This window comes from Cavia porcellus, unplaced genomic scaffold, assembly GCF_034190915.1.
Source record: "Cavia porcellus strain 051 isolate PalLab524CR breed Dunkin Hartley unplaced genomic scaffold, mCavPor4.1 scaffold_3, whole genome shotgun sequence".
NCBI classification, from domain to species: Eukaryota; Metazoa; Chordata; class Mammalia; order Rodentia; family Caviidae; genus Cavia; species Cavia porcellus.
In genome coordinates, this window is record NW_026947486.1 from 112,480,860 (window position 1) to 112,625,038 (window position 144,179).

The following is a 144,179-nucleotide window of genomic DNA, read 5'->3' on the forward strand; positions in this document are numbered from 1 at the left end:
AATATTACTCATAATTTCAACAGTTTTCAGTATTACTTTGTATTCCTTCCTTAAGTGTCTTCCCCACACTCTGCCATCCTCAAATAACCATGAACAAACATCTACCTGTTACGATTGACATCTGAAAATATTCACCAAAGTCTCATGTATTTAGAGGTGGAGATTTGGGAACATGATTTGATCATGGAGGCACTATACTCACCAGTGGATTAACTCAGTGGAGGAGGTAAGTCAGTGGGGTGCACTTTTGGAGGGTACCTCTCTTGTTCTGACTCCTCTCTCTTTCTCTCTCACTATAATATGACCATTGTACCTCCACTGAGTGCTTCCACCAACATGATTCTGTGTTTGAGCCAACTTCCCACAGACAGAAATCTCTGAAACCATGAGCCAAAATAAGCCTTGCCTTTAAATTGTATCACATATTTTGTTCCAGAGACAGGAAAATAGGACTCCTCACAAACATGTAAAAGTGTGAGCTCTTTTGAGAGAGTTTGTTTCTTGAGTTCAACCATAAAGTATTCAGTCTGCTGCAGCTAGAATCCAGTGGGATCCAGCTACTGCTTGATCTCGCAGAGTATCTGGTGTCATCCACATGATGCTATTTTTTCATGGATGCAGAATGAAAGAGTTATGAGGTCATGTAGGTTTCCATTGAGAAAGGTCTGGAAGATCACACAAAAATATATGACAGGGTCACGATCCCTGCCACAATCACCTGAAATGATGATGCATCAAGGTGTGAGAGTAAAGTCTAAAATGTAGTAGACACCCCAGGAAGCTGAAGATGCTTCCAGAGACAGAATATCTCCAGAGAAAACTGATAAGAAATGAGCAAAGCCATCTCAGGCATGAGGCTCTGTGAGCTACATCTTGCAGTGCTGTAGGTCTGGGGCTGCCTATTACCTTTTATATCACATCTCACCCACGCATCTCTTCTCCCAGATCAACTAGTCCAGCACCTTTAAATTAAGGCTTCTACAATTTGAGGACCTGGGCAAAATGCAGACAATTTCCTTGCTATAATGTAACATAGAAGGCCTCTAGTTCAACTCCCAATATAGTTCTCCTTCCCATCTTAAATCTCCTGAGCATGGCCTTTACTGTCCATATTCCTATCAACATCTTGATCGTCTGAATTCTGACCAGAATCATCCATCAAGCTATTCTTACAGCATTCTAGGGCTGCTCCCGCCTGAATGTCCAATCATTTCCAGTATCCTCCAATAAACCAGTTCCAAAAAATTCTGAACAGTGTGGTCAGGTATACTCCCAGAAATAACCCTAAATATCTGGTACCAATGTTTTGTATTAGCTTTCCCATTGCAGGAACAAAACACTTCACACCCAGAATTTAAAGGAGGAGAGGCTTATTTTGGCTCATGGTTTCAGTGCATGGGTTTCTGGCTCCAAGACAGAAACTTCATAGTAAGAGAGTGTAGCAATAGAAAGCTGCTTAGTTCATGCTGACCAGTGGCAGGTATAAAGGAAAAAGCCATAGAAAAACCTTCTAAAGCTATACCCCAAGTGATCCACCTCCTCCAACTGGACACACCTCCTAACAGCACCTTCAGCAAGGAACTCATCCACAGACTAATAAACTGATGATTATACTGTCCTCAAGAGCCAATCATCTTCCAACATCTTTACTAATCACATGAGACTTTGGGGAACATTTCAGTTATAAAACATAAAAGCATGTCTATATATTAGTTTATATTTTCTAGAATATTATATAAATGAAATCAAATATATACTTAATTTTATCTGCATTCCTTCAGTCAGAATTATCTTGATAATAATCACTGTTGTGCACTTCCATATTTTTCTTTATGTTATGACTTTTAATATACTTTAATTGATATGCCCAAATTGCTTTAATCACAGATTTTTGAGAATACTATGGATTCACAGACAGTTTAAGTAATAGAAAGATTCCTTATACCATTAACTCAGTTTTCCTCTTGTACAGTTTTACATTATGAATTTATCATTGACACAAGCTATAAAGATTTCATCAATCTTACATGCATAAATAGGTATATAAATGCATGTGTGTTTAGTTCTATGCAATTTTATTACCTGTGGCATTCTTGTAACTGTGACTACAGTCATGATGCAGAAAAGTTCCATCTCAAGGAGTCTTCATGCTATCCATTCATAAGCAATGTCAATTCCATTCTCTACCCACAAAACACAAAAATTCTTTCTTCAGATATATAATTGTCATACAAATATGATACATAATGAAATAGATCAGTTCATAATCTTTCCAAATCAGTGTTTTTCACTTAGTATTAATCTTTTGAGACTCACTCAAATTATATGTAACAATAAGTGTGTGAATAATCACTTTGTCATGTGGGACAAAATACTTGACAGTTATAACATAAAGGAAGAGAGGTTTACTGTGCCTCACACTTTGAGAGGTCTCAGTGAATGGACAATCAGACAGCTCCAAGGAATAACAGGATGGCCAAGAGGTATAGGGGAATAAATGATACACAAACCACAACAGTCAGCAATCAGAGAGAAAAGAGACAAGCCTATACTCTTCCAGGCCACGGTCCCAGTGACCAGACTTCTCTGACAAAGCCCCACTGCTGAACATGAGACTGTTAGTTGCACTTTAAGTATAAAGCATAACAGTTTAGTTTCTTTCTTTGCTGGTTTTTTGAGCAGCATTCCATGGCATGACCATACCATAGTTCATTTATTAATGGAAAATATATTAGGGTCTCTAGAAATGCAGAAAAAATGGAATAGAGATACATAGGTAGGTAGTTGATATGCAGATAGAAATTGAGGGAGGGATGAAGGGAGGGAAGGAGGGAGGAGGGAAAGAAGAAGGGAAAAGAGAACTAGAGAGAGAAAGCACAAGAGAGCAATTGTCTACACAGTTGTAAAGGTTGAGATATTTTACAAGGATGTGTCTGCAAACAGGATCCTTCTGTTAGCATGGCTCAGTCTAAGTCTGAAAATCTAGTCCAAGAGCCTTAAAACCAGACATCTCAGGGGTGTATTTCTCAGTGTATACCTGAAGACCTAAGAAGTCTGACAGTGGCTGACAGATCTTTTTGAGTCCCAAAGTCAGAAATCTTAGATGTTGATGTCAAGCCAGGAGAAGAAGTACGTTGTAGCTCCAGAAAAAATGATGAGATTTGTTTATCTCCTTTTATTTCTATTCAGGGCACCAACTAGTAGGATGGTGCTCATCTACTTTGATGGCATATCTTCAGTTGGTTGGCGGACATAAGAAGCTACTGCGGATAAAGCCCCATATGCACACACAGAAGTGATGTTTTACCAGTTTTCTAAGGATTCATTAATCCAGTCAAGGTTATACTTGACCTGCAAGGACATGTTGGCACTTTCTAATTTCATATGATATGACATTTCTGTGAAGGTTTTTCAGAGAATGTAAACTTTCATTTCTCTGGTATAAATGTCCTGACAATGCAATTGTTAGGTCTTACAATAGCACTATGTTTAGTTTTATAAAAAAGTGTCATATACTTTTTTCAGTTGATTGTAACATATATTCCCACCAGCAAAATACAATTGATATAATTGCTCTTCATTCTCACCAGAAATTGATGTTAGCAATTATATTTACTTGTTCATGTAAGTCATTCTGGTACGTGTATAAATATGTCTCATTGATATTTTCATGTACATTTTCCTGATGCTTAATCTCACTGAGTACCTTTTTATGTGCTAATCTCCATTTATATTCTCTTCTTAAAATAGCTATTCATATCTCTATATCATTATTTTTCTTATTCTGTTTTTCTTCACTTTCCTCCCTTCTGCTCTCTACTCTCTACTCTCTCTCCTACTTTTTCTGCTCTCTACTCCCCGTTTTTACTTCATGTGCAAAGGCCCTGATATACTTTATGACAGAGGACTTAACACATTTGACCACTGCATCCAAATTTGGCCCTATATTACATGTAATCAAACATTGCATAAGTACTGGAATCACCTCCAAAACCTTATATATTATATAAAATCACATCATCTTAACACTATATAATTTTTGTTCTTCTACATAGCTTTATTCTGGTGTTTTTCGACAGAAAAACATCCCACAGGGTTCTGCAACACAGTCCAAAGTTTGTAGCATACTATGCAACACATGAGTTTTAACAGTATGATTACTCCTATTTGTTGTAGGAGGGTGACACTGAAACTTTGAGTATCATGGTCACAGATTAATGTGACAGTGTCGAACCTAAAGAAATTCAAATCTACAGGAAATTCTATGACCATAATATAATGACAATTCTTGGGAATATTCTCTGTGTCCAGCAGCATATCAACTATCTCTGACTTCTTTATTCCTTGCCCAATCAGAAAGATAGGTATCATAGTTAATGACAGACATCTTCCTGGACAATCACTTCAATCTTACTTAACTATAGGAAGTCTTAAAATCTCTCCTTGCTTAGGCTCTGGGCCACCAGCTGTACTTATATGTACTTATATATATGTACTTATATTATATGTACTAACATGCCTCAAGATTTTTTGCCTCTATACTTACAATGGTAAATTTATATTTATGTGTGCGTGTGTGTGTGTGTGTGTGTGTTTGGTTGTGCATGTGCACATTTTCTTGGGAGTGTATCTCATTTAGACTTCTAGGCTCCTGAATTGGTAGGTTTCTGTATTTCTGCACATCTGAGAAAACTGTATATTCTTTAAATACTTTTTCTGGTCTCACCATGTTTCTAATCTCTTTCTGAAATACTGATAATACGAAAGTTAGCTGTTTTATTACTGTCTTAAATGTTGCTAAGTTTCATTTTTCAGGGTTTTTTTCTGCTCCAATTGGGCAAATCCTATCAATCTGTCCTCAAGCTTACTGACTTTTCCCTTGCTATCCATTTTTATTCTGAATAAGCCCATTCAGCAGGTTTTTAAAATTATAGCTTGTTTTCAGCTCTATAATTTCCTTTTTTAAAAAATAAAATTGGTACCTAGAATTGAACTCACAACTTCATGCTTGCCAGGCAGACACTTATGCCACTGAGTTAAACCTTGGGTCATGTAATTTCCATTTTTAAAATGCCATTTTTGTTGAAACCATTTTTAAAGGAAATTACCAACTTCCTGTTGAAGTATTTTTCTAATGCCTGAAAGTTTTGTCAGCAATAATCTACCATTCATATTAAGTTAGCAGATGTTGATTTCATATATGTTCATTTACTAGACACTGAACAGGTCCTACCAATAACACCCAGATGATATTAGAGTGTTGATTTACTGCAAATAAGTCAAATGGAGGCTTAGCAATTTGTTCAGCCTTCCTGAAAAACGGTGTAGCAAAAACACAGCACCAACTTACACCACCATGTTGCCTGCAAGTGAGAGTGTAGTTCTCCCAGTGGGTCCAGCTGTCCCCATGAGGAAGTAAGAGATAGGCGACTTCCACTGCTTTGTTGCTGCTTTGGTGAGTCTGAAAGTTTAGCCTCTCCCCGAGACTAGCTGACACTAAAAGAAAAAAAGGCAGAAAACTGTACAAACTAGTTCTGTATCCTCATTCTGCCTCATTTTGCCTCATGTATCCCTGACAGTCATGGCAGTTCAGCTCCACACTGGGCCCTACCAATATAAGACTGGTATAAAGTGAAATGCTAACTAGTCTTGATTGAACTGTCATATTGTATCTCATTGACATGCAACGGGAGCAGCAGCACAGCTCTCTCCTAGGCCCTCCTGACACCAGTGGGTAAGGGTGAAGTACATTGGTGAATAGTGCTGGCCTCATTTACTTCTCTTGCTGTCATGTGGGTTTAGTAGCTCTTCCTGCCTTTAAACACTACTGACAATTCTCCTTGTCAAGGAAATTGGTCACCACCTGCTTCTGTCAAGTTGATCATGAAAGATCAGTCACCACTCCACCTTACCTATGCAACTCAGTCAGGGGAATTACAACAGCACTGAACTCTGTCTACCAGGAAACCCAGCATTGGTGCTCCATGAGTTTGGGTGACACTGGTGATACAGAAAAATAAAAGTTCTCCTCCTTCTAAGGCCAAAGGGTAAGTACAAGGTGCATTTCTTCTGCTTGACCACACAGAAATTGCGTGCTTTTTGTGGGGGTTGCTTTTCAATTGCTGTGTGGGAGGAAATGTAATGGACATCGCGAAAATGCTTTCTGTAGTGTTCGGCCATCCTTTTTCTGGTATTTCAGTTAGAGCAAAAAAGACTTTTTAGTGTGGTGTAATGTAGTTTAGTTTAGTTTAGTTTAGTTTAGTTTAGTTTAGTTTAGTTTAGTTTAGTTTACTTTCGTTTTTCTGTCCCTATTAGTAGTTCCATAATGAAAGTTTCAACAGTATCCTTTCTAAGATTTATGGAAGTCTGCAGGGAAACCCAAGGAACAAAAATTTTATTTAGTATCTCAAGTCCCAACATTCCTTGCTGCTTTTGTTCTTCATTTCAGAATCATTCTATGCTTGTTCATTGAGTTATGTCCGTGGATTTTTGGGTTTTCTGGGTGTGTGGGTGATGAGTCTATTTGCTATTGGCCAGGACTATAGGTCCTTCATTCCTTTTTAATTGTAAGTAATATTTCATTTTATGGATATATCATAATTTTAAAAACAATCATCAATTAAATGGAGTTCAGATGTCTTCCTCTGTTTTGGAAATTATAAAATGACTATACACATTCTTGTATTTATGTACATCTTTTTGTGTTTTTCTCTTTATCATACAGAAAAGTATTTTATAACTCATGTGATAAATTTAATTTCATAAGATATGTCAAACTTTTCTCCAGAGTGCATCTAGCATTTCATCATCCTGTCAACCGTATTTTTCCACATCTCCATTAGCACGTGGCAGAGGCAGCATTTTTGTTTATTACTGTTTTAACCATTCTAAATGCTACTGATATCCAGATCTAATTTCTTTTCCCCAGAAAACATGATTTATATACTCTCAATATTTGTATAATTTCAGTTTCTGTAAGTTTTGTTCTATGGACCAGAATTTGGCCTATCTTTGTGATTGTTATGTATGCATTCTGCTACTATGTGTGGATTTTTCTATAAAAGTCAAGTTGGATAGAATCATTCATGGAATTGTTAAGTCCTGAGCATCTGTATTTACTTCATTTTTCTTTTATCAATATCTAAGAGAAGAATGTTCAACTACTTGATTATAAAGGTGAATTTGTCTATTTCTCCTCAAATTCTACCCATTTTTCATTTATGTGTTTTTAATTTTGGTGGTAGATTCCTAAATGCTTAAGAAGATTATGTCTTTTCTGGTAAATTGACCCATTTATTTTCATATAATATATATATCTCTGGCAATATTTTTTTCTTTGTAAAATCTACAATTATACTCAGAGTTTCAAGGGAAGTTAGTTAATACAGTACACATAATTTATAGGACTGTTTTATAATAATCACCCAAAAAGTCAAATACAGAGGAGAGCAAGGAATTTGTTTATGCTAGAGACTCAAAGAATACAGCCAGGCAAGGAAGGGATTCCACAGCAATATCCTGCCTGTTGTAGTCAGGGGTTGCAAGGGGAACAATTACATATAGAACACAGAATTTATAATATTATTTTATGATGGTGACCCAGAGTTAAGTACAAGAAAGTGCAGCAAATCTGTCCATAACACTAAATACCTAGAAAATCCAGTCGAGGGCTTGGATCCCATAGCAATGTCCTGCATGAGTCCAGTTGAAGACCTACAGCCCAACACAATGGCTCATGCAATTCTATTTCATGGTGCAAGGAAGGACCAAAGGCCAGCGGTGGAAGCTAGAAATTCTATGCCAGCTGGATGAAGTATCTGTGCCAGTTGCTTGAGGATTTAAACACTAGAGCCAAAAAGAAAGGCTCAAAATATGGACCAAGGTTCCCCTGAAAAGGTACCTCAGCCATCCTCAGCAACAATGAGGCCCTGAGCTCCCCCAATGATGAAAACAGCCTAATACATAGCAGGAAGCCAGTATGACAAGCTTCTTCTGGAGAGTAAGCAGCACACGTCTTCCCCTCTGGAGCCAGTAAGCAATGTTCAAAGTAAGGACCAGAGCTCCCACAAAGTTTACTGCACCCATTCTCAGCAACAAGATTCTGAGCCCCTCTAATAATAACATCTGAGTTCATATCAGGGAAGCCAGCGTGCCAAGCTCCTCCAGAACCAACAGCTCCAAACAACAACAAAACACTTATGAGAACCCGTAATACTTCTCTTCCTCTCGAGGTCTCCTTTTTATTCCAACAACAGTCCTCAGGTAGACCACCACAGGCAGCACCGTGGTGATTCAATTCAACTGGTGTTAAATTGACCAACCATTTTTAATCTACAATATCACCAAACTCCAGCAGAAGGCCTAAAGCCCCTGACAATGTCTTACAAAAATATGTATCAGGAATCTGCTCCAAGAAGGCCTGATGGCCAGTGGCAGAAAGTAGAAAGTTTGCATGTGAGCATGAAGTACCTTTGCAGAAGGCTGAGGGATCTACACTGGAGCCAGGAAGCTATGTCCAAAGCAAAGATCCAAGCTCCCGAGAAAAGAACAGCAGCCATCCCCTGCGACAATGAGGAGCTGAGCTCCTCTAAAGACGCAAACAGTCAAGTTCCTACCCAAGAAAAGCCAAGTTCCTATCCGAGAAAATAGCTGTGGCTAAGTTGGCCAGGAAAATCAACAATATCCAATCGTATCTTTCCATTCTCCTTCTATGTCATTTTGGAAACAATCCTCAGGTGAGCCTTCCATGCCCTGAACCATACTGACCCAATTCAGCTAGGCATTCCAAGTTGCCCAGTAATTAATTTACCACACCTACTTGGTCTTAATATAGCCAATCCAAATCACTTTCAATCTGTAGTTTTATAATAAATGTGTGTCCATCCTTTTAAAACATCTACATCTTTATTTTTAAAAGGGAGATTCTTCTGTACACTCTTTATATAAGGTGATTTATCTGAAAATCTCTTTCTTTAAATTCCAGTGTTTTAATAATTTATATTTAAAACAACTGATATAGTTGCAATCTGGCAATTTACCAATTTGCTTTTACATTTTCCCACCTGTTACATATCTCTTTTTTTTATATTTTTTTTCCTGTTACTGAGCTAAGTGAATGTTGTTTACTTTAACTGAACTCATTATTTTTACCCATGTTTAGTAATTTCTCTATGTTTACAATACACAACATTAACACAGTGTATATTAATGTAACCTTACTCTACTTCATATATAGTAAAGATATGCAAAGATATACATTCAATTTATACCTTATATACTCTGTAACAGTATTTATTTTTATTTTACATATATTATAAAATCCCATAATGTATTATTCCTCACTTAATTTTAGAAAGTTCTTTTTTGTGAAGTTAAAAATAGGAGACAGTGTTTTGTATAATGATATTCACTTTTATCTTTTTTTGAACTCTTCTTTTTTGCAGTTTCAAATTTTTATTAGTATGTTTTTTCCTTAAAAACAATTTGTTTTCTCTCTCTCTCTCTCTCTCTCTCTCTCTCTCTCTATATATATATATATATATATATATATATATATATATGTCGGTGTCACTCCCGGCCGGCAGGAAGGACACACAACAAAGTCTGGCAGTGGACAACCTTTTCTTTTATTTTCCTTCTCCGTACAGCCTGCCCCGGGAATCCTCCCGGCCGAAGCCTCTGTTGGTCCGCTCCCCGCGGCTCCTTGCGTGCTTCTCCCTACAGTCTGTCCCGAAGCCTCTACCGGTCCGCTCTCCGCGGCTCCTTGCATGCTTCTTCTGCTTCTTTTGCTTCTTCTTTCGTGGCGGGAGAGGCACTCACTTTTATAGGGTTACAGTGGCCAATCAGTTCAAAGCGCGCGATGCGGGCTGATTGGCTAACATCAGTTGTTGCTAGGCAGACTATCTTACAGGGCGGGTTGTGAAGCAGGAGATCTTACAAGGCGGGTTGTTTACCAAGCAGGAAGCAGGAGATCTTACAGGGCGGGTTGTTTACCAAGCAGGAAGCAGGAGATCTTACAGGGCGGGTTGTTTACCAAGCAGGAAGCAGGAGATCTTACAGGGCGGGTTGTTTACCAAGCAGGAAGCAGGAGATAAGCGCCATCTTAGCACACTCGATGGGAGGGGTAATCTAGCTCAGGCTTTGCTCTTTCCTACAGGCCTCACGTCCGCCAAGTAAGGCGACCGGGCTTGGCCGCGGCTCCCAACATATATATATATATAAATTTAGACATACATTTTAGTTTTACAAAATGTGAAATTTTCATGCATTCACATAATGTATAAAACTATTTTAGGTATATTTTACTTATAAACATTTCCAGTGTACAACGAGTCTCTTTCTCTCTGTCTCCCTATGTCTTTCTGTCTCTGACTCTCTCTCCTCTCTCTCTCTCTCTCTCTCTCTCTCACTTTCTCTCTCTCTCTCTCTCTCTCTCTCTCTCACACACTTTCTCTCTCTCTCTCTCTCTCTCTCTCTCTCTCTCTCTCACTTTCTCTCTCTCTCTCTCTCTCTGGCATACTGCAATAAAACCAAAGGCATCATGAATGCTAAGCAAGTACTCTACTGAGCTGAATCTCCAGCACTATCATATATTATAATACATTTCCGCTGAAAATGTGTCAGCTTTTTGGAATAGAAAAAAGTCTATGTTTTTCACAATGAAAAATTATTTCAAGAATAACAGAATTGTAGGTTAACAGTATTATCATTTTAATATATTTCAAGTTTTTAATGTTTTTCACATTAGTTTCTTCTATCTTTTGTAGTTTCTGGGGAGAAGTACGCAATAAATCTCATATTTATTACTCTAGCTGTAATTTATCTTTTTTCCCTACCTCCTTCCAATGTACATTCTTTGTGATTTATAGCAGTTTGTAAGAGTGTTATCTCGCTTGAGTTTCTGGATTGAATTTCTTTTCTTATTTTTGAAATTTATTTGCCATTCTGTCTTTTAATATTTCATTTAGATTTTTCTTTTTATTCCTCTTTGCTGATATCACAACAATATTCACAACATTCAATCTTGAACTCATTATTTCCACATCTTTTGGAAATCATATTCTCATCACAATCCTCATGTTTTGATCTCCATACTTCAATTTGCATAATTTTAACTCATCTGTTTCCTCTTCCACGCTACTTCCCAGGCCCTGTCTAATAAACTTATGAGCTTATCAGAGTAATTCCTTTTTTACCTAATATGCAACAAGAAATTTGGCATTTTCTGTATTTTTAACAGATAATATTTATGGTTATTATTACATACAACATAATATTTTGAAATCTTTATATGCACTGTGAGATAGTTAAAATAATTTTATGTGTGTTCCTGAGCCCTTTTGCTCTAGAATTTCTATATAAATATTTCTGATAGTTTCTGTGTGTAATTGAATTCTAGAGTTTTATTCATCTACTTTTGTATTAGATTGCCATATTAAATAATTAATTCAATTTTTTTGTCTGTTAGAATATCTGTTTAACCTATTGGCTATTTTCACCTGGAAATAGGTTGTTTTTATTTATTATGTCTTGTAGTGTTTTTCAATTAATATCAAATATTTTCTTATGTAGAATGGGGACAGAAGAAACAGAATTTATGACTGAAAATTGATGTCTGTTTTCAAATAATTCAGGTGATGATTTCAATTATGCTACACAGTATTTGGGTTAAGGTTTTCTTTTTTATTTTATTAATAAAAGGTAAAACAAAATTTCATAACAAAACAATGGGATAATAACAATAGTTAATACATTAAATGTTGTAATATTTAAGTAGTTGCTCAGTGTAAAAAACTCAGGAATCAAAAAAAAAAAAAACTCCTCAGGAATCAACATGTCTACAATCAATATTAGCTCTTTCCTTTTTAATGAATTAAAAGACACTAATAGTGTAACTGAACTTGAATTTTTTTTCTTTTCCCTATTGTCCTTTCCCCTTTTACCAATCCTAGTTCCTTTTTCCTTTTGAACAATTTCATTTTATTTCATAATATCTACCATACATTTCAAACTTATTTGCACTTTCAGTTTCTCACATATCACGGAGACAGTACAATGTTTACACACGTGATTCTGATTTATTTTACTTGCAAGTAAGGTCTCAAGTGGCATACATTAACCTGTAAGAATATCAAGCTTATTCTTTTTCATGGCTGAGTGGTACTCTATTGTATAAAAATGCCACATCTTTTTTAACCGTTCCTCAATTGATGAGCATTTGGGTTCTTTCCAGGATTTAGCTATTGTGTTACTATAAACATGGGTGCACATATATCACTGCGGTATGATTTTTTTTTAATTTTTCTGGAAAGATACCAGAAGGGGAAAGGCTGGGTGGAATGAGACCTCTAACCTTAGTTTTCTGAGGAATTTTCCTTCACATTGATTTCCAAAGTGTTTGTAGCAGTCCACACTCTCATTAACAGTAAGAAGGGTTCCTCTTTCCCCACAAGTCTGCCAAATTTGCTATTGGCTGATTTCTTGATGATAGCAATTCTTTACCTGGTGAGATAAATCTCAGTGTTATTTTAGTTTGCATCCCTTGAATAATCAATGATGTTGAACATTTTTTCATATATTTATTTTCTATTTGTATTTCTTCCTCTGAGAAATGTGTATTCATCTCAGATGCTCATTTTGGATTGAGTCATTGAATTTAGAGTTACGAATTCTCTCAATTTTTATATATTCTAGATAAAATTCCAAGCTCTTCTTGACTTGAGGGTTTGTATTGAGAAGTCTTCAGTGATTCTTAGGGGCTTTCCTTTATAGGTGATCTGTTTCTTTTCTCTATCTGCTTTTAATATTCTATTCTTGTGCTGAATTTCTGAAATCTTGATTGTTATGTGTCTGTGTGTATATTTATTTTCGTTATGACTAATTGAAGTTCTCTGTGCCTGACTTATCTGTGTGTCAGATTTTTTTCTCACACATGGGAAATTTTCTATTACTTCTGCAATTAGTAGTTTTATGTCATTTGTGTTGACTCCTACCTTTTCATTAACACCTATTATTTTTATTTGCATTGTCTTGCAGTTGTTGAATTGTTACTGCCTGAATTTTTGTTATTTTTAAGAGATCATTCCTTTCATGATTGCTAATCGAAATCCTGTCTTAATCTGAAAGCCTATCTTCAGTTTCCTTCAGTTGGTTTTGCCAACTTGCAATAGAATTTTTAGTTTCCAGTATATCTGTTTGAATTCTATTTCTTTCGTATCTTTATCATTCATGATTTCCATCCTTTTCCTATCATGATCTATTTTTTAATCTATCTTTACTCTAGATTTGCTGAGAAATTCCCTTATAAATGTTGACTTTCTTGTTTTACAGGAGATATTATTTCTGATCTGGTTTACTATTAGCCAAAAGGATTTGTTTCTTTAGTTCAGTTGCTATCATTTCAGAAATGTCAGGTGTGTGCTCTATTTTCCTCTATCTTGTTGTCTCCTGAACTTGTTCTGGGTAGGCTGGCAGTCTGAGGTTTCATTTTGCTTCTGCATCTTTCTCATTTTCTATTTTCAAATTTGTATTTTGCTTAACATTTTTAGCCGTGTATGCTTTTTTTAGTAGATAGCTTTCCCACTAGTATCAAGGCCTCTCTACTAAAGTTTGTTATTCAGGGCTGTCTTCTGTGGGAGGCTCTTGGTTTGTGTCTATCCCAAGATCCTACCTTTTTAATTAACTAAAAGTAAGATGTTGATATCTGATTGGTTCTTTCTCTGGTCCTTCGGTTATGGGATGTGTTGAATTTATTGTCCTAGAACTTCCCAGTATTGTTACAGTCATGAGAACCACTGATTACAGCAGATATAGCATCTTACCTGAAGTGGTATAATTAGCACTAACAATAGCATCAAGCACAATTTAGAAACTGACGAACTGTGCTATTAATTTTGTACCTTTAACCACAAAAGCAAAATCTACAATTACACAACAGAACCAATCATCATTTGGTAGCTTGTGTGAAAAGCGTTTCCCCTTGGTAAAGTGATTTTATTCTATGGTGGGGAAATTTAAGAATGAAGGTTGGTAGAACAGAGACAACTGGAATGAAATAAAGTAGAAGCCATAGTGGTAGATGAAGGATGGTCTCATAAACTTTGGCAAACTAGAGAAGAAAGTAGAAGAGAAAGAATGAAGGAGTAAGTAAGTAATTGTTGAAGTTGACCAGAATAATTAGAGAGACTATTCATGCATATGAAAATATCAGTAAATCTATGTGAGTAAATTGAATAAAAAGGGAAAGAAGATGAGTAAGTTAAAACAAAACATTGGTAAAAGCCCCCCCAAAAAAAGAGAAGAAAAAGAAAAGAGGGAAAAATAAGGGGAAACAAATCAGCAAAAGAAAAGTGAAAAACAAAATAAAATTTAAAAAAATTCTTTCCATGACCACTTAGTCAAAAACTACTGGATAACACTGCCAAAACTACAGTAGAGTTTGTGTTGAATTTGAGGCCGATCTTGGCCTCCGGATATGGGGACCTGGGATCAGAGTGTTCAGATAGTACGTTCTGTATGTGACTTGACAGCCTCCCACTCCTTACCCTGTTTCTCTTGGTGATGTCTCTCTCCCAGGTGCTGTGTTTTCAAAGACAGATGGCTGTTCCCAGTCCTGTGCACCATTGGCTTCGCCTGAGTCCTGCTCCGTCTTCTGGGTTCTTCTTCCACTAGTGAGTCTCTGTCCTGACGGGTCATTTGTTGCAGCATGGAGTGATATTGCTGTGACATGCTTTGGTCCCCTGCTCCTGCTGTTGAAGTCCCAGGTTGCTGAGTCTCAATTCTTACTCCTCTCCCAAGGTGGGCCCTAACTTCGCATTTGTTGCTTTTAAAAATCTGCAGTGACTATCACACTTCTGCTAGTCTGTAACTTCCTGAGATTAGATAGGGGTGCTATGGGGTACCTTTTTTCTTCTGCCCCAAGCAGTTTGGACACAGTCTGGGGCTGCACAGTCCAGAGATGCAAGGCTGTTTAATTCTCTAGGCCTTTCTGACCACAGATCATGGGGGAAGCGTTAGTGGTTTCATCTTCTATGCACCCATGTAGTCTTTAATCTTGTTCCTGGAAGTTCTAGTCAGCATTCTGGTGCACAAAAGGAAAGTGAAGAAAAGAAAAAAGGAAAGAAAAATAAATGAAAAGTGGCTGAATATCAAGAAGGGAGCAGTTTTGTGTCAGCAGACTTTACTGAAGGGTTGTAGCATCTTCTGTTTGGAGGAAGGCAGAAGAGGCAGGGCACTTGCATCCCAAGTCTATCCTGTATGGCTTGATTTAGTCACACTATTTTAATATATCCTTTTTTTTCCTCCTCCTCCTCCTCCTCCTCCTCTTCCTCCTCCTTCTCCTCCTCCTCTTCCTCTTCCTCCTCCTCCTCCTCTTCTTTTTAGATTCTAAGTATGTGGTCTATGATCCCCATCTGGAGGCCCACCAGCAGCCAGGGGACTTGGATGGCCATTTTATTAAGTCTTTTATCTATGTTCTGCTTGATCTGTTGGTCTCTTTTGTCAGATTGGTTTTAGTTCCAGGGCGCATGTCTCTCTCCTTTCTTCCAGCTACCTGTATTTCAGATCAATTTCTCTGAGAAGCTCTGAATGAGGCTCTTCATCTATTCAACCATGTTGTCTCTCTGGGTTAAGGTTTTGTGGGGTTTGTTTCTATGATTATTTTCTCTTCACTGACTTTCTCATAGCATTAACTTGTCTTGAGATTGACTGCTCAGACATTCTGCAATGCTTTACTCAAAGATTATGTGCTACCTTTAGTTTATAAATATCTCTGTGTATCTAAGCCATACCAGGAGACTTTCTCCATGATTTTGTCAGTCCTCTGACGATAGACACACACTGATTATTATTCATGTTGGACAGGGTAGCGGTATGGAAGGAGAGTTCTCTATAATCCTAGTCCAACTACAGCCTTATGTACAATCTGTGAACTTGATCTTCATGGGTGCGTTTTCCAGTGTTTCTATTTATATTCCCTATGACAATCAAAATTTTATGTGGTATTTATTATGGGCCTAATCTGTGAGATTCATTCTATCTCAGTTCCCGGCACACAACACATAAAAGGATTGTCATATGATCCTGGGCCTTTAATTGGCTCTTGCCTTCCTCATAAAAATGAAGTTGTTTCCTGTATCATCTCTCCAGTAACACAAGTGTTTACCTGTGCTATGGGAGTGACATGTGGTGCTCCTTCTGGAAATTAAAGCTTTTAACATGAGGGTCAAGTAGTAACACTAGGCTGCATACCTTGACCACGGTGTCCCTTGAATCCTGTTGAATGCTTGAACCAGAAAGTTAGTTCTCCTTCATCTCCTACCCCATCTTCAGTATTTTCCTGAGAAAATAGAGGGCTTGAGTATTTTCCTGATCAAAAAGAGCCTATAAGCTGATGATAGCTCTCATTTTATCTGTTCTTCCCAGGGATGTTTTTTAACATCATATTAATATACACCCAGATTTGAGCAATTCATTCCAAAGGTTATTCATTTGTATCACCCACTTGTATGGCAACTTCTTAATATTCTGGTGCTATCTTAGTAGAAACAGTTTGTATATCTCCTCTCTCCTTGTGAGAGGAGGAAGGACTCTTCTTGGCTTTGCAACTTAAACTTTCTAGCGAGCTTAAGAAATACTAAAATTTTGTGGTTTGTCTGGAATTTTTCACTAAGGTGTTACTGCATTCTATATCTATACCAGTGTTCTGTATCTTGAGCCCAAATGGGACATGGAGCCATATCTTAGGCCATTAGATTCTATTTTTTACCACAACAAAGATCATTTTGTTTTCCTCCTTCAGGAATCTTTCAAGTGAGAATTTCAGAGAGAAAAAAAATAAGCTTACAAAGACCAAGTATCTAATACATGGCACTAAGAGCATTCAAGCCCAGTTCTACCTGAATCTTTAGTCTATGCCTTTGAAAACATGTTGTCTCTCTGGTGGGAGAAACTGAAAGTGTAGATAAAAACCAAATAGTACAATGGATATTGTGAAATCAGAAGAAATTGTTCAAAGTGAGTGGGATACTAAGCAAGGGTAAAGCAAGGGAAAAAAGAAAAAATGAGAAAAGAAGGATAAAGTGTGTAAAAAGCTTTGTAAATAAGGAGGGAAAGAAGAGGAGTTGAAAGGAGGGGAGGAAAGTGGGAGGAAAAAACACAAATCAAGGTATTTCATGTACAGTTGGAAATTCCCTATGATGAATATGGTCATTGCATATACCTTAAAGATGCCAATAAAAAAACTTAATTAAATAAAAAAAGTCGTGATTCATTCCTTAAATTTCATCCACCTCAAATATACATTTTAATATTTGACAAAATCCTGCCTAGTAATCTCAGGAGTAGGCAAAGGTTACAGGCCTGAATGCGTTGGTAATTGAAGGCTATCAGTGGAAACAGCAGTATGAGCTGCAAAGTCCTAATAGCGTCACGCTTGGTTTGAAACTGCTACTTTGGATACTAGTGCATGCAGTGCTAACTGCAAGCCATTAGCAAGTATCCCTGTTGCTGTCTAACATATCCTGAGAAGATGATACTTATTACTGGTTGCTAATGCCAGTCTCTGCTAGGAGGATGTTTAGTAACTGATCAATCACCAATAACACTATTTGTACATATTTTGGGGAAAATATCCCCAAAGGCAAAAGACTGGTAGATGCTTAGAAAAGTCATACTTACTGGACTTAGTAGGGTAAACCTGTGAAAAAGCAACAGAAACCTGAAGACACTTCTGCCTCATTTGTGCCCTCAGATTATTTTCACTATAGGAATTGTTATTGGGATAACATGAAAAATTACCTTGCCTTGTCTTCCTGTAATACATATTCAGCAAAATAATATTAAGCACTTAACACATGGCCAGCACTCTCCTGATTGCTGGATACTATTACACTATGGAAATGACTATCAAGTTAAAGTTCATAAAAAAGAAATAGTTTCTCAAAATCCTTTGGATTTCATGCAAACCCTTAGAGTTCTTTTTTCTTTTGCAGTACTTGGGCCTCAACTGAAGGCCGCTCTACCACTGAGCTGTATCTCCAGCTCATTTTGTCTTTCATTTGGAGACAGGATCTCTCTAAATTGTCCAGGCGAGATTCCAGCTTAAAATTCCTCTGCCCCAATCTCCCTCTGTACTGGGATTACAGGTATTAAAAGTTGCCATCAATTCTTGTGGAAGCATTGTGATACCTTTCCACTGAGTTTCTGACCCAACCATATTCCTTTGGTTTCTCTTAATTCCACTGCACCATGCTGCAATTTTTAACAGTGATACTCAGAATTAGGGCAGACATGAAGATAGGGTATAAAAATCTTAGAACACAAGGACTTGAAAAGCTTGTAAGGTTCAGGTTTCTACTGCAAATATCGCTAACTTCCTAAGAACTGAAACAGCTTTTCAGGACCTGGACCTTTGCTCTCTGTTCTCCCGTCTCTCTAAATCTTCTTTCCTCCACCCTAAAATTGCCTACTGCCATTATCTTCGTAGTGTGCAAATGCCTACATTCATTTTAATCAGTATTCTCAATCTAATAATTCATACTGTGAAATTATTTCATTTTTTTGTTTTTTGAGTATATTTTAACTGTTTAAACTTTTATTTCCATTTGTTTTCACTCATCCTTCTTTAGTGATGAAACTTTTTTAGACTATAGATTTTCTTATCTGTACAGTTTTGCATTTATTCCACAATAACTCTAATATTTATTAAATTCTTATTATGTGCCATTTTTTCTAAGATTTCACATATATTTATTTAATTTTCCCTAAATCCTTATTGGAAAAAAAGGCACTATTTTCTTATTACTTTACCCAAGGTCACAGCAGCAGTAAGACACAGAGTAACAAATAGGAATCAGTCTACAGTTCCTGTCCTTCTAATCATAATTTAAACAACAATCCAGCACATCTTGTATTTCATTTTACGAATTTTCCCATTATTAATTTTTTCCTTTATTTCCCTTTGGAAATTTTTGTCTGGTACTTGATTACTAATTTTTTCCATATAAATAGCAACATAAAATCAAGTTGAGTTTTCATAAACTCATTGGATTTGTGCATAATTTAACTAAAATTTAAAAATAATATTATTAGTAAATTATCACAACACTATGAGCTTCTTCACTTGTAAATAAGAACATTGTTTTCAGTTTGATTGCTTACCCTGCTTTCCAAGCTGCGATGTACATATCACTATTTATTGGCATCTCTAATTTAGAAACGCATTTTGCCACAGAAAAACTATATTGTTTGGCATGAATTTGGGCTGTGGATGTAGTTCAGTGGGAGAGCCCTTGCCTGGCATGTGCATAGCCCGGAATCGAATGCACAGCGCTACAAACGAGACAAAATGAAACTTGCGCTCATTTGTACTGTTAAGTAGCTATTCTGTGGAAGTCTTACTGGTAATAAAAACAGTGAAAAGTTGATTTAGATACTTTTAAAACCTTTATCATTAATCACCCTCACTTCAGACTGTGACTCACCTAAAACCTTCAATGCATACTTTTAGCTTTAGGTAGCATTGTATAGCTTATCTCAAATTTTCTGTTCATAAATGGTTCCAAAAATAGATTAAATGAATATATAACTGGATTTCCAAGGCAAATTGTCATGATTAGAGAAGTTACTTACAGTTTTAGGTTAATTTTTAACAATTTGGCTCTAGAAGTTAACTTCCTAACAAATCTCCATTCTTAGAGCACTATGAAACTAGTGATATTTATATATTGATAACGTCTTCCTTTTAAAACAACCACTTCCCAAAGAAGCTAAATAAAGATTTATGTGATTGATAGTAATCAAATATGTGAACGTGAGAATGAATCTGCATTTTAATTTGTACAATACATAAACCAGTTTATACGGTACTCAACTGAATACTCATAACACCTTACGAAACATTAGCATTTACTCTTGTTGATTTATGCCAAGATATGTTAATAGTCCATGCATATGCGATTTGTTTCTTTGATGTATTCATTGTTCTTTTACAAAACTTGTACTTTTGCACCATGGGAAAAAGAATGTGACTATTCCGTGACATTTTCTGATACTACATCTGAGGTCAACTTGTTCTATCACTCCTACTATTCAAAAATACTATCATTCTCACATACTACAAAAAAAAAAAACATAAAATATGCATATCATTGTCCTAAACAGCAGTACTTACGAGATTCTGTTCAATGTTTTATGTGAATATCTAACGGCTGACCTGGAGACTTAGATTCCAACCACATAAAATATGTTCTGAGATTTGTTTTCCTACCATTTCCTTTGTGCTGCTTTGGGAAATCCCTCTGATACCATCTGGACATATATCTGCCACCCTTTTTGTCTTTACCATTATCATTTTACTATTTGCTTTATTCCAAGCCAGTGTTGACAGAAATTGAAAATGAGTGTATACAAATTTAGTCCTTCAGCTTATCCTCTTTTTTTTAATATCACAGAGTAGACAAAACTAAAACATCAATCAGTGAACACTTGGAAGAAAATGTGCTGTTTCTTGTTCCTTAATCATCCTCCTTCTACTTGATTGCTGAACCAATTCTGACTTTGGGAACTATAATGTGAGTTTACCTTTGACTTTAGTTTGTGTGAATTTGGAAATTTCATACATTTGAGATATCAGATCCCGCTACTGAAATATGTAGTTTTGGAAGCAGTGGTCTAAGGGAATAGAGATTTGTATTGGCTGTGTACACTGAATCAGCTTCTTATGGCCCCTCATAGAAAGTAGTATATTTGACTATGCACAGCTGTGGACCATCAGTCACCCAGATGTGCATGTTGTGGTCTGTTTCATTCTGCTATGCACATGATCATGCCGTATACTGAAATACTTTGAATAAATAGAACTTTCTTATTCATCTTATAGGTTTGAATTTGAATCTCTATGTTTGAGGAAGAATACCGTTTTGAATTTCTTTTGAACTTATCTATAGTACTTTACTCCATGAATGCTGTCAGTCAAAAACAGTGCCTGCTTTCAGTCATCATATTCATTATGCACACTCAAGTGCTTTCAGGAAAGGCTTTGCTTTCTGAGTTATTTCTGGCACTTAGTATATATTTTCTTTAAACTCTGGCTTCTGCATACATAAGCTTGATATTAAAAAATCCAAGACACCAAAATAGGGGTACTAGGAGAGAGAAAGAGGGAGACAGAGAGAGACAGAGTGAAAAGAGGACAAGGAGAAAAACATTGTGATTTAAAAAAAAAATGCAAAGCTGAATAGAGTAAAGTAAGTTCCTAGTACTCTACTTGAAATTTTCCATTAAGTTTGAGATTATATGAAAATAAAAATTTACCAAAATCTAAATAAACAAATAAATACACATATTAGATGGACATTTATTTTCTCATTGATTTTCTAAATTTACATATAATTTTTTTAAAATTTTCAGTGATTATTTTCTCTTAAAGTTAACTTACATGTCATATTTTAGAATTCTTATTTTTAAAATATCTTTACTTGGGCTGGGGGTTAGCTCAGCAGCATAAGTGCCTGCTTTGCAAACTCGAGGTTGTGAGTTTGATCCCCAGCACAAAAAAAAAAAAAAAAAAAAAAAAAGATAAAATATCTTTACCTGACATGCACTTTATTTATGGATTGGTTTTATGACTCAGAGAGACACACTTAGAGTTAGCATGCATGAAGCATAGCAGGACAAAAGTTGGGGAGTCAAACAACTTGTATTCCAATCCCACTTATGAGTTTTTATTAGCTGCATTTATTGACAAGTTACTTAACTTCCCAATTTGCTCATTTATAACTATGTCATAGTGTTTTTCTGATGATTAATAAGATAATTAATATAGCTAAAAGAACCATAAATTACTGTGCACAACAGGTAGGAGATATTTGCCCTCATTTATATTAACTGGATTTTCTAATCTAAGGAGCAGGTGCATAATATGTTCACATCTAACTTTAAAATATGAGGTAAATTTACTTTTATGAAATGTAATAGTTTGAAACAAGATGGTAACCTCTCAGGGCTCACTCTTAAAGTTAAGGAGGCAACAAAGGACACATACTGACAAGACTCAGACTCTTACTTGACAATTGAAATAAATGTGTGAAAAATCTTTGCAAAGACATATGGAAAGTGCTTGGAGTCCAGCATGCAAGAAAAACAACTAATTCAAACTAGTGATATTCAAACTGTGGAAAGCTCTTAAAGCCCATTTTAAAGAGAAATTTATAGATTTGGATTTACTTACTAGAATGTGAAGAAAAAGACCATTATTCAACTAATTACGCTTGAAACAAATCAACAGAACAAATTCAAAAAAAAACAAAAGAAAACACAGTTTAGAGCAAAGTAAATGATACATAAAATGAAATACAAGGTAATTTACAAAGCAAAAGCTTATTTCAAACAATAAGCTATTTCTAGGTGATGACTCATCAATACAACCAGTATATACAAACAGTAAGAAAAACTTCAGTAAACAGAATGGAGATCTAAAAGGTATCACATGTGATTATATTTGCCCAACCAGAAAATTCAACATGCTCTCCCTATTTTGAGGTCACTGAGCCTTAAGTAAATCTGCAAAGTCTTTCTTGGCTGGTAAATGGCATTTCATGGCAGAAAAAATTGACCAAGAAAGTGACAGTAACCAAAATTCTGTGATGCACGATACAGGGCATCATACCCTAGACTACTGTTAAATTTGCAAACTTCTCACGGAAAAAAAAAAAATATTGTTGATCCTTTCTGGTTCTAGTTAGATGCTTGTACTGTCACATATGGTGAGTTTTTTCCGTATCTTTACATCATAAAAAGTTTGACATTTTATAGGGCCCCATGCATTTAATTCAGATGTGAAAACCAGGCTTTACTTATTGTCGCAGCATCATCAATACCTACCACATGCTATTGTGCACCGTTTGTACTCACTGACAGCTTGCTTAATGAAGGCACGACATTGTCTATTGGCCTTTTCCATAAATAACTCTCATGTTCACAGCATGCCACTTTCACTTATTTAGGGGAAGTACAGGAATACAGGCTGTGTATGTCACTTAAGCACTTAAAGTTGCAGATTCTCACTATTAACAATGATAAAAACATCTCTCCCTATTATATATTAATCATTATTAAATAAGAGAACAGCCATAGTAATTGTGTCCTTTAGTAAACATCTTTTACATATCTCATAATTGTCAAGTTATAATCTTTTTAATAGCTATTTAACAGTAAACATGACAAGTACCCTTTTTTCCTATGGAATTCACATCTGGAAGGGGAAATATACATTGACATAGAAATGTTTTATGGGTTTATTAATGGGAGATGTATGATACAACTGGATTCCCTTTAAAAGCAGGTGGCCCACATATACAAAGGCATGCTCACACACTGTGTTATGCACCAGAATGTTACCCTGTGACCTAAGACGCATTTTCTAGGATTCTTCATGGTAAAGTGACTGGAGTATTATGGGAAAATACAGATAACTAAGGGAAATGTAAACCTTCTATGTCTTTTATTCTATACTACTCAATAGAGTTTTGTTCCTTCTCCATCCATTTCTCTCTAACTAACCAAAATAATCCATACTAAAAGCCAAAGCTGGGCGTAGTGGCACACAGCTGTAATTCCAGCACCTTGGAGGTTAAAGCATGAGGATCATAAGTTGGAGAGGAGCCTTGGCTACATAGTGAGTTCAAGGTCAGCCAGAACTACAGTATGACACTCGGTCTTGAACAAACCACTCCCACAAAAAATAAATAAATAAAAGCCAAAGGCTCAAATTTGAGGAAAAAAGTACTAAGAGGAAACTATAACCTTTGTCTTCCAAGGTACTCTTAAATTCTGATCTAATTCTGTTCATACAGTTAGTGCTCCTGGACTACTTTGCTTTGTTTCCCACACAAATGCCTCTGCTGAAATATGACAGTGTGTGTCACTAAGCTATTTATTATTTTTTGAAGAGTCTGTTTAAGCATCATCTGTTAGAAAATTGTTGCGGAAGACTTGCTGAAAAACTGATGTTAGAGATAAGGATTCCTCATATGTCTGTAGACTTCAATATCAAGAAAACCATTGTTTAAAATGTTTGAGTTTTCAAAGGAAAGTGATACCATGTTACTCATTGAATCCTCTTTTTGTATAACTGGTCAATTGATTTCTCAATTTCTATATCTCAGTTATTTCAAATTATCTGATTTCTCTCTCTTCTTTTAAAAATATATGTATCTATCTATCTATATAGATAGATAGATATGCTTTTGTGTATCTGTTTACTCATTTTTAAAATTAAATTTACTTTTAAGTTATATGCAAAGCATAAAACTTTCCATCTTAATGGAGAAATACTTGGTATTTCCAATTATGTATATATTGTGTATGATTCAGTTACATTCAACACACGCATATCCTCACTCATTTCTTTGTAGTGAAAATGTTCTAAATCCTTCAATTTTTTGAAATGTACAGTACATTATCTATAGTCACCCTGTTGTACACTAGGACAGCAGATTCCTTGCTCCTCACTGTGCCAGTGTACCTTCTGATCAACGTTTCCTGTCCCATTCCCCCTCCTTCATACTCTCCCCATCCTCTGATAACCACCATTCTACATTCAACTGCTGTGGCATCAACTTTAGATTCCACATACGAACGAGATTCTGTACTACTTTACCTTCTATGCCATGTTTCTTTTGCTTCACATAATCATCTTTCAGCCCTCTTCATGTTGCCACAGGTGACAAGGTTTCCTTTTTATGCACTGTATTTCCTCTATCAGTTGATGGACATATAGGTGGATTCCGTTTCTTGGCCTTGTGAATAGTGCTGCATTGAATATGGAAGTACAGATGTTTCCTCAAAATATTAATGTGCTTCTTAATATGTACACTAGAGTGGCACTGTCAAATTACTTGATAGCTCTATTTTTAATTTTTTGAAGAAACTCCATTGATTATTATAGTGGCTACCCTAACTTACATTCCCATTAACAGTACATATGTGTTCTTTTCCTCCACCTAACCCCTGCACTGATTATTGTCATTTGGATAATTCTTAAAGAGATAGGGTGATAACTCACTGTTATTTTTAATTCCCTTATGTATTTATCATATACATGTTGACTATGTATATATCTTTTCAGAAATATCTATTTAAGTCATTGTCCAATATTTAATTTTTTATTTTGCTACTTTCTACATATTTTGAATGTTAACCCCATCAGAAGTAGACTTTACAAATATTTTCCCATTCTACAGGCGATCCTTCACTCTACTGATTTTACCCTTTGCTGTACAGAAGCATTACGTTCAACACAATCCTACTTGCCTGTTAGCTTTTGTTTCCCATGCTTTTGAGGTCTTTTCCAGAAACTTCTTGTTCATTACAATATTTTGAAGTAGTTCCCTTATTTATTCTTGTAGAATTTTGGTAGAAGATTTACATTACATTTAAGACTTTAATATATTTTGAGATGATTTTTGTAACTGGTGTAAAGTGTGTCCATTTTTAGTCTTTTACAAGTGACTACTCAATTTTCCAAGTGTCACATTTTAAAATAGTGTCTTTTTAATGAATAGTTTGGCACCTTTGTCAAAAAAGAGTAACGTATGTTTGCATGGGGTTAGTTTTAGGATCTCTGCTATACAGTCTTGGTCTTTGTGTCTATGATCATGGCAGTGCAAAGCTGCTAGAATATCTAGAGTTTTGTAGCATATTTTGAACTTGGGTAGTATAGTGTTTCTGCTTTATTGATTTTGCTCAGGGTGACTCGGATACTTAGGATATTTTTGTGGTTTTATACAAATTTTGGGATTGTTCTTTCTAGTTTTATGGAGAATGCCGGTATTTTGATAGGATTTCATTCAATATGTAGATCACTTTGGGTAATATAGACAGTTTAGCAATATTGATACTTCCAATCTATGAACATGAGTGTCTTTTGAATTTTTTTGTTTCCTTAATTTTTTATCATAATTTTATAGTTTTCTTTATAGAATGGTTTCACTTAAATTTATTTCTAAGCATTTTTATTGTACATTAAATGGAGTTGTGTTTTGATTATTATTTCAGGTAATTTTCTAATAACTTACTGCACTACTACAAACATTTGTATTCTGAATTGTGTCCTGCAACTTTGCTGAATTTGTTTATTAGTTCTGATAATTACTTGGTGCAGTCTTTGAAGTTGCCTGTGCTTCATATAATAAAAATGACACCCACAAGCCTCCCCCTGGGGCCAGCAGCAGCCATTAACTGTGGAACTCTTCGCTGTCATAGGCAAAATCATCATAAAAATGAGCTTCTAGCTCCTATGCCAGGCATATTACCATGAACACCACAAATTTATGTCTCACTTTTTGTCTATCCCTCCTTAAGATCAGAACAGCACTGGGATAGGGTCCTGGTCATCATTGCTATGCTAAGGTCAGTCCACTTATGGCCCAAGAGTACTTCATTCAGCCACAAATGATACTGGAGGGAGAAGTCTGTTATACTCAGGCCGTGAACATCTGGTTGGAATAAAGGTTATTCCAGAAGCTCCTCCTACAGCCACTGGCCTCATTGATGGGGGCCATGAGTACCTATGCCATGTTAGGTTTCATTAACCATGCACTGAACTCAAAGGCAAAGTCATGGGCCAACTTCCTCCTCTTAGTATTCTTGATTCTTGCTGAGGTTCCCAAAGTTAGAGTTGTGATGATGAAGGCAGTCCCTTGCTCCTGAGTCTCATGCTACTAAAACCTTGACATTTATGGAAATTTTCCCAGGCCCATGCTTAGTTGGTGATGACACAAGCTGAAAACAAGCTCAAAATATTCAGAGTGTGGTTATTTGCTTGGTGCCAGGGCCAGCTGTGAGGCACCATCACTAATCACTGGCCTGTGGCTAGCTGTGATGCCTGAGTTTTGGATATGGATGATGCAGAAAGTCTTCTGGCCATCACGCTTATACTAAACTGGCTTGCACTTGAGTTCCAGAGCTGCAGGGTCCTGTACAGTCTTGGGAGGTAGAATGCCCCAGACTTAATCTAAGGCTGACAGTGATGCAGGCCAAGACTTGAGTCTTTCTTATTGGCATGCAGGCATCTATATAATGCTGGTGGAGATTTAGGAGCTCTACTGTCAAGCTCTGGCATGAGGATAGAAGCCTCGTTTCTCCCTGATGTTGGATCTCTGCACAGCAGGCCTAGCTCTGACCTGCAAGTCAAAGCCTTTGCTGGTTTTCATGCTGGGCTCCCAGGATCCTTACCATTGCTAGTGCAGTTTCAGTGACTCAGTCCATTCATACTGGTCTGTGAGTAGATTTTCGGAGCTTTGACCAGTGCAGGGTTTCACTGCTGCTGGTCTTGTGATGGGTCACAATTCTAATGCCTGGTGATAATTTTCTTTCCCTCTCCTAAGAGCTAGGGAATCTCTCTCCTGGCTGCTTGGAGTTTAAGGAGTTGCAATAGCAGCAACTCTTCTTCCTACCATTTTCAGTGCATCTTTTCTGGTTATTTTATTAGAATTGGGTGTCATCATCTTTCACATGGCTGCCTTAGTGTTGTGAAGGAAATTTGGCAAAGCCTCATGTAACATTTTAATCCATAAAGATTTATCTCAGTAACATTAAAATCATTAAGATATGACTATATTTTATATGCCTATTTCCACACTATAAATTATCTGCAATTCAAATGAGACCAAGAGAAAACACAATAAAATCAGACCACTTTTATACTCCTTGCTAACTAGCATTTCTAAAACATAAATACTCTAACTTAAGATGTACCTGAGAGGTCATAAACATTAGTTAAATATATCTCCAAATACTTTCATTTTGCAGATCAATTTTAAAAAGTTTTATAAGTAATAGGTTGCATAATACTTCAGCAATGTATTCTTGTTAAACTAAATTTAAAATCGAGAATTAAATTAATGGCAACTTTGTTAACTTCTTTGGTGATTGTAAGTTAATTTTGTGTATTTCCAGAGATCCCTCAAGTTCTGTACAATTTAGACAATAATTGAGAAAAAGGCATACATACGTCTCTAGATTATGTAACCATTTTCTTAAGAATTTGTAGTGTTCTAAGCATGGTAGCATCCATCCATAATCCTTATACTCTGGGAGGTTCAGGTAGGATGATAGCAAGTTTGAGCCTACCCTGAGCAATTTAGCAACTTAGTGAGATCTTGTATTAAAATAAAAAAATAAAAATAGCTGGGCATATAGCTCAATATGAAAGCTCTGAGTTCAACCTCCAATAACACACACACACACACACACACACACACACACACACACACCCCTAAATGTGTCATTTCATTCTGAAGGATATGTTAACTTTTGCTATTAAAAGTTTTCTCTGAAGGGACCACCTATGCTCATTCAAATTTCTTGGGACACTTGGGTTCAGAAAGTGATTTCCCAGTTTATCAAATGGAAATATAATGGTTTCCCTTATCTCAGAAGGAATGAAAGCTATCTTATGGAATAAAAACAACTTGTGAACAAGATAGTGTACGCTGTTCCCTTCAAAGAACTTACATTCTAGTAAATGGTGGGTAAAAAGAAGACAAATCAGTTCTAGACATATCACAGACTACAAAACAAACTACAATTCCACAGGGTGAGGGAACAAGGACCAAGCATTACTTCGCTCCTTTCTACCTCAAACACATAGCACCTGTCCTCATTCATCCATGTGGGACTCCATATTGATGGTTTTTGTGTTTTGGGAAAATCTCTTCTGCAACTTTATACTTTCTAACCCATTTACCAGTATAATACCAGTAACAGAATGCCTGAGCTAATTCTTAATGAGAACTGTTCTCAAACTAATGTCTTGTGAAATATTTTAGATACTTTATTTATTCATTCATTTATTTATTTATAGAGGGAGATTTTTTTTCTTTGTGTGAATCTAAATATCTGAAACAGAATAGGTGTTGAACCTGTTGCCTCATATATAACCCACAACTGGTAGAGATGGAATCATTTCCTTCTTTGAGTGGAAAAGAAAATATGATAGAGATCATTGTACCATCATATTTATACTAAGGATTTGCATGGGTCTTTATTGCAATAGTGCATTCTACATAAAATGCTTAAGCATACAGTTTTGGTTGGGATGTTCCTTAATGTAATTTTCTAAGTTTCCCAGGATTACAGAAAAAATATCCAATATAATCCCTCCTAAAAAAGTCATCTGAGCAAAACTTATAGACCGGAAACATACAAAAAATGTCTCCACAGAATTTTTGTATGAAATCCAGAACAAATGCTTTGAGCCATTACAAATGTAACCACTTGCTATGTCCTTCATCTGGATCATCTTTTTCACACAGACACAGTGTTCTAACTTTATTTCTAACTCCTCCAGTGTATGCAAACATGTATACAATTTCTGGTATGACCATGATATATTCTTGGCATTTGTGAGGTAGAGAACATGCATCATCGTTCTTTATTGGATGCCATCTACTCTGATGTGAATGATGAAAAAGTGAATTGGAAAGTTTGAAGAACAATGAGTGACCATCCATCAAAAAAGGCTATGATAAATAACATGACCTCTGAGTAAATTTGGATCACACAAACATGAGAACCCAAGTAGAATATAAAATATACAAAGAAAATATTTAGCAAAAAAAGGTACTGTGATAATTGTATTTTAACTTGTTGGGAAAATGGATATTGTCTCCTGAGTATTTCTGTCATTTGGCACTAATAAAACAGTCACAGCAGTAAGAACTCCCTGGCAGCTCACATTGGAGTATTCCTACTTGTCAATTCTTGCTGTCTTTTGTGTTCATTAAACTTCAGGAAACAAATACAAAGACATAAAATGATTTCAGATAGCCTCCCACTTTGGCATTTGGAATCTATATGTTTCAATCACTTTCCTCTATCTGTCTGCATCAGTTGACATCTAGCACAATGAATGAGACCAGATGCAGCAACAAATCGAGAAAAATAACCCAATAAAACTCTTGGCATTTGCTTTGAGTTGCTGTACTATGGGCAAGAGCAGATGGTCGCTTCTGTGCCTAAAGTTTTTAACTCTTTAAGGGGCTCCAACAGGATGTTTGAGGAACAATGAAATACCAGGTACTCCTCAAGGCTTCCATACATTCAGCTATGCATGTGTGCATATATTAAGTGCATATATGAAGACACTTCTGCTCCTTTTTATTTTAACCTAATATGTTGTAGAATGATTGAAATTACCCACCTTCTGCTTGTGACCATAAAATCAACAACCCAGAGAGGAAAGGTTTTATTTGACAACTGCATTACTAAAAGATCTATGAAAAATGTTAAGGACAAATACTTTGTTACACTCATAAAAATCCAGTGAAGAAAACTGCAAAAATCACTTTATATTTCTAGCCAAGGGCAAGAAAATATAAGCATAAAGAGCAAACCAAGCACAAACAGCAAGGATATCACTACACATTCTTCATGTTTATGCATCATGTAATGAAAAAGTCTTTCTAGAAATACAAACTGTGAATACATCTTAGAGAAAAATGGAAATAAGAAAAAAGTTAAGATTTTTTTAGGAGTATACGAATCTCAGTTTTTAAACTTTTATCTTATCTGTCTTCCTGTCAAAGGAGAAAACCGCCATAGGAATGACAGCAAATCATTTTCAAGGTCTTTGATTAATCCAAAAAGATAGGTTTGTTAATGACATTGTTGAAGCAAAGATAACAAGCTTGGAGGCATGTTGTACATAGGCTTGGAGTAGGTCAAATTTTTACAAAGCAAAAGAAATTCAGTAACAAAGCCGAAAACATCCTATTTGTCCAATGAGGTTGGTATATCAGAGAACAATTTCGAGGGATAACACAGCTTTTTTTAATATCAACTATTACCTACATAGTGGTAATTATTTCACAAGTATTTGTACAAATCTAAACCCCTTCATTGTATGCATTAAATACTTTTAGTTCTGTGCTTAATTATCCCCACATAAATCTGTCTTAAAAATAAATACCATTTTACATAGTAATTTATAAATCATAAAAGTAAGGATTCAGTTTATCTTTATGTGTATCATCAGCCTTTTTAAAAGTGAAAGGTAAAATATGTCTTAGTGAGTTAAGTAGCATATTAAAACAAGACAAGTAATAGAATATATCTTCTTCAAAGATTAATCATAAGTAATATCAACATACTTTGGGGGATGGAAAAACATACCTTCAATGATCTAATAAAACATAATATTTGGGAAAAATAGCCATTGAGGAAGAAAAATGTATTCTGGCAATAGAATCCAAAAACTTAAGTCTTTTTGTCTAACTGAGGCCTTGTACCTACTGCACTGCATGGTGAACAGTTAATGATAATGTATTGAAATAATAGATATGTTGATCAGCTTGACTGAATTTTGGGGCATCATACTTTGTCCCAAAAATATACATAATTATTTTTTGGTTATTAAAACAAATATATCATTTACTGAAAAGATAGGGAGAGAGAAAGAGAAAGAAAGGAATAGAAAAAAGCAAAGCAAAGAACGGGGAATTTTGTAATTAGTTACTCTTGCTTAGAATTTAACCACGGGCCCTCTTCACACTAGTGTTCTGCCTCTGACCAACACATCCAGCCCAATGGATGATGGACTTTTTATTTTGAAATAAATAGATATGCATATCATTTAAAAATAAGTGATGTTATTATCATCTTGCTTTCTGAGTTCTTCAATAGTAATCTCAAAGTATTATTCTGCTTTTATCCTATTTCTTAACCCTTTTAGCAAATTTCAGAATTAAAATGTCATAGAATAAAGAAAATATTGCAGTAAAAATAAGAAAACACTCTACAGGCCTCTAATATTGAACACAAATGACTCCCTTCTCTGATTTTCACGTGTGCTAGACTCTAACAATAACTTTATAGTGTGTTCCCATTAAGCCCTAAAACCACTGTTGCTTTTTTAATAAGGCTATCAAAATTAAAAATTCATTTACTGCAAAAAATACAAATAGCTTTATTTAGCTAATTCTTATTGGCAATGTATACACCCTATGCAGTCACTTATTTCTCATCTGCTCCTCACAGAAACTTCATGATGTAAGTGCCTTTTGTTCTACTATATAAATGGTAAAGTCAAGACAAAGAAAGGCTTACAATTTGTACTATATAGAAATAAAAGCAAAAGGAAGCCTCGGCTACATGCTACAAAGTTGAAAATGTCTTAGTCACAAGACATGTAGCATAAAAGAACAAATCAATGCTTGTATAAACCAAATAATTACAGCCCAATTTAAACAATCACCTCATGGATCTTATGTGTATGCAAACATATATAAGCACACTAACGATTAGAAACACACTATGAGAAATCTCTTGATTTTAATTGTCCTTCTGCCTTTGAGATGGTTAGGATTTCGTACTTAGAGTTATTTTTCTGTTCTTTTCCCACTGCTCCACACCTGAGAAATAACACAGTTTACAATAGAGTTTGGTCCAATTCAATCCTTTTCTCTGCAGCTGCTGGATTTCAGGACCAAATTTCCAGGATTTTCCGACTCCACTTTCAGGGTCCTTTCCAGAATGAAGCAGATCTTTAATTATCTCTAGTCCATATTTTAAAAATATGGGATAGATTTAATATTCAAACTGTCAAAGAATAAATATAAAAATTGTAATTCAAATGTATCTGCCTTTCATCACTTAGACAGAACTGGAGATTAACTCCCTTCACTTTCTTCTCTCAAGAATGGTACACTACAGAAAAGATTGCCTAGGTTTTATGGTACCTATAAATTCATTTACAAAAAAGTTTCCAGAGATCAATCAGATAAACCATCAGCCTAGAGCCCATCTTAAAAACTGTCACTCTTTCACAGGTGGAAAATGTTTCTATTGTCCCTGATTATTTCAAGAGATCTCTCTTAATTGACCTATAAAATTTTCTGACTAGTCTACTTATAGTAACAAACCTAAAAACTAAAAGGGTTGTTGTAACTGAATTAGCCAAATACATCTGAGTACATTTTGGTCTATCAACAATTGTTACATGTGTGTTTGTCTCTGTCTATTCAATTTGTTGTAACATTTACAGTTGTTTTGTTAGAACTCAATTATCTTTTTTATTTTATTATTTATTTTGCTTTTTTGTATTTTTAAAATATTTATGTCTACAATTTAAATTGGCTTATAGATAAATGTCTTCAGAATGAAGGACACATTTCAACCCAGATTACCAGCTGATCAAAATCATGTGAAAACTGGTTTTACAAATGCAGTGCATATTGTTGATTGCTGTCTGTGTACAACAATTTGGGAGTCTTTCACTGGTCACGAATAAAGTGATAATTGTTATGATCTGGTTCTCATAGGTTGTCTGAAGAATTTGTTAAGATAATTAGGTTTGGAGAATCTGCTCTAAGAAACTCCCATTGGTGAATAAAGGAGCATCTATGAGGAAACTAATAGAATCCAAGTCTTTATTCATTAACAGGACCCCAATAATTTCATAGCTTTATGTGAGGCACTCCAACAAATACTGCTAAACATATTATTGTCATATGTTTACATTGATTATCATCAAAAGGTTAAGTGGGTAAACAAAAGGGTTTTATTATTAAACATGTTATTGATACAAAACTAAATTAAGAGACAAAGGTTTCCATACAGCTGTGACACTTATTATTGCTAATTTCATGGGGTACTTAATGTATTCATTCTTTCTGGGTGTATGGATCTTTTAAGATATAAAAGTAGAATTCTTTATACAACCTTTCTTTTAGACTCAAATATCTGCCTTCTTTTGTGCTCCAGCTACTTGTGATAAGAGGTACATGACAAGCCAGCATGAAACCACCAATCAAATGGTAGGTTATTTTTAAAACTCATGTGATATTATATATGTGTGTCACTACATTTAGAGATGCTTAGGCACTTCTGTCAAGAGATTATTGTATGCTTCCTCGATGACATCCTATTAAAGATAACAAATTAGGGGAAAACTTCTTTGTGTACTGGATGGAGAGAGGATTGACTGAGAAGGCTATTCTAAATTTCAAAATTTTTAAAAGCCTATCTTATACTAAAATAGAAATTTAAATGTGTTTCAAGATAATATGATGATTTCCATACTGAAATACTATGCATGGCTTTTGATCTCAAGTTTTCTCTGTAAAATTTTTTTATGTTGACATTCTTCAAGGGATAACCTTCTTAAATAACCATGATTGGTAAGAAATAATAGTCCTCTGGTTATACTTTATATTTCAAAGTGCTTGCTATTCAGGTGAGATTATAATAGCTAAGCTCGCTACTCCCACTGCAGTACTAATGTAATTGATCTCTTCTGGGTATTCAACAACTTAAGTTTGAAGTCAAAATTTTGGCTCTAGCTCTCAGAGGTTAATGAGGACTTAAACATGAGGGTACTTTTTCTACAAGATCCTACAACTTTAGTGAGAGCAGGTAGATTGCTAGACCTCAGAAGACAAGAATTAACAAATATACAATGTGCCAAAAAAGAAGTTCACACATGTTTCATAAAGGCAACATAGTCAAGCAAGACCATGACCCATCCTATGGCTGACACTCATAGATGAGCTGAGAGGTTCTGCATATATTTCCAAAAGTAACATGTTGCACTCTGAATAACTATTAGGAAGACAACAATACATTGATTATTATAATTCTCCTACTAACCTGGCTTGAAATGCTGTTTTGTTATTCTTTTATTTTTTCACTTTAATTAAAAAGTAATGCCTGAGGAGACTTAACTGACCTCAATAGACAGTAAAAGGCTAATTTTGATAGGTCTAAAACATCTAGCAGAAAAGCACAACCAAAAGATGTATGAAAACAATACTATAGTAATAAAAGCTAGATATAAACAGATTCTCCAAACACTGACACCTTCTGGAAGTTTCCAGCTACATGAGTACCTGACTACTTTTGAGTTTTGGTGAGGCTAAAAACCTATGATAAGGGTTATAAAAATTCTATAGGAGTCTAAATTTTTAGCTCAAATTTTCCTTCAAAACCACCAAAGTCTCCATCTTCTTATAGCTAAAGCTAGCAGGATTTATGACAACAAATATAAGACTTATAGATAACTTCCGTAAGTAGAGGAATCTAAGAGCCAAGTGGTTACAACTGCTCTTCTAGTCTCTTAAAAGCAGTTTTTGGATGTGCCTTTTTCTCCAACCTTCCTTTCCATTCTAGTATTCATGCTTTGATTCCACATGCTTTAATCTCTTGGAAAATTTGTATAATCATGCCTAGAAGTTGCCAAATTCCAAGTGATATGTGATCATGCTAATGGAACCAACAACCAATGTGCCCAACTCCTTTACTGAGATTCACTAGATTAAGCTGCAATTGAGTTTATAACTACCAAACTGCAATTGAGATTCACTAGATCAGACTTGTCAAGGAACTTCATATGGCCGATGTACCTTAGATTAGCTCTCTGGAGAAGACCCCTGACTTCAGTTTCCCCTATACTGACCTTTCTTAGCTCCAAGAATCTAGCTGGAAAATTTGCCCCTTCTTCCCTAACTGCAGTTATGGATACCTCTTCAGAGGGGGGAAATCTACAGAGCTAAATTAGATAGTAAATAATAGGCAGTCAGATAGCACTAAGCCCTCAAGGGAATCAGTGCAGAAGATGAGAGCACATCAAAACTGACCAGAGAAGATTAAAATCACAATGGCCAGATTTAAATATTTCCTTAAGGGAGCTTGAGATTTTGGCACCTCTACCCTTTTAATATTTACTGTATAAATAAACCATTATCTCTTTAGGAGTACTCATTCTCTCCCAAACACCATTCTAAGTTTAACCTAAGACTAAGACAAACTTCTAAGGCTAAGACTAAGACTTACACTAAGACTAGGACTATGACTAAGACTTAAACTTCTAAGACTGAAACTAAGACTTAGACTACTAAGACTAAGACTAGTAAGAAAAAACTGCAATATAGATTATCAACCAAGGTTAATGATGTCATCTATATGTCCTTGTTACTATTTAATTAATATTAGCCAAGCTACTATGCTCGTAATCTTATTGCTTAATTATAATTTGATCCACGTTGTACCCACTCCCTGAAATTTTGCTCTATAAAGCTTTATTAGAGAAGTAGGCTCTGTGACAAACCATCCAGGACTCTACCTTTCTTTCAGGAGTAGGCCTATTTCCCATTCCTATTACCGATTCCTATTCCCCAATAAATCTTTCCAAACTTAAATATAGGTATTTCACAAAGTATAAGTTTTTATTTATTTTACTGTTATCTTCATTTTATTTATTTATTTAAGAAGAAAAAAAGAAAAACAAAAAGCAAAAGAGACTAACAAGTAGCAACAACAACAAATCCAAAACAAAAACTGCATAGGTTTTCAAAACAAGATGATAGGAAAATATCACATTTTCTTTCTCAGATAATTTTTATGTTGTATCTAAAATCTGATCACTAAATCCAAAGACAATCTATATTTATGCTATTTTAATTTAGAAAGTTATAGCTTTTGCATTTAGTTATATATACTTTTTTCTCCCAAAAATACACATAGCATAAATCTAATATTAGTGCCACTTGTGGGAGACAACTCCAGTGACTCCCTTTGAATTCAAAACAATTGCTGTGACTTTGATTACTTGGAGACTCACTTCCTTATACTGATATGTAAAAGGCTGGCTAGGGTATTTCCTTCTCTCTTCAGTTGTCTCTGAGCATTGCAAATAAGGCTAGCTGAGGTGTTAATGTGCAAAGTCTAAGCATCAGACAGTCCTGTTTCTTCACATGGTGTGCTCCACAATACAGGATTGAGATATTAGAGCAAATAGCTCTGGGAATGTCAACTGAGTACAGCCTCAAGATAAGAGGCTATGACTCCCCGGGGCACAAGAATTTGCATATCAGCAACCTAAGTGATGCCCCCAAAACAATTTCACTGCTGCCTTTATTGGGTTATGTAAATTGATCCTTCTGCATATCTTTATCTCTGCAAATTACAGAGGTGTCATTCTTGTACCTGCCAGCCAGCTCAATTTACTCAGTAATCCCCAACATCCTCACTATCACTCATCACTGAGCCTTACCCCTTTCTTCACAAGAGAATAAATGCAGGGAGAGGCCTAGGATCCAGGCCTTTGTCCACATGTCCTCATGGGGATTGGACTTAGGACTCCTTGAGTGCCCTTAACTTGGAACATGTCTTGGTGTCTTTACTCTTGCAGTGGGTTGGACTGGTGATGGTAGATTGGAATTAACTTGCTAGGATTCCAATGACGTCTCAATGGGATTAAAAATATAACCTTTTGGATTGTGAGGAAAACTAGAAAGAGGATTACAATAATTGGGCGACTGAACTTGATATTTGAGTATATAATAACATTTAGTAAATAAAAAATACTGTGCTACAGCTACTGTGTACTTTTAGAATGTTACCACCTTCCCAAAAGGAACTCGGTACTCCTTAAACTGTCACATCCTATTTGTCTTATTTCTAGACTGAAAAACATAGAAATAACAATTTCTTTAATGATTTGACTAATATGGATATGGCATTTTAATAAGGTTTGCGTTGAATCTATAATTTACTATGAGGTGATAGGATTATATTCAAAAGATGAGAAGTATAAAACAAAAGAGGCCTTTATTCTGAGAACATAGAGAGAGAGAACCAACACCCCCAACTGCTGGAGTCTGGCTTTCTCTCTGGCGGACACGTGGCGTAGGGGGTATATAAGTAGCCTATGCTTAGGGTAGTGCCCTAAGGCCATTAGAGATGCACAGGTATCTCACTGGCACATGTTTGGTGCCAGGGGCAGATTCCTAAGGATGGGGGGAAATAGAGTCACAGGTAAATCCCTAGGGGCAGGGAAGATAGGAGCTCCCTGGTTCTGGCTGAGGCTTTTCTGGCTACAGAGTCCTGTCTGGGCCAAAACCCTTTCATATCCCGTCTTACGATCATTAGTATGAAAAGGGGCAAAGATTTCTCTCTTTAACTACTTCCTGTTGGCAGGGGGCGCTGTACTGGAGTCTAGGGGAGTCGACAGGATGATGGTTGATGCCCAGTTAGATGCTGGTGCCAGGTGTTTTAGCCAGGACAACTTCACTGGTGAATGCACATATGTTAGACTGGAAAAACAAAGAGACATGATGCTATGAGGAGACATGGCACTGTCATATTTAAGGACCCAGGTGAGGTAGAAGGAAAGGTGCCTTTGATTTAGACATGTCCTTATATCAGGACAATGTAAAGGTAGGATCATTGTCACGGTGAGGTAGAATTCTGAAAAATAAGTGTGAGGTTAGGAGGAGTGATGTTATGAGGGGTGATTACTCCCCCATCTGAAAGCATAAAAGTTAAGAGGGTAGGTGTGTAAAACTTGTCTCTGGTCCAGGAGTTGAACTGGAAAAAATAGGGGGAGCAAGGAAGGCGGTGGCTGTACCAGTATAGGGAAGGTAAGGGCCTAGGCTTTCAGGGATGTCACATTTAAGCAGACAGACAGCTGAGAGCAGAAAGAACTACGACAGTCATCACATAGAACATTATGAAGATTATCTTAATCATGATGTGGGAGTCTTTAGGAAAGACTGTCAAGAGTCCTGCTATAAAAATGATCATTAATAGAATGTAAGAAATTAGGAACCAAAGTGGATAACAAAACATGACTTAGCTTGTTAACTGTGGCTGTGAGGCCTTTGTGAAACTAAGACGGGTGGGCGACAGAAGATGAGGTGACCACTCAGAATGATCAGATTTAGGGCTGGGAGGGCACTTCTTAGCCTGAGTGATGTGAAACCAGGATGGGAGTCCAGCAACTTTAACCGCTGTAAGGGTAGCCAAGTAAACCAGATAGGGACCACTCCACCTTGGTTGTAGTCCTGTGGATTTAGAACATTTGAGATAAATTAGATATCCTGAGGATATGGGAGGATCTGGTTTTGCCTTTCCAGAGGGTTGTGGAAGGCAGAGAGATTAGCATGTTGTCGCAACAGGTGTCGGAGGAAGGAGAGGACTGGGACATAATCAGCAAGGGGAGGGAGATTTTGGGGAGTAGGAAGATTGTGGAGTAAGAATGGCCTGCTGTACATAAGGTAAAAATGACTTAAGAAAGTAGGAGCCCAGGGAAGTGCCCTGAGCTTGGCTAAGGCTAAGGGCAAAAGTTGAGGCCAAGGTTGATGTAGCACTAAAGTGAGTTTTGTAAGGTTTGTCTTTATGAGGCCACTTGCCTTTTATACTTTTCCTGAGGATTGTGGATGGTATGGGATGTGTAGGTGCCAGGTGATGTGTAAGCTTGAGGATACCTGTTGAGTGATCTGAGAAATAAAGGCGGGATCATTATCTGACTGAATACTCTGAGGTAACCAAAACCTTTGAATGATTTCTTGTAATATGACTTTGGTAACTACATCAGCAGTTTCCCTGGTTGTGGGAAAGGCTTCTACCCATGCTGAAAAGGTACAAACAAAGGTGAGAAGATATTTGAGGGTTTTGTGGCGGGGCATATGTGTAAAATCTATCTGCCAGTCCTGAACAGGGGTGTGTCCTTGCAACTGATGGGTAGGAAAGGAAGGGGGTGCCATATGTCCCTGAGGAGAGGTCCTGGCACAGAGATCACAGGTGTGAGTAATCTTAAGAATGATAGCTTTTAGAGAAGGGTGTGTGACTATTGGGGCTAAGAGTTTGTATAGGGCCTGTGATCCTATATGAAAACAGTTGTGTAAGTCAGTGATGATGTCTAAGGCCTGCTGATGTGGGAGAACAAGTTTAGATCCCTGAAAAATCCATCCCTGAGTGTTTTGTGTATAACCTGGTTTATGAAGTAGCTGTAACTGCTCTGGTGAGTAATTAGGCTGAGGTAGACTGTTTGGGACTAGGGCAAGAAGATGAGAAGGGCAGGGCCCTTGTGCAGCTAACTTGGCCTGTGAATCTGCAAAGGCATTTCCTTGAGCAATAGGATCTGTAGAGTTTTGGAGTCCTCTACAATGAATAACTGCTGCCTGCTTTGGAAGTTGGGCTGCCTCTAGAAGTTTAAGGATAAGGGGAGCATTAATGATGGGGTTTCCCTGAGTGGTAATAAAACCCCGTTCTTGCCAGATAGAGGCATGAGACTGTAAAATGCTAAATGTATACTTTGAGTTGGTGTATATATTTATAATCTTGTCTTTTGCTAGTATAAGAGCCCTTGTAAGGGCAATACGTTCTGCCCTCTGGGAAGAGTTCCCAGGTGGCAGTGGATTTGCCTCTGTAACTTTTGACTGGTTAACTATTGCATATCCTGCCTTCTTTTGGTTGTCTGTGTTTGTTGAACTGCCATCTATGAACCATGTGTCAAAGGCTAAAGAGAGAGGTGTGCTACTGATGTGAGGGAAAGGGGTGGGAGTCATCTGTAAAAACTCAATACAGTCATGATAAGGATGGCCCTCTGAGGTGGGAAGTAAGGTTGCCACATTAAGAGGACCACTAGTTGAAATAGAGATGCAAGGGTCTTGAGAGAGAGCTAAGTGTACCTGCTGAAATTGAGAAGGGGTCATTAGGGCAGGGAGCACCTTATGTGAGATAAGCTCACATAAGTGATGAGGTGAGTGTACTGTAATAGATTGCCCTAATGTAAACTTTTTAGCTTCCTGTGTCAGGAGGGCTCCAGCTTCAAGAGCTCGGAGACAAGGAGCCTTTCCTTTTACTGTGTGATCTAACTGTTTTGACAAGTAAGCAACTGCTTGAAAAGAAGGTCCCTTTTTGTGTCCTAGTACACCTATAGTGCTGTGGCCCTGACAAGTAGTGTATAGGATGAAAGGTTTGGTGGGATCAGGAAGGGTAAGAGCTGGAGCTTTTATGAGAGCCTATTTTAATTTTTGAAAGGAGGCATGTATGGGCCTAGTAGGGTCCAGGGGTTCTGATAAGGGACCCTTGGTGGCCTTGTAGTGGGGTTAATCTAGGGCTGCAAAGTTAGGAATCCAGAGATGAAAGAAATTAGCTAAACCTAGGAAAGATGTAATCTGCTGTTTAGTTGTAGGCACCTGGAGATCACGAAGAATTGCCTTAAGATCTGAGATGATGGAGCGAGTGGTAGGGGTGAGAGAGACCTAGGTATTTGACTTTTGGGGAGGCAATCTGGGCTTTAGCTGGATAGACCCTGTATTCATGACTAGCAAGGAAATTAAGAAGACTGGCTGAATGGTGTATGGCTAACATGGGATGGAGAACATAATAGGAAGTCGTCTATATATTGAAGAAGAACACTAGGTTTGAGATCAAGTTCTGTGAGGTCAGTAGCGAGAGCTTGACTAAAGAAGTGGGGACTATCTCTGAACCCTTGGAGGAGCACTGTCCAAGTAAGCTGTTGAGACCTGAGAGTGTCTGGATCAGTCCATGTAAACACAAAGAGGTTTTGGCAATCAGGGTGTAGGTGGATAGTAAAGAAGGCATCTTTAAGATCTATAACTGTAAAGTGAGTGGTGGAGGAAGGGATATGAGAGAGCATGGTATAGGGATTTGGCAACAGTGGGTGAGTCAGGATAACAGCACTTTTAATTACCCTAAGGTCCTGTACCAGGTGATAGGACCCATCAGGCTTGTGTACTGGGAGAATGAGAGTATTGTGGGGTGAATGTGTAGGTTTCAGAAAACCATTGTCTAAAAGGCACTTAATTATGGGTTTAAGTCCCCTTAAATGTTGGGGAGCTATGGGGTATTGGGGAACGCAGGGAAAAATTGAGGGTTCCCTGAGACAGATTAAAACAGGCATGGCATGTGTAGCCAGAGTGGGATTGGATGTGTCCCAGACTATGGGGTCAACCAGAGAAGGAGCAAGGGGAGGGAATGGCTTTGTGATGCATTGTGAGGCTGTTTGGAGGATTAGGGCTGTGGGGAGAGAAAAAGTGAAGGAAAAATTAAGCTTTTAAAGAACGTCTCTACCTAAAAGGGGTGTGGGACATGTTGGGAATACTAGGAAGCTATGGTTAAAGGAAAGAGTCTGGAATCTACACAGGACAGGCCCAGTTTGCAAAGGTTGAGTAAGCTGGCCGTCAACACCCATAACAGAAATCAAGGACTTACTACAAGGTCCTGAAAATTCAGGAAGTACACTATACATCACCACCATATCCACAAGCAGAGATATTATCTTATATGAGACCTCCAGTGAGCCTTGAGGCTCTGACAAGTTTACCAGAGTGGGGACTGTGGGCCCCAAGCCCCATCAATCTTCCACAGCAAGTCCATGCAGGTCAGTCAGTGATGAACCCAGCATTAATAGAGTCTCCTGTGAGGGCGAGGGATTAGAGGATGGCTTACCTGCTCGCTGGGAGCTAGTACATTCGCTCTTCCAATGGCCCTTAAGGTTGCAGTTTGGACATGGTCCTAGAGGAATGCCAGGGTTAGGGCAATCTTTTGCCCAATGTCCTTGTTTGCTGCATTTAAGGCATGGTTCGGGTGGGACTCGGGCAGCCACACCTTGTTTTGGATTTGTTGTCCTGGGAGCTCTGAGTGCCACTGCTAAAATGTCAGACTGATATTTAGTAAACTTTAATTTTTGAGCTTGCTTCTCCTCTTTTTGAATTTTATCTGTTGTTGAAGACATGGAAAGCTAATTTAAGTAGATCCCTTTGTGGACTTTAAGGGCCATGTTCAACCTTTTGTAGTTTTGCACAAATATCAGGATCAGACTGGGAAATAAAATAAGAATTAACAACAACCATCCCTTCATGAGAGTCTGGGTTCACATTAGTAAACTTAATTAAGGTTTCCCGAAGCCAATTTAGGAGCACAGCTGGGTTTTCATTAGCCTCCTGGACCTGTTCTAAAAGTTTGTTATATTTAGTATGTTTGTGAGCAATCTTATTAAGGCCCACAATCAGACACTCAATCATCTTATGTAATTTTGTTGAACCTTGTCCATTTTGATAGTTCCAGTTAGGATCTTGTTCTGGCACAGCTACAGGCCCAGGATCATTATCAGTGGTGTTTGCTTTATGTCTGCGATCAGCTTCTTCTCAAGCTGCTTGCCATAGTTGATATCGTTCTTGTGAGCTGAGAGTGGTATTTAGAATCACATAAGCATCCTTAAAATGTAAATCATAACAATTAGTAATAAATTCAAATTGCCTGATATAATTTTGTGGGAGAAGCTACCTAATTTATGGGTAATCTGAGATAAATCAGAAAGGGAGAAAGGCACATGTATATTAACAAATCCCTCAGGACCAGCTTGCTCCTGAAGTGGTAGCAGAGATTGACGAGAAGATTGAGGAGTAGATGGCCATTGGGCAGCCATCTGTCTGGTAGATGTGTATGAGCAATCATCTGTAGAGTGGCTACAGAGCGGCTGCCCTTACCCTGGGACAAGGAAACACTGGCAGATGGCATCTCACTGTGTGCCTTGCAGCGATGAAATTGCTGTTGGCAGCACAATCAACTGTCATGTGGACCACAACAGGGTGGCTGTTGCTGTTGACAAGAGGAGCCTCAAGGGGATGCCCATTGACCGTGAGATCCATCCCAAGATGGCGGCACCCTGTCACGTGGCAGAGAGTTGCAACATGGCGACTGTTCCTGGCACAAGCTGGAATAATCACGTGGTTTGCCAGAAGGGCACAGCGATCGAGACCTAGTATGGTGAGCGGGCAGCGAGAAGGCTGTAGAGGACAGAGAATTATCAGGAGAATAAGAAGTCAGAGACTTCGAGGCAGTGCTAACAGAGGGATTAGAGCTGCTAGGAGAGTTATGGATACCAGGAAATGGAGAGGAAAATGATCGCACAGTGAGAAGTAACTGCAACACAGAGGGATTAGAGCTGCTGGGAGAATTAGGGGTCAAGGGAGGGAAAGGTGATAGCATGGTGGGAGGTAACGGTGAGGGACGATTTTGGGGGTAGGCAGGCAGTGGCCGAGAAAAAACCGGGGGTACGTCATCGAGCAAATCCTGAGGGCAGGAGGGAAAGGTTTACACCGTGGCAGAGTTAGCTAAAAGTATCTGGGTGGGAGTACAAGACTTAATGAGAGACAGGCGTGTTCTCAGAATAAGGAAAACCTGTATGTAAGGGAGTTCCATTAACCTGTTGCCGGCCTGACAGAAATTATACAGGTTTTTGAGAATGCAGGGGTCAAATGTCCCCTCTCTGGGCCAAGGGTCACCGATAAATGGATAGGTCGGCCAAACATCCTGGCAGTAAAAAGTTAATTGTTTAGTTTTTATGGTACTTTTAATCTTAAGAGTATGTAAATTGGAAATTAGGCATTGTAGAGGCATCTTTTGGGAGTTAGAAAACACGTTTCCCATGACTAATTCAGGCAAGAAATGAGCCATGGTCCAAAGAGCGAGCCATCACTCATTCCGTGGCACCACACAGCAGCTAAGGTTCCAAAAACTCGTATATTCCAGTCGTCACTGAGAGATTTATGAGTGAAGTCCACATGGGGTCAGTAACAGTTCTGCCCATGAGAGTGTGAAGCTCTAAGGTACGTGAGAGCCTTTCAGTGTGGGCGGTCCAGAAAAACTCTGCCTTGGGCTATCCGAACCCAAAGGACAGAGAGATTTTCAAGTGTGGATGCAGGTTGCCCAGAAAGACCCTGCCCTGGGATGTCTTAGGGACGTGAGAGCATCACGAACCCATGCAAACAGGGAGAAAACTCACCTGGGGCTGAGCCCAGTGCCAAGAATTCTCCGGAGTTTGCTCACCTGAGATTAATTGGGCCGGTGTTGTGTGCGGGTGGTTGGTGACAAGTCAAGCAGATCCCGGGAGAGGAAAAAGCTCAGAATTAATCCAGAATGTAATCTGGTTTGTGAATTGGCTGGGGACTCAACTGGGAACTGGGTGTATCCCAGGAGTCAATTGCCTGCCAAGTGAGTCACGGCGCCAAGTGATAGGATTATATCCAGAAGATGACAAGTACAAATCAAAAGAGGCCTTTATTCGGAGAACATGGAGAGAGAGAACCGAGACCCCTGACCGCTGGAGTCCGGTTTTCTCTCTGACAGACACATGGCATGGGGGGTATATAACTAGTCTAAGCTTAGGGTAGTGCCCTAGGGCCATTAGAGATGTGCAGGTATCTCATTGGAACACGTTTGGCACCAGGGTCAGATTCCTAAGGGTGGGGGGAAATAGAGTCACAGGTAAATCCCTAGGGGTGGGGGAGATAGGAGCTCCCTGGTTCTGGTTGAGGCTTTTCTGGCTACAGAGTCCTGTCTGGCCCAAAACCCTTTCATGAGGAAATATTGATCCCTTAGGTATAGTAAAATATCTAAAACAATACAGGATGGTATTATATTTACTCATATCTTTTAAAATTTCTTTTAACAGTATTCTGTACTTTTTAATTTACAAATTTTTCACCTTTTCAGAAAGACATATTCATACATTGTTTTCTTGTTTTGCTTTTTGTTTGTTTTAGATATTACTGTACATTGAATTGGCTTAATTTATATTTTGGACTGTTTATTGCAAGTAGAAAAAATACAATATATTTTGAACACTGAATTTGTTCTCTGAAACTTTGTTGATTTTGTTTATGAAAAATTAATTATTTAAGTAAAAGTCTAAGAATTTTGTTGAATTCTTAGGATGCAACTGTTGATTTTGTTTTTAACAATCTAGTTCTTAAATTAAAAAATCTAAGAATTTTATTAAATACTTAGGGTGATGTCTTATCCTCATGCTATCTGTAAACAGAGGTGATTTCTTTCCAATGTGTATTTATTTTTTAATGTTGAATTTTTTTGACTAAAACTTTAGTGTAATATTGAAATGCAGTAGCAAAAGCAGGCATCTTTTCTTGACTGTGGTTTTTGTGTAGAAGCTTTCAGGACTTAACATTTCAGTATGATGTCAGTGATTTATATTTCATAAATTCCCTTTATCATGTTCACTAAATTTTCTTCTAATACCAATTTGCTGAGTGTTTTTTTATTAAGAAAAGGAGATAGATACTGTAATTTTTTGTAACAGGTTGAAATATACTGTTTTCTTCATTCTATAAATGTATACTATATTAATTTATTTTTATTTGGTGAATTATCTTTGCATTCTTAGTATAAATCATACTTGGTCGTGGTATATGACCCTTTAAATATACTATTAGATTTAGTTTACAAGAATTCTGTTAAGAATTTTTGCATCTCCACTGCAAAAGGATACTGTAATGCAGTTTTCTTGGAGTATCTTTTTCTACAGTGACTTTTATACCAGTCTGTATGATCTTTACCTCATAATACAGTTCAGGAAGTGGTCTTTTCTCTTTGGTTTTTTTTTTGTTTGTTTGTTTGTTTTGTTTTGTTATTTTTTGTTTTTTGGTGGAAGGGAGAAGCATTTAACAAAGATTGATAGTTGGTCATGTTTCTCTTTTTTTCTTTCTTAGGGGTTTAACTTCTTGATTCTTGCATATTGATATGTTTGGAAATTTTACGTGTTATTGTTGATAATTTCTATATTGCTATATTTTTTTTCCATTTCAACTAGGTTGTGTCATTTATTGGAATATAATTGTTCACAAGATGATCTTGCATTTGTTTTTATATCTGTTAAGTCAGTTGGAATGTCTGTACTTCTGTTTCTGATTTTAGTCACTTGCATCTTCCCTCCTTTTAGTTTACCTAAAGATTTTTAATGATTGATTCAATCAACTCTCCCACTATGGAAGAAAACTTGAATTAAGTAGCAAAAATAGAAAATGTACATATATGTGGTAGTTAAGAAAAATATTCTTAAACACCAGTGTCAGATTATCACAAGAGAAACTATAAAATGCTTAGAAACAAAGGAAAATGAAAACACATCATAGCAAAACCTATGAGATGCAGCTAAAACAATGCTCAGAGGATTGGGTAGCTTAAAAATCCTACATAAGTAACCTATCTACATGTGAAGCAAACTAGAAAAAGAAAGCAAGCTAAACACAGTGTGAGCAGAAGTAAAGACATAATAAAATGAAAATAGAAATCAAGAAAAGAGAAACTGGAAAATGTGTAAGAAGATTCAATGGAACCAAAGGTTGAGACAATAAACAAGAACCTTCCAACTGTTTTCCCACATATTAACTATCTGAACTCATTGGTTCAGGATGCAGCTCTACTCATATTTGCATCACAGATGGAAATTTGATCTTTGATAATTATAATATGATCATTTTAAGAATTTAGAGCATTTCCTAATAAAGTAGATCCTAAGGAAAATTTAAGATGCGGACGCAAAGTTATACCTAGATTAGAAACTTTCAGAATAGATGTGACAAATATATTTTACTTTACATGCAATTTTTAATAGTTTGGTAATTGTGTTTTGAAGAGATGAGTTAAGGCCATATCCAATTTGAAGTTTAACTATGCCATAATTGATTGGCCCTTGATAGTCTTGATAGTCTTCTTTGGCTAAAAGGGATATGGACTAGCTCTATTTTCTCAGTATTCAATTAAGCTCATAACAAAAACCTAGAACACTGAAGTTCAATATCGGATCAAACATAAGTACCAGTAAATTCAAGTCACTCATAGTTGCTTTGATTTATCCATTAATTTTCTTACTTCCATACTTTCCGTCTTTCCTCTTGCTCTCACTGTGTTCTCCCAGTCAGAAATAAAATTCGTATGCTATTGTCTTGTCAGTTTTTTATCCAACTAACTTATGTATCTATTTTTATTATTTAAATATTTATTGAATGTTCTTTGAGTAATATCTGTTGGACTAGACAATGGAGATACAAATGGTAGCTGAGATATATCCCTAATATATATATATATATATATATATATATATATATACATATATATGTATACATATATGTATATATATGTATATATACATATATATATGTATACATATATGTATATATATGTATATATACATATATATATGTATATATGTATATATATAAAGCAAAACTATTTAAAGATGGCTTGTTTGAAAATATGCCAGCATTAGCTGAACAGAAATTTTAAATGACAGAAAAACGTGAAATATTTTAAAGAGTTTTAGAACTATTATTATACTTACTGTAATGCATCAGTTTGCCAAAATATTCTCAAAACTGAGCAATTTAAGAAACATTTTTGGAAAGAAATTGCGAAGTTTTTTCCATTACAACAGTTTTTTGGGATTGAACTCATGATCTCACGTTTGCCAGGCAGATGCTTTTGCCACTGAGCTAAATCCCCAGCCCATTACAACAGTTTAATTTTCATGAAAATCTCAAGTAAATATGAAGCCATAAATAGAACATTATTTATCATATGTTATATCTTACAGTATAATAAAACCGTGGATGAGACTTTGGCACACACACACAAAAAAAAAATAACTCCATTATTGGAGATTTATTCATTTCTTTGTCTAAAGTAAGATGTCAAATCATATTCACTCTGTGAATAATAATAACTGATAGCTACAAAGATGTCCATCTGCTGAAGTAACAGTTGAGACATTTTACCTTGCACTTTTAAATCGATTAAATGGTTGGTTAGATTTCTAACTCTCTTCTTTTCAAAATGTAACAAATTCAATAGCTATTGATGTCCCATACAGTGTCAGGAACTACTCAAAGGAACTTACCTACTCCATACCTTTTGCCTTGGCTTCTTCAATTTTAACTGATCAGTACTTCACAGTTATGCTTGCTTGAAAGCTTAAGATTCTGTACCATTGGAGTAATGATTCTTCTGTGCATAATAAAAAAATAAAAATTAGATTTATGTCTCCTCTCATGAATAATGGAGAATACTTACATAAACACAATATTTTGCATATAATTTCAAGGAGGTAAAAATTCATCTGTAGCTGATCTGTGAATTCCCGAGGGTTCACTTAAGAATTCTTATTTTAGAATGCTCATCTAACTGTTTTCCTATTTATGTTGACACTTAAGAATGGAAAACCGAAGGGAGAAAGGAAGGCAATTATGAAAGATACAATGAATTATTTCCTCCAACTGAAAGATATTAGTTTCTAGGTTGAAAAGTGCTGTGAAATGCGTACCAGAAAGAAAAATTACCGAAGCTATGAAACATTTAAAAATTAAGATAGTAGAGATGAACAAAAAAATCTAAGAATCATCCTTCAGCGGTCAGGATGTTTCAAGATGAAAAAAGGAAATTTGAAATTCTGTATTACTTATACCCTTTTTATATTTCTTTTTCTCCTTAAATAATATTTTTAAAAAAACATCAAATCCATTTTGGTCAGACACAGAAACTTGCATTATAAACAAACTAAAAATCAAACTACAGAAAAGATAATAAGAATCAGCGAGATAGATATTTAGCAAATTTGAAGGGGACCAAGTGATGGAGAAAGGTAAATCATAAAAATCAAAGATTCTGGATTAAATGCTTACATTATTGAAATCAAATATTTTTGATAACTTTTGAAAATGAAATAATATGTGTGAAACACAATCAGGTTGAAAAATTAATATGTCTGCACATTGCACTTGGTCATTTTCACTTGCCTTCACTTCTCCCAGATTTCCCAGGTCCCTTTCCACTGCTACTTCCAGAACAGAGCCCCAACTGCACAAGATATTGTATCAAGAGGCAACAAGTGGAATTACATCAAGTTAAAAAATTCTGTACATCAAAGGAAACATCCAACAGGATGAAGAGACAACCCAGAGTGTGTACAAAAAATTTTGCCAGTTACTCCTCATACGGAGAGAAGACTAATATCTACAATATACAAAAAAACTTCAGGCCCTTACAGCAGCTGTCACACCCCAGGTGAAAGAAGCAGAATGTGAGCCCTCTTGTTGCCTTTTCTGCTGCTGCTGCCAGCCAGGTGAACTGCTTGGGTAGGCTCAGAGACCAGAGAGAATACCAGCAATACAATAGTGTCTGCACTAGGTGCAAAGGATGGACAGGTGAGACTAGAAGCATGGAAAAATCTGAAGCAACAATAACAATATTAGCTAACAGATGGAAGGGTGAACCGACATTGTGATTAGGGACAACGATTCATGGAATATCAGCAAGCAGGTGGGGCTGCCCCTGTTCTCTCATTTTTTCTTCCTTTTTTTTTTCTTGTCTCTTTTTTTCTCTTTTCTAAATGGCTGAGGAGAACTTCAGCCACAGAAAACTAATCCCATCCAACAAACTCAGAGACCAAGTTCAGGTAATTCCTTGCTTACTGCTTCATTCTTTCTCATCTATATTGTTCTCTAGATTCCCAAAATTTGCGTGATCATCCTTTGTCCTCCAGCCTTGCTTTTACTTGCTTTTCAGTTATCTGTGTTGTATCTACTAGCCTTCTTAAATCTCACCACAGGTCAAAACTACTCTAGCAAGGATTAACAGTTTGTATACAAACTCCCAGATTACAATCAGTTTTGTTATATAACTGTAGATTTTGCTCCTATGGCTTCAGGTATAAAATTAATAGCTAACACAGGTTGTCAGTTTGTAAACTTTGGTTGATGCTATTGTTATCACTAATGATACTACTTTAGCTAGGAACTTACATCTGTTGTAATCAATTGTTTTCAATTCTGTAATTATACTGGGAATTTCTGGAGTAATAACTTCACCACAGCCCAGCATCAAAGGGGAATGAGCCAAACAGATAACAAGATCTCACTTTAAGTTAATTGGACATGTAGAATCTTGGGACAGACACAAACCAAGAATGATTTACACACAGAAGACAATCTTGATGAATAGACTTTCCCTAGAAAGAACTTTGTACTAGTGATATAGCTACTCCCTACTACAAAAATTTACAAGGATCAACACAGAAAACAAAATAAAAGTTTTGAAATAGAAAATGACAAAACACAGAAGCAAAATTCAACCTCAGACCTCCAGTCCACCCAGAACCAGTACAAGAGACAACAAAATACAGGGAAATGGAAGACGCTCACATGATATTTCTGATATGACTACAACCAAAGTAAAGAAACAAATCAATAAATCTATATAGGAAATCAGGTACAACATACTGGAATCTATGGGACACAATGAAAGCAATCCTAAGAAGGAAATTTATAGCATTGAATTATCATATCAGGATAACAGAACAAGCACAAACAGAAAATCTAGTGTTGCACCTCAAACATCTAGAAAAAGAAGAGCAAGTCAAGCCCAAAGCCAATATCAGGCAGGAAATTATAAAGATCAGAGTAGAAATTAACACAATTGAGACTGAGAAGACAATGCAGAGAAACAATGAATTGAAGAGTTTATCCTTTGAAAGAATAAATAAAATGATAAAACCTTAGCCAACCTTATGAAAAAAAGCAAAGACTCAAATTCGTGCATTGAGGAATGAAAAGGGTAAATTCCTCATAGATTCTGTGTAAATTCAGAAAATCATTGATACCTACTTTGAAAAATCTTTACTTTCATAGTATGGAAAAACTGGATGAGATGTTTAGATTCCTAGGTAAGTGTGAATTCTCAAAGCTGAATTAGAAAGATATAAAAATTCTGAATAAGCCTATATCAGTTAATGAATTTGAAAAAGTAATTTAAAACTTATCAACAAAGAAATGTCTAGGTCCTGATGGATTCACTACTGAATCGTACTAGAAATTTAGAGAACATGTAGCGCCAATACTCCTTAAACTCTTTAATGAAACTTAAAAGGAATCAACACTCCCCAAATCATTCCTGGAGGTAAGTATTACCCTGATTCCAAAACCAGAGAAAGACCCAGCCAAAAAGAGAGAAAGAGAGAGAGAGAGAGAGAGAGAGAGAGAGAGAGAGAGAGAGAGAACTACAGGGTAATCTCCCTAATGAACATAGATGCAAAAATCCTTAATAAGATACTGGCAAACAGAACGTAGCAAATCATACTCCATGACCAAGTGGAATTCATCCCAAGAATGCAGGGATGGTTCAACATACACAAATCAATACACATAATACACTATATCAACAGAGCCAAAGACAAAAATCATAGGATCTTCTCAAAAGATGAAGAAAATGCTTTGACAAATCCAACACTCAATCATGAAAAAAGAAACCCCACAGAAAATTGGAATAGATTGTCATTATCTCAATAAGGTAAAATCTTCTATACAAATCAACAAAGTCATACTAAATGGACAAAAGCAGAAAGCTTTCATTCCAAAATGAGGAGAAAGACTAAGACGTCCACTTTCACCACTCCCATTTAATATAGTTCTAGAAGCATTAGCTAGAGCAATTACTAAAGAAAGAGAGAGAAATAAAAAGAATAAAGATAGGAAAGGAAGAAGCTAAATTATCATTATTCACAGATGACAGGATACTCTGCATAGTAGACCCCAAAAACTTCACCAAAAGATTTCTAGATTTAACAACAAAAATCAGTAGCCTATACTCTTTTGAAGATAACAATTTACAATACTACAATCATTGTTAAATTGCTATCATCTTGTTTTTAAAGCCTACATTTTTATTGTGTGGGGTTTTTTGTTATTGCTGAAGTTTTTTGCATGTCTAAGGTTTTTTTTTCTATTTCTTTTCTCTTTAAAATAAAATAAAATTTCAGTAGCATAGCTGGACACAAAGTCAGCACTCACAGATCTGTAGCACTCCTGTACATAAACAACAAATTCAGTGAGAGAGAAATAGGGAAACAATACTCTTTACAGTAATTTAAAAGATATAATACTTAGGAATCAATCTGACAAAATAAAAAACCTATAGATTGAAAATTACAGTTCTCAGAAAAAGGCAATTGAGAAAGATATCATAAAATGGAAAGATATCCCTTGTTCATGAATAGGAAGAACCAAATTGTGGAAGTGGTCATACCCTCAAAATTGTTAAACATAGGTAAAGCAATCCTAATCAAAATAGGATTAGCCTATCTAATAGATTTAGAGAAAACATTCCTAAAATTTATCTGCACCAAGAAGAGAAATTTAATAGCAAAGGCAATCCAGGGCAACAAAGGAATGGCAGGAGGCATCACAATCCTTAACTTGAAATCATACTACAAAGCTACTGCGACAAAGTCAGCATGGTACTGACCAAAAGAAGACCTGAGGATTAATGGAACAGAATAGAAGATGCAAACACAACTACAAATGCACTCAGCCACCTTCTCTTTGACAAAGGCACCAAACATGTTTACTGGTAGAAAATCAGCCTCTTTAATAAATGGTGGTCTAGAAACTGACTCCTTACATGCCAAAAATTAAAACTAGACCCTTGTCTATCACCATTTGGTACACTAAAGTCAAACTGGATCAAAGATATCAATATTAAAAGAGAAACACAACCTACTAGAACAGAATGTATTTAGAAATCTTGAAGACATAGGTGTAGGTAGAGAGTTCATGAACAAAACCCAAACTGCACAGGAAACATTTCAAAGAATCAACAACTGAGATCTCATCTTATTAAAAAGCTTTTTCACAGTAAGAAATCATGAACAAAGTAAAACGATAACCCACAGATTGGGAAAAAAAATTAGTCTATTGTCCTTCACACAAAGGACATTTATCTAGAATATACATAGAATTGAGAAAAAAACAAACTCGTCAAATTCAAAGAACCAAACCAAACATGGTTGTCTGAGATTAATGCTCACTTCTTAGAGGAAGAAATACAAATACAAATAAATATATGAAAAAAAATGTTCCATTTCATTGGTCATTTAGGAGATGCAAATTAAAACAATGCTGAGATTCCTTTTTACTCCAGCAGAATGGCTATCATCAAGAAATCAGCCAATAACAAATTCTAGATGGGCTTTGTGGAAAGAGGAATGCTTCTCCACAGTTGGGACTGTAGACTAGTATAAAGGCAGTGGAAATCTGTGTGGAGATTCTTTAACAATGTAGGATTGGAAGTCCCATTTGATAAAGCTATTCCCCTTCTGGGTATCTCCCCAGAAAAATTAAAAATGCCATATCATAGAGACAAATGTGCAATCAAATGTGTATATAGCACTAAAATTTGTGATAGATAAATCCTTGAAAGAATCCAAATATCCATCAATTAAGGAATGGTTTTTAAAAAGTGACATTTTTATACAATAGAGCACTACTAAGTCATAAAGACAGATACACCTAAGACTTTTATAGGTAAATGGATGAAACTTTAGACCATAATCATTGGTGAAATAAATCAGGCTCACATGTGTCAACAAGTATTGTCTCCCTGTTATGAGAAATTGAAAGAGCAACTAAGGTATAAAGTGTACAATAGATATTGTGAAATGGGGAGCAGTTGTTCAAAAGGAAAAGGAACTAAGATGGGAGAAGGGGGAAAGGATGAAAGAGAAAAGAAAAAAATGCAAGTTAGTTACACCGTTAATGTTTCTTAGTTCATGGAAAAGGAAAGTTTGCACTAATATCGATTGGAGAACATTTTATGCCCATATCTTATACTCTGAGTAACTAAATTATAGATGATAATAATACGCAATGTACTAAATATTGTCATTCTCCTACCATTTTATTATGAAAGTTTGTGTTAACTTTTTTCCATAAAATAAAAAAAAAACCCTTTAAAACCTTGAAAAATTGACCCCCCAATAAAAGACCAAAAAATGGACCTCTAAAATGAATTCTTCACAGGTTTTTAACTACCCTGAAATTATGAAATTCACATATCAGTAAGAGATAAAAATTAATGAGTTTGTCGTATTGTAACCTCATTTTTAGAAACGTGATTACCTTGAAGAGAATGTATAAGAAAGTGTTAAAAGTTATTTTTGATAAATTATTTTCATTGCAATGGTACCTTGAAATACATTAGACTATGTCATATTCTTTTATTTTTGAATCAGTTTTATTGAGTATAATTTGCATATAACCTGTATTTATTTTAATACAAGAGTGATAGCATTTAACAAATGTACACAGTCCTTACTATTAACAAAATCAATCAAAAATTCTTATTTCCATCATCTCAAGTAATAGCTTATATCTCTTTGAATTTAATTCTTTTCTCAAGTTTCAGCAACAGACCATCACTGGTCATCACTTGTCACCAAGTTTTTGCTTCTTTTGAATTTTGAATATGTAGAATATAGTTCTTTTTCTCAAATTTTTATATAGCACACTGTTTTAATGCTTATCCATATTATTGTGTGTATCAATAGTTCTTTCCTTTTTGTTTATCTATTTATTTTTGATGAACATTTGGTTTGTTTTTGATTTGAGGCTGTTATGGATAAACCTGAAATGGACAAGTCTTTGGACTTATAGTTTAATTTTTTAAATAAATTGTTTGTAACATAATTGTGTTTAATCAGAAACTGCCAAATAATTCTGTATTTTTACTGCAAACATAATAAAGCTCACTTATGCTCTTCTTAAGTAGTATTTGATATGGATAGGCTTTTTTATTTTAGTAATTCTTTTGTGTGTGTATTGTTTGCACTGTAGTTTTAACTTACATTTTCCCTAATGAGTACTGGTGCTGAGCATTTATATGTACAAATAGCTATTTTCTGTCCTTCCTTGTGAAATATCTACTAAAATATTTACCCTAAAAAATGAATTTCATTGTCTTTGTCTTATTATATTTTAAGAGTAATTTATCCATTTTGAATACAACTTTTTATAAGATATAGTTAGGAACATTTTATCCCATTCATTTTTATTTTTACCGATTTTGGAACAAAAATTTCAATTTAACAAAGTACAATGTATTTTTTCTATTTCACACCATATGCACTTTTAATTTTTAAATTCAAATTTAATGTGTATGATTCATTTCAAAATAAGTATGAAGTAAAACTGAAAATCAGTTGGCATGGCTTTCCAAATGTATATTTAGAAATAGTCTGTTAATATCTAAATTAAACCTTATTAGACTTTCAAATTGCATTATGTCTACACATCAATTTTATACCAAATGATAATGGGTCTTCTGAACCATGAACAAGTACTAGATATGAATTTTTCTTAACATTCATCAGTGAAAATATATATAGCGATCTGGTGCTGGTCAAGTTTAAAAACTAGAAAGTATGTATTTATAATAGGCATGAGAGTATTTGTTTTATTTCTTCTTCATTGAGCTTTGGTAGTTAACACAATTTGTGCAATTCTTCTATAGTGACCAGTTTACTGGTAAAACTTGTTCATAAATATTGTTTATCCTACTTTTGATATCTTTGGGGTACATAGTTGATCTCCTCATTCATCCCTTATTTCTTTAAAAGTTTTTTGTGCCTCTCCTCGCATTCATGGCTCCAAATAATATTGTTCTATTGATCTCTCATATTGTAATCATCTGTATTTTCACTTGGCATCTGGAGTATCTAAAATATTGCTATTTGCTGTATATTTTTGATATCTCTGGCATTTCATCACCAGCCCATTTAGATCTCTTATTGTATCCTTTATTTTTATGCTCATTATGTCTATGCTTTCTTTTATATCACTGAACACGTTAATGAAGTTTATAATAGTGTTATCCACTAATCTCTTTTTTCTGTCACTTTGTTGACTTTTCTTTTGGTTTTGAGCTGTGGTTTCCTGCTGCTTTACATGGCTGGTTAATGTTTTTCGTTAAGTATCAGACATTGCAAATTTCATGTTGTTCATTATTCAATTTTGTTGTTTTTCTTTAAATACTATTGGGGTTTTGTTCTAGAATTTGAAGATTACTTTCAATTCAAGTTTTAAGACTGAGTTTTAATTTTTGTTACAAAAGGTCCTGTACTGCCTTTACTTTGAGTCTATCCTTAGGGATAGGACATGATCTTTGTGAAGACCCTTATTATGCCTCATGCCTTTCCAGTTTGACTAATGGGAAAGAAAACTATGTTCAGCCATCAGTGAGCCTGGAGAATTACTAAGTGTGTTCTTTTCTAGTGTTATTTTCTCTTGCCTTTCCCATTTTCTCCAACAAGTGTGTAGATTAGCACTTAATCACCATAGACTCAAGAGTCTCTCCTGCAAACCTCTGAGGGTCTCCCTCTTTGCAGCTCTTGCCTCTCCAATATTATACCCACCAACTGCAGATACACTGTATCATGCAAATTCTTCTTGCAGTCTCCTTAACTCTATAAGCCACAGGATCACAGATGGATTTCTCCTATCTAGGCATGTTGGTACTGACCACGCCTTTAGGAAATAGGCGGTACCAACCATGTGGTTTATCCTGCTCTTTTTCCCTTCACAAGGATCATAGTTCCTATTGCCTGATGAAAAATTTCTTCAAGCATTTTTTTCACATATTTTTGCTTGGTTTTCTAGTTGTCCATTGTGAGAAGGCAATTTCTGCCACAATCAGAACTTCATGGCTGGAAATAGAAGTCCTGGAAACCTGTATTTTTTAAAAAAAACTTTTCTGTCTTGTTTTTTTTTTTACATATTTTAATTTCCCATTTGGGGATGTATTTTTCTGTATTTCATATGGAAATAGTGAATATAATTTTAAATAATTCATGGGCATCAAGAAAACAAGAAGAAAAGTTGAATTTCTGTATAATTACTTCTAGACATATGTAGGAATAGCATTACATAAGGTACAATTCTTCCCTTATTTTAATAACTCAACGTGACAAGAATTTGAACAAAACATATATATTTTTATAAATTTTATTTTAAATGATAAAATAGCTAATCATACCTGAGGGCCATGATTCTCTGAAATATATGAATATTGAAGATAATATGAATTTTTTATTCTTAAAAGAGTAGCATAAGGGGCTGGAGGTTTAGCTCAGCGGCATAAGCACCTGCCTGGCAAGCAGGCAGTCGTGAGTTCGGTCCCTGGTATCGATAAAAAGGAAAAAGATAAAATAAATAAATAAATAAATAAAAGAGTAGCATAAAATAGTGGTGAAATGAAGTATCAAAAATCATACACAGATGACTTTCAATTCTAACTACACTTACTAGTAATATAAGTTTGGGAATTTCTTTGAATTTATTTCCTATTCTCAAAATTAAAGATAATATCCTTGTTCCAAGGTTTGTGTGTAAGTCAAATGAGATAACAGATGTGAAGTACTTACCATATAACTTAATATTGGGAATATTTATATTCCCAGTGGGCAGTAGGCCCTTCGGAGCTGTGTATTTGTTGGTTATTTTTTATTTGGATAATGAACATCATAGTTCCTGAGGAAAGGAACCATGAAAGGACAGGAGTTCAGATGAGTCAGATAGGACCAATATTTAAGGACTTGGTTCAGTACATTAAAGAATTATAGACTTAATTTTCAGGTTGATTTATTTTTTTGTGTTCATATACATCACTTTGATATGGTTTAGAAGTACATTTAATCTTTATAGTAATTTGGAAACTGCTCCAATGCCCATCAGTTCTTAAATTGACATCATTTCAAGCTAACACATTTTCATCTGGTAATATAGAGTGCTTTATTTTTATACATTCATACAGCTCTGCAAAATGCTAGCATTTTATTTACTGAAGTCTTTTTTCCTAATTTTATTACTTGGTGATTTATATATTCTGTTGATAGTTGAATGACCTACAGATTTTGTAATTGCCTACTGCTGTTTTACACAGTAGCTACTGATATTGGTATTTTTGTTTTATAAACTATTAACTAATGAAGTCATTGTAGTTATGATAGAGATTATAAACAAACATGTCATTTATAAATACTAATAATGTATTTTCTATACTACTGACAATTCTGTTTCTAATTCTGCTGCATTTTTATGAAATAGTATCAATAACAAATAACAAGGCTTATCATTTTCTTGTTTATAAGAGTAGCACTATTATTTTGCCAGCAAATGAGATACTGCTTGTTGATTTAAGATGTATTTCATAATTTATTTGTATTGATATATTTTATGAATTGAATAAGACAAATATTATAAATCTATTTAACTGGGAAACTGAAAATCTCTTAAAATACTAATCCCAAAGATATCTAGCTTAATGTATATTCATGATAGTTGATTTTTACTTTATTTTATTGGTTTTTAAATTTTTTTGGAGACAAGATGCCACTATGGAGTTCTGCCTGGCTTGAACTTACTGTGTAGGCCAAGCCTGCCTTGAACTCACAATGATTCTCCTGCCTCAGTCTCCCAAGTAGTGGCATTATGGGCATGTACTACCATATCTGGCTGAAAATTGATTTTTAAATTAATACTCTTTTGGACATTTTAACCAATGAGTTTATTTAGAACTAAGTATTTCTGAGACCATATTATTATATTTTATGGATGTAACACGTTGCTCAGTTGTTAGTCTTTTGTTTCAATATTATCAACAAACAATGCTGTCATGAACATTCTTGTATATTTACTTTTTGCATTACCTGCATAGACTGAATTTGTGGGGACAATGAAGTGATTGACATGAATACATTTTAAAATTGTAGCAATACAACTTTTACGTATTATTTGAAATATGACTTCTCACATTTTGCATTTTCAGAAAGCATGTTTCTTCATCTACTGATTCAAACTCACTGCTTCTGGACGATACTGAATACTAAAAAAAAAAAAAAAAAAAAAAGAAGTCCTTGCCAAGCTTTGGGTTAAAATTCTGATATTCTGGATCGTAAATGGAGAAAATACTTTTTTTAGTCACAATATTTTTGACCAAGTAGATGATTAGCAAATTTCAAATATGTTCCTCTGTATTTGAAGAACAAACCTTGGTTATGAATATAAAGATCTACTACCCATAACCTACAGAGCAGAGAGGACAGAGACTACAACTTGATGAGTTCTTGTTGAAGAGAATGAAGAAAACCTTCTTAGGGCTGGTAGGAGTATGAACGGTGCCAATGAAAAGGAAGCTATTTTAAATAAAGTGCTTGTGTCATTAAAATAGAGCTTATAGTCCTCATCCTAGAAATTTTGGTCCTAGGCTTAACTGGAGGTGTTGAGATGAATAGAGCATTAATAACTTTAAGAAAGTAAAAGGGTAGTTTTATGGGAAAATGGTGGAGTGATGAGCAGCAGTGCAAGACCCTCTCCAAGTTTTGGTGTCCAAACCCTGGAATACAACATGAGGAAGAAAAGAAGGAGAGAGGTGGGTCCTATGGACACAAGAAAGATCTAAATTGAGATTTGAAACCTATGGAGAGAAATAATTCAGGAATTCAGAAAAAATAAGAAAATCAGGGGTGACAGCTTAATGAATGGGAAGAACAGTGAGGCAGGAAGCAATGCTGTCCCCAACCTCCGTGTGCCAGCGAGGTCCTATCAGCAGCCAGCAAGAAACAGCAAGGAAGCCCAGCCGCCTCCCAGGGTGCTGGCGGAGGCCCTGTCCACCGGGCAGAGCCAGCAAGGAAGCCGCCTCCATCCTGCCCTGTCACACCCCTAAGCAACCAGATGCAACAAAGGCTGAGCAGACAAAATAACTGAAGCACGGAAGCAACTTGCAATCGGTTTGTTTCATTGACTTTGCAAGCCTGGGGCTGGGCAGGAAGTTATTTGGAAGCTGAGCCTGGGCAGCTATTTGGAAGATAACAATATGAAGTATTGTTGATTTGGATTTCCTACTGTTCCATCATTGTTTTGTTTATTTTTACTGTTCTGTTTTATTCCCCTTAAAAAAATAAAATATGCTTACTCATAATGTAAAAAAAAATAATCTTATTTGGGATTTGATGTTTCCCGAGTCTGCAGGCTAGTGTCTTTCATCATTTCTGGAAATTTTATTCTCATTTTTGTCTCTAAAGTTCTCTTCAATACTTTTCATATAGTGATATCATTCTGTGATATTACATCCTGCATAGTTCATTCAGTACCACCTTCTAGTTTATTAATTCTTCCTTTAGTTTTGTCTAATCTGCCATCAACTACTTGTCAAGCTTTTCATTGTCATTTCTATATTTTATTTGCCTTTTCCAATTTTTCTTTTTCATTTTGAATAGTTTTACTCCTTAGATATATTTTCAATCTCTTTCCATTTTTCAAACATAATAAATGCATTTTTTTAAAAAGAAAGAAAACAAAGGGAGCCTCTAAAAGTATAGGATTTTTTCGATCTTTTCCCCTTAGAAATCTGAAAAATGTTTCACAGCTTCCCAAACACACCTGAAGTCCGTGTCTTAGATTGAAAATGGTGATGTCGTATATTTGATAAAATAGAAAGATACGGGAACTCTGTTAGCATTTTCCCGAGTTTTCACTGGATATTTGGAACTTTGAGTTCCAAAGGTATCCATGAAACCCTGTTGAAAGACACAATATGTCAGGTTCCTTGAGTTCAAGACGCCAAAGGCAGTAACATACTTATCTCACAGATACTGGTAAATCTCAGAGGATAAACAATGCAACAAGAACCGGGATGGGACGTCTAGTCAGCAGAACAAAAAAAAAAAAAAAAACAAGAACTGGATAATTGTTGTAAAAATCTCTGTTCATTTCTCTACAAAGAGAATAAATTGTAGGTTATATTAATTGTAAGCATTTCGGGAACAGATAAAGAACAGAGTGCCATGTCCCCCAAACCAAGAAAGATGAGATATATCTAAATAAGGAGTTAGTAGATGCTCATAGAGCAGGATAATTTGATCTAGATACCTCTCCTCTGCTTCCATAATCCCATGAAAATTTTTGTGTCCAGATCTCACCCATGGAAAAGGGATAAAGAGGAGATAGAACAAATCTGGAAAATTTGACCATGTAGCCAAGAATCTTAGCTTACCTGAAATAGGTTTTAAACTCTGAGGAATGTTCAGTTACTTTTCAACCAGACAAATGTAACGTGCATCCCCTGCTGTAGCTACTACTCAGAAGTCTTTGGGGCTTTGAGCATGTTTCACAAGACAGTGATCTTGCATATGATACTGTTTACCTCATAGCAAAAGCTATTTCCATACTGCTCTCCAAAATGTATTGTAAATTTGCATTTTTGTAGGAAGGTGTGAGAGTGCTCATTTCCCCATGCACACAAAACAGGAAATAAACATATGGCAGGAGTGAAACAATGCTAATCCTTCAATAGATATAAAAAGTTAAATGTGAAGCTTATCATCTTATGGCATGGTAAGGATTCATCCTTTTTCAGAGTACTTCTACATTTTTAAAAGTAATGCATTTTAAGTTCATAGCTCACTTAAAATTTATGAGCCCAGTAAAATGTCTGAAATTAGTAGCAAACGGGTTTGTTTCTTCCACCATATAATACAAAACTTTACTAAGTAATGTCAGAAATAGTCTTGACAGTTTCATTCTGGGTAAAAAGTATATCTATGTTACTTACCTTTTTAAGCAATATTTTAATTAACAATGTTGTCTTCCTACACTCACTTCACTTAAATAGGAATGTGGGTAAATATATATGGACATATAAAATGTACATACATACACACGAAAAATAGCTAAGATATTTATAGTACTGATTTTTTAGTTCACTAAAGAACAGTCTGTGCTTATATTGTTTGATCTAATGCATGCCTATGTATTGTAATCTGAGCAACTACTTGGAAGATAACAAGACACAATATATCAATCACTGTTAATTTTATATTGGTTTTGAAATTCTGTATCATTGTTTTTGTTGGTTTAGATAAAATAAAAACCCATTCAATTTGTTTTAAGTATTTACTCTTTAAATGTCAAAGAGATACGTTAAAAATTTCTACTCATTGTGATTTTATCTATCTCAGAAAATCTTTTTCGGTCACATGCTGCATATTTTTATATTATAAATGATGACAATTCAACCTTCATTGTGCAATACAGGTGCATCTTTAAGATTCAAGTAGTAGAAGTAAATGGCATCAAGAATTCTTAAATGCTGAAAATTGCAAGTTTGGGTTCCTTTGCTTTAGAAATTTATACACTTAAAATAAGTCTAAAATAAATAGTTTTAATTAAAATTTAATAGTAGGGAAAGAGGTTTTGATAAGAAATTAGGATGGAAAATATTTGAACATTCAGTATATTTCTTTATTCTTTTCAGCATTGATTATTTCAAGAAAGTAATTGCCTCTCCTTCCATGTTTTTCAGTTGTGATAGTCTATTTTAGGAATATTTATGATGTCAATATTTTAGATAAAATTTTGATTGCAATTCTCATTTAAATTTGTCTGTTTGGTTGACATTGATTCATGAATTAATCAACAAGCAAATAACCACAGAGGCAGGTGTATTTAATTTTTGCTAGACCATTTTTTTCAAACTTCTTTTACTTTTGTGAAAATGTCTGTAACTTGTAACTCAATAAACCCTCCATTAAGCAAAACTCAGAGCTATTATCTTTGACAAAGGAAATTTGTTTGGTGCTTTAAAATTTCTGCTAACTGATACATTTATACATATTTATGAGTTACAATGAGACAGTTCAATATATGTCATGTATATACTATAATAGTAAAATTAGGGTAATTAGTCTTTCTAGCTCCTTAAATATTTATCATTTCTTTGTGTTAGAAACATTCAAACTTCTCTCTCCCACATTTTGATATATAACAAATTATTTTAAAATATACTCACTCTACTGTGATGTAAAACTCTAACTTTTTGCTCCTATCTAAAAGTCTTTTGGTAACTGTTAATCCAACTTCTTTCTAAACCCTTTACACTAAATAGTATAATGCTAGTCACTAGAGATTAGGAAATGCTTTGTTTAAATAAATTTTTCAATTGTGAATTCTCAATCTCCCAGAGCTTCTGTTGCAAATCTTTGCATGACAACTAAATTTTTTCTCATGTAATGTTACCATAAATATTTGAAGAAGCATATTTTTAAATCCTTTGGTATAGAAATATATGCTATTATCATGAAAGTCAAGAAAAATGTCAACATAAATGTGAATTTATTTGAAAAACTAGAAAGACTCAAAGCTCAAATCATGGAGTAAGTCAGTGGTGTCTCATTATATAAGAATTCATATTCCTGGTAAGAATATGAGCAAAGTCCATTTGTTGGTAAGTGGCTGTTTGGATAGCACAAAGAAGTACATATATTATCCAAAGGAGCTGATACAGTATTTGTGGCCTTGGTATTAGAAGACTTAAAGTAAGTGTCAATTATATAAGTACTTAATTTTTTTGAGCCTCATTTTGGTCATGTACAATGCAGAAAGATATGTCTCTCCTGAGTTCTATGGTATATAGTACAAGGCCTCATATATAGATGTTGTTATATCTGAGTATGATCCAAAAAGGAATAACAGCAACATCAAAAATTGTTCTTATGGAAATTGCTCAGTTAAAATTCAATTTAAAAATAGTTGGCACTTTTCACTCATTTCTCTTAATTTTTTTTAATTAGAAATGCAAAAGTAGCTGCAATAAATTCTGGGTAGCATTATTTTGGATTTAGTGGTACCAGGGTATCAGGTGGATTACTCTGCTGGTAAGTTTATAGCTAAGTGCGATATTGGGAGGTGAAGCCTGCTTGGAGGGGTGGATCACTGGGCCTGCAAGAGTCTATTTTCTTCTTCCTCCTGTCACCATTTTTCCCACTGCCATGTATGGACTACTCTTCCTCTGCCATGCCCTCAGTAAACTATGGACTTAAATCTCTACAAACTGTGAGCTGAAATAAACCTTTCTTCCTTTAACTAGTGTGTGTCAGGCATTATGTGCCAGTAAAAAACAGTAATGAAGGTATTTTCCCAAAGAATCTGTCCTCATTAAATAAACATGGAAATGACTATTATTGTGGAAGTTCTTTGTGAGAATTTAAGACAGCTGCATTACCTTGTGTCTTTGGGTGACTCAAATTTTTTTTAATAACTTTTCTCCATTCAAACTACTTGGAAATTTTCATTTGGATTGTGTGACATAATAATTTGGCTTTCACCTAGTTCAAAAGTTATTTGCATATTTCATCTTACATTTTCATTAGCCCACAATTAGCATGTCATACAGTTAATAACATTACATGACAGAGCTTAGTTCAGAGTATTTCATCCAGATTACCTAGAATATGATGACACTATTTTAACAGATCATAAGTGAAATGAAAAATCAAAATAAATATTTCTTGTAGAAAACTCATAGGCTTACAGGATTATGTCTCTGGATTTCATGTGTCCTTAGACTCCAATTTGAAAGACCCTGATATATAACACTTTGTGTACCCTTCAAACACAGATTACATGTTTCTGAAGCTGCTTTAAAACATTAGAGCTTTATTTAGCTTTCTATGACTTTGTAATTGTTCTATTACAGTGTCATAAGGAACATCCATAGAGAAGACCTTTTATCTACACCTTGAGTCACAATATCCCAAAGCAGTTTTCCTTGTACTGTGACTGTCACAGAGATTTGAATAAGACAGGTTTTCTACTTTTAATTGCAGCCTCCTCTTTCACTAGGAAGTTGACCATAAAAACCGTGTTAAGCTGGGTCCTGGGAATGAGAAATAGAAACTAAACTGCTCTGAACCATTCTTCTCTTTGATGACTAAGGGATAAGGAATTAATACCTTGCAGGCTTAACACCCTGTTCAACTCAAAATGAGTTTTCTTTTCCAACAAGTGACTCAGTCTATCCTGAAAACAGAGCCTGTGGTCTTGTCTCACCAATCTTCCAGATGTCCCATGGCTTATTCGAATCCCAAGACAAACACAACACCAATCCAGCTGAGCTCCCCCATTTTACACATAATAAACAGATACTTATTTTAAACACTGATGCAATAAGGAAATTCTATTGCTTTACACGCTCACACAGGTGACTCTCTGGGCTGAATCACCAAACTTGAATACAAGGAAACATGCAATAGAGACATCTCTACATATTCATTGCATTCCTGAAGCATTCCTAAACTAGATTTCTGAGCATAGAATGTGATTTTAGGCTAGGCATGCAACATGGTAGACATTTATATGTAATTAGTGTTCTCTTTAATTCAGTTTCACGTGCTGCTGGATAACTTCTCCATTAGAACACACCCATTCCTTTTTATGTCTTGAACACTATCATGCAATTTACTCTATATGGCATTATGATTCCACGTTTTTGGTCACTGTGCTCTATTTGCAACAACCTTCATACCACATCTCTTTTGGTGACTTCCTTTAGATCTTCTGACATGCCTAGTTGTTATGTTATAGATCACATATTCTTCATATCATGCTGATTATATAATAATTGTGACCCTAACATATTCCTCTCATCAGTTCTACTACACTGTTTCTCTACCTCTATATAATTGTCAGGTACTTGAGGAAAGAAAATGCAAATACTTATCTATCAACTTCATATTGTTCCATTAATAAGGTAGTTATTCAAATCAAGTAGCAAGTTTTTGTCATAATCCACCAAATACCTATTTGTTTTAGAAAGCCACAATATCTTATTTTAAAAATGAGCTTTTCTGTGAAAATTTAAGTTGGAATAAATACAAATAGACACTGGAATGTGTTATGGCATACCACAAAGGGATATATTCTCCTCAAACCAAATTTGGCAAGGTTGGGGAGTCCCTTGGGTATCTGCAATATAAAGCCGATTCTTTCCAGAGGCCATAACTCGGGGCTTTTTTTCTTCCTTTTGTTGAACTTCCAAAGGAAACAGTTTTCTTGCCTAATGACACTGCAATTTTATAGATCTGTGGACAATCAAAGTCTACACAGTAGGATACAAAATTGTCAGCATCAAGCTGGTAGATGGTAAAGCTCAAAAACCAGAAAAATCAAATGCTATCTACAACAGCAATCTGATAGATGTCATATGATACAATCATAAAGTAGTGTTTCTTTTCAAAAACAAATGCTAAGTACATGTGTTTAGTGTCAAAATATTAATGGGGTTTATTTTTCTTCTTCATTATTTTAAACCTGAGTATGAGGATGAAGGGGAGAAATTTTGTTGAGAGATCAGTTTTTGCTCAATATTACATTTTAACTCCAGGGCTTTTGTACAAAACTAGGTATTTCTATGGCTAGTCTCATTAGTAGAGCATCATCCAAATAAATAAATTATGGACTTCCACTATTTTTAGCCTTGCTATATCACTTTTAGAACTAGAATTCATACATAGAATATGTAATCAAATTTTCATTTTTTGAGACAGTCTTGTTACGCAGTTCAGGCTGGACTTGAACTCACTATGTAGCCTAGGTTGGCCCTGAACTCATGGCAATCCTCCTGCCTCAAATTCCTGAGTGCCGGATTACAGGAGTGAGCCACCAAACCTGGCTGTAATCAGTGTTTTTTGAGAACGCTGAGTCTCAGAATTTCTTTAAAGAGTCAACATTATCTTTGTCAAATTATCAACATTATCAACATTATCTTTGTCAAAGGAAGTGATTTAACTAGGTGAAACATGAGTAAGTGGCCTTCAATAAAGAATGTATTTCACAATCTCTGTGGATGTCCAATGATTATGTTTGACTGTGATATACATTAAAAGTATAGCATTTGTAATTCAAGGCAACAATGAGCACTTATACTAAAAGTATTACTTCTGTATGTGCTAGTATTAATTGAACTGATAACCTTTGTCTAAGACACAAGACTGTATAAAAACTTAGAAATTTACAATGGTACTAACTTCCAGTCATGTGGGTGCAAGAAGTTCTGATGTGCATCTACATAGTAGAATGACTGCAGACAACACTTATGTACTGAGTATTTCAAAAATAAATATGAATTTATTTTTTGACATTTTTAACCGTAAAGAAATTATAAATATCAGAGGAGATAGGTTTAATCTAATTTAAATTATACAGTCACACATGTATAAAACAGCACATGGTATTCCATTAATATGTAAAACTTTTATGCTTCTGTATAACTCTTAAAATAATTTTTTAGAAAGTGACTTAATTTGAGTTCCTGACAATAATTTGAGCACATCTATACCATTATAACTTTTTTTTTTTTTATACCACGGATCGAACTCATAACCTCACGTTTTCTAGGCAGGCATTTATGTCGCTGAGCTAAATCCCCAGCCCTATAATGTATTTTTAAAAGTCTTGGGGCTGGGGGTTTAGCTCAGCGGCATAAGCGCCTGCCTTGAAAGCAGGCAGTTGTGAGTTCGATCCCTGGTACCAATAAAAAGGAAAAAGACAAAAAAAAAAAAAAAAAAAGTCATATTAACTTTGATTTGAGCTAAACAGGATCACTAAATATAAAGATACTAGGTGAATTATGGGACACCGAATGGAAGAACACTGCTAGAAATGTTAATTGAAACACCCACTATCCTTTCCAAATTGTCATTCTACCCATCTCTCTATTCCCAGTTATCTCTCCCTCTCCTCTCACCCCTTCCCTGCCTCTGTCTAGCTAGGAGTAGGATATTTCTGCTTTCAAAGACACTGGAAACAAAACATGTTAACAAGCTACATCCAAATATTAAGGTGACTTATTAATCTACCTAACAGCAGGCTAAATTTTAGAATATATTTCAAATTCACAAGATTGTTTCAGGAAGATACCTACAATGGGAAACAACTGGGTCAAATACAATTTCTAGTTTTAAATTTAAAGATTTCCATTGTGGTTGGACTGATTTTACATTTCCAAAAGCAATAAGGAGGTAATCCTTTTCCCTTGAAGCCTTGCCAACATTTATTATTTTATTTCATAGTGATGGCCATTCTGTCCGTGGTAACACAGACTCTCAAGCATTGTTTCAATTTGTGTTTCTCCAGTGGCCAGTGATGTTGAGAATTTCTTCACGCAATTATTGAGCATTTGTGTTTCATCTTCAGTGAGATATGTATTCATCTAACTTGCTCATGTTTTGATTGGGTCTTTTATTTTGGAGGGCTGAATTTTTCTTTAGAGTTCTTTATATAAAGATACTAGTCCTCTCAGTAATTGCTGGAAAAAATTTCCCATTCTTTATCTTTTCACTCTGTTGATTCTCTCTTCTGTTGTGCAGAGGCTTTTAAGTTTCATATGAGCCCAACTGCTCACTTTCAGAACTATTCCCTGTACTACTGGATTCTATTCAGAAAGTCACTGTCTACACCTGTGACTTTAGGAGTTTTACCTGTTTATCATCCAACAATTTAAGTGTTTCTGTTTTAACACTTGTGTCTTTGATCCATTTGATTTTAGCTTTGTGAATATTCAGTGGTATAGGTCGAGATTCAATCTTCTATACATGGATAGCCAGTTTTCTGAACACCATTTATTGAAGATACTATCTTTCCTCCAGTGTATATTTTGGCTCCTTATCAAATAGCTGAATGTTCTCAAAATTGTTTGTGAATCATCTATTCTTTTCCATTTATCCTCATGTCTGTTTTTTTTCCCCAATAAAATGCTGTTATTATCTCTGGATCTTTGTAATATAACTTCAACTCTGAGATTAAGGTGCTTCCATTTTTGTTCTTATTACCCAGGATTCTTTTTGAAATTCTGGATTTTTGCTTCTGTATGAATTTAGGATGGTTTTCTCCAGGTCTACGAAGAATGATTTGGTTGGTATTAAATAAGAATATCAATTTTGGTAGTACAGCATGGCAATTTTGACCATACTGGCACTGTCTATCTTGGTTTCTTTTTCTGAGTGATGAAGTTGCTATTTTTTCCCTAATTTCTCACAGGGTTATTAGTGTGAAGGAGTGCTATTGATTTTGAGTATGGATGTGTGTGTGTGTGTGTGTGTGTGTGTGTGTGTGTGTGTGTGTGTTGATTTTGTATCCTGCTACAATATTGGGGTTTGATTACTAATTCTAAGATTGCTTTGTGATTTTTTTTGGAATTTTTGTACCAGGAAATGAACTCACAACCTCGCACTTGCCAAGCAGGCATTTAGCTGTTGAGTTAAACCCTGATCCCCTGTTTTGTTTTTTTTTTGTTTGTTTGTTTGTTTGTTTGTTTGCTTTTGTTTGTTTGTTTGTTACTGAGGATCAAATTAATGACCTTGTACTTGTCAGGCAGGCACTTAACGCCACTGAGCTAAATCCCTGGTCCTGGAACTTTCATTTCCATATTCCTTTTTTGTTTTCTGCCCCCCCTCCCCCACTAGCTTAATTGCTGTTTCTAATGCTTTGAATATTGTGTTGAATATGGACATCCTCATCTAGTTCCCTGATTTTAGAAAACAGGCTTTTCTCATTTAATCTGATTTTAGAAGTAGGTTTTTCATAATTAGCTTTTATCAGGTCAAGCCAAAGTCTTTCTATAGCTATTTACTTCAGTGTTTTTTTTTTTTTATCATGAAAGGATGTTGGGTTTTGTCAAAGGACTTTTCTTCATTAATTGATATGATCATGCAATTTTTGTCTTTGTTTCTGTTAAATGATGCATTACTTTTTTATTGCATATGTTAAATCATCCTTGCATCCCTGGGATGATTCAATGCATTCTGCTTGCCAGTATTTTGTTGAGAATTTCTGTGTCTTTATTCATTAAAAATATGTATCTCTAGTTCTCTTTTTGATTGGATTTGTGTCTGGTTTTGGAATCAGTTTCCAAGAATAACTTTGGGAATAGTTTTTTTCTCAATTTCATTAAACATGAGGAGTATTTGTGTTAGATAGTCCCCAAAGTATTTGTAAAATTGAGCAGTGAATCCATCTGTACATAAGCTTTCCTTAATTGATAGGTTTTTCATTACTGCTTGAATTTCCTTGCCTTTTATTGAATTATTCAAGTCTTCCCAGTTCATTTTAGTAATCATATATATCTAGGAATCTAAACCTATCAATTCTTAATTCTCCAATTACTGGCACATAGGTTTGTGAAGTAGTTATTGATAATATTTTATTTCAGCAGTGTCCATTGTGATTACAGATTTTTAATTTCTAATTGCATTGACTTGGCTCTTTTCTCTATTTTTGGTTCTATAGGCTAAGGGTTTGTCTGTTGTGTTGATTCTTTCAAATAATCAAGTCTTCTATTCACTGATTCTTTTTATTGATCTTTTTGGTCTCAGTTTTATTTAGTTCTGCTTTCACCTTTATAATTCTCTTCCTGATAGTAGCTTTTGAATTTGGATCATTCTTGCTTTTCTAAAGACTTGAAGTGCATTTTATTTTATTTGGGCTCAGTCTGTTTTTGTGATTTGGGCATTCAGAGCTATAAACTTCACTCTTAGGACTGCTTCCACTGTGTCCCATCAGTTCTGATGTATTGCACTAGCATTAGTTCTAGAAAATGTCTATTTCTTCCTGGATTTCTTCTGTGACCCATGGCTTACATCAAGAGTGTATTGTTTAGTTTCTCTACACTTGCATAAATTTTCTGTTTTCTTTTGTCATTGATTTTCAGTTTCATCATGTTCTGATTTGATAAAATACACACTATAATTTAAATTCTTTAACATTTACTTAAGCTCTATTAACTAGCATGAAGTCTATTTGGGGAAAACTTTTATGTGGTGCTGAAAATAATGTGTATTCCGTTTTTGGATGGAACACTCTGTAGATATTTAATAAATCTGCTTGCTTGAAGGTTTTATTCAACTCTGATATCTCTTCCTTGATTTTTGGCCTAGCTGATCTATTTGTGATAGGGTGTATTAAGATCCCTTCTATAATGATGTTTATATTTTATGGGTCTTTTATGTCCAGTAGTACTTGATTTATGAAGTTAGATACATTTTTTGCTGTATATATGTTAATAACTGTTATCTCATCCAATATGTAGTGACCCCATTTGCCTCTTTTGATCAGTGTGGCATTAATTCTACTTTGTCTGAATATAGGATGGCTGTATCTACTTTTTTTGAGATGGGCATGTGTCCCTTACATAAAGTATTGTTTTCTATTCTTTGATTTTTAGTTTATCAGCTGCTCTTTGTGTTGTGTTTGTTATATAAAAAATTCCTTTGGATTTTGATTTCTGATCCCTTCTTCCAGTCTGTGTCTTGATTGAGGAATTGAGACCATTCACCTTGAGGGACATTACTGATAGGTATTGACTTATTTGTCTCATTATTTTAATTATCTGTTACTGATTCCTTATCTTTCCATCTACTTAACTGCTTACTCTACACAATGTATTCAAATTATTAGACCTTTTGTCTTTGCTAGCTTTTTGTCTCATTCTAAGTGATTCTTCAAAAATTTTTGGATTACTGTTTTGGTGATCATGAATTTTTAGGTGCTCTGTATCGTAAGAATATCTAATTTCTCCATCAACTTTGAAAGACAGTTTTGTAGGATATATCAACTGTGGCTAAAAGCTATTTATTTTTAAGGCTTGAAAGACTTCACATCAAGCTTTCTCTGCCTTTAAGTTTGTGTTGCAAAGTCTGATGTAATTCTAATGAATTTTCCCTTATAAATGATTCATTTTTTTCTAATTGCTTTTATAATTTTTTTCTTGTGTTTGCTTTCTAGAATTTTGACTATGATGTGTTGTGGAGACGTTCTTTTGTGATCGTGGCTATTTGGCTTTATATCTCACTTATATGTAATGTAAAAAGTCCCCCATCCTTGTAAAGTTTTCTGATACTTCATTAAACAGGATTTTATGACATTTGTATGGTTCTGATTTTTTCATTAATTCCAGTTAATGACTAAGTTAAGATTAAGACTCTCTTAGTCTTCATTGTGTCTTCTGGGAACCGCTGGATCCTTTTTTATGTTTTCTATCTTTTTAAAAGTATCTTTCATTAATTGGTCACTGGAAACAGCCCTGTCTTCAAGTTCCGACACTCTGCCTCACACTGGTCATGTCTGCTGCCCATATTTTCAATAGAATTTTTGATCTGCTGAATTTCTATTTCAATATAGAAATTCAATTAGTGTACTTTAATTCTTTCCTATGCTAGCAATTTGTATTTTGCATCATTTAGTTTAGCTTTGCTAGTTTTAATTAATGCCTTATTTAGATTTTCTGATTGCTTTATTTGTTCCAATATCTGTTTACTTATGTCTTCTGTGAGCTTACCAAATGTCATTGATTTTTTTGTTATCTCTCCTGATATAATTTTGAATAATTTATGTTTGTGGTTTTAGATTTTCTCCCATTTGATTCTCCATGTATCAGTTTTTGGTAGGTAGGAATTTTTGGAGGCATTTTATGGCTTGTCTCATCATGTTTCTATTTTTTCTTTGTTGTTGTGTTCAGGTGTGTGGATTGACTTCAATGGAAAGGGTTTTTTTCTGTAATGTACAGAACTCTTTCTTAATGTCTAATTATCATTGGTGTCCTCCAAGCATGGGTTAACTACTGGCCTTTGTCTCAGTCCCAGGATCAATATGCTTGTGTTTACTTGGAATGAGAGGTTACAGCATACTTGGTGAAGCACTCGGTTTAGTAGCACCCTAAAGAATCCAATACTAGCTCCTATGTCACTCTGCCCATATCAATAAAATCAGCATGAATTATAGCTTTGAATGCAAAATGAGTATTACAAATCCTAAAATGTTTTAATGTACCACCTTCAATCATAGAAAACAGACCTACAATTATAGCATAAACACTATGATAAACCAAATATTGACTTACAGTAATATCTACTAAATTAAACAATTGTGGCTCTCTTAGCAAAAGAACAGTATTTAATAGCAGGAGCATAAAATTAGCTAACTATCTAGAAATTGATAAGGCTTAGTAATTATACTAATGAAAGTAGAGGCAGTGGCAATCAGGAGAATAAAAAATGTAAAATGTGAAAAATTAATCAACAAGATATGAGAAGGACACAGCAGTGAGAAAGTGAGTTCTATTGAAGATTAAAAGGAAATTAATAGTGTTAGAGAGCAATCACAGGAAAGAATGAGTGAGAAAAGAAGAAAATAAACAGCAAAATATAGAAAATAAAAGGAAAATAGGAGAAGATTTTGAAAGGGTAAAAGAGACAAAAACTAAAATAAAAAATCAGGCAGAAAAAAACATAGGTTTCCCCCCGCCAAAAAAAAAAAAAAAAAAAAAAAAAAAAAAGAATGAAAAATAAAAATAATTTTGAAAACTATTAAAATAAAAAAGGACTGAGTCAAAGACAAATACTACTACCTTTTTGAATGAGTGGTTTCTTTCCAACATCTGTACTCTTGAGATTCAGCCAGTCACAACTTTCTTTGTCTAACTTTGGGCCTATGATTTTTGAGGTGCCTTCCTTGCCTCGGAGGAACCCCTGTGTGTTCATTTTTGGCTTTGGCTACCATCTGAGCAATGGTGTATCCTATCCCTGCTACTTGTTGGTAGATCACCCCTCTGGTGTTGGCTGGTCGTAGGCCACAGAGCAGTGGTTTAAGTGAACTGTTGGACTTAATGTTGACCCTCATAGGCTTTGGTTGCTCCCTTCCTTCCCTATGTGGTCAGTGTTCTTGGATGGTCCCTGCCTCTGCTGCCATGTGCCAAAGGGAAGCAAAATGAAAATCCAGCTTGGAGCTGGTGGACAGTCTTACCCTTGCAAGGGGTGCGGGGTTTAATTTCTGGGTGCAGGTCTACTTGCTCATGTTGGGGCAGAGTCACTACACTATAAGTTCCTATTATTTTGAAGATCCAAGCCACTTATTTGGTAAATATTTATCTGATATCACTTCAAACTATTTAGAAGTAAGTGCCACGCATAACTCAGTATTTGTTATAATATGTGAAAGTCCATTAATCCCATTTACTATAAGCTCTTAGAGTACATGACAATAGTATTCCATTTTTCTCCTTCCATTTTCAGAGTCTAAATATTTCTTATTATCTGGCTAAACACTATTAAAAACCTCTATCTCTGTCTCCAAATCATTATTTATGGATTCTATTATTTCAATTTGGAAAACCTATATGGTCCATAACTGTTTTGCACAATTTTATCATTCAGATCCACACACAAGTACTTGTATTTCATCTTTCTGTGAAAAATATTCACCCAGAAATATGGTGGTATCATTATAGTCACAAGACCAAAAGAATTTTCCATCGTAATACTGTTTACTGCTACTGACTTCACATAATGTGCTTCCTTCATTCTTTCGCCATATTAACTTTTTGTTCAAGGTACTTTTTTCTTTTTCTTCTAACTTTCTTTGATTTTTCCAAGGGAGAACAAGCATACTAAATAATTGATACAGGGAATATTGGACTTGAGGTTTAGATATCAGTTTAGATAAGTGCTAATGATGTGTCTGTAGAAAATGATAATATGAGTGACTTAACAAACCTTATGGTATTCAAGTAACTGACATTACCTTCATGAAGTGTTTTTGATTGTGGGATCTCAGGTTTTGTTGAATCAAATAGTACTTCTTTCAGTACTAGAAGGGTACAAGAAAACAGAAAATTTATGTACATATACATAATATTAATTTTACAGTCAGATAAACAAGTATTATTTATATTTAAAATGGTCATTGGTAATAACCTATATCACCATACAAATACCTTTATCCGTTTTTATGGATGTCAAGGAATCCTGAGGGCAAACTGGTGGCTCCACAAACACACTCCATGGTTTCATGTCAACCTGATGCTACACATTGCTTTGGGCTTCTGTTCAGTAACTATATTTTCATATTATTTTATCTAATAAGAATTAACTTTTCATGAAGTAGACAAATGTCATAAACGTTTTAATGGATACAGGCCACATATAATGGTAATTTTGAAACATAAATAAAAACATTGTCAAAATGTCACAAGCAATGCATCTCCTTCCTATCAGAACCTTGGAGTAATCTGAATTTCCAGACTAAAGTTATACATTACCATTTCAATGTGAATAAAACGCAAAGGCCTTTGGACAGAAACCTATGTCATTGAGAGAATTTTTCAAAGATGGATGGTTGAAATGCTTTTATCATCATTTAATTTCTACTTTTATTGTTAAAACAATAAAATATGTTTGTAAAACTTCTCTTAACTGTATATATTACAAACAATTTTTTACTGTTTTAAATTCTAAGAAAATCACCCCCAGTGGTTTAGAAATACATTTGTTAAATACAAAAACATGACTTCTAATTACCATTATTTTTATCTGAGAAAACAGGAAGTTATTTGCTGTGAGGGACATAATTTGCGTAATTGATATCACATAATATAAATATATACTGGGATATGCTTTTTTTAGGTCCATATATTTCCAAGTTATTTTTTTCAAAAAAGTCAGTATGCATAATAAACATTTAGAAATGTTCACTAGTGTTTTGAATTGCTGCATTGGAGATCATTCTAGAATGATTCAAAAGGTAGTAATAATGAAGTCTAATTGCTTTCTCAGTGAGTTATTCTTATTATAAAAAACTAAAGTTGACATATTAATGATCTTTGAATTGTTTATTTTCTCTTTCCTTGACAAAGTCTATTTCTGTAGGTGTTAGTAGGACAATTCTAGTTCATGAAGGTACAGTAGCCCTTTTTATCAGTGGCTTCCATGGATTTAATGAACTGTGCCTCAAAAATATTTTTTAAAAGTCAGCAATGAACAGGTGCATACATTTTTCTTATTATTATCCCTTAAACAATACAACATAGCAGCTATTAACATTCTCATTTTATTAGGTTTTTAAATAATAGATTGATGATTTACTGTATCCAAGAAGATATGCATAGGTTATGTATAAATACTATACAATCTTATGTAACAGACTTGAGTACTCTCTACTTCTTTATATGCTGGGACCATGAAAGTTATCTCCTGGTATATTGAGGGACAATTTTATTTTACTGCTAAGTATTCATATCTTGATATTGACTAAATATGCTCATTTGTTTTAACTGTGCATGTGAGCACAATAAAATAATATACATAGAGACTACTGATATTGTTCCAATTTTAGTATGTGTGCTGCCAAAGTGAGAGACTACTGATATCAAAGACAGAGTTCTAATTATTATTAAGGTACTTAACCTTCCACTCTTGAACTGCTTTATTATTTTCACTTTGTCAAAATTAATCTAAACACTTTATATCCTTCGCATTTGTCCCATGATCCTGTGCCCACACAATATTTTCCCTTCATATTTTTTGAATAAGTTTATCTGTTCTTGCTGTTCACTCACTCATGAATGTTTATTATCTCTATTATATCAAAATCTTCCTCAGGCCCGCAAAGATAGCTCATTACATCTCACTATGTTTTCCTTCTTTAGACTTCCATAGAATTCATTTTATACCTTTGTTATAGCTTTGATCACAGTTATCCTTGTAAGACTGTCTATTATAGCTCTCTGTTCTTAAGAATTCCTCAAGGGCAAAGATTACATTTTATTCATTGATTTTTCTGATGCCTAGCGTAGTGACTCACATGGCATAAACGTCAATAAAAGGGTTGGAGTACATTTCCTCCCAGGAAAAAGGAAATTAAATAAATGGCTACACTGTGATTAGAATAACAGACTAGTTTGCAGTGCCACAAATGCTGCTTCCAGCCACCACTGTAATAATGTTTGGCTTACATTCTACTTCTCATTTTAATCTTTAGATCCTGCACTTATAAGTAAACTATTACAAGAATTCTGGGAATTGTGACTGCATTTGGAACTATTCCAAGGATTTTATTGAAACAAGAGGCACCACAAGAAACTGACCAGATGTTAAACACCATGAATATGTGTCCTGAGTATCTCATTTTAGTCTTGGTGAAATATGGACAAGGGAGTAATTTTTCAAAATTGCCGGCGGGATTCACATACACAAAGCCCATTATTCTCCCAGTTGTACCTGAAATAACAGGGATAGGGACAGCTCTGCTTCTCTATTCCCTACACATGTGTAAACAAGAATGAGACCCCCGGGATACATGAGAAGTACTCGTTAGCTTTATAGCTGTTTGTAATTTTTTCTTCAACCAGTAATATCACTCCCAGCATAGAAAAGCCTGCAACATATCCGGTGAGGACACGATGAGCAATGAAGTCTAAATATGAATGTGAAAGATGTCTGCTGCTGTTTCACATATGTAATCCGCCATGGAACTGAAGAAAATATGATTCTGCAAATACAATACTACTTCAAAAAGAGAAAATTAAAATAAACTGACAGAATGACATTTTATTCTGCTGTGAAAGACCACTGGATTTGGAGAGTCAGACATGATTTAGAAGACCTTTATCAGGCAATCGATAGCTACAGTATTTTGGAAAATTACCTAATCAAATTATTCATAAAATGTCATTTTTTCTCAAAGAACAATAATAATAACTTCCTCAAAAGTTTATTGAGTTAACTGATATAATGGATGCTTCATTAAGCTTACAGAAGATGGTTACAGAAAATGATTATAATTATAGATGTGGTATTGATCATATTTTAGCTTAAAGACTATTAAATTGGTTTATTTATTTAAAGTATTTTTAATAATTCAAAATGAGGAAGACTATACATCTATTTCAATGGGACAAACAGGGTAAGACTCCAGCATTTTGTCCCTCACTGTGCCCGTTTGCTTAGTAGTTTATTAAAATTTGCAGAGCCCCTTCACACTGAGCAGAACTTCCTCATCCATTAGTGCTGACTTTGACAATGGGACTGTAATAAGCCACGAGACTTCAACTTATGCCAACTTTACCCTGGGGGCTCTCTTGCGAGTCTGAAAGCACCAGAAGAAAAACGTGTGTAAGCCAACCTCCTGGCCACATAAACATAGTGACACATGCGTCAAGCAGATGTACTCATAGCTGAGTCTAGTTAGATGACTCTCAGTCTGCTGAAAATACAGACTGAGAGGAAACAAAAGATGGTTATATAGATGTAAAGTGTGGTGGTTTAAGTGGCTAAACTGAGACAATCACAAGAGCTGAAAAGCTGGCATGAGAATGTGACTCAGGGGTAGAGCATTTGTTTGGCATACTTGAGGTTCTGGATTCCATCCTTAGGACTTTAAAGAAGATTTATAAAGAGAAACCTATGTAGTAATCAGAGGAAAATGTACTAAGATATTGTAAATAAATAGTCCTAAATCGCTCCCAACTAAACATACAGAAGCCCTTATAACCCTCACAACTCTAGCCAATATTTAGTGGTTATATATTCTTTCTAGAAGCTTCCTGAAAGATTGTAGTACTGTTACATGGTTAAGTTGAATATGTTACAGTATCTTTGTCATTTCAAATAAGTTACTATTCAGCAAGGTTCAAAGTCAGGTACAGGGAACCGCTAAGACTACCATAGCATCCTGTGGATAGAGTTTCAAGGCGATCAGAAAACTAAGAGGAACTGTCCCAGCAAAATTTACATGAGTTCCTGTTGTGCTTTATTTCAGAATTGTGAAAAAGAAAAGCACATTCTTATTGAAGCACCTATTTTTCCTTACTGTTTGGAATAACTCATATTCTCAGTAGAACAATTAGGGAAAAAATAAAAAGGAACACAAGAAATATATGCATTCCTGTCAAACAGGCACATACCATTTAAAAATCCTAATTGAAATTGAAATGTAGACCATTCAATACATTTACTTTTGCTTACATATAATTTGTAAGCTGAAGACAAAATGTACATGCAATTGTCTTATATAATAGTACATGCAATTTATCGTGAGAATTTTATAAAAGTATATGGTGGCCCAGTGAATATTTTTGAAACATGACATTATGTGCCATTTGGATTGTGTAATACAATGACCATTTTTTCTGATGACTTGTGAGCTGCCATTTCATATAATATTGTTGACTCATGATTTGAGTATTTTAGGCATGTTTAAACATTTTATACTTCCTTTCACATTCATTAAAATGGAGTATTTTTAGTCCTTTCCTTCTCTGGTAGACATTCTTTCATGACAGTTAGCTGGTTAAAAACACACCTATTACCTTATGTAATCGACTTGAAAGCTGAGGAAAGCAGTTCTTAGTTTTACCATAAGTTTGAAGAAAATCAAGACAGAGAAGTTGGGAAAGTTGCTTAACTCTATGATCAAGTAAACAACTTCACCTCAGAAAGACACAGAAGGCTGAAGGACACCAAATCACAGACTTAACCCACAGCTGAGAAATTCTGAACCCCAGTTCCTTAAAGCAACAAAGAGTTATGACTTTCTATGATTCTGTGAGTTGACTGTGAGTTTCTTCCCCTAGTCTCTTCTGGGCTCATTCATGCTAGCACACTCAGCTGACCTGGGTCTGGGGGAGAGATGAGGGGGGCAGGAAGAGGGGCTAGAAGGACCTCTTTTGAGAGCCAGTTACTACCTGGAATGGCCGGAGCAGCCAGGTTGGCTAGCTTTCTACCATCCCTTAACCTTTCCCTCCTGAAACCCTCCCAGCACAATGAAATCAAGCCTCCAAAAGAGCAAAGGCAGACACTAGAAGGCATCTTACACAGCTCATCTTAGAAACTAAGCAAAGCCACATCTGAAATAATAATTTGGTTCAAATGAGCTACAAAGCCAGCCAAGGACCTCTGCATAGGGAAAGAAATTCCAATCCTGAAGAAAGAAAAACTCTGCAAAAGGCTCTGCTCATAGGAACACTGTGAGTCATTCTTATCACTAGCCATCCAACTACGAGGGGGTACTTTGATCTTAGCTGACCTGAAATTTCTCCACCCTAATTGCTACAGTGAAAGCTCACAGTTTGTAGTATACTTGATGGGAGCTTTTGGACACAGATTATAAAGAATCTGTATGCCTGGAATGAAGCACTTTAATGTCTTAACACATATTTTAAATTGAGCGCTTCATTTCTCTAACTGCACACTGTGATTAGAATTGGGATGATCATCTGTAGTTTGATATTGACTGATTCCATATATTCTTCTCAGATGATGGCTTTGAGACATGGAGAGAGATCCTGTGCCTCCACCTCTTCCATCCCTGACTTAGTGTCACCTGCTGGCTCAGAAAATCTGGAAACTCAGAGTCAGGAATTCTAGTCACTTATCAGAGAAAGCCAAAGGGATTCTTAAGGAAAGGCTGTGCGATTGCGTTGGGAACCAAAAAGGAATGAAAGGAGCTTCAGAGAGAACTGACTGCAATCAAAGCCATCACTAAATAACCTCTTCCTCCAGACAAGGAACCTCTGTTCCTTCCAGCTGATCGCCTACTTTGTTTATGTATAGGGCCCTGTCTATCTTTACTTCGATTCCTCCTCTGTGCCCTTCCAATCTCTACACAAAGCCAGACTCCTCAGAGCTGCATAGGGAGGTCCATTTCTCAATGAAAACCCATGGTCCCTGAAAAACTCCGTTATTTCTGGAAAGGAGAGGCACTGCAAAGGCATGCCATTCCTTGTGTCCACTGGATTCTGCAAGAAAGACCAAGAAGACATGCCTGGGTTTCCCTGTGTGGGCAGTGGTAGCTGAAGACAGGGAGATAGTGAATTTCCCTTTACTCCTGTTGCGATAGTACAGTCTAAAGCCCAGAAATACCCCCACTCTCAGGTCCACATGCACTGTCCATGTGGAAAGGAGAGGACTCTCACTTTGGCCTCTGCTATATGTTCTCTTTGATTTCACCTATTTGTATTGTAGCCAGTCTCCACCAACCATGGCGAGTTTCCTGGGTGCAGGCTTCTGGGTTTATTTTATAATATCTGAAGCAAAAACACGATTCTTGTGAGTTATAGGCCCAGAACCTACTCCACTGTGTGAGCATTAGTACCTCTAAGGGACACAGTTGTCCCTCTCTTGTCAGTCATAGCTGGATACCAAAGCAACTAGTAATCATGAAAGAAGCTATTGGTCCTTTGGGAATGGGGAAACGGCCTATGAGCTCTACCTGGCCCTGACTTTCCACAGTCACAGCGCAAATGTACACAAACCCCAGTGGGATAACCAGGCTCTCAAATACCTGTGCGGGCTCTGAGCAAATCTACTCCAAAAAGCTAAAAAGTGAATGATATCAGAAACATCTTAAGAGTAAAATAGCTCTAAAAAACACTGAGAATTACTAAACATCATCAGGGGTGGACAAATGGGGCAATAAGTACAGCAGAAAAGAGCATGTGTCCACCATACTCATGATGCCCATGGAGTAACTGGACCTGTGGACCTGGTCACTGCATCGGCCTTTGCATGCTCTGCCCCCTTCCTTGTACACCAAAGATCAGCTTCCCTCTATCTGCTTTCACAGCGAGCTGCCTGGGTTTCAGAGGACACTGCTGTCTGGAAACTATGTGTGTAGGAGAGTGAGGAGGTGACGCTCTTGACCCAGGTCCAGGAGAGTGCAGTGCAGACCTCCACATCCTGATGAAGATGGCACAGGCACTGGGCAATCACGCTGAGGTTTTGAAGCCTTTTCAGCTCTGACAGCAGCAGGTGCCTGCAGGGTCCTCTGGAGACCCCAAGGCACATCCAGAAGGGCCGAGCCTCTTCCAGCTCTTGCAGGAAACAGAGCCCCTCCCCCAGCAGGGCACACTCCCAGGTGGAGCAGCCAGAGGCAGCAAAGGGCCCAAAGAAAACTGAGGTGCTAGGGGCAGTGGGCTTGTGTCACAGTTGCTGCGCTGCCACTCACCAGGTGAAGTCCCCAGCAGGTTGTGCAGCCCTGGAGTACGCTCAGCACCCAGGAGGGAAGGCAGCAGATGCCTTGAGCCATCTACACTCATGGCCATGGTGGGATGTGTGAGGAGCCAGAACTCATCTATTTCCTTTTCTCTGGTTCCAGCCACATCTCCATGAGCTGCGGTGCTGAGGGGCAGAGCTGCTCTGACCTTGATGGCCAAACTGCCTGGATAGGCTCTTCCCAGTCTGTGTCAGGGTGGGAAGACTCCCCCCTGGGTCAGGAAGAAGGGTGGCATCCATTCCAAAGCAGGTATGGGACATATCAAGCTCTCAAGGCCCAAAAGAAATGGGTGCCTTTAGGTGATGCAGACACCAGTGAGGGAGTCTGGAAATCAGGGGACCCCTGACTACACAGGTTGTACACACCCTATCAGAGGTGTTCTCGTGATGACCTTTCCATGCATTTCATTCTGGTGTTCCTGCCTCCGTCTCTGTATTATGGAAAAATATGAGCTAATCTGTATGAGAAGGGGAATGAAGCAGGAGGAGATGATGGCCCACTCAGGAAGGAGGTTTGCTGCAGTAGCCCCCTCAGTGCTGTCTACATTTCCCCTTGGGAGCTCTTCTGGGAGGAGCAGCACCATCTAAGCAGCAGTTGTGCATACATCAAACCAGTATGAGGGCGGAGGCCCCCTTCATGCCTGGTTCCTTGTTTGCCTCCTCATTGTGCTGCACTCCCCTAGGCTGCTTGTCCCCATTTCCTAGTACTTGCTTCATAAAACCTGAGGGGGCATGGAGCTCTGGCCCTTTGGGGTGAAAAGCTAAGAAGGTCACAAGGCAGAACTTGCATTCTCAGCTCACACAACAAATTCTGAGCAATGGCTGTGCTAGGGGCTGAGCGCACAGATTCATTCTCATGGGTATTGTTGGGAAAATGTAACTGGTTCCTATGAAATAGGTTACAGGCTTGGAGTAGGTGGAGTCTGAAAGGTGTTTGTCTTGGTTACTTTACTCTTGTTCCTGGGACAGAATAACCCACACCCAAAATTAAGGAAAGAAAGTTTTATTTTACTCACAGTTTGTGGAGGTTTCAGTGTATAATCTCTTGCTCCAACACAGAGTAGCATGGCACCTGGGCAACACTTCCAGAAAGCCGTAGACAGCAAAGCTCCGAAGAACAAAATGGGGAGGAATAAGCCTCTTTTCCTCTCTTACATTGTATGCAGGCTAAACCTCCACCAGCCACCCCCATACCCCCAATGGTATAGCACTCACAAAATATTTGTGCCCTCCTCTTAGACAGGATGAGAATATTTACAAAATAAGGGTCCTGGCTCCCTGCTGAGTCTCTTAGTTAAACTTCTAATTCCTCAATTTGACACAATGTATCAACCATAGCAGTGTTGTTTAGTGTTTTTTTTTCTGTTGGATTAAATACATTTGTTTCAATTTGCGTAAATCCTGACTATGCATGAATGTGCATCTATCATGAATATCAAGACACTGAGTGTTTGCAACAACTCAGAAGGCTCCTCCATGCCTCTCTCAGCTAATACTTTCCCAAATTAATCACTGTTCTAAACTCCATCAAGATAGCCTAGTTTGTTTGCTTTTCCTTTCATACATGTGTAGTGAGATGCTGTATTCTCTTTCAAATGTTGCAACTTTCTGCCTATATTAAGGCTTGAAGGTCCATGTTGTTTCATGTAACAGTAGCTTGCTTTTGTTGGTTGTTCAGCAGCATCTTATCACATGAATGTATTTGAAATTATTTGCTCATTCAAAGCTTGGTATAGTTTTGATTCTTTCTGGCTTGTGACCATTATAAATAAAAGTGAAATGAACCATCTGGTACAAGTGTTCTGTTGGCTATAAACATTCATTTCTGTGGAGATGAATGCTGTCTTTGTCAGCCCAGGCTACTTTGAGAAAATACCAGAATGGCTTGTGCAGATGACAGAAATTTATGTTTTGTAATTGTTGCGGATAAAAGTCCAGATCAATGTGTCAATATGGTCATTTTCTGTTTAAAGCTTCCTTCCTGGCTTGTAAGTAGCTGTGTTCTTGCTTGGTCCTCAATGGCAGGCAGAGGGTTCAGGGAGCTCTTTAGTTCCTCCTTCTGTGAAGCACCAGTCCCAGGATGATGGATCCTCCATCCTAAGTGACTTGCTGTGTAACTACCTCCCAAAGCTTCAGGCTCTGACTAACATGGCATTAGTAATTTGAACTTCAATATGCGAATTTTGGAGTTATGCAATTCAGGTCATGAAATTCCAGTCTTGCTCCTCCCTTCTTCTAACTTGCAAAATGAATTTATTCCACATAACACTCTCAAATCTTAATGAATTTCAGGATGTATTCCATTATCTAAATGTCAACATCTTATCTAAATTTCTTCTTGGATGAGTTTCTATAGGAATACTGCCTCCTAATGCAAACTCTTTTCCAGCTGGGAATCTGTGGAACCTTTTCCTCAACTCTGTGTTGAGACAGATGTGAGACAGATATTCTTGTTAAAAAAATGGAGAAATAAGAATTACTTAAGAGGTGATGTGTCTGAAGCAATTCAAAGGTTATCAAGACAAACTCCATTATAGTTCAAGTCATTAGGATATTGCTGTTTTGTTGGGTGCTCTTCCTATGAAGCCTACTGAAGTGGTGCCATCAGTAGTAGACAGATTCACCTGTTTGGCTCTGCAAGGTACCACGCATATTTCTCTCTGGAAGAATCATCCTCATACAATTTTATAAGATCCTGGTTATCTGAAATCTTCAAGCCAAAGCAAGAAGTAGCCCTGCTGGCTAAACTTGTGTGGGTGTAGCTATTCTGATCATCCTTGAAAGAGCTGCAGGGTCATTTTTTTCTGAGGGATAACCTGTACTTAAAACATCTTATATTTGTACCAGATCTTCCATTTCCTTTAGTACTAGCTGGCACTGTTTTTATTAGTAAAATCACGTCTCTATTCTTAGCTTCTGCTGAGATGGTTGATTACATCCATGATTCATACCCATATTAATCTTATGAAATTATTTTTCAGCCACAACTTTACTGTTATCATCAGTCCATGTTTTTTCTTATTTTGCAGTATGTTAAGGATGAACACATTCTGACACTGAAGTTACTGTTCTTTTTTAAAACAATTTGTTTTAATTTATAATTGTTTTTAAAACTAATACGTAAAATATAACTGCATACATGGGACAAATAAAAGCATAGCGTGATCTTAAATAAATAACCTAATGGTGTATCTCAGGGTCCTAGGAAAACAAAAATAACCCTAATTCAAAACAAATAAAGAGAAATAAATTACAAAAATCAGAACGAAATAAATTAAATTGAGATTAAAAATCACAATTCATTTAATTAAATAGTTGGTGCTTTGAAAAGGTAAACAAGACTTAATAAATCTTCAGTCAAGCTTACCAGAAGACTGGAGAGACTGATACCAGTGCAATTAGAAACAAAAAAGGAAGACCATACCAGACACTGCCAAAATTCAGAGTGCAATAAAAATCATTTTGAAAATTTATCTTCTCATAAATTGAAGAACCTCTAAGATATAGATAAATTACTAGACACATATGAATTGCCAAAACTGAACCGAGATACCAAAATCCTGAATGTAAGAGTAAAAGATGGTCAGTAAAATGAACTGTACCCACTAAGAAAAGAGACGGATGGATGTAACGGATTCAGTGCAGAGTTTTATCAGAACTTCAAGGAGGATTAAATTCAATAGGTATCAAATTCTTCTGTGAAGTTTATAAACAAGAATACTTCCAAAAGTATTACTAGAAGATAGCATTACATTGATACCAGACTTCACAAAGACTCAAATAAAGTAAAATTAATTTACAGACCAATTTTCTTAATGAATACCAATGCAAAACTCCCCAGTAAGATACTTGCAAGCACAATGTAACAAATCATGAAATAGGCCAATACATTATGTCCAAGCTGGCTTCATGGTAAGGATGAAAGGATGGCTCATTTCATATAAATCAGGAAACATAATATATCATAAACAAAAACAAGAATAAAAGTCACACGATTATCTAGGAAGATGCAGAAAAAAATCTTTTGACAAAAACGCAGTGTATTTGTAATAAAAAATACCTGATGAAAATAGGTATACAAGAACCTTACCTCACACTGATCAAAGCGGTTTATAAGAAACCTATTGCCAGCATTCATACTAAATGGGGCGAAAGTAAATCATTCCCTCTGATATCAGGATCAAGACAAGGGCACCCACACTCATCACTTTTGTTTTGAGTAGTACTTAAACTATTAAGGCAGATTCATCAGACAAGAGAAAGAAAAAAAGAGATAGAAATTAAGGAAAGGGAGAAATCAACTACCCTTATTTGCAGATGACATGATCCCTTACATACAAAAAGTAGTAAGATGGGTCCTTTCATGTATCAATTTCCCACAATGAATGTAACCATTGTGTACTAAAAACATGCACCAATGAAGAATATCAAGGTATTTAGTAAATTCTTTTTGGCGTTTTTCCTCCTTTCCCATTTATAACTGGTTTACACTTGTTATTCTTTCTTGCTAATGGTATGTTGTGGTGTATTTATTTGTTGAGTTACTCTTTCACAAAATGTATAATTGAACTTTAAATTATGTGATAACATGAGCAGTTTCTCTTTCAAGTGATGCATTTAACTCATTCATACTTATTAATACGACAGATATATTTAATCTCAAAATTACCAAGTATTTATGAATATTATGCTATTGTTGTTTATGTGGTGTGCAATATTTTCCTTCTGGGTGGCCAATTATTTATTTACTTAGTTACAATGCTTAATAATTTTATTGTAGCAGGTATTTTTGTCATATCATTTTAATTTTATTAGAAAAATATTTATTGATTTTGTCTTCATTACCTGGATTATGAGTTATTGTTAAATACTGATATCTTTTTAAACCTGTACAATAATGAATTATTTTTGTTACTTTGGAATTCATATGTCAAGAGGCACTGTACAAGAGTAGATTCAGGATTCATAAGTCAATAGTACTGATCGGAGTTTGGAAGCAACAGCTAGTTTAATGGAGCTCAGCCATACAGTTATGATCCCTACAATGTCTACATTTTTAAACAGGTTTATTTTCTTGTCTAAAATCTCGTGAATCTTCTAAAGTCCTTCCATCAGTAAATATGAAGAATAAACTCCAAACCTAAAACACATATTCAAATTCTGAATATAGGTCAAAACCACAGATCTAGGAAAAAGGGAATTCATCTGAATGGAAAACCTTTTTAATATTCATGCTTCTTTTAAATAATACTTCAGATGATAACACTTCACCCAGCCGTGCCAGTGGAGACAGTGGAATGGGTATGGCTTCCTGCAGTCCGCAGTTCAAAGTGCTTTCCTCTCCCAAGGCTGTGGGCAATGAAGATCTCTCAGGGAATGTGATTTCCTATTCCAACCCTGCAGAGCAAGTAACTAAGAAAAGGCATTTGCTTCTCCTACAGACACCATATGACCAGGGACCAAATTTTAGCAGATGGCCTTGCAAGAGATTTTTCCTTCCCCTTCATTTGTCTGTGGTGAATGAGAATTTAAATGTTACTTCCAGTCAGTGCAAGGAATCAAATGAAAAAGTCCCTTTTCTCCATCTCGAGTGATTATGGCCAAAATGAGTACAGCATCACTTCCCCTACAGAAGGAAGTGGCAGGCAACACCTGTCAAAAGCACAACTACAACTTGAAGATCTCAGAAAGAGGAGAGATAGATGACGATTTTTTTTTAACTGGAAGGGAAAATATGAGCAGACTTCTGATTAACTTACATATGAGATTCACTAGAATAAACATGCTAAAAGATTTGATAACTGAAGTGAATTTTGGAATAGTACCAAGTTTTATACTATGTGACCTCCATATAGCATAAAAACACAGCAAACCAGAATAGTATCACAAGGACACTAGAAACTGCTATTTGAACAAATTAGCCAGGCCCTCCTGTGCCAAACCTGAAATGGCTAACGTGGATGATTAAATAGGATCTAAAGTCCCTAACATCATACTCCAGGAGACAAACAAAAATTTCTCATCACGCTATCAATTAGGAAAATCATAACTTGAGTGAAATAGCACAACAGATGCCAACACTTGAGATGAATAAAACAAAACAACATAAATAAATTATGATAAAATTGCTTAATGAATCAATTAGAAATTCATATAAAGGATGAACATAGAGAAATTTGCCAAAAATACAAGTTTTTTTTTTTCAAAAAAGACCTATAGGACAAATAAAAAATGAAATGTGTGATAGCTAAAATAAAAAATTGGATTCAATGGCACTGAAAGTAACAAAAGAAATAACTGGAAAACCTGAGGATTGAGCAATAGGCTTTACAAATTGCGTATCAGAGAGAAAACAGACTGCCGTCCAAAATAAACAGAGCCTTACATACCTGTGGAGCATACCCAAAATGCTAGTATTTGTGTCATTTATGTTATCAGAGTAAGGGAGAAAGAGTTGTTTACTAGTGAATGTTCTTCATATAAAATGAAAGTGTTCCAGAAGGGATTGTGGAGTATCATAAGGAAAACAGACCATGTAAAGATCCATATATGGGTATACTTTTTTACCTTTAGTATGCTAAATTTTATTAGATGCTAAATAAAAAAACATTCTCTGATGAAGTTATCAAAATATCTAGACAAACATTTTTAAAAGTTATTATATAAGCACAAAGAATAAAGAGACTAAAATGGAACTAGTTTGCACACACTTTTCTCAGACTAATAAAATGCTTACCCCAGCAGCCTGGGGCAGGTTACATATGTGTGAAACAGTACCTTAGGAAACCACTAAAAATCCATCCAAACATAGAAACAGAAAACCCAACAGATAAATCAAATTGAAATTGTATAACCTTTTCACATGACTCAGAAGAAGATATGAAAGATAAACCGAAGAACTTGAAATAGAGACATTAAGCACAAAGTGAACAAACAAAACAAAAAAGTAGATTAAAACCTAATGTATTTAAGGATTAATTAAAATATAAAATGGTCAATATGCCAATTTAAAGAATGAAGTTTTTCGAACAATTAAATAATATTTTATTTAAAGGAAAAATTTACTTATAGTATCATGTTGTTTAAATATATAAAGATAGAAAATGATATATAACCCAATTGAAAATAGTTTGTATCTTCCAAAGTTGAAAAATGATGTGGTTTATTTAAGTGTCATTTTAGCTAATGCATTTGATTATATCGATGTGCTTTCTATACATCATAGTAATTCTTTTTATTGCTATTTAAATTATGCCATCCTTAATATTTACCCAAGTGAAATGAAGATGGCATATAAGACATAACTTGCATACCCATGTTTACTGCAGCTCTGCTCATAGTAGTCAGGATACCCGATCATGCTAGATATCCATCAGTGGATGAATGGGTTAAAAATATGCTGTATATACACATTGGAGTTTTATTCAGCAATGAAAAAGAAAATAAAATGATGAAATTTGCAGGAAAAATGGGTAGAACTGGAACTCATCATATTAAATGAAATTAGTAAGATGCATAATGTATTGCATGTTTTCTCATGTATGAAGAACTAAAAAGAAAGAAAAGATGACTTGCAAATAAGAGAAAGAAAAAGTACAAACAGAGTAGAGGGATGGTACATATGACAAAAACCCAAAATGCTTATATGGAAATGTCACAGAGAGACTCAGTAATTAATTCAATTAACAGTTTTGGATAATTATAATAAAAATAAATTCCACAATATTTGAGCAAGGATAACTTCCAAGTTTGCTCTTAAAGCCTTTTTTATTTTATTTTGTCTTTTTGAGACAGGATTTTGGTATGTAGTTCAGGCTCCCTTGAACTCACTTTGTAGCCCAGGCTGACCTCAAACTCTCAGCAATCTTCCTGCCTCAGCCTCCTGAGTGTTGGGATTACAGGCATGCACCACCATGCCACATATTAATCCTTTTTAAAAATATTCCAATGTTCATTGATAATTTCCTGACTTTGAAGTATAATGAAATGAAATAAAATCTTCATAAATTCTCTAAAACAGTTGTTTAAGAATATACTATAGAAATCTAGAAAGTCAAAATTTTTGGAGATATCAGTTTATGGATTATTAGTAATCATTAAATTTTATCTGTAAAACTAAGATATAAAATACTATATTAGGGCTACTGTATCTAATAGTGTATACATACAACAAGCAATAAAATTTCCAGAAAATAAGACAGTGTGTGGAAAATACAATGAGTTTACCAGTTACCTTGTTGGAGTTTACTAGTGGCAGAGAAATGATTATATTTTCAATTTAATTGAGAGAGAGGGAGTATTGAGAGAATATGAAATAACTAGATAATGTCAATGTGGCCTATATTATCCAATTAAGAAGAGCTGGCAGACAATAATAAAAGCATATGTTTAATGTAAGTATTAGAATTAAAATTGAAACTGTCTTACATGTCAAAAATATATCAAAACATATCTCATAGAGACCATATAAGGAAATACCTATAGTACATAATTTAAGCCAAACACATTGAACATACATACCAGTGTTGAGAGATCATAAGAATATACATTGTTAAACCTAAAAAATAAAGTAGACAAAAATATGTATTTACCACAACAATAAATATGAAATGTCTCGATGTCTGTGTGTGGGGGACAGTAGACAGAGAGGGAAAGGATAGATATGTATAACTTATCAAAATCCATCTGTGTAATAATTTATCTTTCTATTTCTATATATTTTCAAATAATTCAACTGAAGATTCTATTTCCACTATTCAAATATCTCCCAATACATTAATGTCAAATTATAAATATAAGAACTTTCCAAAAATAATAGGTCAATGATAGAGGTGGGACTAGATAGCTTTTAATGGGAAAAGCGAATGAAACTACCAGGTTAACACAAATTTATGAAAAGAAGGATGTTGAAACTCCTGCTCAGATATTTAAAGTTTTAAAATTAAAGAATCACATAAATTTGGTGGGAGACGGTGTTTAGAAAACTTATCTGGTTCCTGCAGAATTTAGAGGTAAGTATTTTCATTATCACGGCAGGTAAGATGTTTGTCTACATCATACAAAGGAGCAGAAATGTTTGTTCTGGATCTCATTCAACAACTATCACACATGTTCAGTGTGCCAGCAACTTCTCTATATACTGAGGGTAAAACAAGAAAAGAGAAGTCTCTGTTTTCATGCTGTGCCATGGCAACTGGTGAACAGCAGCCCCTGCATAAATTTGGCCTGCTAAGCGTTTTAGTATGATCCTCAAATGAAGAATAATCATTTAAGTTTCAAACAGCAGGAGAAAAATACAGAAAACAAGATTCTGTAGCTTGTAAGATTATTCAAAATTCAAATTTCAAAGTCCGCAGACACAAGTTGTTGTTGTTTAGTTCCAGGAATCGAACTGAGGACATAGAATTTGCCTGGCAGGCATTGTACCACTGAGCTACATTCAAAGCCATAAATAAAATGTCGTAAGAACACAATGCCCATTTATTTTCATAATGTCTATGGCTGTTTTTGTAACACTCATAATTGCCTTATTTTTTCTTTCAAGTTTTTATTGATTCATGTTTGCTGCACAAAATGATCACACTCCTCCCAGGGAGTTGCTTACATGTGCATACTGCATCTCAAGATTTTTTATTCTTCTTTCCTCCAGTCCCTCTCCCTCCAGTTCTTGGTCCCCGCCCGCTTACAACGACACCTTATTTTCTATTTACTCTTCTTTTACTTTTACTTACATTTTAGTTTCTCAGATAAGAGACACCATGCCATGTTGAAACTTGTGTCTGATTTATCTCCCTCAACATTGTGCTCTCTAGATGCATCCGTTTTGCTATAAATGACTCAAGTTTGTATTTCCCACCTGACAAAAACAAATGAGGGAAATTTACCAAAATTTTGCTCTTCCAAAGGTATGTAAATTCTAACATTTACCCCGTTAGGGAAAAAAAAGGCAACACAAAATAATCTTAGCACATAGTTTGTGGAGGTACAAAATGCTACAGTTACAAGACAATTAAAGTTAAGATACAAAAACAGTTTTAACCTGTTTAAGTTATACTTTTAAAAGCAAAATTTGGCTAATATTCATAAACAAAATGTAAGACTTTTATAAAACCTATGTATGCTAAATAGTACTTACTATTTTATCTTATTGTATTAAAAATTCATAACACATATTGTAGTAGACATACATAACATGAGATCTGCCCTCTAAATTTTTAGTACACAATATATTATTATTATTATTATTATTATTATTATTATAGGTACAAATTTATACAGCAGATTTCTAGTAGATATTCATCTTATTCACTGAAGCTTTATGCTAGTGAATTAGTGACTCCCCATTTCTCCTCCCCCAACTCTAGAAACTACTGTTCTACTTTTCAATATGTGAGTTTGAGTATGTTAGAGACCATGAATAAATGTAACTATGCATCATTTGACCATGACTGACTGATGTCACTGAGTATAATGTCCTCATATTTCATCCAGGTATTCACATATTACATTTGCTTTAAGTCTGAATATTATTCCTCTTTACATACCACGTTTTCATTATCACTTCATTTCTCAGCAGACATCTACATTATTTACCTTTTTAGTTATGAGAACCGCTACAATATCATAGAAGTGCTGATACTATCTCAAGATCCTGATTCAAATTCTTTCTGATATCAAGAAGTAGCAAAACCTTCATACGATTTTCTGTAGATGCTACATCATTTTAAATTCGCACTGTCAAAGTACAAGAGTTTCTATTGTTTTAAAAATATTTCAATGACTATGCTAATTGCTTTCACTTAGGCTACTAGTTTAACTCTTTAAAAGAGATATTTCTGTTATTATCTGTTTCTTTTTTATAAGATTCTTTTGGGTTTGTATCATATGCTGAGTAACTCCTTTAAAGTTAATGGTACATAGTATAATAACTTGTGTTCTCTTATTATTTAATTATAGGCTTTTGTTTTATTTTTTAATAAAAAGAGTTTCAAATTCACCATACCCTCACCAACACTTGCATGTTTTTTTTAAATGAAAAAAATAATTTAAAAAGATGATGCAGACTTTCAAAACAACATAACAAATTAATAATACTTAATATATTGCATATCAGTATCTTCAAAGTAGTTGCAGATTACAAGATTTAAGCATGAAAAAATGATCAAACAATGAAAACACAAACAATTTTCCTGATGAACTAATGGAGATTAGTGAAAGAGTTTTGGCCCAGGCCGACACTGTAGCTGGAAAAGCCTCAGGTGGAACTAAGGAGCTCCTATCTCCCCCACCCTTAGGAATCTACCTCTGGTGCCAAACAAAGACCAATGGGCTACCTGTGCATCCCTAATACCCCCTCAGGCTCCACCCCAAACCTAAGCTACATATATGCCTCCACTCCACGTGTTCCACAGAAAGATCTCTGACCCCAGGGGGAGATACCACGCCCCAGGGGATCGGGGGTATCTCTCTCCGCATTCTCAAAATAAAGGTCATTTATATTTCATACTTCTTATCCTTTCAGCCACCGCCTGTCTCCCACAGTTCTATCAATTAGTAGTATAATTATCTATCATATATATGTTATATATAAGTTTTCCCTTCTTTCTTTTCTCCTTTGCCTCATCCCAGTTGCTCTTTCCTTTTAGCAGATTCTACCTGATTCATTCATTTTACATCCTCGATCCCATTCACTCTAAGTTTTTTACACTAGGGAGACAACAAAATGTTTACATATGTGAATCTGATTTATTTCACTTACAAGTATGGTCTCTCAAGTTGCATCCATTTATCTATAAAAGCCTCAAGACTATCATTTTTTATAGTTGCGCAGTACTCGGTGGTATAAAAATACCACTTTTTTCCATTACATTGTTGAAGGACATTTGGTTTTTTCCCAAGATTTAGCTATTATAAATTGTGCTGCTATAAACATGGGTGCACATATATCACTGTAGTGTGATGTTTTCAATTCTGGGAAAATATCCAGAATGGAAATGGCTAGATTGAATGGAATTTCCAATCCCAGTTTTTTGAGGAATCTCCATACTGATTTCCACAGTGGCTGCAACAGTCTACACTACCACCAACAGTGAAGAAGGGTTCATTTTATCCCACAGCACTGCCAGCATTTGTTAGTGGTTGACTTCTTAATGATAGTCATTATTTCTAGAGTAAGACAGACTCTCAGGGTTGTTTTAATTTGCATTTCTTCAATGACCAGTAATGTTGAACATTTTTCTATGTATTTACTTGCCATTTGTATTTCTTCATCTGAGAAGTATGTGTTCATCTTAGATGCCAATTTTTGGATTGGGTCTTTGAATTTGGGGAGCCTGATTTTCAGCTCTTTATACATTCTAGACAGAAGTCCTTTGTCTGAGGGACAGCTGGCTAAAATTCTTTCCCATTCTGTGGGTTTTCTTTTCACTCCATTGGTGAATTCTTTTGATGTATAAAAACGTTTTAATGAGATCCCAGTTGGTTTATTATAATAGATCTCCAGAGGTATGAAGCAATTTAGAAAAAATTAAGAACTGACATTAAATGTTCTCTATACATTTGGTAGGATCAGTGCAGCCATTTGTTCCAGGGCTTTCCTTCTTGGAACGTTTTCGTTAATCTCCACATTAGCTGTAAGTCTGGTGACACTTTCTATTTCTCCATGACTTAGTATTGGCAAGCTATGTTTCTACAAATCATGCATTTTCTTGGGTTTAATCCAGTTTCTTGGTATATATTTGTACATAAAAACCAATCTATGATTCTTTTTTATTTCTTTTTTTTTATTTTAAAGAGGGTGAAACTAAACAAAACAAGAACAGAGTAGATCAGAAAAAAACATGTGACAGATTTCAAAGCAATGTAACAATATATCTACCATGGCTATCATAATGTCGTTTGTTTTCTTCCAAATAGTTGTCCATATCTTCACACACAATGATTTCATACAAAACAAAATAGTATTAAAACTGATCAGAACAGAGCGATGAAGGTATTATAGGCCTTCAAAACCAGACAATAGGAAAATCAACAATAGCTGCCATAATGTCTCTTGTTCTTATTCAAATTAGCTGTCCATACCTTTATGTATCTTGAAATTAAATAATACAAAACAGACTAAAATCACTCTGAACAAAGAATAATAGCATTACTAGATTTCACAGCATGCCAATACAGTATCAGCAGTGGATACCATAATGTCTATTTTTCTTCAAAGCAGCTGTTCATTTCCTCACGCGTGATATAATTGGTTCTCATAAACTATTTAGGGGAAGTTCTATGCATGTATAAGTCTCTACATGTATACCTATCCTTTCTGTATTAGAAGGGAAAACAAACCAAAACAAAATAAAACAAATTAGTAGAAAAAAACAAACAAAAAACCCCAAAGGGTAACAATAGCAAAGAGCCCAAACCAATGACAATATAGGCCTTCAACACAATAAGGCAGGAGCGTAACTAGGGTTGTTATTTTATATAATGAACTTCAAGAGTTCCTCAGATCACCAGACACTAACATGCAAAATTATTCCAATCATATGAATGTTACCTGAACTTATGGATTTTATAGCACAATCGTATTAGCTATCCTAAGTGTGTTTGTACAATTTTAGATATTGTTTCTTTTACCTGCCTTTTTCTTTTTCCTCCTTTTCCCTGAGATACTATTTTTCCCTTTTGAGCAGATTCTTATCCTTCCAGTGTATTTATAAGATTTTTGTATCGTATGTACTCTTACCATTTATTACATTAGGGAGACAATACAGTATTTACACATCTGAGTGTCATTTATTTCACTTATAGATATGGTCTCAAGTTGCAACCATTTATTTATAAATTTCTCAATCTTTATAACTGAGTACTATTCCATTGTATAAAAATGCCACAACTTTTTTATCCATTCCTCAGTTGATGGGCATTTAGATTGTTTCCAATATCTGGCTATTATTAATTGTGTTGCTATAAACATGTGTGCACATATATCACTGTGATATGATGTTTCAATTTCTCTGGGAACATGCCCAGAAGTGAAATAGCTAGGTCAGATGGCACTTCCAATCCTAACTTTTTGACTCGAAACTGACCTCCACAGTGATTGCACCAGTCTGCACTCTCACCAAGAGTGCAGAAGAGTTCTTTTCTCCCTGCAGCCTTTACAGCATTTGTTGTTGGTAGTTTTCTTGATCCTGGCCATTCTCTCTGGAGTGAGATGGAATCTCATGTGGTTTTAATTTGCATTTCTCTAATTATCAATGATGCTGAACATTTTTTCATGTATTCATTTTCCATTTGTATTTCTTCATCTGAGAACTGTGTATTCATCTTAGATGCCCATTTTTGGATTGGGTCTTTGAATTTCAGGGATCTGATTTTTTTAATTCTTTGTGTGTTATAGACAGAATTCTTTTGTCTGAGGGACAGTTGACTAAGATTTTTTTCCCAATTTGTGGGTTTTCTTTTTGCTATGCCAGAGATTTCTTTCAACATACAAAAACACTTTAATACGATGTGATCCCAGTTATTGATTCTGGGAAGTACTTCCCGCAAAGTTTGATATTTTTCATGAATTTTCTACCTACTCCTATATCTTCAAGATTTCTACCTACTTTGTCTTCCAACAGATTTAGTGTTACTGTTTTAATATTTACTAGTGTTAATATTTACTAGTTACTAATAGTTACTAGTATTAATATTTAATAGTGTTACTGTTTAATATTTCAATATTTAATATTTGGATCAAAGATCTTTAGATCTTTGATCCATTTAAACTTTAGGTCACTACATACATGGTGATAGCATGGGTCTAGTTTCAGTTTTCAGCATATGGAGTGCCAGTTTTTTCAGCATCATTTATTAAAGAGACTGTCTTTCATCCAGTGAAGGTGTTTGGCCCCTTTATCAAAGATAAGGTGGCTGAGTGTGTTTGTAGTTGGGGTTGTTATTTTCTAATCTATTCCATTGATCTTCAGCTCTCTTTTGATTACAGTACCATGTTTACTTTACCATGGTTGCTTTGTACTATAACTTCAAGTCAGGAATTGTGATGCCTCCTGCCTTGCATTTGTTGCTCAGTATTACCTTTGCTATTCTAGGTCTCTCCTGGTTCCATATGAATTTTAGGGAGGATTTCTATAGATCTGTGATGTATGCTAGTGATATTTTGCTTGAAATTCCATTAAATGTGTATACTTATTTTGAGAGAATGGACATTTTCACAATATTTGCTCTTCCTATCCATGAAAAAGGGATGTCTTTCCATTTTCTGAGGTGCTCTTCAATTTGTTTTTCAAGGTATTATAATTTTCCCTGAATACATCTGTTGCTTCTTTTGTTAGCTTGATTCCTAAGTATTTTGTTTTTTTTTTCTTTTTTTTTTTTTTTTTTGGATGCCATTGTGAAGGGTATACCTTTTCTTATTTCTCTCAGTGATTTTGTTATTTATGTATAAGAATGCTACTGATTCATGAGTGCTAACATTCTATCCAGCTACCTTACTAAATTTATTTATTATACTTAGGAGTCTTCCCATTGACTTTTGGGTGTCTTCTATGTAGAGTATCATGTCATCGGCAAATAATGATAATTTCACTTCCTCTTTTCCTATTGTTACTCCTTTTATTTTTCTCCCTAATTGCTCTGGCTAGTATTCCAGCACTATATTGAAAAGGAGTGACAATAATGGATATCCTTGTCTTGTTTCTGATTTTAGGATAAAGGTTTTCAATTTTGTCTGCTGTTGATTCTTTAATATGATGCTGGCTGTTGGTTTGTCATAGATGGCTTTCATCACATTGAGATAAAGACCATCTATTCCAATTTTCTATAAGGTTCTTATCATAAATGAATGTTGTACCTTATTAAAAGTTTTTTCTGCATCCATACAAATGATCATATGATTCTTATTTTTGGCTCTATTGATATGGTGGATTACATTTATTGATTTGTGTATGTTGAATCATCCCTGCATGTCTGGGATGAATCCTACTTGGTTGTGGTGTATAATCTTCTTGATGATTTGCTGCATTCTCTTTGCCAATACTTTATTGAAAATTTTGCATCTATGTTTGTTAGGGAGATTGGCCTGTAGTTCTCTTTTTTGGTTGGTTCTTTCTCAGGTTTAGGTATTAGAGTACTATTTGCTTGCAGGAATTAGTTAGGGAGACTTGCTTCCCTCTCAATTTCATTGAATAGTTTGATGAGTGTCAGCATTACATCTTGTTTGCATTTCTTGTAGAATTCTACAATGAATCCATCTGGATCTGGGCTTTTCTTTGTTGCTAAGGATTTAGTTACATTTTCAATTTCCTTAATTAAAATTGTGTTATTCAGCTGTTTTACAACTTCTTGACCCATCTTTGGAAATTCACATTTTTCTAGGAATCTGTATATTTTTATGTGTTATCAAGCCTATGATATTAGATGTTTTTGAAGTACTGATAATCTTCTGTATATCCATAGGGTCTGTAGTGATTTCACCCTTTTCATTTGCTATTGCATGAGTTTGAGTTCTTTCTTATTTTTTTAATAAGGTTGGCTAGGATCTTTTCAATTTTATTTACTCTTTCAAAGAACCAACTGTTTGATTCATTGATTCTTTTTATTATTCTCCTAGTCTCTATTGCAATGATTTCTGCTCTGATATTTATAACTTCTTCCCTTCTTTTGGCCTTGATCTTGATCTATTCTTTTTCTAGTTTTGAGGTGTAGCAACAGGTTGTTTATTTGTTTTCATTCTGTTTTTCTGATGTGGGAATTCAGTGCAATAAATTTTCCTCTGAGGACCGCTTTCATTGCATCCCACAGCTTCTGGTAAGTTGTATTTCAACTTCCATTTGCTTATTGTTTAATTGCTTCTTTAATTTACTCTGTGACCCACTGATTGCTAAGGAGTGTATTAGTCAATTGCTGTGTGTTTGCAGGGTTTTTGCAGATTTTTTGTCATTAATTTCTAGTTTCATGGCACTATGATTTGATAACATGCATGGGATAATTTCAATTCTTTTGCATTTACTTAATTATGTTCTGTGGGACAGTATATGGTCTATTTTAGAGAATGTCCCATGTGCTGCTGAGAAGAAGGTATGTTCTGATGTTTTTGGGTGGAACACTTTGTATACCTCCACCATGTCCATTTGTTTACAGGTGTGATTCAGTCCTTTCATTTCTTTGCTAATTTTCTGCCTACTTGATCTGCCTCTTAGTGTCAAAGATGTGTTAAAGTCTCCTGTTATAACTGTGTTTGTTTTTTTGATTTTTCAGTTCTGTTAATATTTATTTTGTTCCCATATTTGGTGCATAGATATTTTTAATGCATGTTTGCTCCCATATTTGGTGCATAGATATTTAAGATTGTTATCCTTCCTCTTGGAGAGTTCCCCTAACTAGTATGTAGTACCTTTCATCTCTTTTGATCATTTTTGGTTTGAAGTTCACATTGTCTGCAAACAAAATAGCTACCCCTGCTTTTTTGGGTTCCTGTTGCATGAATTACTTGGGTTACTGTTTTCGATCCTTTGACTTTGAGTCTATGAGCTTCCTTTTGGGTTAGATGGGTTTCTTGTAGACAACATATGGTTGGATGTTGTTTCTTGATCCATTCTGCCAGTTTGTTTCTTTTAATCGGTGAATTGAGGCTATTTACATAAAGGGTTATAACTGATATATATATATATATATATATATATATATATATATTGGTTTATTTTTGACATGTTATCTTTCTGCTGTGGATTCTTTACCTTTGCAGTCTGTTTAATTGTTTGCCTTGCTTACTAGTTTTTTTCCTATGTTTATCATTTAGAATGTCTTTCAATATTCTTTGTGGAGTTGGTTTGGTGGTTATGAAGTTCTTCTTCAGCTGTTCTCTGTCAGGGAAGCATCTTATTTCTCCATTTTGAAGGACAATTTTGCAGTGTACATCAGAGTGGGTTGAAAGTAATTGTCCTTTAGGATCTGAAATACTTCACTCCATGCTCTTCTTGACATCATTATTTGTGTTGAGAAGTCTGCTCTGATTCTGATGGGCTTTCCTTTATAAGTGATCTGTCTCTTCTCTCAAGTAGCTTTTCATAGTCTGTTTTTATGTTGCATTTCTGCGATGTTGATTATTATATATCTGGGTGTAGTTTTATTTTTGTTATGGCTATTTGGAGTTCTATATGCTTCACTGATCTGTATGTCAATTTCCATTCTCATGTTTCGGAAATTTTCAACTATTACTTGTGTAAATAGCCTCTGGATACATTTGTGTTGTCACCTTCTTTTTCATTTATACCTATCAGTCTTATGTTCTTCTTCTTTGCATCATCTTGTAGCTGTTGAATTGTTATTTCTTGATTCCTTATTATTTTTAAAAGATCTTTCCTTTCCTGCTCACTAGCTGCAGTCTTGTCTTCAAGGTCTTAAAAAGTCATCTTCACTTTCACTGAGATGATTTTGCCAAATTTAGATGGAATTTTTGATTTCCTGTATATCTCTTTGAATCTGTCTCATGCATTCTGTTTTTTTTTCTTATATCATTCATTTAAGGTTTCCATCTTTTTGCCTTTTCCTCTAATTTTTACACTATGCCTTCTTTAGATGTGTTCATTATTTCTTTCATTACATTTATCATTTCTTCTTTTAGCTGGGAGATTATTTCTGATCTGTGGTCTTTTATAGCTTCCCAGAAGTAGTTTCTTCACTTCAGTTGCTATCATTTCATGTATTTCAGGTATATGGCATACATTTTCTACTATGTTCTTGTCTCCTAGACTTGATTGGGATGGGCTGGAGGTCTGAGATTGCATTTTGCTCTTTAGCTTCGTCATTTTCCTTTTTGGGATCCATTTTGGGATCCAAGCGATGTTCCAAAGCTTCCCTATGCATTGGAAATCACTGCATGCACGTTCAGCTCACTGGGTAGGATGCAGGTAGCTATCTGCTGCCCAGGGGCACTTTGCATGGCCCAGTTAGGCCCTCAGGGACCTCTGTTGTGGCCTCCAATGTGGAGGATGGGTGGGTCTTACCTGCTTGGAGCAATGTGTCAAAACTTCCTTGTGCACTGGAAATCACTTGGTGCGTGAGTCTGAATGCAGGCAGATCCCTTTTTATTTCTGTGGCATCCATTTTAACATTTCTTAATTTCTGACTTCATTTATTTGTTTTTTGTTTCTTTTTTTCTTAGCCTAGTTGATGGTTTATTGATTTCATTTTTTTAAAAAAGCCCCTCTTTATTCTCTTTTTTAAATTTTATTTTGTTTACTTCTATTCTTTGTTTTTGCCTTCCTTAATTTGCCTTCCTTAATTTAACTTTTGACTTAGTTCACTCTTTTTTGCTGCTCCTTGAACAATAAAATTAGGTTGCTCATTGTAAATGTTTCTTTTTCTATAGCATAGGCATTTATTGCTATAAAATTATACTAATATTGTTTTTAATTAGTAGTGGTACGTTGTTTTCTTATTCATTTGTCTTACAGTATTTGATAATTTTTCTTTGGTCTATCATTTGAGTAAATCTTTGTTTAAGGATGAGTTATTTAACTTCTCTATATGGTAATTTTCCAGATTTTCTTCTGTAATAAATTCCAATTTTATTACATTATGGGCATTCTTAGCATTATTTCAATATTCTTAAATTTGTTATGAATTATCTTGTGATTTGATATGTATACTATCCTGGAGGAAGTCCTATGTGTACCAGAAGATGTGTATTCTGATCTTTTTGGGGAATAATCTGTATATGTTTATTTGGTTTATTTGGAGATTTGTATCATTTAAATTGTGTTTCTTCATTGATATTAATCTGAATGTTCTGTTCACTATTAAAACTTCGATATTAAAATTAATACAGATTGAAATTAATTTAATACAATTATGAATGTTTTAGAACTAAATTTTTAAAGTAATTTTGTATTTTAAGTAAGTTTTCTTTCTGGAGTTTCACAGCAATGTGGTGATTTCTGGTTTATAAGTTGGTACTTGTTCTACATTCTAACACTTTGTGTATCACATTAAATTATATGTATCATAGAATCTTATAATGTCACTTAATTCTTCTATTTTAGAAAAATAGTCTGAAATATTATTCTCAAAATTAAATAATAGTGTTCTATACAATAACTATAAGAGCTATTGAAAACTATGAATTAAATATTGTGTTTCAATGCACTGTCTAATTTATTATTTATAACCATTTTATGAATTTGGTACAATTACTCATTTTAAAGGTCAATATGTGAAAACAGAATCACAGAGACAAATTTAGCAAAGTCATAAATCTAATATACAGCAGAAAAACATTACCTAGTTAAGAAATGTTAAAGTAGGTCTATTTCTTTCTGAAATTCATGTCCTAAACAAACTTTTACTTTTTCTTTTAGCAACTAAATATATTTGTCTCATCTCTTAATTTTTTCCCCTTTTACCATTTTTCTTTTCAATTCTTTCAGTGTTGTTTTATGAAAATTTTAACATGAAATTAGAATTTCTACTACTTTCACTACAAAAAGTCAAGTCACGAGGAAAGACATAGAAATGCAAATTAAATTGATTGCATTCAGCCTTCACTTGTTTCTATGCTACACTGTGGATAAATTCATTGAACCTCCTTTGAATTATCACAGTGAAACTTGATACACACTCTTAGTGGTTTGCATTCCCTTTATTTTGTCAAGGACTAGTCACAAGTCAACCTAAGAATGAAGTGAACTGAAGCACAAGTGACTTTTGTGCTTTTCTGATGATTGTGTTATTCTGGCTTCAATTGAAAAATAGTCATTTAGTCATAAGTGACAATACTTCCTCAGTTGTAAACCATGCTAACTGGTTCATCTTTCTCCTGGTACTGCTAACAGTCAAGGGGAATTTCTGTAAAATCATGCCCATGTCCTTTATAATTATCCATAGGACATGCTTTGCATTTTTGTACATGTCCTACAACTGCTCATACAATAGTCATCTTTTTAAAAAAGATTAATAGGAAAATCTCATGAAAAACGCAATTATGAATATACATTACATGTATGATCTATATGCTAATTTCCAGCATCTCTTACAAAAAAATCTTGATTAATAGAATAGGGCATAATTATAATAAGAGATCTATTAGCCAGGATTTAAACTATAAAATCAGTGTCTGACACATGACACACTCAAAAATTCTTTGTTGATTTTGTCCTCCTGGTGAGTAAAAGCAAAAGGACATCTCAACATTCACTGAGATTACATCAAGGACACCATACAAGAGTTTTGGGCATCTTTATATAGCTTAGAATTGTCTTATTGAATCATATTCTAAGTTATTTTTATACAGATTAGTTTTCTCTAGATAATCATGTATATAAACAAACCAAAACCTCATCTATTTTTTCTTGTTTAGTTTCTTGTTCTGCCACCCACATGGAGTCTTAGTGTTTAGAGGTTAATCACTTGACTGTGCTGTGTAATACTGTAAGAGAAAGATGACCATGTTATGATTTACATTACAAAATAATCCAATGGGTAAAAAATTAAGTCTTCAAGAAATTGTGGTAGGATATTTAAATAAAGTACCTTTAAAAGTTATAAATATCTTGCTTCATACAGATAAAAGTTCTGAAAAAACAACCATCAAGCATAAACTGTGCTTAAAACACATAATTTTTGTATACTAAGAATTGAAAAAAGTGTCTTATTTGGTATAGTTTGGATGTGGTTTGTTCCCCAAAGTTTCATATGTTGGAAACATGGTCCTCAGAGCGTAGTGACAGTGGGAAGTCTATGAATGCTGCCCTCAGAAGGGATTATAAGGTAGTTCTCCCAGGGCAAGGAGTTGGTTCTCATAAGAAGGTTGTTACAGAGAGCACTGTCGGCCCATAACAGAGCTCTATCTCCTTGTTTTAGCATCAGTTATTTCCCTCTTGCATGCACTCCAGCCATAACAGCAACTGCCCTGGTGTACCACGAGTAACAAGCCCTCCTCCACAACTGGCATCATGCTGTTTGGGTTTTCAACTTCCTAAACTTTTAGCAAAATAAACCTGTTCATTGCAAAGTGCCTAGTCCTTGGTATTTCACTATAGGAAAAAAAATTGTTAATAGAGAATTTTAGACTTATGTTGTAAGTTAAGTGGTTCATTTTTAATCAGGGGAGTTAAATCATAACTCTGGATAAGCTGAATGCAGGAATCATGTGTATAAAATGAATACGCATAAAACAGAAATAGAACAGATACTTCAAAAGAATAATTTGATAGTGATATACTGCTTTATGGTACTGTTTCTAATTTTTTAGTTGAGACCATGAAAATTGCATTTTCAATTAGCACAGTACTATTTATATGTTAAATGAATACAATTTTTCAAGCCCCTCTCTATAAGAGTCTTTACTTTTGCTGCCAAACATTGAGTCTTTCATGGAATTATTCCTTACATTCTTCCTGAATTTAATACAACTTTCTATATAACATCAGTGGTATCAATGTTAGGTTGCATTTTCTTTTCTAAAATGTCCAGATGCCAATTGGTGCCTAGGTTCTGGTACATTATAGTAGACAGGATGACTCAAGTATTTTAGTGAAATAGAAAAATCATCGACTTTAAACAAGATGGAGTATTATATCCCATGGCTAAAGTTAGTTGAAGCCAATTTTCATAAAGTAGTTTCAAACATGGTTAGGTATATATCAGGGTGTTGGTATGTTTAGCTCTCATGCTTTAAAGGATACTTGGGCTCTTTGTGCTGCATGAGATTAAATAGGTTTAATGGTAGGACTTACAACACTCATAAAATCTTTGAGCATCTGTATTTCTACCATATGTATTAAAGTGTGTGTGTGAGAAATTAAAAATGGTAAATATATAATCTCATCCATTGCTTAGCTATTATTATGAGATACAGAACAAAGTCCAGTTGTTTTCTCCAGTGAAAATTAAGCTATCACTTAACACAAGCAAATCTTAAAAGTGGAGAATTATAGAAAAAAGGGAAGTAAGACATTACGTTTTATTAAATTACATACAGTAACTAATAAGCTATTAGATGCCCTTTTTCCTTGCACGACTATGAGTAACAACCAAACAAACTAGTACACTGGTGGATTGAGAAACTGTAATTTATCTTCTTCATAATTTTTACCAAACTTACAAAAGACTTTCAACAACTTAAATAGTTATCTAAGTATTCACAAAAATCTAAGAAGAATCTGCTCTATTTATGTGCTCTTCCCCATACTTTGTAGTATCCTTGAAAGTCAGCTGTCTTATCACCATCATGGAGGGAAGGTCAGGTTTGGATCTCCTCAGAAACTATAGTTCACCATTCCCATTTGACCTATCTTGTGTATCTAAGAAAAGCATCACTGTTATTCACCTAAAAGCTAGACATCACTGCAGCCTCTGAACTTGCAGTAATAGTCACTGCAATTAGAAGCCAGGCCATTTAAGAGAAATGTCTACATTGCCTTTGAAAATCTCTCACATATGTAATGGATCTAAAAGTTAATGTGCACATCTCGAGTTGCACAACTTTAAAGACTCACTAAGAACACATGAGGGCTTAATTCCTCCACACTCTTATGAATACATGTTTTCCCTTAAAAATATATCCATCCTAGTGTAAATGAAGGGTTATTGTATTTTGGGTTTGAATTTCATCCTTCTAATAACTGTTTAGTGTAATGCAGTGAATGTTTTTATTCCATTAAGACTTGTATGCTCAAATCTGAATTCCATTTTGGTGATATTTGGAGGTGGAGGGAGGTCTTTGGGAGATAATCCAACCATGAGATTGGAGCCCTCTCAAAAGGAATGTGCACTTACGTGAAGAGGTCAGAGAGTTAGGTAGCTTCCTTTGGTCACGTGAGGATACAAGGAAAAGTCACATGTCTTCACACTGAAAGATGGCCCTCACTATAACCCCCTTATGCTGCATCTTCATTTTGAACAGCTACCCTTTACAAACATGAGAAATAAATTTCTGTCATTTATAAGCCAATCAGTTTATGACACTTCGTTGTTTCAACCTGAGACAGTTACTCAGAGTCTTCTCTTATGATACTTTTGTCCCTGTAAGATTGAAGATAATGATGTATTCTTAGAATGAGAACCCATTTTGCAGTTACTAGAAGGACTATGAAAAAAAGCCAAAAAAATTAAATACTGCCATAGATGTAGAAAAACTGCAACCTTTAAACTTTTCTGGTGGAAATGTAGTATGGTACATTCACTTTGGAAATAATATGGTGGTTACTCAAAAGGTTCAATATATGTTTACAGTATTATCTGATAATTTCACTCCTAGTTTCCCACTGAAGAGAACAGAGAATATATCCACACAAAAAGTAAACATTTTTTTGTTGCAACAGATTCCATAAGGACTAAAATGCAGATATAGCTCAAATCTATCAATGGATAAATAAAATGAGGGTCTATTTATAAAACTGAAATCTTGGCAAACATCCTGTATAAGCACTATTTTCTCAGTGAATTCTTTCGTTATATTTCTAGTGTAAGTTTTTATTCTTCATTAGCAACTTGAGAGCAAAAGTAATACTGCTCATCTTCCTTAATACTACCTATATAGTACGCATTTTATAAATTATTGCTATGTTCATTGTTATTTATAGTTGACATACCTAATTGCATTATTTGCAAGCTACTCAAGAAAAGGCAGGTTATTTGGCCAAGTGGTAGTGAAACTCATCATTCTTATTCTTAATGAACTATCCTTTTTGCCATTTTATCATCGTTTTGCTTCTAAGTATATAAATGTAGAAGTTAAAGAGGATATCTATTATATTTCTAATCCATGAAATAAACCAGCTTTAACTAAAGATAAGTAAAATTTAGTTAGTCCAATACACTGACGTATATAACTATACCTAGTTTTTATGCACATACATTTTACTAAGCTTTCATAAAATATCTCCATATGACTATGGTACAAGAATGAAATCTAAGTCAAATATTGTCAAATGCACTCTTCTAAGGGAGTTACAAAATAAAGCCCTGTGTTGATTCAGAAAAATAAAGTGTATGTGTTCTCATTCTCTTCAGGATTCTACACGCAGCATTATACAAACTGTATGAGAATTAGTATGGAAGTAATTCTTAAATATCTGTGACATTTTATGATTTAATACTGAACCCTTTTAAATCATTTTAGTTTTTATACCACCATTTTTACTGTAGGAGTAGTGTTTAAACATGCTAAATTCATACTAATTTAACTCTAAGACCAACAGCTTGCCATTAAAGTTTGCAGCACAGGATGAAGTTTCATACAAGGTAAGTTGCACTGGCCCAGAGGCAGCTTTTAGGAAACTGAAACTGAAGTTTCATACATTTCCGGCAGTCTGGAAGACTTTGTGCAGGCCCAAGGCTGTGCTCTCTTAGGAAGAATCAGAGAAAGAGAATTCAAGCTACAATTCCCTGGTTTAATGGTAGGTAAAAGCATAAACTCTCTCATAGCGACATAGCCTCCAAGACAAACATGCACCTGATAGCTGAGAATAAACGTCTAACTGACTGAGGGTGTTCAACACAAACTTTGACGTTTAAGCGACCTACAATAACCAGCAGCAACCTTCAGGTTAGGAAAGCAGTGTGAAATTTTATAAAAACGCGAGAGAAAAATCTAACTATAGACAGAAGAGTCAGGAAAATCAGGTTCACAGTGTTAATTTAATCACATCGTTTAGAAAATAAATAAATTGTCAAGTATACAATAGCAGTGTTGTCAGTTCCTTGGATAGAAAGAGGCAAGTATCCAGAGCATTTCCAATGCTATCTAAATAAATCTGTTCTATCAAAAAGGCATGAGACATCCTGGAGGGAGAAATATGTAAAGAAAGAAAAGCAACAATATGATGTGTTTCTGAAGGGATTTAAATGCCAGATTAGCAATAATTTTCAAAGCAGCTGCTGCATATTTGAAGAACTAAGAGAAAGCATATGAAAATGAAAAGGATTTTACAAATGCCTTATCAAGTACAAAATACTAATAGACATAAATTATATAAAAATAATAATCTTGGAATTCAAAACTACAATAATCTGTAAGAAATATTCCTTAGGAAACTCAGCATTAAACTTGAGTTAGGACAAGAAAGAATTAGTGAACTTGAAAACAGTACAAGAAAGATTATAATTGTGAAGAAAATGAACAGTAGAATGTAAAACGCAATTAAACACATATATGTATTCATAATGGAAACACCAAAAGGAGAAGAGATGGAGAAAGGTGTAGAAAATGGAAAAAATGGCAAAAAACTTCAAATTGAGAAGAAACAATTATATACATTCAAGAAGCTCAAGGACTTCAAAAATTGCATACTCAAGAAGATCCCCAAATAGATGTATCAAAGTCAATCTCTGAAAAGATAAATAATTCTGAGAGTACCAAGAAGAAAACAAATGATTACATACAGCACAACCTCAAGGTTATTAGTTGACATTTCATCAGTAATCTTGAAAACTAGAAAGCAGCAAAGACTGTCAGCCAAGAACTCTGTATTTAGCAAAACTACCCTGCAAAATGGAGTGAAACAGATATTCCCAAACATAAAAACAGAACAAATGCATTGCTAATGGATCTTCACTTATAAGAAATACTAAAGGAAGCAGTTAAAAACTAGCCAGCCCACATTTTGGTTTCTAGTATGATTCTTCAACAAAAAGAACCCAGGTCCTCTGGGAAAATAATTGACTTTAGGAATAGATCAAGAAATACACAAGATGATATTGGAACATCTTGAAATACCACAAATCAAGCAAATGTAAAGTCAGAACACAACAAAATAAAACCTTATAATGAGAGATGTATTGTTAGGGGATACAAATGTTGACTGAAAGAGCTCACAATAGCCAGAAGCAATGATTTAAATAATAAAATACCATTGGATTAGAATCAAAATATAGTACAATTATCAATGCATCCATTCTGCTATAAAAATGCTGAATAATAGGGAGAAGAGACAAATCTTCTTGTATAAGAATTCAAAGTATTTTATATGGATATGCCTTTATCAAGTTGGTGCAAGTACTAATTCCTTAAATTTGGGATACATATAATGACTCCTTTCAAAAGAGTACACAACTAATGGGAGGAAAAAGAATTGTAACTTTCTATTGGAAAAACCTGAAAGGCTTACCCTCAGCCAGTTGATTAAAATGAATACCACTGAAAAAATCACATTTTGTTGGAGACCACTGTAAAGCAGCTCTGAGCAGGATTTAAAATTAACTGTTTGGCTTTCTATGTTTATCTGTTAGTAGGCCTGGGCCCCTTGCCTGGCGACGGGAGCTGATTCATAGTAAGTGAACCTCTATGAATCACTGGTCCTGGTTGAAGCCTGCAGTGGCCTGTGAGGTCAGAGATACCTCAAAGGGCATGATATGGCCACAGATGAAGACACCTTGTCTCCAATACTAATTAAGTAAAGAGAGACTGCAGCTGAAGGAATTTCACTCCTGCAGTCTCAATCCTACCATAAATGTCATCTTGGAGATAAGATAGTTCTCCTAAATTGGCATAATTTACTACTTGGAGAAGTCTTTGAAATGACTCCCAATGTCCCGCTCATTTCCTGTGCTTTCCTTAGTTTCCCCAGCCTTTGTTGTTTGACCTAATAAAAATGGGCGGTGCTAGAGAAGTCTTTGTCTTAGTCTTCAGAGTCTCCAGCTCAACTAAAGGATTTTGACTGTCCTGGAACCCTAAAATCATACCACTTGTCTCATTTTATTTAAGCCTTCACTGTACACTCATTTGGGAGATTAGAATGTAGGTCAGGACCTGATAATATTTACCGTAAGTACCCTTGTTCTGTGTGATGAAAACAGCACTTTACTTCTGGGGTCTTCTTCCCAAAATAACATAACACCATTCAAAACCTAAGAAAAACACCCTACAAACCCTAATTGAGGGAAATCAAATAAAGTGTCTATTATATACTCATCAAAATTACCAAGATTTTCAAAATTAAGAGTTCACAGCAACTCTCAGTGCCACCATAAACCTAATGACTTATGAAAAGTAAATTTAATATGGTATATTCTGGGTGAGAATCTGGAGTAGCAAAAGGACAGTAGATGTAAAACTAAATCTGAATGAGGAGTGGAATTAGTTACTAATAATGTATCAAGCTTGCTCACTAATAGAAACAAATATAGCACACTTGTTAATATTAGCTTGTTAATAATAGGGAGAAAGGCTGGAGATTTAGCTCAGTGGTATAAGTGCCTGCCTGACAAGCACGAGGTTGTAAATTCAATCCGCAGTACCAAAATAATAATAATAATAATAATAATAATAATAATAATAGGGAGAAACACTACATGAGGAAGCTATACTATGTAATTTTCTGGTAACCTAAAGTTATCTAAAAATTTAAAATGTGAGAGCAAAAAATGGAGCAGGTGAGAGATGGGAATGTGGTGAAAACAATTAAGATGTGTTATACACCTGCACCAACTCCCCATAGTGAATACAATAACCATACACTGCAAACATGTACGAATGAAAATAAAATGATACCTTACACATATATAATTTTAAATGTGTATTATTTAAAGCACATTCCTTTCATTTGCAGTCTTTTCTGCTTATCTTCTTTAGTTTGTCAATTTTTCTAACCTTTGTGTGAATATATATTTAATTTCCAGAAGCTCTAATTTTTTCATAACCACCTGTTGCTGCTGGACAGCACTAAAGCTATATACACGTGCAGGGCTGTCATGTGGCCCTGGTATGACTGAACTGAGAATGAGAAGACACCTCAGGGGGCAAGACAGGCCACAGCTGAGGCCACCTCGAGACTTTCTGGATAGTTTTCCTTAGTTAGCATCATCTGTTTCTCTGAGGGGTCATTGAGCCCTTCCCAAGACGCTTCTCAGGTTTCCTCCATCGTCTGCTCAACTCCTTGCTTCTTCTGATTAAATATGGGCTTCCCCGCATCAGTTGGCTGGCCGGCTAGCACAGTTACAAGCTCTGCCAAGGATTTCGCTCCTCCTGCTGCCATAAAGACCATGCATCAATGTCTCATTCCTTTGAGCCTTCGCTGTGCCCATTTGGGGGATTGAGGGTCTAGGTACAGACTCTAACATGTTCCTTTTACAATTTTTGCCTTCTTTTCCATCAAAGGATCACCTATTTTATATGTTAAACTCCTTCGTTAGTGTCTTTATGTATATTATTACTTACATAAAATCATATTGGATATATATATTTAATTTCCATTTGCAGAGATATAAGGGCATCTCATTTTTTAATTTGCTGGTTTTTAGTTTTACTCATATGAATTCAGGGTGATGTGCTATTTTATTTAGGGCAATATTTTCTTTTCTGTTTTGCTTGTCTTGAGCTGACATCCCCCGAGAGATGGCTATTGTTTCCACTTGATCCCTGATGAAAGAACACAAGGAAGACACCGGCATACCTGAATCTCTTAGGTTCAGTTTAGGCCCGAGACCTACGCTTGCTAGTTCTAGAATCTCTTGATCAACCCTAGCCACATTGTGCATTTGTAGCTTTTGCTTCTATGTGGATTCATGAAAAAGCTGGGATATGTAGCAGATTTTAGCCTACAGTTTTGGTTTAAAACATTATCCCCTAATAAAATCAGGCTCACGCATGTAAACACTGTACTGTTTCCATTGTACAAAAACTGAAAGGTACATAAGACCTAAAATGCACAAGAGATATTGTCAAAGTGACAGAAAAAGATGATGTTCAAAAGGAAAAAACAAATGGGACAGGGGAAAGAGGAAAGAAAGAAGGCAAAAGATTATAAATAACTACTACTGATCTCTGTTAGTTAAAAAAGAATGGTAGGTGCTTTCATTGTTTGATTGATCATCTTTTATGCCTGTATCTTATATTCTGAGCAAATACTTTGAAGATAACAATATGCAATGCATTAAACATTGTTAATCTATTATTTTGCTTTGAAATACTGTATCATCTTTATTCTTTATTCATTTTAATGTTAAAAAATAAAATAAAACAACATTTTTACCAGCACACATTCACCACATTGTTAGCCACTGCTGTATCTCTGATGGCTGAAACACCTGGAAACATTGGCCAGTTCCTTTTCTAAAGTCTCACAAGAATCACAACTTACATACAACTCTGCATTTATGTTTGAATTTCATTTTGTATAAAATGTAATTTGCCTTTGGAGTATCCCTGTTTTTGATTTAGCAAAATTTTGAGATTTTTTTTAGTAGTTTTGATGAATTGAAGAAATGCAAACTTAAACATATACTACGATGTGCTCATCTAGGTCAGATTCTTATTAGAATCTTTATCAGAAAACAAAAACATGTTTTTAAGTTGGTTATGAGAGCTACTTCTACACATTTAAATTTAGGAAATAAAGAAGTGTTTAAAATGGGTATATGGCAGGCGTCGTGGCACACACCTGTAATCCCAACACCCGGGAGGCTGGAGCAGGAGGATCATTGTGAATTTGAGGCCAGTCTGGGCTGCAGAGTGAGTTCAAGTTCAGCCAGAAATGCATAGTGAAACACTGTCCCAAAAAGACAAAAAATATGGGCATAGGAGGGTCATCAAAACATTTCATTCTAACAAATTTGAGATAACTAAAATGTCCACAAATATGGGTTTAGTTACAGTGTTAGCATTATGTTAAATTCATAAGAGGAGATCCTATCCACTCATTATTTCATAAATTGTTAAGAACTATTTACTGACATAGGAGATATGTAAAAGATAGTTTTGAGTGATGTAAACATATAATCTCAATTTTGTAAAGAACATTTTCTTTGTATATATTTAGACAAATATAATGAATAATTATATTTCATATTATGCTTTAGCTACTAATGGTCCTAAATTGACAGTCATTTTAATAAATGTCAAATGAACAATTATGGATTGATTTATTTCTTCACTAACACAAAAATACTTCCCTGGAATAAATCTGTCAGTGATGCTATAATGTTATTTTTTTCTGCTTTAGATTTGCTTTTACTTTATCAAAGACATTTTCCAATCTAGTATAGAACAATATTGCCTTGTAATACATATTTCTTGCAGTATTTTTGGTTTTGATTTTTAATTTCTTTTTTTATTTTAAAGCAGGTGAAACAAAACATACCAAAACAGAACAAAACAGATCAGAAGAAAACAATGTAAGTGATAAAGATTTCAAAGCAAGACAACAGGGGATCAACAGTGGCTACCATAATGTCTCTTGTTTTCTTCTAAATAGTTGTCTGTATCTTCACACACAATGAATTCATACAAAACAAAATAGTATAAAACTGATCAAAACAGAATAGCATTACAGGCTTTCCAAACCAGACAATAAGAAAATCAACAATAGCTACAATAATGTCTCTTGCTCTCCCTCCAAATAGCTGTCTACACCTTCATGTATGTTGAAATTAAATAACATAAAACAGACTAAAACCACTCTGAACAAAGAATAAAATCATTACTGGATTTCACATCATGACGATAGGGAATCAGCAATGTAAACCATGTCTCTTTTTCTTCAAAGTAGCTCATTTTATCACACATAATTTTTTTGGTTTTGATTTTAGGGTAATAATTGTCTCCTAACATGATATTGCTTCCATTTTTTAAAGTTTGGCAGAAAACTGATACCTTTTTTTCTTTAAACATCAAAGCAATTTAAAATGCTTATATGACTAGTCTGAACTTCTATTTCTTATTGTGTTTGAAAATCTGGATGTTCCACTCAACAAGTAAAATTAAATTTACATTTCTATTATTTGAAAATTATGGCATATCCCTTTTAGTTCAGTGTTACTGGACTTTGTCAATTTTCTTACTTTTTCACAGGACAAACTTTTGACTTTTGATGTCTGTGGCACACAGGTTCTCACATATGGCTCTCATTGTGCCCTGCTACCTGATATTCACACCCCTGTGTATTCCTCAACCACTATTGTGGGCCATGGAGCTAGTGAGAGAATATGACACTAACAATGGAATGTTCCTGTGTGATTAAGTTAAAAATGATTGTGTTTGCCTCTTTATTAATTTTGTCTTTATTTTTAATTAATTATGTTGGTACATTTTAGATATACACAATGATCACATTCATCATAGACAATTTGTACCTGTATATGATATATTTTGGTTCTTTTATCTCTCTCCCTGACTTATCTTCTGCAGGCATATTCTCCCTGAGTCTTCTTTAATGCTTTCTGTGATGCAGAGGACTACATAATCAATACCTGGGAAGATTTTCCATCATCAGCCAAAAAAGACCTGAGGCCGTTAGTCTAATTTTTCCAAAGCACTCAACCTTGTCAAGTATCACATGTGAGCATGGAACCAAACACCTTTCCAGTGAATCTTTCAGATGGAACTTTAGATCTAGGTCTGACAGCTTGATTACAGATTTCTGTGAAGCAAAAAAAAAAAGAAAAGAAAAAACAAAAAATTGAGGCAGGAAGGCACAGATTGTTTACCCACATAAATTGTGACATAAGGGCTGGGGATATATATATATATATATAGATAGATAGATAGATAGATAGATATAGATATAGATATAGATAGATAGATAGATAGATAGATAGATAGATAGATAGATAGCTCAGCAGCACAAGCGCCGGCCTGGCAAGTACAATATCCTGAGTTTGAGCTCCCTCTCCCCCCAAAAAAAGAAGAAAAAAAGAAAGAAATTGTGATATAATAAAGATAGATTTCTAAACCACAGCATTTGGGGGATGATTTGTTACATAAAATAGATAAATAATATTGTTTGTGCAATTATTGTTCATTTCCTTTATTAGCTAGTGTTTTTTAAATTTTATTTAAAAGGAAAAAGAGAAAAAACAAAACAAAACAAAGCAGTGCAAGGGTACAAGTAATACAGAACTACAAAAAAAAGTAAGAAATCACTAGTTAATAGATTACACATTATCATCTTAGAGATAGTGGCTCAAGTCACAGTATCAAAGCATACAAAGTGAACATTCAAATAGAGAGACTGCAAACAGTTGTGTTCAATGATCCAACCAAAAACATTAATATGGTCAGCTATTTAACACCCCTAAACACACTTGCAGTTGTATTCTTTAGGGCACTTTTTTTTCCTCTCTTTTTTACAACAAAATTTACACATTTTGGGTTTTATTACTCCTTAGTTCCTATTACATTTTTGGAAGAGAATAAAGTCAAATATGGCAAAACAAAGCTGTCAGTCAAAACCAAGGATAGACATAGCACATGATGTAAGAACAGAGTACAAGGTTATCAACAATGGTTACCATAATGTCTCTTGTTTCCTTAAAAAAGAATTGTCTATCTCATTAGGTATTATAAAGTTGAACAAAACAGTAGAGAACAAGACCAATAAAACTTAAACATTGTAAACATTACAGGACTTCCAAAGGAGATAATGGTCAAACCAGAATGGGCATCTTAGTGAATCTTATTGCCTTCAAAGTAGTTGCCTATACCCCCAAACTTGATACTATCATACAGAATGGAACAGAGTCTAATCAGTCAAAACAAGATAGTGGGAGTATTACAGGATTTCAAATCAAGTTAATAGGAAATCAAAAAAGTTACTATAATACATCCTGCTAATTTTTTTAATTTTTCCCCTTAATTAAAAAAAACTGTAAAAAATAACTAAATAATTTTTTTAGAGAATAAGGGAGAGATTGAGATAAAAGAGGACATAACATAACAATACTGGTCAAAGCATGACTGTTTCAACAACTTAGTGCTTAGCTAGTTTTGATTACTAAAAATACTTGTTTTCTTCTATATGCTTTTGTTTTATTTTTCAAATATTTTTGACTTTTTATTTAAAAAAGTGTATTGATATAAGATGAGCACACAATAACCTGTGTATTCTTTAAATGCACAATTTTGTAATTTTTGACACTGATCAAACCATAAGCAAGGTGAGAAAGGTGACTAATACCCTCAAAAGTTTCTCTGTATCCCTAGTTCTTTCCATGCATACTTTCCTGACACATCTCACTCCCACAATACCCAATCTTGTTTTAGATAGCCCGTTTTAAAATTTTATGTGAATGAAATCAACCATTATACGTTCTCCCTCTCTTTGTTTCTCTGGCTGCTTTCCTTAACACCCAGAAAAATCACTTTCAGATTTCTCTACAATGGTGTGTACAATAGTTCAATTCTTTTCATTGATAAACACTACTGCAGTATGTGGCCAGATCATTTTTTTAGACAATAATCCACTTATGGCCACATGTCAAGTCTAGATTTTGGATATTAAAAATACAGTTGGCATTCTTTTTTTTTTTTTTTTTTTTTTGTATGAGGGATTAAACTCAGGACTTTGCGCTTGCCATGCCTAATTTTTTGATCTGGAAACAGACTTTTATTTTGGATAGCTATTGAGTGATAAAAGAGCTGGATCACAACTTTTTAATAAGTTGCTGAATTTTTTTGTGCTCTGGCTATACCATATTACATTATCACTAGCACTATGTTAAAATTTCAGTTGTGTTCAATGTTTACCTATGCTTGATATAGCCAGTCATTTTAACTTTACCTGTTCTGTGTGTGGTAACTCACAGTGATTTTAATTTGCTTCGTCTTTGTTAATAACGAAGTTGAAAAAAATTTTTTTTTCTATCCATACAAATTATTTGGTAAGTGCATGTTTAAATCACTTGCTCATTTAAAAACTGGGTTGCTTGACCTGTTATTTACTAGAGTTCTCTATGTATGCACTAATTTTAATTGTTCTATTAGATACATTATTTATGCATACTCCCTCATTTGAAGCATGTTATTTCACTTTCTGAGAAATGTCTTTTGAAAAGTGTTTTAATATTAACATTTCAGAAATTAATAGACTGTGTTTAGTGTTATGTATAATAAATAATATCAAATGACACAAAGAATTATTCTTGTTTCCTTCCAGAATTTTTATAGTTTTAAGCTTCGTATATATGTACATAATGCATTTTAATTAGTTCGTAAATATTGCTTAAGTTACTGATCGCTATTTCTTTTTCTTCCAGAGTATGAAATTTTTTCCATTGTAACTTTTGGAAAAGAAAATTATTTCTCAACTGAATAGCTTTCATACTTTGTAGAGTTTTGTTGCTGTTTTCTGTATACATCTATTTACAGTATCTCTGTACGTTTTTATATAGTCATTTGTCTATATTTTGCCAATGCCATACTGTATTGATTACAAGTTTTAATATAAATCATAAAATCAGGTAGTATTAAGCTATCTGCTATAACTTTTCCACTTTCTTACTTGTCTTTTTTTGTCTAGATCATTTCCTGTCTGTATATACAATTGATCTTTGTGTGTTGATCTTCTGTTGTATAACCTTGCTAAACTCTCCTATAATTCTACTCAGTCTGTTAATTCACTTTGTTGACATTCCACTCAATTCTCTGCCCAGAGGATCATACATAAAGCCAGTTTTACTTTTTATTTCCAACTTAATTCTATTTATTCATTTTTCTTATTATACTTCAGCAAAATGAAACCTTCAGCAAATGCTGAATGACTAACAGTGGACATCCTTGCCTTTCTCTGATCCTAGAAGGCAATTGTTCATTCTCATCAGGAAGTACATTGTAAACTGTACTTTTTTTGTAGATGGCTTATCATATTGAGAAATTCTCAATTGCATTTTATCAAATGTTTTCTGTGTTCATCTGTTTTATTTCCCTGATTGTTTTTTCTGCTGTCAAGTGTTTTGATAAACTATTAAAATAATTGTCCACCCCCTTCCTTCAACATATTTGGAATACTTATTTTAAACTTCTGGTCTGATTTTCTAATATTTGGCTCATTCTTTGATCTTTTGTTGTGTTTTCTGTTTTGTATCTCAATTTTTTACTGCTTCACATGTCTGGTAAGTACAGACTTGTCTAAAAAATAAGAGTTTTAGCATAACTATCTTCAAAAGGATACTAGATATAAACATTACTGGATATAAACATGCAAAATTGATCTAATCCTATGAATGTTAACTGTTTTGTTCCAAAAACTAATAGAATTAGTAGCACAATGATCTTTGCTATCTTAAGTTTTGTATATACAAATTTGTATCTAACAACCTTAGTTATGGTCCTACCACCATGTGTTTAAAGCCTATATTGTCATTGTTTTGGGCTCTTTGTTATTGTTATTTGTCTCTTTTGTTTCTTGTTTTTCTTGTAATTCATTCTGTTGTTTTTCCCTCTAATACAGAAAGGATAAATGTACACGTGTAGGCTTATGCATGCCTAGAACTTCTCCTAAAGAATTTACAAGAATTCATCCCATTACATGGGATGGTATAAACAGCTACTTTGAAGAAAATGAGACATTATGGTAGCCATTAATGATTTCCTGTCATCTTGTTGTGAAGTCCCGTAATGCTTTCATTCTTTGTTTGATTGGGTTTAGTCTATTTTATATTATCTAATTTCAATGTATGTGAAGATATGGACAGCTATTTTGAAGAGAACAAGAGGCATTATGGTAGTCATTGTTGATTTTCCTGTTGTCTGTTTTTGAAGCCTTGTAATGCTTTCATCCTTTTTTTTTTATTGGTTTTATATTATTTTGTTATTTGAATTCATTGTATGTGAAGATATGGACAACTATATCATAGAAAATAAGAAACATTATGGTAGCCACTGTTGATTTCTTGTTGTCTTGTTCTGAAATCTTGTGTTACTTGCATTGTTTTGTTCTGACCTGCTTTGTTCTGGGTTTTTGTTTGTTTGTTTTCTTTTATTTTCTTTAAAATAAAAATAGTAAGAGTTCCAAGCTGGGCGTGGTGGTGGGAGGCTGAGGCAGAAGGACTACTGTAAGTTGGAAGCCAGCCTGAGCTGCAAAGTGGGTTCAAGGCCAGCCTGAAGCTCTGCATTAAAAAAGACCAAAAACATTTTTAAAAAAAAAAAAAAAGAGTATCAAGTAAATAGTAAGTATGTAAAATGTAGGGCATGCCTCCTCTTCCATCTGAAAACATGCTATACAGGTATTTTAGCTAATGCAGTATGGAGATTTTGATTTAGTTTCATTACCCTCTCCGTGCATTAGTCAGGCTCCATGGGCTTGTACCTAAGACAGGATCTCTATTAGCTCTCCCACAGCTTCATCAATACACAAACACAGACTCGCTGTGCTTAGAATCTCAAACATTCTAAGTTGTCATGGGGTCCACATGTGGCCTATAAAATATATTAAAGTTAATCTTCCTCCTAATGTTAAACCAACAGTTAAAGCATTTGTAGATCTTTATATTCTTTAGAGGACCTCATCACTTTTTGCATGTAAATTATTAGGTGTTTTCAAAGTCTCTGCTTCCAAATAGGTTTTTTTATTAAAATTTCTTTTATTTTAAAAACAAAACAAAAAAGATAGAAATGATACAGAATTCTCAAAAAATAGTACAACATTAACACTAGTTAATATATTGCATGTTGCTATCTTAGAGGTAGTTGTTCAGATTACAAGATTTAAGCATGAAAGAAATGAGCAATACTTATACTTTATCTCGTTTCCTCTCAGTGTTACAACTGTCGCAATTTTGGAAAAGGTTTATATGTTGCAGAAATATAAATGCTAATTCCATCTGCTTTTGTTCCTGTTAACTAGTATCCTTTGTGTACATTTTCTGTATGTTTTTGCTTAACAATTTCTCAGCTTTCTAGGTAGCCTTGATCACTGTGTAGATCTAGTTGTTCCAGAAAGAGACTTGTATTTCTCTTTTAAGTATAGACTGTTTTAAAACAAATAATACATATTTTAAAACATCATAAATAGATCAACAGTACTTCCATAGAGATCTTCATTAACTGAATATAATCCCTGACTCAGATGAATTTCTATGTGTGTTCTCACTCTTCCTCTCCGTCTCCTCTCTCTCTCTCTCTGCCTCTCCTTCTCTCCTCCACTTCTCACCTCCCCTGTGTGTGAGAGTCAAACAGTAACCCAATTTACTAAAATTTCCCATTTTTTTCCTTTCTTGTAACACAAAAAATTGAAATATTTAATACTGATATGATTTGAGTAGCTCTTGAGATTACTATATTAAGTACTAACTGGCAAAGTCAAGTTTTTTTTTTATTGGATTAGCTTGCTGAAAATAAATCAATGAGCCAAACATGCAACAATCACTTGAGTTTCATGTATGTTTTTTTCCTGATTATATATCAGACAGAAGAGGTTTATATTTAGTTCACACAGACAGAGTAAAACTAAGGTCTATAGTCATTTTTATCTAGGTCATATTTTTAAAAAGACCTCAAAAGTAAGACATTTCCAAACTATCTGAAAAGTTATATTCTCCATAAAAGAAAATAGTATTTAAAAAATTAATACAAATAGACAATTGTTTTAGGTCTGTAGTTTTTCCATTTTTGTACATTTTGTGTTTGCACATATAATAAACTGCCAGGACAGGTAAATACCCAGAAAAGTAATGGAATATAATCTTCTTTCATTATCATTATTTTCTAAACATTTGTAATACAAACTCATTAAGTATAATTTTGAAAAATTTTCATGGAACTGTTTAATTTAGATACAGGATGGTACCCAATATATTTTTCTCTACTAAATACAAGATGATTCTTCACACTTTTAAAACATGTAGCTAACACTCGACTTGGGAGCTTTTTAAATAGAATTTACTTGAAACGAAGACAGCCAAATATGCAAAGAAAAAAACCTTGTCAGCGTTTTCTTGTGCTGCTTCTAATTCTTAGTAACAGTAGAATGAGGCAAATTTAGAGTGTCAACCCAGTACTTTTGATGTTGTATTTTGAGTTACAGAGTTTCAGTGCATGTTAAATCAGTGTAGGCAATAACTATTACTTAGAATCAAATCCATGCATTTAAGGCTTGGTTATATTTTGATGCACTAGTATTTTAAGGGCAATAAAACTTGGGGATCTTTAAAAAGTACTGAAATATTTGTATGCAGTTACAGAGTTTCATAAAGTTATTGAGAAAAACAATCCAGAAAAATGTTTTATATTGTATTATTCACTTGAATAGAATTTATTTTCTTAAAAGAATATACATCTAACACATTGGGAGAAAAGCAGAAGTAAATTCATTTAACAATATATATTTTAATGTAACATGCAGAAAATGTTTTATGATTATTTTGTATCAAAAATTAGGATAAGTGGGATACAGTATTCAAAGGTAAAAAATATGACCAGTATTTTACCTCTAAAATGATATATTTATGTATTAACAGATTTTTTTATGAGTTGCACCAAAATGTCAGCCTCAGATGGATTAAGTTGACTTGCAAAGGACAAGACTCTTATATTTATTCTGTTCAAACAATTCACTGTAAATCCTTTTCTTGCAATCTAAAAGGAGGATTACCACGAATGAGAAACCTTTGTAGAAAAACACAGTGGAAATCTAAAAAGACATTCTGTGTCTCCCAAACATTGCATTGTGCCAAAATTTACAATAAATATATTTTTGTAGAGGACAGAGAAATAAAGTGAAGCATTTGAATGCTGCAAAAGGACTACTACCTGAAAGGAGCAGTACTGTCAACTAAGTTTTTTGCAAAATGAACGAAATATCAAAAGCAGAGGAGCCTTGTTAAGAATCTCCTAACATATAAAAATCAGAAAATAATTATAATCACTTGATATACAATATAAAGATTTAAGCAGATACATAAAAACAATGCATTACATAGTATACTCAGATCTGGAAAATATACCACATTTGCTAATGTTCTTTATTAGTTCCTTCATGTGAAGATGGAGAAGTAGTTGTCATTCACTAAGTGTCATCCACGTGTCATAAACTGCTCTGAATAATTAAATGCATAATTTTGTTTATCTCATGAAGTTTTACTTTCAAATTAACTCAGCCAATAAGGTAGAAACTCAATATTTTATTCCTACTGTTATTGAGAAAAGAATGTCAAAAATAAATTGCAAATATTTTAGTAGAGATTTATTCACAGAGTGTATGTTTGGCCTCATATTTATGTTTTCTTATCAAAGATTGTTTCCAAATATTTTCAAAACAATGTTCTGTTTTAAAGAGGAAACACTTGCAAACTGCCTACATAATTTGCTATATTTGTGCATCAGAAACAAATGTACAAAGGCAATCAGTCTTTCTTGAACACCTACTATTATTTAATGCACAGAGGACTGGGCATGCTGGTGCATGGCTGTAATCCCAGCACATGGGAGACCGAGGCAGCAGAATCATTCAAAGTTCAAGGCCATCATTGGTTACAAAGTGAGCTCAAGGTCAGCCTGAACTGTATAGTGAAATCTTGTCTCAACACAAAAAGAAACAAAGAAACGAGAGAGAGAGAGAGAGAGAGAGAGAGAGAGAGAGAGAGAGCACCAATAAGCAAGCACAGCAGTTCTCTGCAGATATAAAGGAGGAATGAGGTATAAGAAGCTTTGTTATTCTAAGGAGTGTAGGGCTAAATAAAATTGAACAAAATTGTATAATACTTAATTAAATACTAAATTGGATATAGTGAAGTTATCAAAGTCTTTTTAAATTTACGATTTGATAAGAAGGGAAGTTTCCAATGGAAGTGCATGGAAACTGAAATGATTACCTTTGCAGCTATGGAAAGAATATTTTCAGTTCTGAACACAGCCAGCACCAAGGGCTAATAGCAAAAGTAAATACATAGGCATTAGCGGATGGTGTTCCAGGACCAATGGGCACAGGCAGGAGAGCAGCAGAAACTACTACTGGGTAAAGCAAGAACAATTAGTTTAGCAAAGTAGAATCAATTTTGTACACCTAGATGAGAAACTTTTATTTTTAGCTATTGCAGGTGTCTCCAAGTAAAGCTGTAAAACAATAAACTGTGTTTGAGGAAAATAATCCTTAAATCTATGTATTTGTTAGGATGGGGAAGAGATAAATAGATAAGATTTTTCCAGGACTATTAGTTAAGGAACAGTGTGTTTGTTCAGAAAAGATGCAGTGAAGAAACCAGGGGAGAGTGGTAGTAATGAGTAACATTATTATATTCATAATTAATCAATATTTTAGACCCATGGGGAGAAACAGAAGTTTGAAGTCAAGGATGAATAGAGTTATTATGTATTGAAAAAAGTACCAGATGAAGATTATCTGATTCTCTCATTAACTAGATGTATAATAAACAAATTACACTAAACTTGAAGGTTTTATTTTCCTGCAAAAATGAGGTGAGTGCATTGTTTTCTTTAAACATTCCCTAAATGATGAATTTGGAAAGAAATCTCAGCAGAAAAAATCAGGAGTTTTGCCTCTGGTAAGCTGTCTGAGGTTAAGATGGGTATTCAAGCTTGATATATGAGAAAAAGATTTCATGATTGGGAATAGGGTTAAAATTTGGGTCATAATGATAATAGCTCTTTAAAATACAGATGACCACAGGAGGACAAAAATGCACGCATTATAGTCATTCATACAAATAAAGAAATAAATACAATCATTATCACCCAGATATAGCCTCTCCTTGGACCAAGACAACATTAAAGAATTTTATACATTTTAAAGTTTCGAGTAGATAAGGCAATGGGACTTGAAATTTTTCCTTAAGGTTTAGGTTAATAATTATAGATGTAGACTTTATTCTTATTAGACATAAACACAAGTGCTCCTATTTTGAGCCTGTTCAGAATCCCTTAATGGCAAAGTGTTCAACAAACTGTTTTAAGAGTATTACAAATATAGTTTCAGAAAATCAACAAAGACTTCAATGAAAGCTTTGGAGCTATGTTTTTTCTCACCTAGATCTCAAAAGAATACTGTTATATTTCTACTATTTGTTGCCAGGGCTGGGAGAGCACTAACCATACCCCAGATACTGTTTCTGGCTTCCACTATGTACCTAAGGATGCTAGGCATTGCAAAGTATAAACAAAGCACTGCTTTGCTGAGCCCAGGTTTCCTCTTCAACAACTGAAGAAATAGTCAAATGGCTCTGTTACTCAAACGTCCATCAAAATCTGGTTATTTGGAAGTTCCTTGCAACTTGAGCAGATATCAGCTGATTTCAACTGTCTGTGAGATGACTTAGAAAGAATCAGATCTCTTCATTACCTTATTGCACATATCCCCTATGTTTAATTTTTCATTGCTTATTTAGAAATTAGGGTATTTCCAATAGAAATAATCTTCTAGACAATACATTGGTTAGACAATTACCTTTGAAAATGTATTTAACACACATGTCCATTGAAATGCCATGGTTTTTTCTTACAGTTTTTATCACTGTTATTACATTAATTTTAACCAAAATTTTAGAATAAACAATAATCCAGTGATTAGCTTCTGATAGGAAGAAAATCACTTTAAGAAGACAGTGAAGCCACATAAACACACTTAAGGAGACTGGCTTTCTGGGAAAGTTGGAAAGTTTAGAGGTTCCAGTGAGCCATATAAGTTTTCTTTATATTGATTGTTTAAAAGTATACAGTATTTTTGTGTTGCAAAAGGAATCAAGATAAAGAACGTTGAGTGGACTAAAATGTACTAGTGTCATTCAAGGGAGAAGGAGATGCTGGGAAAACTTTAGAAACGTTTCTACTGAAGTAAGACATAGCATAAAGAAATTCATTATTTATTCTCTGTCATAGTGTAACAGATTGCAATAGAATAGCATGTAACAGAATATAATGCAATAGACTCAATAATGCATTTAATCAATAAAATACATGATGCAATTATAAAAACATAGGCTTTATTTGTAGATAGTGGGATAGAATAGCAAAATCATGAGAAAAGGATAACATTAGAAAGGTAAATTGTAAAGGTACTAAATTTTTTAAAATAGAAAAATCAGTATATTTTTATACAACCCCAAAGCTCCTACAAAGTAAAACAGAAAAATAATTTCATTTTCAAATGGTACAGTAACTTTTAAAAGTAAAATGAAATTTCCATTGACAATATAACAACATATTATTACTCTGCAGCATGAAAGATCTGTAAAAATGAAAAATTCTGTCTCATCAACAAAAAGATTAAAGACCATAAAATTCCAATTTGACACCTGTTAAAACAATCTTCAGTAAAACTCCATTGCAATTCCCATTAGATATTTTTATAGAACTTGGCAAGCTAGTAGTAAAACAACAAATAATCAAATAATCGTTGAAATACTATGAAACAAAGCCAAGGTACCAAGCAGACTTTTCCTACTTATTACTGAGATTTTTGGGTCATAGATTAAAAGATCAACTGCATACAATGGATGCAAATCAGGTAGACATAATTAGTCATCCAGATGGGAAAATAATGAATCCTTTCACAGTGTCATACAGAAACTATACCACAAAAATTCAAATATCTAATGATGAAAAGGATTTTAAAATTGCAACACTGAAAAAATGTCTTCCAACTGCAGAATAAGAAAGCATTAGTTAACCAGGAGGGAAAAAAAGCAAAATGCATAAAGGAAAAATGGCTATAATTGATTTAATTTTACAAGGTACTCATATTCAATAAAAGATACCTAAACCTATGTTAAATAATTAACTTCAGCCTGGGAGAAATTCATAGCACAATAAAAAGGTATTCTGTTAAAATTAACATTATTAAAGAAGTTTAAGCCTAGAAGCAAACTCATGCATGTACAACAACTGAATTTCAACAAAGTGCTAGGAATATTCATGGGGAAAAGGACAGTCTTTTAAATAAATGACACCTGAAAAATTGGATACCACATTCAGGAGAATGAAATTAGATTCCTGTCTCTTACCAGTTACAAAAGAGCCAACTCAAAATTAACTAAACCTTAAGTGTAGCATCCAAAGAAAATGAAACAGATTAAAGAAAACATAAATGAAACACTTCAAGATATCCGATTACAAAAAAAAAAAAAAAAATTGGGGACAAGACCCAAAATGTACAGAAAAGCAAAAGCAAAATAAACAAGATAACATCAAACTTTTGACAAAAAGGATACAACAGAGTGCAGAGACAATGCATAGAATGAAAGAAGTCATTTGTAAACTATGCATCTATCTTGGAGTTGATATCCAGCATGCATAAGGAACTCCAAATACACACTAATCTAAAGAAAAAAACCCAAGTAACTCAATTAAAAATGAAAAATCAATCCAAAAAGCCATTTCTCAAAAGAAGACATATAAATGACCAAAATTACAAAAAAAAAAAAAAAATGTTCAATGTCAAAAATCCAAATGACAGTCAAATATCACTTCACCCAAATAAGAAAGGCTGTGATTAAAGTGACTAAAGATGACAAGTGCTATTCAGAATTCAGAGAAAAGTAAACCCTTCCACATGGTTGGTGGGGATGAAAATTATTACAGCCACTATGGAAAGTTATTTGGCTATCATGCGGTATATATATATATATATATATATATATATATACTGAAATAAGTATGCTGAAGGCACATCTGTAGCACTATTCACAGTAGTCAAGAAATGGAACCAATCTAAGTGTACATCAACTGATGAATAAATAATTATATGTGTGTGTGTGTGTATATATACATATATATATATATATATATATATATATTATCAAAAGAATGAAATCTTGTCATTTGTAGCAATACAGATGGAACAGAAAATCATTACCTTAAGTGAAATAAACTGGACATAGAAAAACAGATATTGCATGATTCTCCTTACATGGTCTCCTAACATGTGGAAGTTAAAAGAGTTGATCTCCAAGACAAAGAGTAGAACTGTGGTTAGCAGAGGCTGGGGAGTGTCAGAAAAGGGAAAGGATGGAAAGAAGTTGGTCGCTGAGCACTAATTTAAAATGAGGCAGGAGCAATAAATTCTGGTGTGTTATTGCATAGTAGATGACTATAGATAAAATTTGACTACATGTAACATAAATCTAGAATAAGTGATTTTATTAGTACATTTTCACAGTACACGGTAAATGCATTCATCTTGGAAACTTGGTACACACCCGCTCTTTTCCCAAAAGTCTAAAATTTCTATTTATTCCTCTTCCTTCCCTTCTTTTTACTTCCTGACATCCTTAGATCCCCTTCCCGTTTGCAAAAGATTTCGCATTCTGCTCCATATTATCTTTTATTTTGCTGTTTAAATTACCTACACTTTGGTTCTTTAAATCAGAGGAAGTATGTGATAATTACACATACTTTCTCTTATGAAGTATGTGTGGTATTTACACATATCAAAACATACTTTCTCGTATGAGGTATATGTGGTATTTACACATATCAAAACATTTCTGGATATCTCACTTATACATACAGGTCTTATATTTTATATACAAGTAAGAAAGAAATTCAAAACATTTTTAAAAATAACATCATCAAGAAACAGTTGTTTAGCAACAAAAGAAAGAGAAAACCAAGATTTCCTTTAAAGCAATCATATTTTTATTTCATTTAGAGAAATCATATTAAAATGCTAATTTACAATCATTTTCAACTTAAAGATTGATCACGCATGAAGTAATATAGGCAATCACTATTGATGAGACATAAATTGAAGAAACACAAGGGAAAATTTAGCAGTATTAAAGTTAAGAATATTCGTCGGACTTCCGGGAGAACATGGCAGACAGATAACAGCAACTACCGGAGGCTCTCTGAAAGACTCGGCTCAGAAGCCAGGAATGGTGCGGACTAAGGAGACATAAGCAGGTGGAGATATGCTCTGCTGACTCAGGAACGAACTGGGCTGAGAGAAACCAACTTGGAATGCAGTCCTGGTGCTAAAACAGGAACAGAAAAGACTCGGTGTGGAGGCTGGACCCCGCGCCATTGTAAGCCGCGATTTGGGTTTCCCACCACGCGGCGGCTGGCTGCCTCTACAGTGGCTCGGCAAGGAGAGAGGTGCAGAAGCTCTGAGAAAGGCAATCTGCGCACAGCAGGGAGGCGTGCACTGACTTGTGGTGAGGTGAGTGAGAGAAACTGACACTCTACCACAGTTCTACTCCAGCAGAGGACTTTCTGGGCCTGAGCAGTCCTGCGGGAGCAGGGCGCGGTGGCGACTCCAGCCACACATCCCCCTCTGGGGCGAGATTGGTGAAAAGTGCCTGGCCTGCGTGACGCTGCCGGCGGACCTGGTAGGCTGTCCCAACCCAGATCCCAGAGCCTGACGGTGGCCGGGAGGGGAGACGCGTAGGCTGCCTGGTCCGTAACTCCCTGGTGCGCAGCAGTGAGCGGGAACACCTAACTGGCGCAATTCGATCAGGCTGTGGCTGACTGGGAGAGAAGCTGGGCCTCATATAAGCTTGCATATATAAGGAACAGAGAAGAAGAGGCAGCATGGGAAGAGGCAGCAACAAGAAAGGCTCCTCGGCCCCCAATTCTGAGAAACAGGCAATAGCAGACACCGCACCAATACACATAAGGTGCCATATAGAGAGCCTCATAGACCAATTCAGGAATGAATTTATCAACGACCTGAAGCTAGAAGTATGCAGAATAGTTAGAGAAATGCTAAGTACCACCCAAGAAAAAACAGGTGGTGGAATGGAAGAACAGAAAAAAAGGGGAGAATTGTTTGGGAGAAAACAGAGAAAGCATAGAATACGTGAAGCAGGTTCAAAGGGACTACCAAGATACTAAGAAGTCTATCGAAGACTGGCATAACAGCTTGAAAGAAACTAAGGACAGACTATCTGAACTGGAGGGCAGACTTGTAATATGGGAGAATGAAATGAAAAACTTCTTAAAAATAACAAAGAAACAAACAGCAATAATACAAAGACAAGAAGATGATAAGAGGATCCATAACTTAAGGATTAAGAACATAAAAGAAGAAGTAGGGACACAAACAAGTGAACTACAAAAGCTACTCACAGAAATAATCCAGGAGAATTTTCCTAATTTAGCAAAAGGTATAGATACTCAGATGTATGAGGCATACAGGACCCCAGCTACCTACAACCCAAACAGAGCAACACCCAGGCATATAATAATAAAAATTCCAGAAATTCAATACAAGAACAGAATATTAAAAGCTGTCAGAGACAAGAAACAGACCACTTACAAGGGAACACCCATCAGAATTACAGCAGATTTCTCTGCACAAACCATCAAATCACGAAGAGCGTGGGGGGAAATAATTCAAGCTTTGAAAGATAATAATCTCCAGCCAAGATTGAGATATCCTGCACAACTGTCCCTGGAAATTGATGGAAAAACAAGGTGCTTCCAGGATAAAGAGGAACTGGGGGAATTTGCAACCACCAATTCAACTCTACAGAGAGTATTGCAGGATATTCTAAAAAAAGAAAAATACAAAGAATCCAGAAATAATGGCAGAGAGGCCACAACGAATGGAGCAGAGAACAAAATGAAGAAGACAAACTGACAGTTACTGACAGAAAAAGAGCTCAACAGAAATGAGGCAGAGAAGATTGGATGACAGGAACAGCTATTTTGGAGAAAATGACATCTTAATAGGTAATACTGATTTAGTATCATCTTGTTTTGAAGTCTCATCTAGCTTTTGTCCTTCTGTCTCCAATGATCTAAATAGGCTGTATCTTATTGGATTTTATTATGTACGATAGTATAAGCAAAAACCTTTTAAAGACAAGGAGACTATACAGAAACCATTGTTCATTTTCTGTTAGTCGATTCTAAATACTCTGTAATGCTGTCATTCTCTTGAATGGTTTTACATTGTTTTGATATACTTAATGCTACAGTATATGAAGTTGTACTCAAGGATTTCAAAGAAAGAGACAATATGGTAACTACTTTTAGGTTAGGATTATCTGGTGGTGAAACACTTTTCTGCTTAAATGGTTGTTTTGATCTGCGCTGTTTCGTTGTTATGCCCTCTTTTATCTCAATCTCCACTCCATTATTTACTTTTTTATCTTTATCCTTTTAATTAAAGGAAAAAAAATAGCAGGATATATTATAGTAACCCACTTTGACTTTTCATTACCTTGATTTAAAGCCCTGTATTACTCTCACCATCTGGTTTTTAACTGATGTTCCCCTATTCTGTTTTGCTGGATAGTATCAGGTTCGAAAGTTTAGGCATCAGCTGTGAAGATAATGAGATTCATTATGACGCCCATTCTTGTTGACTTTTTTCTACTTTTGAAGACCTACAATGTCTCCAATGTTTTGGTTTTGTCGGTTTTATTCTTTACTGTTTTGTTCAATTGTATTATAACTAACGATATAGGCAATTCTATTAGAGATAGCGGGAGGCATTATGGTAACCATTGTTGATCACCTTGTATTATGTTTTTACATTATCTATTATGTCCACCCTTTTGACTTGACCGATTCTGTTCTGTTATGTCACATTTGGTTTTACTCTCTTCCAAAAAAGTAATAAGAACCGTGGGAGCAATGAAACCCAAAATGTGTAATAGTCATGGTACAAAAGAGAGGAAAAGAAAGTGCTCCAAACTATATAACTGCATGTATATTTAAGTGTATAAGTTAGAAAATGATATCACAGAGTTTAATTGGATCAATGAACAGAACTGTTTGCAGTATCATTGATGGAATGTCCACTTTACAAGCTTTAATTTTGTGACTTGAACAATTATTTCTAAGATGACAATATGTAATCCATTAACTAGTGATTTCCTACTGTTCATTTTTTTCTGTAAATCTGTATAACTTGTACCGTCTCCCTGCTTTTTTTTTTCTTTTCTCCTTAAATAAAATTTAAAAAAAAATTTAAAAAAAGAAAGTGCTCTAAAGGATATAACTGCATATATATTTAAGTGTGTAAGATAGATAACCATATTACTGAGTTTTGTTGGATCACTGAACAAAACTGTTTGCAGTCTCACTGTTTGAAAGTCCCCTCTATATGCTTTAATTTTGTAACTTAACAAATATTTCTAAGATGACACTATGTAAATAACTAGTGATTTCTTACTGTTTATTTTTTCTGAAATTCTGTATAACTTGTATGCTTTTTCTGTATTTTTTTTTCTTTTTTCTCCTTAAATAAAATAAAAAAATTAAAAAAAAATAAAGTTAAGAATATTCATTTCTTTGATACATAAGTTACAAAGAATTTGTACAAAGTAAATAGTCAGATGTACATATATAAATACATTTACAGAATACTTCTACAGTGAGAAATATTTGTGGCAGCATAAAGATAGGAAATTACAAATCTAATATTTACAAGTCTAACATTGATTAGATGATTCACAAATTGGAAAAAGCAAGTGCCTTGGTTCTTTTCTACGCTGAAATATTTATCCATAGGTACATATATCTCATAAGAACAAAGATATACTCCTCAGTAACCACGGTATCATCATAACACAGAAGTCATTTCGTATTGATCAACTTATGCCATCCAATATATAATTGATCAGATAATTTCCTTTATGGACTCTCTCTTTCCCTCTCCCTCCCCCCTCTCTTTCTACCTCTCCCTTTCATTTTTCTGATTCAGACTCTAATGAAACCCTAGGTATTATATTTGGTTACCACATCATTTTAGTATCATTTGATTTCATCATAGACCTTGCTTGTTTAAGCATTCATTATTCATGAATATTCATATTTTTGAAATTTAGCTGAGTTGTTTTGCAGAGTGACCCATTTCATGTAATCATCTGTTAAACCCCTTTGCACAACAAGACATAGGCAAAGTTGCATACTTCCCACTGAATTATAGTTGGGGGTACATAATGACAACATATCCTTTAGTGGAGGTGCTATGTTTGATCAGTTCTCTTATTTGTGTTCCTCCAAATATTCCACCATGAGTAATCTGTGGGGCAATACTTTCAGATCCTGTTTGTGCAGCCTTTTCTCTAATAGCTTCCCATTCAATTAGTATCTGTTGAATATCTATTCCCGAATCCATTATTGTAATGAGGAATGGACAATAGACATTTTCTAATTTGGTCATTTTATGATCATTTCCATGCACCAATTTGATTTTCTGCATTTCTTTTTCTACAGAAGATCTTTCAGGCTTATCTATTATTCACTCTTAAACAGTCCCTGTTCATTTTAGTAGAAAATAGTATTTAGAAGCCAAGGTCTGAGTGTCACATAAGCGCACTCATTCTTGTTCATTGGGAAAGTAATGGCATTTACACCTGTTAATAGTGCTGTGAAGTGCAAATGCACATACACACATACGTGCACACACGCTTGCACACATGCACCAATATGCAAACCCTATATACGTAATTGATTCTGTCCTCAAGCAGATAATTCTAATTCATATCTAATACCTAATTCTCCAGCTGTCAATAGTATGTAATTTTTATCTCAAAGAAAAAACTCCAGTTCACAATTTTGTTAATGTATTTACTCATATATACCAACTGCATTGTACTTGAATTTTTCAAAATTAACACACTGGTACCACCATGAAACGTAAACCCAATAAGTAAATTTCAACTTTTATATGTTACTTTTAAGTATGTAAGTCTATGACTTTTAGTATATATTTAAAGACTTGTGCGATCATAACCACCATATAATTTTAAAATAGTCTCATCGCCCTAAAAAGAAATTCCCCACTCATTAGGAAGCACATCCATTTTTTCCCTAGGAAACCACTAACCTACTTTCTGTCTGTGGTTTTCTAATTCCAGATATTTCATGTAAATAGAATCATGCAATAGGTGGTCTTTTTAATCTGGTTCTTTATAATGTTGTAGAATCAATCATTGTTTTGCCTATGTGCCTGAATTTTATTCTAATTATTAATATACAAGTTTTTATTTAGGTATTCATTGATGGTCTTTGGGTTATTTGTGGCTATTAAGTACAATGCTGCTTTGAACTTTCATATTTTTATGCTTCAAATGTGTTCACCTAAGAAGCATGTGATACAAACTTAATTCCCAATACGAACAAGGTAAGAAGTGGTGATATTTAGGAGTTGGTTAGATTTGCACTTTCATGAATGTGTTACTACTGTTATTATGGGATTGGATTTGTTATCAAAGTAATCATTTTTAATAAAAAATTTGTTCCCCCTCCATCTCTTTACCCTTCCACCATGAAGTGAGACAGTAAAAAGGTATGTGGAATACTGGAATATCCCAGATTTATTATTTTAACAATAATTAGCTTGCAGTTTTCTAATTTTATCTTTTTCTTATTTATATCTGTGTGTGTGTGTGTGTGTGTGTGTGTGTGTGTGTGTGTGTGTTGGAAGGACGCGAAACACTGTATTGATAATTTCTTTCTTCTTGAATATATTCTTGATACATTCTTCTTGAATATAATTCTCAGGTTTAATGAAATTAGTAAACAATGAGATGAGTTTGAACACAGAGTGAATGTTATCCATATATACATTCACCTTTACATATATTCAACTTTACATTCACATAGATTCTTGAGAAAAGCTTCAACAAAACGTTAAAAAAGAGTAATAAAGAGTCTATTCTATCTCAGAAGATTCTATTTTTGTTGTTAATGTATACATATTTATCACATGTTCATATACATTTTTATTGCTTGATGGTTTTCCAGAACAAAATCATTTTAGAATAGGAGATACTGAGTATATTCTATGCTGATATAAACTGTACATGCTTGCATTCAATATTTCTTAGAAATAGGCAAGACAGTGAAGTGTTATATTGCTATAATCTGTGCAAAAGAATTTCATATTACCATAATATGGGCAGAACATTTCAATTTATGATATGTTGGCACTCACTGAGGCTTACTCAAAAGCCACAATGCCCACACCCCAATGATATTTCCTAAATGAACTTCATGCTGAATTGGACCCCAACTACAAACATATATTCTATGCTGCTTCAGAATTAATTTTAGTAGTTCTATAGGTATACAAGATGGGTTTTCTGTTAGATTTTTTTTTCTTTTATTGTGGTACTAGAGATCAAAACCAAGGCCATGGATATGGTAGGCAAGTACTTTACGTGTAAGATTCAATCCTAGACCATTACTATTTTTAAAAATAATAAATAAGTTTCTGGTGGCAATTCAGTTAATGCTCTACATTTACTGATCCTGTCATGTCTGAATTTTTTCACACATTCTAGGTACTAATTACATCTCATAAGATAAAAATATAACCTAGCATTTCCAAAAAGCGGAATAATTTTGTTTTTTCTCAGTATTTTTATAATAAAGATTTTTATTTTTCAACTTAAATTTGTATTTTAGAGAATAAAACCAAACATAATAAAGCAAAATAAATCCAAAAGTTAATGAAAGCAATACAGGATTTCAAAACAAGATAATAGGAAATCAACAATGGCTATCATAATGTATACTGTTATCTTCAAAATAACTGCCCATACCATCAGACACAATAAATCAAACAAAATAAAACAGAGTGAAACCAAAAAACAAAACAATGAAAACAACACAGGACCTCAAAACAATAGAAAATTAACAATGACTACCGATATGCCTCATTATCTTCAAAACAGCTGTCCAGACCATCAGACACAGGCATGTCAAATTAACCAAACAGTACAACTGAGTTGTGTGTGACCTCTACTGTTTTTGCTATAAACTCCAGACAATCTGGATGTTTCTACGTGTTCTGGCCTACCCCATCTCTAACCACTGTCCACCATACCTTCTTTGGTTCAGTTGTATTAACTTACTGTTTCTTATTTTCATTTATCCCATTTCTGGGAGTTCTCTTTTGTCAGAATTGCTCGCTGTTGACTCTTTCTAAGATTCTTATTTCAGCAGGCATTATATCCTCCAAGAGACTTACTCCAATACCCTTTATCTAATATACACTCTCAAACCTACACATGCATTTTTAATTTTTGTACTCTATTTTTAAAGTATTTGCCAATATCAGAAATGATCAGTTTCATGAACTTATTCACTAACACATGATTTGCATTAATCACCATAATGTATGCTTGAGGAGATCATGGGCCTTGCTTGTTTTATTGCCTAGAATAGTGCAATTGAACAGAAACTCAATAAATATTTGTAGGAAAAATAAATTAATGATTTACTGAATGAATGAATAAATGCATTGTGGTGATTCAAAAAACAGTGTATTCAGAGTTCATGGATTTGACATGATTTTTCTTGCTATTTGGAATTAATCTCAACCTTTTCTAAATAACAGCTCCTGCTATTACAATCAGCATGTTAAGTAGCCGTGCTTCCATCACATGCTGTCTGCCAAACAGGCAACAAATAATTATGTATTAGATAATTGAATCAACTAATAAGGCCAACTCTAGTCATGAGAAATTACTTATTGGAGAATTATTCCTTCAATTGAGCTAATACTTGTCCCTCTAACTTTTACCCTTTGCACAGAGTCCTGAGCCACATGAAATGAATCATTATTATTTTCCTTAGGAATGTTTTCTTTTACTATTAAAGACTTATTTTAAATCGCTTTAACATAATACTGTCTAAATATCATCATTTCTTTAAATTTAAGATACTGGAAGCACTAGGGAAGCAGCAATGGGCTGATTTGGAGGAAACCAAGACAGTGTCAAGACAAAGGAGCAAAATACAATCTCAGACCTCCAGCCCGCACAGAACAAGTTCAGGAGACACAGACATAGTAGACATTAGAAGTCATGCACCTGAAATTTCTGAAAAAATAACAACTGAAGTAAAGAAACAACTCAGTTCTTGTATTGTTTCGTTAATTTGACATGCCTATGTCTGATGGTCTGGACAGCTATTTTGAAGATATCAAGAGGCACTATGGTAGCTATGATCTGATCATGGCAGTTACACTAATATAGGATCGTGTGTGATAAGTTACAACCAGAAGCTGTTAAAAAAAAAAAAAAAAAAGCTGAGCATGACAGTATGCGCCAGTAGCACTAGCTACTCAAAAGGCTGAGGTGGGAGGATAGCTAGACTCCAGGAGTTCTGGGTTGCAGTGAGCTATGCCAATCAGGTGTCCACACTAAGTTTGGCATCAATATGGTGACCTCCTGGAAGCAAGGAAACACCAGGTTGCCCAAGAAGGAGTGAACTGGCCCAGATTGGAAAAAAAACCAGTGGAAAATTGACATTTTCCACCAAGATGCAGTCACTGGGATATGACTTACCCATATGACTGAAACTTGTTTCAGTGAACAACAAAAAATGGTAAAATATATAAAACAATGAATTTTCATGATTTTGGACATGAAGCAATGAAACACAGTGACATGTGAAGTAAATAAGATCAAGCTTATGCTTCCTCTAATGTAATGCCTTGAAGAGTTGTCAAGCTGTAGTGTAGGGATGAGAACTCAGCTGAGTCACTGAGTTAAGCACATGGAGTTTAGAGCCAAGGCAGATCAACTAGGCTACAATGTAAAGGACAGAGTATCAGAAGAGAATGTTACCCAAGTAGACAGTGTTCTTCGGGTGTTTACCAGACTATATTGCTCAGTGAATCCAAGTGAGGAAAGTATCCCAATCTGGTAGGAACACCACACACAGGATTGAACAGAACACTACTGGTACATAAATAGGGTAGAGTGCCTCCGTACTAGGCAAACTAGAAATTCTATTATTTCAAGGGCATTCCATAGCATATGCTGGACAGTCTTGCTATGGGGATGGGAAATAATCACACGGTTTTAAAAGTAATTTTACTGAACTCTAGAACAGAGTTTCAGAAGATTTATAGGACATGAAAATATCCTTCAGGAGAACAAGAAACATTAGGGTAGCCATTGTTGATTTTCTTGTTGTCTGGATTTGAAGGCCTATGATGCTTTCATTCTTTTGTTTTGATCAGTTTTATACTACTTTGTCTTGTATGAATTCATTGCATGTGAAGATATGGACAACTGTTCAAAGAAAACAAGAGACATTATATAGCCACTGTTGATTTCCTGTTATCTTTTTTCAAATCCTGTGTTGTTGCATTGTTTTGTTTTGATCTGCTTTGTTGTTTTGTTTTATTCTCTTTAAAATATAAAAGAAAATATCCTTCAGTACAAAAGATAACATTTACAATCTCTGACTACCTAATCAAAGATACCAGGAATATAATAAATTAGGAAACCAAGACTCATAACAAGGATGATTATCATTCTATCATACTGACCCATAAATGGCACATGTTAGAATTATCCGACTATAACCTTAAGCCAGTAGCCATAAATATATTCCATTAGTTCAAATAGTTAAGACATGAAAATTTTTTTTAAAAAGCAAATAAAACATCTACAGATGAAAAATATAACTTCAGTCATGAAAAGAACACTATGACATTAGCAGATTACACATTATTAATAAAGACAAAGCAAAAGAAATCATACAAAATAAAACAGAAGGAAGAGGTAATTTAACAAACTGAAGAGTACAAGTGAGCTGTGGGCACAGTGTTATAAACTGGTAAACACTGAAAAGGGAAGGAAACAAAAAATTGAAAAAAATAATAGCTATTTAAAAATGTGATGAGCATTGTTATCACACAGTTTTAAGACTTTATGAAACCCAAGCACAACAAGCAAGCAGAAAGCTGCAATAAGATACATCATAATCAAGTTTATCAAAACTAAAGAATAAAAAACACCTGAAAAACTGCTAGAAGACAAAGGATCTGTTATGTACAAGGGAACAAAGTGGCACAGTCTTCTCATCAAAAATACTGCAATGAAGAAGATGGTTGAGCGACATCTTTAAAATACTGCAAGGAAAAATATTATTATAACTTAAAAAAACAAAACCCAATACAAATATATTCTAAATTCCAAGGTGCAGTGAAGTAATTTACAGACAAACAAAAAGTTGAAAGAATGCCTCAGTAATAAAATGCATTAAAATACACGAGAAAGTCTTTGAAGGAGAATAGAAATAATGTCAGAAATTTGCAAAGAAAAAAGAAAGAATATCAGAAATACCATAGACACATGTAAAATTGTAGTGGTACAAAAAAAGGAAGAGGTTTAATTGTGATTAACATTTATATATACATATATTATTTATCATCATATTTATTTTTCATGTGGCTATGAAAAATTATATATATATATATATATATATATATTTATACACACACACACACACACACACACACACACACACACACATACACATCAGAGGCCAAGAAGAGAAACTGAAATTATACTATTACAAGTTACTATACTACAGTTGTACTTCAGTCTACAAACTTAATTCATTCCACAGTTCTCAGAAAGACAGCCCTGTTCTTGTTCATGCAGTGAAGATGGTTCTTCACTAGATTGGAATTGTTTACAAAAGGAAACGTTCATGAGCTGTGGTATTACTGTACATGAAAAGTGTCATAGTGGTACCATATCATTTTAAAACGGAATAGAGTAAAAAATGTAAGCTACAAATTGAAAAACCATTAGTAAAATAACAACAAAAGCATATCTAGTGGTATGATACTGGTCATAATATAAGCAAATAAAGAAGATGCATGCTGTCTACAAGAATTGCAACCTTTAAATTAAGTAGACAGCCTACAAGTAAAAGGACTGATGAATGATGCCATGTGAACAATAGTCAAAAGAAAACTGAGAAGCTACATTAATGTCAAAGCTTGTTACCAAGAATAATGCAAGTCATTTTATAGTGCCAAAAGGTCAATTAATTAAGAAAACATAACAATCCTAAATGTTTATCATCACTCCACCTAAACATAGATCTTCCAAACTCTTGAGCCACAAACAAATAACAAAGGTAAGAGAAATTGACAGGGTCACAATTTTATAAAGCCTCTAGATGAGTGATAAAATAAGTAGAGATAAAATCTTTAAGAGAAGTATACACTTGAACAACAGATCTGATCAACTTGATTAACTTATACAGGATACCCCAAATAACAGCAGAATGTGCAATCTTTATCATGTTATATCCCCACAATTAAACGAAATAGATAAAATAATTACCTCTGAAAAAATCACAAAGTATTTATATAGTAAAAAACATACTTTTAAATATCCCATAGCTCAAAAATGAAATCAAAACTGAAATTAAAATTTATGCATGTATGTGTGCATGTACTTTTGTGCTACTGGGAACTTAATACAGGGTTTTAAGACTGAGCTACAACCCCAACCCTTCTTTTCCTTCTCTTTTTCTCACTCTCTCCCTCCCTGCTTCTATCTCCTTTATTTCTATTTTTATTTTGAAATGGGTTCTTGCCAGGTCCCTAAATTTTCCAAGTTGGGCTTGGACTTGTGCACCTTCTGTCTCAGACCCCCACAATTTTCATGTTTCTACCATGCCTTTTAAATTATATCTAGAAATTAAAGAAAATGAAAACATGACATTTCAAAACGTGGGATTCTACTGAAACAAAAGTCAAGAAAAAAATTAGCACTGAATTCTGATATTAGAAAAGAGTAACAACTTAAAATCAATGGTCAGAACTTTCATTTTAATTTTTTAAAACAAAAACAAATTTAACCTAAAGTTAAGCAAAAGAAAGGAAACTGTAATGATCGATATTAAATTCAATGAACAGATAACAAAAAAGCCATAGAGACAGCCAATGAAATGGAAACCTTTAGCCAGAGCAAGAAAATGCAATGTAATTATTTAGTTTACACACACACACACACACACACACACACACACTCCACAAATGGACACATCTTATATCACTGGCTTTGTGAAAATGGGCTGTTCATCCAATGGTTTGACAATAATCTAACCTGCCAAAACATTAAAAGAAGAGCACTTAATATTGGATGCAATGCCACTTGTGAAAAATCATAAAATCACATGCAACATTTTATCAGCTGTCAGAATTTCACTTGTCTAAGCATAACTACATGAAGAATTTGTAAGAGAATGACAGCCATGTCTGTTCAGGAGATGATAATAAATCTATCAGAGTAAAGGTTACTTGTAAGTCCTCAGTACATTATGAATCACGACTTCCAAATAGAAACTGAAAAATTAAGAGATTTTAGGGAACAGTAGTGTAAAGCAATTACCTTGACGTTTTTATAAGGTTTCACCAAAAGCTACAGAAAAATATGAAAATAATGACCTGAACCTGAATTAATAAAAGACTGTCAAAAGGCACATTAGTGTTTGTTCCTAATCACATGGCTTCAAATGGAAACAGTTACATCAAACTCTCACCTGGGATATATTAATCAGTTCTCAGTGAACCAGACTCTTACTTTCTTTATGAACACTTGTCAATGTATGAAGCAAATGGTTTTGAGAACAGAAAACATGTATTATCACTTGCAGAGCACAGTGCAAGAAATCACAATTGGATGTATTTTCCTAACTATGAAAAGTGCTGTCTTGCATTTGTAGGGACAAATATATAACAATCTAAGACGTTATTCATTGGCAAAGTTAGTGCCAACAATTTGAAGTTATATGATTGTCTACCTATTTTTATATAAAAAGGTAAAATTTGTAATGTTTTTCTTGATTTCTGAAAACCTGCAAATTCTGCATTTGGTAATTTTAAGAGTACTGTACTACCATAGAGAGGGAAAAAAGTGCTCTAAATGGTATAACTGCATGTATATTTAAGTGTATAAGATAGACAATGATATTACTGAGTTTTGCTGAATCACTGAACAGATCTGTTTGCAGTCTCACTGTTTGAATGTCCACTTTATATGCTTTAATCTTGTAACTTTAACAACTATTTCTAAGATGACAATATGTAATCCTTTAACTAGTGATTTCCTACTATTTACTTTTTTTTCTGAAATTCTGTATAACTTGTACCCTTTTTCTGCTTTTTTTCCCTTTTTCTCCTTTAATAAAAAAAGAGTACTGTACTAGATACAATGATTCATTCTTTTCTTCTATTATTAAGACTTCTCATAGGAAATAATCTTTGTTTTACAAAAACTAACAATTAAACTACTTAGTCTACAACATATGTATACTCTATTTGCCACTTTTGGTTTCTAACACTAGTGATCCTAACCCATTACCAGTGCCTAAATTGCCATAAAAGCAGATCATTTCTATATCAGTCTTTTACTCTCCTTTTCACTCTTGTTTTTTAACCTCAAAATTCAAACTCTGCCTTTATAGCTTAGTAGTGACCCCTGTTGAGTGCTTCATTGCAACACATTTGAAGTGACTTTCAGGCCGAAGTTTCTAGACCTTCTTATTCCAAGTTTATTTTTTCAGTAATTCATTAGGCATGTGTCAGTGACACTTCTATCAAAAATATTCAAATACACACAATCCCCCATACACAAGTTATTTTATGACTTGGCTTTCCTTTTATAATTTCTGAATTTCTAAAACTGACTTTATTCTTCCCTAGAGTTTTATGTCATTTTACCATTTTCACTGTTATGGCTATTGCCGTCAAAAAGTAATGTTCTTTTATTATAAAATTTCTGCCAGTGCCTTAGGTAACAGATAATTTAAATTTTCAAATTCCCTAGATTTCCTCACAAGATTCATCCAGGCATATGACAGATACTTCTATAAGCATTTAACAGGAAACCTCAGGCCATTTGGTTTTGGGTGTTAAGTTTATGACCTACAGCTATAAAACTCAGAAGCCTCAACCATTCTACTATGGGCAGGGTTGCTTTAAAGTGTCAGGGCTTCTCCACTGGCTCCCTCATGAGAACTGATACCCAGCTATCAGGAAGCCTTCCTGCTCCATGGACAGTCAATCACTGCTGCCCACACATTGTGCTAAACAAGGAGTTCATCCCAATGGTTACTGACGAAATGCCACATTCAATTTAGGATTAGCTCATACTTTATTTTTGTCCAAAATGACCAGGAAAACACCTACTCCATTTCTTATTCTTCCTCCCAAATAGAAATGTTTTCTTACCACACAGACATGCCATCTGCACCTTTCTCATTGCCACTGAGAGCACTGATGGTCATTTTTGGAATAGTCCTGTGGAGCAGGGCAGAAATTCCTCATTATCCAATACTTCTTTGGATTGAAAATGAGAAATCCAAAGCTAGATGTGTCTTCATCTGTACGCAGATGTGAGAAGAAACGTTTTATATTGTCAGAGATTGTGTGTGTGTGTGTGTGTGTGTGTGTGTGTGTGTGTGTGTGTGTGTGGTGTTGTGTTTTGTATGTCCTTCTATCCATATGGGAAATGGAGAAATGGAGATGAGACTGAAGACAGGAGACACAGAAAAAAAGTAAATTTATGAAAAACAAACTCATTTTCTCACTTTCAAAGAAGCAAAAGGAAATGTTTCTCCATTCTGTTCACAAATGTGATCTCAGAGGTCTTGATGAATTTGTCATCAATTTTCTTTTTTCTCCTGTTTTCTATGATATGAAAAGATACTTAATTCACTTTCCTCTTGAAAACTCTCCTTCTCTCCACTCTTTCTCTCCTTTCTTTCACAATGAAGTCCTTATATCGATTAGTGTTCACTAGAAGAATATTTATACATACTTCTTCCAGTGAACCATATATACTGTATATGGTATATGAAGTAGGCTTACAATGACTGCCTGCCAAGTCAGGGGTGGAACAGTGCAAAAGGGCCATCTGCATGAAGGAAGGCCAGAGGACCCAGTCAAAATGTGAAGGCCTCGAGCTCACATGGAATCCTGTGCAAGTCATAGCAGAAAGCCAAAGGACCTGCATCAGAAGCCTGAATGAAAATCCAGAAGGGTTAGTGAAGACTAGAGCTCCTCCAAAGAAGCAAAAGGGAAGGCTTCCTTCTTCTTTCCTTTTGATTCCATCCAGTCTACAAGCCTTTTGTTTGGTGCCATGTGCACCCAGGGCAGGTCTTTGGTTTTCACTAATTCCGTCATCCAGACACACACAGAACTGTGCTAATCTAGTCTGCTAAGCATTTCTTGCACAAGTTACCACCACAGTGAAGTATCACAAACCCCTTGAAAAAAACCCATTTGTTGCCTTACACTTCAAGTTTCACTCACTCGTAATGAACTGCAAGAGCGCGCTGCATGTGCCACATTTCGGTAGAGCTTGTCTAATGAGTACTTCTTGGTTCTCGTGTAAGTTGTACTGCTAGCACTCAGCCTTATTGGCCATTTCTTCTTCCCTGTGGTACTCCTCTATTGAAACTTCTCTAGAAGAAACTAGTTAAAAGAATAGGCCTTTAGTCATTCTATTTGAATCCAGCTATCCAATTAATACAATCATGGATCAGTTAATCAGCCTTTTGTTCATTTTCATTATCTGTTAAAAGAGGAAAATAATGTAGTACCTATCTACCCATTAGGGGTGCTGAGGAAGATTTAGTGAGGTGATGTGTTTATCTCTTGATACATGACACACATTCAATAAATATCTGCTGTAATAATAATTATGTTATTGTTCCACAGTCTTATTATCCCACATGCATGAACATGCAAATGCATTTATTCATTTTGTCTCTTCTTACTATACTGAGGATCAATTTGTACATCCTTTAAAGGTTTTTATTCTCTATGGTTATTTTTTTCTTTACCTTCTCTAAAGTATTTCAGGATTGCCTCATTTACTCTAATCAATTTAGTTGGTAATGTGTCCCAGATATATAGTATGTCCTTAACCCAAAGGCTTCCTCTGATGTCCAGACAAATACATTTTTCTGCATTTTAAACATCCTGAGTTATAGAATACAGGAACTTCCAAATCCACATGTGCTATACTGAGTCTGGCAACGTTTAATCTCAAATACAGTTCACTTCCAGTTGCTCCCCTTTGAGTAAATCTAACCAACATTCAGTCATTATTGCAAATTAGAAATCAAACAATGCTGTTTATTTACCAAGTACTATACATCTGCAGTCATGCTAGTACTATGTGCTGTTTTGGGAATAGAAACACACAGATATTTAAGAAACTCAATCTGTTGATTCATGTAATTTCTGTATAACTGAGTCAGTTGTACCCATACTCTAGCATTCCTCCAATTTTTCTCCTTTTATCATCTGGGGCATCAAGTTACTCAATTGCTTGGGAAAAACCCTGAGTCATCCTAAATTTAATTTCGCTATTGTCCTTATATAAATTCACTAACAAATTCAGTAAATTCTGTGACTGAAACATGTGCACAATCCCTTCACATGTTCCATCTCACTGCCATCATTCTTATCTAGGGATTGTCATACGGGGAGCAATTAACAATGGAGACAGTTTTGGTTATCACAAGTGGGGTAGGTTTTGTTGGCTATTGATGGTCTCTAATAGAGGCCAGATAACTGATAATATTCTACAATAAATATATCACACAATTTCCAATGGCCAGGGATTAGTTGGCTCAAAATATCAAAAAAAGCGTACATTAAAACTGTTTCAATCCACGCCAGGGTTACCTCTCATTTCAAGAAGT